Source organism: Plutella xylostella, chromosome Z (genome assembly GCF_932276165.1).
Source record: "Plutella xylostella chromosome Z, ilPluXylo3.1, whole genome shotgun sequence".
NCBI lineage: Eukaryota > Metazoa > Arthropoda > Insecta > Lepidoptera > Plutellidae > Plutella > Plutella xylostella.
In genome coordinates, this window is record NC_064012.1 from 11,583,389 (window position 1) to 11,727,567 (window position 144,179).

General features: G+C 37.3%; 9 protein-coding genes and 2 long non-coding RNA genes across 17 annotated transcripts; 5 read left to right on the plus strand and 6 right to left on the minus strand.

The window, feature by feature from the left end:
• The first annotated feature begins 1,129 nt into the window (after positions 1 to 1,129).
• Positions 1,130 to 7,396, plus strand: LOC105381628. The gene is made up of 6 exons (XM_011551403.3): positions 1,130 to 1,384; positions 4,052 to 4,234; positions 5,154 to 5,275; positions 5,570 to 5,654; positions 6,331 to 6,549; positions 6,924 to 7,396. Exons 1-6 carry the CDS (start codon positions 1,249 to 1,251, stop codon positions 7,187 to 7,189), a joined length of 1,011 nt encoding a protein of 336 aa, XP_011549705.3. The 5' UTR covers positions 1,130 to 1,248; the 3' UTR covers positions 7,190 to 7,396.
• A 7,279-nt stretch (positions 7,397 to 14,675) lies between these two features.
• On the plus strand, positions 14,676 to 30,881 carry LOC125491148 (protein Teyrha-meyrha). Of its 2 annotated transcripts, XM_048632378.1 has the most exons (8): positions 14,676 to 14,926; positions 16,825 to 16,866; positions 23,030 to 23,221; positions 23,709 to 23,871; positions 24,792 to 24,970; positions 27,746 to 27,956; positions 28,786 to 28,891; positions 29,168 to 30,881. In XM_048632378.1, the coding sequence occupies exons 2-8, from the start codon at positions 16,864 to 16,866 to the stop codon at positions 29,397 to 29,399; spliced, it is 1,086 nt and encodes a 361-aa protein (XP_048488335.1). In that variant the 5' UTR covers positions 14,676 to 14,926; positions 16,825 to 16,863; the 3' UTR covers positions 29,400 to 30,881. The 2 variants fall into 2 exon arrangements, with proteins under 2 accessions (XP_048488335.1, XP_048488336.1); XM_048632379.1 differs by lacking the exon at positions 16,825 to 16,866.
• Positions 30,876 to 50,181, minus strand: LOC125491298. The gene is made up of 15 exons (XM_048632891.1): positions 50,005 to 50,181; positions 49,787 to 49,864; positions 49,218 to 49,323; positions 48,900 to 48,976; positions 48,578 to 48,650; positions 48,210 to 48,271; positions 46,823 to 46,918; positions 45,779 to 45,895; positions 44,783 to 44,844; positions 38,418 to 38,600; positions 38,093 to 38,159; positions 37,212 to 37,273; positions 33,034 to 33,212; positions 32,530 to 32,728; positions 30,876 to 31,711 (listed from the first exon to the last, which is right to left on the minus strand). Exons 1-15 carry the CDS (start codon positions 50,033 to 50,035, stop codon positions 31,679 to 31,681), a joined length of 1,425 nt encoding a protein of 474 aa, XP_048488848.1. The 5' UTR covers positions 50,036 to 50,181; the 3' UTR covers positions 30,876 to 31,678.
• On the plus strand, positions 34,915 to 35,931 carry LOC125491151. Its single transcript, XR_007268155.1, has 3 exons — positions 34,915 to 35,133; positions 35,256 to 35,341; positions 35,700 to 35,931. It is a non-coding gene; the product is annotated as an uncharacterized LOC125491151 (long non-coding RNA).
• Positions 50,182 to 51,146: 965 nt separating the features above from the next.
• On the minus strand, positions 51,147 to 58,962 carry LOC105381592 (cdc42 homolog). The gene is made up of 5 exons (XM_048632381.1): positions 58,815 to 58,962; positions 56,472 to 56,753; positions 56,177 to 56,286; positions 54,246 to 54,443; positions 51,147 to 53,173 (listed from the first exon to the last, which is right to left on the minus strand). Exons 2-5 carry the CDS (start codon positions 56,647 to 56,649, stop codon positions 53,084 to 53,086), a joined length of 576 nt encoding a protein of 191 aa, XP_048488338.1. The 5' UTR covers positions 56,650 to 56,753; positions 58,815 to 58,962; the 3' UTR covers positions 51,147 to 53,083.
• A 146-nt stretch (positions 58,963 to 59,108) lies between these two features.
• On the plus strand, positions 59,109 to 76,058 carry LOC105381591 (6-phosphogluconate dehydrogenase, decarboxylating). The gene is made up of 12 exons (XM_038122302.2): positions 59,109 to 59,301; positions 60,314 to 60,425; positions 60,637 to 60,751; positions 61,621 to 61,772; positions 62,336 to 62,428; positions 62,850 to 63,000; positions 65,314 to 65,421; positions 65,960 to 66,103; positions 66,822 to 66,976; positions 74,048 to 74,137; positions 74,368 to 74,568; positions 74,872 to 76,058. Exons 1-12 carry the CDS (start codon positions 59,294 to 59,296, stop codon positions 74,989 to 74,991), a joined length of 1,449 nt encoding a protein of 482 aa, XP_037978230.2. The 5' UTR covers positions 59,109 to 59,293; the 3' UTR covers positions 74,992 to 76,058.
• Positions 69,834 to 71,125, minus strand: LOC125491150. The gene is made up of 2 exons (XR_007268154.1): positions 70,428 to 71,125; positions 69,834 to 70,195 (listed from the first exon to the last, which is right to left on the minus strand). It is a non-coding gene; the product is annotated as an uncharacterized LOC125491150 (long non-coding RNA).
• Positions 76,059 to 76,280: 222 nt separating the features above from the next.
• LOC105381590 (LETM1 domain-containing protein 1) lies at positions 76,281 to 80,643 on the minus strand. Its single transcript, XM_011551353.3, has 5 exons — positions 80,477 to 80,643; positions 79,122 to 79,487; positions 78,573 to 78,861; positions 77,322 to 78,495; positions 76,281 to 76,509 (listed from the first exon to the last, which is right to left on the minus strand). Exons 1-4 carry the CDS (start codon positions 80,575 to 80,577, stop codon positions 78,172 to 78,174), a joined length of 1,080 nt encoding a protein of 359 aa, XP_011549655.1. The 5' UTR covers positions 80,578 to 80,643; the 3' UTR covers positions 76,281 to 76,509; positions 77,322 to 78,171.
• A 2,703-nt stretch (positions 80,644 to 83,346) lies between these two features.
• Positions 83,347 to 94,783, plus strand: LOC105381588 (solute carrier family 66 member 3). Of its 5 annotated transcripts, none has more exons than XM_038122305.2 (6): positions 83,347 to 83,590; positions 89,066 to 89,246; positions 89,834 to 90,059; positions 90,485 to 90,577; positions 92,131 to 92,251; positions 92,513 to 94,783. In XM_038122305.2, the coding sequence occupies exons 2-6, from the start codon at positions 89,071 to 89,073 to the stop codon at positions 92,755 to 92,757; spliced, it is 861 nt and encodes a 286-aa protein (XP_037978233.1). In that variant the 5' UTR covers positions 83,347 to 83,590; positions 89,066 to 89,070; the 3' UTR covers positions 92,758 to 94,783. The 5 variants fall into 5 exon arrangements, with proteins under 5 accessions (XP_037978233.1, XP_037978234.1, XP_011562143.1 ...); XM_038122306.2 differs by having other exon boundaries at positions 89,069 to 89,246; XM_011563841.3 differs by lacking the exon at positions 83,347 to 83,590 and adding an exon at positions 83,948 to 84,026.
• Positions 94,784 to 107,472: 12,689 nt separating this feature from the next.
• On the minus strand, positions 107,473 to 113,778 carry LOC105381587 (band 7 protein AGAP004871). Of its 2 annotated transcripts, none has more exons than XM_011551346.3 (8): positions 113,711 to 113,778; positions 112,979 to 113,088; positions 111,446 to 111,518; positions 110,849 to 110,931; positions 110,127 to 110,271; positions 109,790 to 109,904; positions 109,211 to 109,391; positions 107,473 to 108,230 (listed from the first exon to the last, which is right to left on the minus strand). In XM_011551346.3, exons 1-8 carry the CDS (start codon positions 113,733 to 113,735, stop codon positions 108,129 to 108,131), a joined length of 834 nt encoding a protein of 277 aa, XP_011549648.1. In that variant the 5' UTR covers positions 113,736 to 113,778; the 3' UTR covers positions 107,473 to 108,128. The 2 variants fall into 2 exon arrangements, with proteins under 2 accessions (XP_011549648.1, XP_011549647.1); XM_011551345.3 differs by lacking the exon at positions 113,711 to 113,778 and adding an exon at positions 113,352 to 113,548.
• A 5,842-nt stretch (positions 113,779 to 119,620) lies between these two features.
• LOC105381624 lies at positions 119,621 to 125,149 on the minus strand. The gene is made up of 7 exons (XM_048632380.1): positions 124,886 to 125,149; positions 124,220 to 124,355; positions 123,670 to 123,797; positions 123,429 to 123,554; positions 123,085 to 123,249; positions 122,556 to 122,780; positions 119,621 to 119,832 (listed from the first exon to the last, which is right to left on the minus strand). The coding sequence occupies exons 1-7, from the start codon at positions 124,962 to 124,964 to the stop codon at positions 119,711 to 119,713; spliced, it is 981 nt and encodes a 326-aa protein (XP_048488337.1). The 5' UTR covers positions 124,965 to 125,149; the 3' UTR covers positions 119,621 to 119,710.
• Positions 125,150 to 144,179: the final 19,030 nt, after the last annotated feature.

Below are 144,179 nucleotides of genomic sequence, written 5' to 3' on the forward strand. Positions count from 1 at the left end.
AAATAATGTTCCTTATTCAAAAGTAGAAATAAAAACAAACGTTTTCACATTCGGTGTGCAATGGCGTTGGGGCGGAGCTTCATGAGTTTTCCACTGGGCGGGGTCGGGAAGAAAAATATACCGCCTTTCAGCCACCACGCCCTCCGCCGTTTCAGGAGAAATCATTACTTGCTACATTGCTACCCGGTTTTATGCTCACATACATACATATCTAGATAATATCTATATACCTGCGAGAGTAGGTGCACTTAGAAATGCAAAGTCTCGATGGTAAAGGCAAAGTAAGGAAGTCATTGCACCGTTTGCATCCGGCCATTATACTCTAAGGATACGTTGTGAACATGAATAAAATTTCTTAGACCTACCTACAGAAAACTATCACTAATTAAGGAAACATCACGTATTACAGATAAGTAAGTATAAGCATTAACTAAAACTTGAGGTTGCAAGTAACTACCTAACCTACCTATTGTAAAATCAGTTTCGGAAATTCTTGCATTTGTAGTATAGGTGGTGTCTGTAATTTGACAGTGAGAAGCTGATTTATGTATGAGCTCATATGTATGTAGTTCTATGCTAAATGCAAGGTTTTTCCAAACAGATTTACCTGTTCCACCTTGCAACTGAACTAACGAGAAATGAATACTTATTGAAGTAAATTTAACATCGCAAAACATAAATATAGTAATCACATTTTAATTTATTAATTTTTAAACTGGGTAATCTGGTGGTTTTTTATTTGTAGAACTTTTTTAATGCTCGCAAGTGTATTTATTTATCATCTAACTATGATTAATTTTATACAATACACTTTGCTGTTGGATGTAAGTAGGTAACAGTTTATTATAGATCTATCAGTAGGTAAATGAGTAAGTACCTTGGCCGTTTATTAGTCCGAGTGTATATCTGGTTTTTAGCCGAATTAAAAAAGGAGGTTTCAAATTTTCACATAGGAAAAATAAACGTGTGTATCTCAGAATAATAAATTTCGGTTTGCAACACGAGGCTGTGTGAAAGGTATTAAGGCCTCTTTGTTTGATTTCATTCAATACATGGCTGCATGGATTTGTTCCATTGCCTACGTATCGTAAATAAAAAAATATAACTACAGTCTATGGTTTCTGGTTGTTTACGTTTACTGCGAAGACTGCAAAAATAAAAAATGGGTATCTTATTAAATAAAATAATCAGTAAAATCATCACATAAAAACACATAAGTATAAGTGGTACTAAACTAATTAACAAAAAATGGATTCTAGCAACATTATACGTAACAAACTTAGCAAATCTCGTGATACGAGCAGTCTTGCATCTGCAGCTATGGCGTCCAAACACCTCGCGTCGCACTGGATGGAAAGGGTGTTGGAAGACAATGCCAATGAAGGTAACGATAAGTAGATTTTACAAATTAGGTAGGTACAGTGCCACAAACTTATCTGTTCCGGTGTCAGCTCACATAAATGTGTAATATTTCTTATTTCTATAAGATATTAAGTTTGCTCGTATTGTTAATTCGCTCTTGCGGTTTTAACAAACCCATCAAATATTTTACAGTATACAATTCATTAGTAAGTAATGATATATAGACATTGATATGGATCAATTTAGTTCGCTCTCACCGGAACAGATAGTTTGTCGCACTGTAATTTCATTAAATTAATAATCTTGAAGTAAGAAAATATCCAATGTGTTTTTCCCACGCAGATGAGGTTTATTCATAGTGTTTCATTCTCTATGGTTTATTGACAGCCCATAAAAAAAAAGAACTAAATCAAAGATGGCGCTAGTAAAACCTTCATTTCATGTTCATTTCATACTCATTTCATACAACAACACTGCTTTTTTTCATTGCATTGAGCCGTTTTCCTTGACAGCTGTCAGTTGAGCTTTTGGGTAAGCCGATAGATGGCGTGAAAACGCAGTTTACCAACTGTCAAAAATTACATAGAGAGCAAAGAGTACTAAACTCAGAATAAGAACTCACTAGTTGTGATTAAATGTCGGGTGGTAGCGCGAGCCATCCTTCCGAGGCTCAGACTGCATGTGGCTTGGGATAGTGCTAAGTATTCTGTGAATAGTTCTACCCGCGCCGTCACGTAGTGTTCTTTTCTCTATGCGCGCCGTTTGAACGGGTGCTGCGTGCGAGAACTGATTTTCTATTTTTATTTATTTATTTAGGGACCATGATCCATAGTCCTTAGGCATTATTACAGTATAGCAGTCACTATCTCAAAAGAGTCACTATCTCAAGTGCACTAACTCTACAGTATCAAGGGAGGAGGAGCAGATAGCTCAACTACAACTCAATTAATACAGGAGAAACACAAGGAAACTGAGAAAACTTGAAAAGAACGGCTGTACGCACAATCGCACTGAACGCTGAAGCAACAGTGACATCGACATCATAGAGAAAATAATACTACAATTCTACCTACCTACGTCACTTTCACATTTCGTTAGCCTCACAGAATAACATATTGTGATCTGAGTGTGTTCTGAGGGTTTGAAAGTTGGTACAACCCCAGACAACGCCATCTATTTCTCCAAAAAGGAACTTTTTTTTTTAACAAACGCCTCATAGGTCTGCAATAGGTACTACTGGCATAGACTACAATATTAAGAAGGTTTTACAAGTTCATACTGAGACTGATAAAAATGCCATGCCGTGGGCTCTGGAGTTTGAAGAAAGTGGTTTTCCACCGATAGGGCGAGACGTGACGTTAGACGAGGCATGACGAGGTTTGAATTGAAATTTGCATGGAAAATGTTCATTTCCATCAAAGCACATCTGACCATATTGAAAAAAACCCGTAAACTAAATACATTCAATTCTCTTCTCGCCCTGCCGGTGGAAACCCACCTTAGATGGTTTATATTATTGAAAGTAAGAAATACTTCAATTTAAATTTATTGTATCTATTAAGATTATGAAAAATAGGTAGGTAAATGTTATAAATTAAAATTAGAAAACACACACATTAACACTAAGTACACTCAACTAAAATTAATTAACAAAAACAGAGACTGGTTGTCAATTTAATAAAAATACGAACTGTATCTTTTACAAACTAATCTCCATCTTATCGTGTTCCAAGTGTTCATTGTTCCTGCAGCATTCCCACGCTGGATGGGATGGCTAGGGATATTCTTTGAGCCAGGCACGATCCGGGCTGGCCGTTATTTATTTATCGTATGGCTACATAAAAAAAATATAAGAATTACACAGGTCACTAAAGACTACAATTATTTAAATATGCAGTAGCGCTGCTGGTGAGGTTGGTGAAGTCATCGGCAGGTCCAGTATATTGTGTTATGGGACACTAATAAAAAGATCCGGGCTGGCCGCGGCGGTGGCGGTCTTATCCATGCTCCCGGAGGCGTCCGCTGAGCTTCGCCATATACTATGTAAAATATAGCATGACCATATGACGTTTGATTGACTATAGATTCTTATGCCCGGTAAATATAGTCGGTTTACCCTTGAAAACAAACAAATGTCAAATACAATGAATGGATATAATGTATAGCTGTCAAAAGACATTCCTTTATTTTACAAAGTATAATGTTGTCCACCAACCCGAACTAGACCAGCGTGGTGGACTAGGCCTAAAACCCTTCCCTGGAAAGAGACCCGTGCCCCAGCAGTGGGACGTGATGGGATGTTGTGATGAAAAATGTTGTGTCGTTGCCATTGACCTTATATTACCTACTACTATATCCCATACCACGGGGAAAGACATCTGACAGAACCCTCATTACATTCGAATAAGGGTAGTTTTTGTTTGTATCAGATGCCTTTCCCTGTGGAATGGGATATAGCCAGAGATATTTGTCTTAGGATATAGCGTATACGAGTAGAAACGACACTGCGAACTTGACATTTGCGCTGTTCTTTGTCTCGGCAACAACGCATTCATTCTGTCTCTGGCATATCTACATCCGAGTCCGCGTTGTTCTATGGGAATCTACGACTTCTCGTGTGACACGACAGATTTTGTTAGCGTTGTCTGTTCTAGTACGCTAGTACATTACACTTGAATGGTCGTTTCAGAGCCGGCGGGCTGGCGGGTCAAGCTGCTGGACACTCGGTCCCGCTCGGCCGTGTGGTGCGTGTGCGCGCTGCTCGGCGTGTATCCCCGCAGCGGCGCCGCGGCCGAGGCCTGCCGCCTACTGGAGCGCCACTTCGCCGCCATACTGCAGGACTGGCTGGCTAGGATGGACAGCCAGCGAGTAGGTATGTACCCTAATTCGAGGGTAGGTACACCTGAGTCCGCGTTGTTCTACATACTGATACTGCAGACCGCGCGGGATGGCTAGCTAGAATGGATACGCAGTACGCAGCGAGTAGGTATGTCACCTAATTAGACTGGCTCTTCCACTGGTTCCTGTCAATGGGGAGGAAAACGCAAAACTTTTCCAATTGGTTGGTTCATTCGCCATTTTTTCTCCCCAATAATGTAATTGCACACTCGATAGTGCTGCCAAAATTTCTATTTATTTTAGCAAGTAACTTTAGTAGTGAATAGATATTACCAGTAAATAGATTAAGATAAAGTATGTAAGTAGTTTATAATGAGAGCATGTCTGCCGATAAACTGTTTTAACAGTTTGGCGGAATATTTGTGTATTTTTCGTGTTTATTATGATAATATTTTATCATAATAAGCACGAATTTAAAAAAAAAAAATCAAAATCAAGTTGCACTTGGCTTTCTTCCCCATAGTCAAAGTCAAAGTCAAATGTTTTTATTCGTCGTATAAATATAAAATTTTCTGATGAACGTCAATTTTTACAAACCGTTTCTCCGTTCAGATAGGGGGCTCTTTCTATCTAAGGAGAAGAACGTTCATCGTTCATCTCCTCGTTTCAGTTCCTACAAGAGGCAAACCGGTCATCCCGAAATCTTCTTCTGGATTTGCCCCTGAAAAGAGACAGTGGAAGATCAGTGCCGATGTTTATGATCTAATGTCGTACTGTCACTTTTCACAGCATTAACGAACCGACATATGTAGTACTAGCCGTAGAAGTAGAACACACCGGAATACATAGTATCTTTATTGACGTACCTACATGGTGATGACTTGCTTTACTTGACTGCAATTAGAGTGAAGTATTTATTATTAGTATTACTCATAATGTGTTCTGTCCGACAGACCCGAACATATGGGACAACTACAAGCGGCAGTTGTCTAAGAAGGTCCCTCTGCTGATGGCCTCGTGTGTGCAGCTCGCGGCCAAAATGAACTGCGCAGGCTTGCAGATCACGGCTAAAAAGGTAAGAATACTACTGTCAGAAATGAGAGATCTTATACCCTGATTACACCTACCGAGTAGAGTGGCCGAGACAGTACCCTCGGCCGACAGTATCGGCGACCGAGTCGCTAGCTGTTCATTAGTCGAGGATCGGCCGAGGATACTGTTTCGCTACTCTACTCGGTAGGTGTATAAAAATTAGTTTTATGTACAAAATATTGATATGTATAAGTGTATACCTGTATCTGAGGGCACTTATTGACAACTTCAGATTCCCTTGACATGCTCATAAACTGATGAGATATTCTTTCTTCAGGTAAAGACTACCTTAGCTTCCACAGGATTGAATTATTCAATACAAGAAGTGATACAGGCAGAATTCGACGTTTTTCGGAGCTTAGGTAAGTCATTACTACTCATTACTTCTATTATTTATATTTTATACAGGATGTTGCAAAAAGGGTATACTAAGCCGAAACCTATGTGTGCAGCATGTTATATATCTAAATCGGAAAATAAAATCAGAATTTCAAAATTCGCGTAAAAAATCATTAATTTCCCATAGTATAAAGTCATGTGACCAACCAAGTTTCTGACAATTAGGTTTTGGCTTTGTATACGTACCCTTTTTACGTCGAATAAAGGATTAAATAGATAGCATTTTCGTGTACCTGTCTGGATATTATATTATTATTTTGTATTTTTATATATTGTATGTATACCTATTATAGTTATGTATCCTTTGTATAAATTTATATAAGTATTAGAATGTATTTTTATTATATATATTTAGATAATTATTAAGTGACGTGTTTTTAGTTCTTTCATGTTTTTTTTTGTTTTTTTTTTGCACATCTTTGTACCAGTTTTCCTGTACCTCCTGTAGGTTGGCTGGTAGAAAATGCTCTTAGCATTAAGCCCACCTTTTGTACATTTATTTTATATCTGTGCAATAAAGAATTAAATAAAATAAATAAATATTCTTTATTCGACCTAAAATTTTACAACTATTTGTCGATTGCCAAAACTTCAGTCTAATACCGTTTCACATACGCACTATTCCCCTCACTTGTCCAGGGTTTCGCGTGCCGCTGTACTGCAGCCTCGAGATAGCTCTGCTGCTGGCGCAGCAGCCGGGGTGCGGCGCGGGGGCCGGGGGGCGCGGCGCGGGGGCCGGGGGGCGCTGCGAGGGCGCCGGGGGTCGCGGCACGCTGGCGGCGGCGGTGGAGGCGGCCGAGCTGTACCGGAGTGACATCACACGCCGCACGCTGCGCCTCGCCAGTCTGGAACATACAGGTGAGATTAGACTAGGGATTATATTTTGTAAAATAAAGGAAGAACAGACGCTTCATGCTACCTAGAAAACGACAAAATGGAATGAATGAATGGATTTGACAGCTGTATAGCTGTATTTGTAGGGCTCATTCCATATTTTACTAAGTATAGCGACTAGAGATTGCGGAGGAATCCAATTTTTGTTTTACTTTTACACTCGATTCAAAAGGCCAGCGGTAAAAAATTTAGGTCCAAAAATATTGATGGAGGCATAATTTTGAAATAGCAATGTTAATTAAACATTATAATTACATGCATATTCCCTATTGGTGAATCAATAGCACAAGGCTGTACTATTTACTATTATTTATTTAGTGTATGTTTCGTTTCATAAGACCCAACAAGCGGCGGCACCCTGCGCACACTACCGCTCTGTGCCGGCGCGGTCGCCGCGTGTCGACAACTGGCCACAGGTCGCTCCTCCACAACCCACGTCCACAACCTGGCCCTGCTCACGAAAAACCCGCAGCTGCTCATCTCATGTGTCTGCAACCTAATCGTGCAAGCTGTGCTGTCGCCAGAAAGCCTGGCTGATGGTTCGGATGATGATGAGGAGAATGAGAGGTGCAGCAGGAAACGAAGGCGTTCGGACAGCTCGTAGGTAGAGATGGAATTTTAAAAACGTAATTGTTGATTGGGATGTCGGTGCGGTGGTAGCTCAGTGGGGTAAGTGCCTGCTTCTCACGCCAATGAGTTCTTTGAATTAAGTACAATGTATACCATCGCTTTTACGGTGAAGGAAAACATCGTGAGGAAACCTGCATATCTAGATTTAGCACATCTAGATATGTGAACCCACCAACCCGCAGTGGACCAGCGTGGTGGGAAATGGTCCAAGCTTAGGAAGGCAATTTAGACCTTGGGAATATTCACAAAGGTTCCACTCGAGAGAGCCAGGTGCAGGTACTTACACCCCCACAGAGAATAGAATAGATTAGAATAGATGTCTTGGGATAAATGAACAAGAGACTAGTCAGTGAACTATAGTCCTCCCAACTTAAGCTTATAAATATTGAATTTGTGTTTTTTTATTGTTTTTTTCATTATCAAATAAATACTTGCCTTAAATACAAGCTACTTAGTTGGCTTTGGGTTGAACTGAACCTTAAGTGTAAATAAACTTAAATAAAATATTAAATTAGTGATTTAACTGGTTAGATTATCAAATAAATAATTGCGTTAAGTAAAAGTGTTAAAGTTGTATGTTTTGTGTCAATTAGCGGCGCTAGTTGGCTTTGGGTTGATCCTTAAGTGTTATAATTGAATATAAAAAATGCTGAAAAATAATATAGGTAATAGTTTTATTTACTGATTGAACAATATGTTTTACTTTGGTACCTAAACAAGGTACAAAATTTTCCACTAATCTCTGTTTTTAGGGTTCCGTACTAGTGATGTAACGAATGTGTGTTTTTGGACATTCGCGAATGCGAATGCGAATGCGAATATCTGATATCGACATTCGCGAATGCGAATGCGAATGCGAATATTCAGTTTGTGTTAAAATTTGGGGCCATTTGCATGGTTTGGAGACTATCTAGTACTGTAGAGCGATCCGGAAAAAACGCAGCATATTCTATTCGATAGTCTATTCGAAACTGCTGTCAACCTGTCAACAACAAAATGGCGGTGTATAGATTTGCGAAAGTTTGACAGCTATCATTCCATAGGTCATTGTCAGAATAATATGATGTACTCTGTGGTCATTCTTTTCGAAACTCATTCGAAAGGTAAAAAGTGTTCGAAAGTGCTGTCAAGTTGACAATAGTCGCACTCGCATTCGATTCTATTCGTTAGCTCGAATTTTCGTGATACGGGTACTGGACGAGGTACATTCCGTTCAAGAAGCATTCCGAATCAGACTAGCCAATAATTGTCACAGTTTTTTTTTTAAAGTACACTTTAGTTAGCCCCGTAACTGTTACGACACATTGCGACTGTGTGCGGTTTCTGAGGACGACTTACACGAAACATTTAAAATATTTAAATCTATGGCTGTCTTGCTCTGACACTTCAGGGTTATTGGTAAAGTAGACCTGATCCTTTCAAGAGGTGATAGAGGAAGACATTTTCAGTCGATTGAACCCTATAATGCATTGTCCGAAACTTAACCATTTCTAACATATTGAATATGTAAGTTTTTTTATGTTTTTCAAAAAAATTAAGCTTAAAACTGAAAAAAAAAACTATTTCAATAACTTTTTTGGTTGTTTCGCATAAATAAGTGACACCTAAAATTAACTAATTAAAAAAATCAAATGTGCATTAATTGACTTAAATTAGACACAATACCTCAAAATAGTTAAACATTTAAAAAAATATTCAAAACGTAAAAACAAAGAAGTTTTTTTACCTTTAAATTGGGCTAATATTGTTAGTTTTCCTATTGAATTTTGTCCGCCTGTGCTGGTTGTTTTGGCCATATGTTGGTGATACCTAAATCGATTTGATATTGAAATATCTTATTTGAAAGCTTATAAGTTGATAATGTTTTAAAGTTGAAGTGCGTAAAAAATTGTCGTATGATATTCTTATTAAATTAAACTTTTTTTTACGTTGTGAATATTTAAAAAAAATGTTTAACTCTTTTGAGGTAAGTATTATGTCTAATTTAAGTCAATTAATGCACATTTGATTATTTTACACTTTTTTATGCAAAACAACTAAAAAAATATTGAAATATGGCTAGTTTTTTTATTTTCGGTGTTAAGCATAACAATTTGACAAAAAAATAAAAAAAAACGTAAATATTAAATATTTTAGAAATGGTTAAGTTTTGGATAATGCAATATAGGGTTCAATCGACTGAAAAAGGCCTTCCTCTATCACCTACTGAAAGGATCAGGTCTACTTGCAAATAACCCTGTATACTGTCAAAATACGCTTTTTTATTATGTTTAGGTCTTATGAAACTATTAACTATAATATGTAAAGTTTCATTTCCCAAAGTAAATAAATAATAAATGATAAAGTTTAGTAAGACTGGAAATGTGATTAACAGGGTAACTTGTAATAAAAAGGTTATAGACGAATGGATTTAGATTTTGTTAACCTATCTACCATTATTTTCAAATAGTTTTTTAATAAGTACTGATATTCGCAAACATTCGCACAACATTTTGCGAATGCGAATGCGAATGCGAATATCCAAAAAAATGCGAATATTCGCGAATGCGAATGCGAATGCGAATATTCGTTACATCACTATTCCGTACCTCAAAAGGAAAAAAAGGAACCGCTATAGGATCACTTTGTTGTCCGTCTGTTTGTCACCACCCTTTATCTCAGAAACAATCAAGTTGATAATTCGTATACAACTTACGGCCCCGAAAAAAGACAAATTTTTGTTAGACTCAAGTATTCCCATTCCCCCTCCCCTGCTGACTAAAAGGTTGATCCAAAAATATGAAAAATTTCACGAATGTGGTACATATGACAAAATTAAAAAGAAAACTATCTCAGGTAAGTCTACCACTTGTACGGAACCCTCAGTGCGCGAGTTCAACTCGCACTTGGCCGGCTTTTTTTATCTCAGATACTAAATTGACATATTCTGAACGGTTCATCAACAGTCGATTGTCCTACCAATAAATAGACACGTCACTTAATCGGAATCTGAAAATTTTATTCAGTATCTGAGTTTAAAAAACAGACTTTAATGCAAAATACTTGCACATCCAACACACTATTACCAGTCACAGTCATATCCATGACCATAGCTTTAATTTCCTGGACGTAGTCAACGAAAAACAAGGTTAACCATTCGTTTATTATTATCACTGCTGGTGTTCCTTATTTAAATAAATAAATCAATCATTACTTTTGATTTAGAGGATTCCTCTTGCGAAATGTCTCTTCAGCTATCGAAATTTCTACAAAATGGTACACGTAATAAATGACAATGGGCAGATTGGAACCACCCTCTAATAGCATTAAGACTAACATCGTTGGATAGGTCTTGTCAATTGGAATAACTTTTGCTTTGACGGCTTTGTTGTCACAGTTGTCCGTTCAGAGATATATGACTTATAAGTTCCGATACTCGTCAGTTCATCTTACTGCTATTGGGGGCTGGACCAGCCAAAAATACTTTGCGGGTTGGCGGTAATTATAAATAATACAATTGCTTGTTAGCTGCCATTTTCTTAATAAGCGTGACAGGTGAACTGTCACTTCACAAAGAGGTCACCATATACGATGACCACAAACACAACACTCTTCCACCATTAATTATAAAACTACATTTTATCCTATCGGAACTTATAAGTCATATATCTCTGAACGGACAACTGTGACAACAAAGCTGTCAAAGCAAAAGTTATTCCTATTGATAAGACCTATCCAACTACGTTAGTCTTACTGCTATTGGAGGGTGGTCCCAGCTCCCATATATTTTTGCCCATCCTCTTATAGTCTCATATTATTATTATTGATACACTTTGATGGTTTTAATACCATCCGTCCATCTTTACCGCAATTATTGAAACTGAAGTAATAAATTATAACTAAAAACTTTATTATAATATTTAGGTAAGTAGTGGATGTATAACGAAACTAAAGTAACAACTTGTATCAAAGCAGTTGCATGTAAGACCATTCCAAACCCAAAAATATATTAGTATTTAAAACTGCATCACACCAAAACCATACACAGCACGGCAGGCCAACAATATTGCAGTATCATTGTCATTTATTACGCAACCACTCAAAGTGGTCGTAAGAAGGCAATAAAAATGAGAAATTATTTTTAATAACGTTGTAACCAGGGGGAGGCAGGGTGCGGGGCGCGGGGCGCGGTGACAAGCCACAATATTTTACCCACTTCATAACAACCCTTAACGATTACTGGGCATTCTTAGAGGCAATCTCGCTCGGGTTAAGGGCAGATAAATGGACGATTTTAGTCCGGCAGCGTTTTACTTGTTTGGTTTTACTATCGTTGTTAAAGCTAAATTATGTTATTATTGTACGAGTCTGTCAGTTTTTAACCGACTTCGAAAAAAGGAGGAGGTTCTCAATTCGTCTGTATGTATTTTTTTAATGTATGTTCATCGATTACTCAGCCATTTATGGACCGATTTTGAAAATTCTTTTTTTGATGTATTGGGTTGAGCTCAGGGGTGGTCCTTTTTTTTCAGAATTTTATTTCACCCCCAAGGGTGGGTAAAGGGTTAAAAACAGGGGTATAAATTTGCATTTTGGGCACTTATCAACCGATTCTTATGAAATTTAGAACGTAAATATTGTTATTATAACAAAAATATATGATGGTGACCTTGAGCTGATCTGATGATGGAAACGGAAGGCAGTCAAGGGAACTCCTCAACGGTATATAGCAACTACCTCGTATTTGGGCTTGAATGATTCGTATTAACGAGTAGGACATATTGGTATCATTCGAATCTTACTTTTGACTGATAATTATTGCAAATAAACTAAAAATTATAAAATAAAATAATAATTTAAAAAAAAAACCGACTTAAAAAAAAACACTAAAAAGAAAGAAATAATTTAAGGTTTAGACCAATCCTAGGCCATATTTCTTCAGATTAACTACTTTGTTACCACACCAACATAAAAAAGAACAGTACCTGCTTAGGTATATTTGTACTGTGACCCAGGATTGGTCTAAACCTTAAATTATTTCTTACTTTTTAGTGGTTTTTTGAAGTCGGTTTTATAGTGTAAGTTTAAAAAATATTTAATAAACTAAACAGAGAAATCGGTAAAATAAAATAAAAACTTACCCAGTTTACCCACCTGCTACGTGATTGTCGTAGCAAGTTCGTCGTAGCCGCCGTAGCACCGTAGCTGGAGCCCGTCGTAGCACTTTTGAAAATCTCTGTAAATAAAAAATGATAATTTATTAGTATTAATATTTTATACATTCTATTGGTACCGGTATAACGCCAGTAAAGTGCTTACTGTAAATGATACATACTCACGGGTACTCTTCTCTGCACTCTCACATTCGCAGATTTTCCGTCATGGCTGACTTCCCCCATCCGCGGTCCAATGTCCTACTCCGACTGTACTTGTTATCAAGAGAACTTACTAATCACGGCTCTATTCCCTCACATTAGGCATCGAGTTGGCAGCGTTCGGAAACCGGGCGTAGGCCGGGCCGCAGGAATGCGCTGTGATTATGAGCAGCCATTTGTCAAGTTTTTATTGGACTCCCGAACGCACCTATTGTTGTACCCCACGGACCCTTGTCCGCGGTGACGTTAATTCATAATTTTTACAACTTGTTATCATTTTGTACATTGTCCCGTCGGGACTCTCGTGGCTATCTCTTCAAGAGATTGTCCGTGAGAGCGACCTGATTTGTTGATTCGAATAACTAGTCATACGTTAAGATAAGGGAAACCTATTTAGTTGTAGGTGAAAAAAATAAATCCGTGGGAGGACACAAAATTATTTTGTACGAAACCTGAAAAGGAAAACATGTGGTTATGGTTATATGCGTTTCATTACACTTACAGTAATTTAGCTTAAAAATCATCATTGAAAAAATACCTATATGTTCCACGATAAGATAAACTTCATCGTGGATCCTCTAGAACCCCTGGATATATTAAACCGGCCTGGTTCGTGGCGCAGCCATATTTGCCACTTCGCTGATCAAAGCCACCTCATCCCTCTATGAAGAGTACTTATTCTTGTTTGCAACACACACTTTTATAACGATATGGAAACAGACATTGCGTTTACATTTAGCTTGACTCAGCAATGAACAAACACTCAAGAAAGGAACAACGTATTACACAAATAGACTGGGTAAAAGAATTACCGGCTAAAAAAGATATCCTCACTACCACACATTTTTTCATAATTCTCGAAAGCAGTTTGTATTACATTCAATTAAAATTGACTACTTTTAGAATAAACTCTGTCCGTAAAACAACTCACGAATAATAAATTTATGCACAAAAATTCAAATAAAAGCTACAATTGGCTTGAAAATGTAAACTTACTTTGCATACCTGTTATTCGTCGTCGATTATCAATAAAAAAATATATATAAAAAATTTAAGTATACTTAGGTACATAAAATTTTTGTACTTAGTAAAGGTTTGAAATTGTGTCCCTTGGTAGAATAGGGCCGCGCGGTTAGCTTTTAATAAATGTGTTTACTGATCCGAACAATATTGCTCCTATCGCTAGACATAAATCAGTTAGTTCAATCAAATAAATATATTATGTGCATGTATCTTCAGCCAATAACATACCAATTAAATATGCGAATATTAAATGAAATCCTAGGAGGTGGGGTATGGTATTGGGTATAGGAAAAACTGAGTCTGTATAATATTTGTAGAAATTCTGACAAAATTACATTCTCTTCAGGTTTTTATCAGCTGTTGTTCCACTATTTTAGCAAGTACATAGGTAATATTGCAATGCTTAGAAATATGTTTATAGTTTTAAGATTATTTTGATGATTTTTTTTACACGTGGTGATGAGAGATGTGACTAAAATTGTTGATGATACTTGGACGAGTTTAAATAAATAATAAGTTCATTCTTATCATAACTCCGCACTAAATTTTAGTATTATATATATATAGGTATAGTATTATATTTCAGTATTATATTATGGAATAGTTGAACATAGACATAAATTTCAAAAAAATATAGTTACTTGTTTTTTTTTTTTTACAGTTTTTTATTTCCTATCCTAACTAATATTATAAATGCGAAAGTAACTGTCTCTCTCTGTCTGTTACTCTTTTACGCCAAAAGCACTGAACGGATTTGAATGAAATTTGGTATACATATGGTCTAGACCCTGAGAAAGAACATAGGCTCCTTTTTATCCCAGAATTCCCACGGGAAAACTTTTTAAGGCGAAGCGAAGCTCGCGGGTACCACTATCTAGTAGGAGATAAATTAATGGGGATTCTACGAAAGTTATAATAATACATAATTAGTTTAACACAAGTTCTTATAAATATATTTCTTTAAAAAAAAACACAGTACGATAGATACCCACCGCAGACACGCCATCCAACTCAAACAATAAAACAGAAACCCGAAAAGAAAATCGAATAAAACTGTTCCAACAAATCTGAAATGGGATTCACGTTCCGGAAAGCTTTAGCACAAATGTAATGTGGTTTATTTTAACTGTGAAAGTTGGAGGCAGCAATTTTTCACTAGGGCGTGTCCTGAGAAGGCCCGCCCACACGGTTTTGCCGTCGTTGCGCCAGTCAGCCGCGCGCGCCCAGTGTGACTGCACCCTTACGGAGCTAGCGCCCGTGTGACCGCCGCTTTACCGTGCTCCGACGTCGGCGTCGACAGTGTAGCGAGTGGGGTTCGGTGCTGAAAAGTTCGGGTGAGTTATTAAGTTTTTTGTAAGAATTTACTTCGAGTGGAGTGTTTTTTTTTATACTTATTGGATGTTAAAAAACGGTTACCTATAGAAGAGGATGACTCAAAGTATTCAAACTGACGATTTTTTTCAATTAAACTTTTTAAATTAGGTATTATTTTCTTAGTAACAAAGTCACGTGACCAACAAAGCACCTATTTATGGAACGGGTTTTTTCATATCCACACCAAAAGTAGTTGCTGTACACCTACAATGTACCTACATAACAATAAAATTCTGATGATACCTACCTACATGGATGAAATTCTTAAGTAGCTTGGGATGAGTGTCTAATCATTTAGATGTGTAATTGTGTACTTCAGATAATACTTAAATATCATTGTTTTGCTTAACCCTGAACATTTTGACAGACAAATCCCAGTAAAACTATAAATAATTAGTGTGTGTCCATCATTATTAATTATACTAATTATTATTAATTATAATAACCATCATTATTAAAAGGCCTAATTTTACAATAGTCAGATAAATATTTCTCAGATAACTTTTATCTGACCATTGAAAAATCAGCCCTAAGTAAATTAGCTGTTTAAAAATCTTTGGAAATTATATCAAGAAGCATCTGAAATATGAGAGATAAGTACTTGGGGCATTTGCTAAAAACAGATATGATTTTATTTAAAAAAAAAGCAAATTGGTAAAAAAATGCGTGGCCGAGACATACAAATAAACACAAAGTAACGAAAATAATAACCCTTTTCATGCCCAAGGAAAATATATTTCTTGGATCTTATATACAAAAAGCCTTCTTAAACCAAGGACCTGATGATAAGTATTTGCCTTGTAATAAATATTTATTTTTATTGTTGATATACGTATAATGTTAGAAAAAATATGTGCTATTATATTCTCTTTGTGGATACTTATCTCCTTAAGGTCTAAGAAATTATTTTCCTAAGCTTGAACCATTTTCCCACAACGCTGGTCCACTGCGGGTTGGTGGGTTCACACATCTAGATTCGCAGGTTTCCTCACGACACTATCCTCCACCATAAGATAAAGTCGTATAATCCTTTATTTCTGAAAAATATTGGTATACGGCAGGATAACACACGACCTCCCGAATGAAAGGCGAGATCTTAACCCATTACACCACCACGGCTCTAGAAGAAGAAATTAGTTTAATATGTTTTTATTCGTAATGAAAAGCACAGTGTTTACCTTGGGCGAACCCCTTAGTAGTACCCGAGGCGGCGTTTGGCCTTAGCGTAGCGGCGGCTTACACTCCTTGGCAACAATTACAACAATGCACTATTTCAAAAGGTGACATAAAAATATTTTTTACCCTTTTACTATATCGATGGAGAAGTTTTGTATGCTACACATTACTTATAAGAAAAATATCCTCATACTTCAACTCCCTCATAGAATTGCCTAATTATTGCGTGGGCTCAACAATATAATCGATGCATCAATAATTTACAGCACATTGCTAGCAGGTAATTGAGCTGTACTAGGAAGCCATTTGCCGCGTGCGTCGTTGTACTGCAAATGTACGTAAACTGTCGCATTGGCGTGACCATAGTTAGGGCTGTGAGGTAATTGGCTCGTAATGGCTAACAGGTAAACGGTGTTTAGTATCAATTATGTCATTTTTATCCATGTTACAGTCTACCCTTTGGGGTAACTTTTACCTATAATTTAGTATCAAGAAACCCTTATTGAATAATGACTACTCATAATTTACTCGCAGAAAATACAGTAATAAAAAAACGTTAGCCTGCTGACAAAAAACCACTAAGTTAGACTCTCTCTGTAAATTGATGATTTTGTGTGAATCGACGCGTCTGCCCTCAAAATTTTATCACAAATTTAATTTATATTTTATACATTTTTTATAGAAACGTTGCGGGGTTCAACATGGAGTGATACCGGTTTCAATGGTAACAATTTAATTTCATAGCTACTACCTGCAAAGCGAAATGTACCGTTTATATGTATAGCTGGCGATAACAATAAATCTTTTCTTGAATATTCTACATCAAGTTACATTGGCTAAGAATAATCTACTGCGGTATCGTTGGATTTTTACAGTCAATTTCAATATACCTTACCTGTCTCATATTTATGACCAGACTAATAAAGAATATAATACGTATTCAGTAGTCATAACTCATAATTACAAGATCTGCAAGGTCAAATATAACTGAATTTCAATCGGTAGACCCTTGTAAAAGTGATATAAATTACCATGGCACAGAAATACAATCTATATAAGTAGGAATTGCAAGATCCTTACTAATATTATAAATGCGAAAGTAACTGTGTCTGTCTGTCTGTCTGTCTGTCTGTCTGTTACTCTTTCACGCCAAAACTACTGAACGGATTTGAATGAAATTTGGTATACATATGGTCTAGACCCTGGGAAAAAACATAGGCTACTTTTTATCCCGGAATTCCCACGGGAAAACTTTTTAAGGCGTAGCGAAGCGCGCGGGAACAGCTATAATCGATAAGTACTAATTATAAATACGTCAGGCGTATAAAAATATTTAAGTATAAGTATACTTAAATATTTTTATAATATAAGTATATTATACTATTTCCAAAACACCGATTAGCTAAATAATGGAAGGATAAAAATGCAATAATTCACATTGAAGCGGCCGATAATAAGTGGCCGACAATAGGAAAGGGCGAGCCTTGATTTATACATGATAGGAATTCGAATCCAGCGCCCCCTTTTCAATATGTTCAGCAGATAAGAATCATGGCAGCGCCGGAACGCCTGTTAAACGTAATTAAATCCATGTTTTAGGATTGCAATTTATAAAAAATATTGCTCTGTTCAATGAGCATTCGGGATTCACGCTAGGTTTAGTGGGGAAAACTATAGAATGTAAAAATTGGAAAGGAGATAAAGTCAGATGAAATCCCTTAAAATTTACATTTAAGTGCCCATTTTTTTTGTACAGTGTACAATAAAACTACCATCTACACTAGCCTGCAAATATAAATACACAATACAGGGGGAAAAATTGCTGGTGGACTTCCCGTCGGCAAGTCCGAAACTCAAGTCTTATTGATATTTATAAAAATACTCGAAAAACCTTATTTTCAAAGATATCGATATAGCAAGTGTGTATATTAGACGGTGCTATAAGTTCAATATTCATAAATTGTGTTTTAATTTTTTTTTAACTGTAAGTATTGCTTATAAGGTAAGGACCTAAGTTACTAAGGCAGGTGACTCAGCACGTTTTATGAACAAACTAGCTGTTCCCGCGAGCTTCACTTCGCCTCAAAAAGTTTTCCCATGGGAATTCCGGGATAAAAAGTAGCTTATGTTATTTCTCAGGGTCTAGACCAGCTATACTCAAACTGCGGCCCGCGGGCCGCATGTGACCCGCCGGGCCTTTATCAGTGGCCCGCGTGCCATGAGAGATAATAGAGAATATAAATTCTGTGTAAAAAGTATCCGGATTATATCCATAAAACAAAAAATGATTGTTATTCATCCAAATTTATTTTATCACCTTCAAAGTTTGCTCCTTCAGAAACGATACACTTAAAAAGTCCGGTCTAGCTCTAGACCATGGATGCACAGACCGCGGCCCGCGGGCCGCATGCGGCCCGCCGACCGAATGCTGGTGGCCCGCCGACAGCAAAAATAATTGTCGTACATTCAAATAATATTTAATTCTAAAAAAATATGTTCGAAAAGTACTCAATCACAGACAATTCAAACAGTTCCTTGATGACATCGAAAGTGAATATAGAGATGTATTATACAGAAATAAGGTGGCTAAGTCGTGAATTGACACTGGAACGATTTCTTAATTTAATAAGTAGAAGAAATTGGATTTTTTTCTGGCAAAAAAGCAAAGGGATTCCAGGAACTTAGAATCCTGATCAATGCAGTAAAAAATTGTTAAAATTCAAAACGACCAAGATTTACTCAACAACTTCAACGAAAGAAAATTGCCGAGCTATAAAAATACATACAAAGAGTTGCGTATAAACTCTGCTCTGAAATTTTTACCTATATATGTGAACATACCTTTCCAATACTAAATCGACCAAAAATCAAACCCGCCTTGCAAACGAATGTTTGGAAGCAGTTTTACATGTAAATTTCAGCCAAATAAATTAAAAAACGATTGTAAGCACTATTCAGTGCCACGCTTCAAAATAAATCAATTCTTTTTCAATTTGAACATCATTATCAATTATTTATTGTCTTTAATTAGCTATACTTCTGGCGGCCCGCCATCAGTTCATAATTTGTCCGAGTGGCCCCTAGTCTTGATAAGTCTGTGCATCCCTGTAGAGTATATGTATATCAAATTTTATTCAAATCCGTTCAGTAGTTTTGGCGTGAAAGAGTAACAGACAGACAGACAGATATAAAGAAGACAGACAAATACAGTTACTTTCGCATTTATACTATTAGTTAGGATTTATATATGTATACAGGGTAGTCTTAGTTATTTTTTAATCTCCATACAAACTTTTTTCAGATAAACACGTAGATAAACAAGTCATTGTATCTAGTCACCTACCTATAATAGAAAAAAGATTAGTAGCAAACAAGGAATGTACTTATTTGAGTGTTTATTTAGTTAGCGGGTAACTGCGGCCGGCTAGCAAAACATCGTGAGTGGCGCGGGATGGCTTAGGACTGTTGCCTTATCCGTATTCAGTAAGTATGACGATAGTGAGATCGTAATACATTGCTGCGCTGTGATGTGCTTGTGGTAGACCGCTTCTCTCTTAACCATCCATGCACTAAAAAGTCAGTATCACATTGTGAACGCTTCGTTCCCCGGGATAGCAAGAATAATAAACTTTTATCTGAAATTGGACGATCCTTGGAGGGTTACGCTAGCTTTACAAAAAAAGGAACGAACTACCTAAGTATATATAGTTGTCGTGTAATCGGTACATGCATGCATGCGGTAATTGCAACATGAGTCGTTGTTAGCGCATGAGCAACCTGATTTTCCTTTTTTTGTGATCTGGAGTGACCCCTCCTGTCGCCGTCGGTGGTCTCATCCGATCGCCGACGGGCAAGTGTTTGTTGCTACAAGTTGAATAAACGTAGAAAAGTGTGCTCGTTACGATTTCATTGTCGATTTCAAATGGTTCGAAGCTTCCTACCTACGTCTATTGTTTAATCGACAAGAATAGGGTTATATGAAAGGTTTTATAAGATGAACAGAAGATCTGAGTGGAAACACTTTTACGGTCGACGACGTGATACAAATTGCTGAAAAGAATCCTAGATAATTTCTTCTTTAACCTTTCGAATGTCAAGGCGTGGATACAGACGTGGCACAATACCATTTTAATTGTGTCTGAATTACAGGAGTTCGTAATATTATGTCTGAAAAACAATAAATAGGCAAATTGGTGGAATTAAATGGCACTGATAAACTATAAATAGGCAAATTGGTGAAGTGAACTGGCCGTAGATAACCAAGATCCCGTCAGATGCATTCCACTACCTGTTCCAACATTAGTGCCGTTATTTAATTAGCACGAGCTGCGTGGCTGGAGTCAGTTGACTGAACCTGTGACTGTATCACTGCCTATCTATTGTAAGAGACATCGATAATACTATTAGTATCCTCCTTGTAGTTACACACACAGCTTCCGCTATGGTCCAATCCACAACTACAGTGAACATCAAGCCTCTGAAATACTGAATCTTACATGGGGTACTCAAATCTACTTATACATTTTATTTGATTTCCTAGGCTCTAGACTAGACACGAGGGTAATTATGTAAGTATGTAAAATGTACATAAAAAATAGCAAACTTCAAAAATCCGCTCCTAAATTAATTCCGTTTCCAAAACCAAATAATCATGACTCAAATCTGTAACGAAAACAAACAATAGAAATGTTTACAGTAAAAGAATATCTCACTCTGCTGTAGGTAGCACTACGAACAGATGTAATTGCTCTAAGAAACAATAGCGTTAATCATCACTGGCACTGGTGTTTGTGTGTTTGTCTGTTTGCTCCGCTCAAAGAGGCCACCTGCTTCAAAGGCGGATTAGATCAACAGCTCGCGCCGCAGGAATCAACTTTGAACTAATACCGTTAATTTGGACACTGGAGGGAAAGCTGGTAAGGCATATACCTAGCTACTGTTCAACACAGCAATTATCAGTGCATACCACGGAAATCAATGCTAATTAAAATAATCTGCACAGCCTGGAATGCAGATGCGACGTTCTTCATTAACCTCTTAATTGGTTAAAGGGATGACCTATTTGGGATTAATTAGGTAGGTATGCTTGATGATGTTGACCGTTTTGTACGCTATAGGATAGGGGTATGTTTGCTGTATTTGTTGGCAGTTGCAGTAGGTTTAAGTAAGTACCTACCTACTCAAATTATTAGCATTTGAATATATAAAAAATCTTACTATACCCGCAGGCCCTGCTAGTGAAACTTAAAAAGTTCTTTGGGAATACTTGGATAAAAAGTAGCCTATGTGTTGATCCCTCAGGGTGTTAGCAATTTAATCTAACTAGTTTCAGCCATGTCAGGTGAAAGAGTAAATTCACACTACCTTGAGCATTTATTATATTAGCGGTTCATTTTAATATTTTGTTGATAAGCCATTTTGTATTTGATTTTTGAAAAACTATTTTTCCCACATAAACATGGAAAAATACCATTCAAGATTCGTATTCCATCTTATTTATATCGTATATTATATCGTACCACAGACCGTACCAAATTTTCGTCAACTTGAAATCCTTATACTATACTTAGTACCTACAATTACTAGCTGCCGCTCGCTGCCTGCCGGCTTTACTTCGCCATAAGAGGTTTTTCCGTAAATATACCTTTTTTTGCTTGCATGAGTAACAGACATACCTATACAGGGTGTCCCAAAAGTCAACGTCATCCCTTAAAGGGCTGATAGGTCAGCTCATGAGAGGCCAGAATATCACAATATGACCTTAGTAAAAACTCGATAATTTTCGAGATATTGACACTTTTATAAATTTGCTAAAAATCGACACCTTGGATCAGTTTTTTGCGTGCCGCCGGTACAAAAATCCATATTGTTAGAATTTGTTTGATGTTGCATCACCCTGTATAGCCCTGCTATTGATCGCAGTCAAAAAAAATATCGAGTAATGCTGTATGTTTAAAAAAAACACGGTTTTCAAAGTCATAAAAGGTAATCGTATTTTTTTATAAACAACTTTGACTCTACATACTGTAAAAATGATTCACCCTTAATAAATTCAGTCAGATAAATTTCCTTCAAACAATTTTACATCGAGGTCGTTATGTACTAAAATAGCAATAACTTTCTGTAAATTGAAACAATAACAACGTTTCATACCATTTCGGAAACTGCATTAAATGAGCAATCTTTTCAAATAAGGTGCCAGGTTTGCGTGGTATATTTTTTTTACAGTATGTAGAGTCAAAGTTGTTTATAAAAAAATACGATTACCTTTTATGACTTTGAAAACCGTGTTTTTTTTAAACATACAGCATTACTCGATATTTTTTTTGACTGCGATCAATAGCAGGGCTATACAGGGTGATGCAACACCAAACAAATTCTAAGAATATGGATTTTTGTACCGGCGGCACGCAAAAAACTGATCCAAGGTGTCGATTTTCAGCAAATTTATAAAAGTGTCAATATCTCGAAAATTATCGAGTTTTTACTAAGGTCATATTGTGATATTCTGGCCTCTCATGAGCTGACCTATCAGCCTTTTAAGGGATGACGTTGACTTTTGGGACACCCTGTATATAATAGAGGTAGGTACTAGTAGGAAGTAGGAGATCCAATTTATTAGCTTGCGAGTACCAAGTAAAAAAGATTGGAGGCTTCAGCGGTAGATACCGTCGTCGCCTTGGACAGCCGCTGCGCCGCCGCCGCCGCCGGCCGTCGGCATCATATTATCATGTGGTTTACAAAGACAACATTTTAGTTACTATACAAGGAAAAATCTTCCCCAAACAGCTAATCGTTCTAAACAGCCAACCTGCACCAAAAAGCCCCCCTCCGGCTGAGCGTTCCCCATTCCCTTCCTTTCACTAACCTGCCCCCCCTACCCACAGACATCGCTGGCCATGGAGGGGTTCCTTCACCACATGGCGCCTCAGTTCCTGCACCCCGCGCTGCAGGGCTTCGGCTGCGGCGCGTTCCGTCCGATAGGGGGCGCCTTCCACCCCCTGTACCCGGGCAAGGCCTTCGCCAGACATCTGGGCGAGCAGTACGCGCTCGGACAGAGTGTCGGACAAGCTTTACGGGTGAGTTTTTGTCATGCAGAACCAGATTGCAGTCGTCTTTAGATGATGTGTTGGTCCCTTAAGTGTTAAGGTATAAAGCGGGACTAGTTTGAACCCTTAATCCTTACTACTCATTTGCAACTGTGATATTCATGTAAGCCTTGTGTAAACTCAAAGCCAAATACCCCCCTAATATCCCATTCCACGGGAAAAGACTACTGATTCAACTGATACAAACAAAACTACCCTTATTCGAGTGTAATAAGAGTTCCGTCAGATGTCTTTCCCCGTGGAATAGGATATAGGTAACAAATATCGGACAACTTCGCACTTCGCGTTACATCACCAGACCTCGATACAATAATAGACTAACAAATGTGGCTATCAGCGCAAAATTGGCGTATCTTTTGCGGACACAATAGATTTCTAATTGTGGCTGCAAAAGATGCGCCACTTTTGCGTTAATACCCTCAAATAGTTTCAAAAAACGATTGCATTATACTGGTAGAGCGTCCGTGACGACACGAGCACGCCGCCGCTGTACCGGCACGGCTACGGCGCCCGGGACGACACCAGCTCGCCCGGGTCCGCCGCGTCAGCCTCGCCGCGCCCCTGCAAGGAGGACGAGCCCACGCCGCCGCAGTGTACTGACTCGCACGACTTCTTCTCACGTGAGTGTTGTAGTTGTTACAGCGTCCGGGACGACACAGGTCCGCTGCCCGGGACGACTCGCACGTCTTCCTTTCACGTGATTGTCGTAGTTGATCGATTGTATTTGGCAGATTGAAAATTCATTCATGCATTTTGAAAATGCCGTAAGGCCGTAATGTTCATTACTCAGCCGGGTATACAATGAAATCACTGATAATTTTAGGGTTGCTCTTATAATTTAAATGTAAGTTAGGAAACTTAGTATGTTTGGCTAACTTACAAACCTGCCATCGGGAACATCACAAAAAAATCTACACGTATATAGTTAGTTAAAGTTAGTCTAAGGATGAGTACTAATAATAATAATGGTTCTGATGTCACACGTAGTTATCGATTGCAGTTCTGCATGAAAACAAAACAAATTACCTAATAATTTAGGAAGCGAGTATTTGAGAGTCGACATGTTACGTGAGGTAGCTATATTTTGTGTAATATTTATTGACTCTTGTAAGTAAGTAGCCATTAAAGTTTATTCGTAAGTTTATTCGTAAATTCTCCGTCCGTTTCGGTGCTTGGCAACACACACCTAGGTATATGTTTTTGTTTATTTTTTACCTACCTACCTTGTTTTTTCATTTTCTTTTAATATTTGGTGTGTATGTGCCATACTCGTAGAACAACGCGGACTCGCATACTCAATGGTGTGTGCTGTGCACAGCACTGAATAAACGTTTTCTTTCTTTCATTATATAACTTTCTTTCATCTTACATAATTTTTCCTTTTTTTTTATGCACATTTTTGTACCTGTTTTCCTGCACCTCCTGTAGGTTGGCTGGTAGAAAATGCTCTTAGTATTAAGCCCACCTTTTGTACATGTATTTTTATATTTGTGCAATAAAGAATTAAATAATAATATAACATTGATGTATACTTGTCCAGCGGACGGCGAGCGCAAGTCGTCTTGCGGCGTGTGCGGCGCGCGGCTCGGGCCGGGGGTCGCGCAGGCGCACTTCCTGCAGGAGCTGCAGCACCTGTACTCGCTGAGCGCGCTGCCCCGGGAGCCGGCCGCGCCGCCGCCGCACCCGCATCATCACCAGGACGAGGACGCGCGCTGGGAGGTATGTGGGGCTACCACCACTGTTTCAGCAATCAACAATCCTGCGTGCAACTACCGTACTACCACGCATAATGGACCTTAGAGGCTAAATGCGAAAAATCAGCTCGCCATGATGATACCGTACCACTGTTCATTAGCAATCAACAATTGGACTTAATTTGTATGGAACTACGTCGATTGCTAATTCACGTTAGATGGTGGGTAAGGCAGCACCTGTACTCGCTGAGCGCTCTGCCCCGCGAGCCGGCCGCGCCGCCGCCGCACCCGCATCATCACCAGGACGAGGACGCGCGCTGGGAGGTATGTGGGGCTACCACCACTGTTTCAGCAATCAACAATCCTGCGTGCAACTACCGTACTACCACGCATAATGGACCTTAGAGGCTAAATGCGAAAAATCAGCTCGCCATGATGATACCGTACCACTGTTCATTAGCAATCAACAATTGGACTTAATTTGTATGGAACTACGTCGATTGCTAATTCACGTTAGATGGTGGGTAAGGCAGCACCTGTACTCGCTGAGCGCTCTGCCCCGCGAGCCGGCCGCGCCGCCGCCGCACCCGCATCATCACCAGGACGAGGACGCGCGCTGGGAGGTATGTGGGGCTACCACCACTGTTTCAGCAATCAACAATCCTGCGTGCAACTACCGTACTACCACGCATAATGGACCTTAGAGGCTAAATGCGAAAAATCAGCTCGCCATGATGATACCGTACCACTGTTCATTAGCAATCAACAATTGGACTTAATTTGTATGGAACTACGTCGATTGCTAATTCACGTTAGATGGTGGGTAAGGCAGCACCTGTACTCGCTGAGCGCTCTGCCCCGCGAGCCGGCCGCGCCGCCGCCGCACCCGCATCATCATCAGGACGAGGATGCACGCTGGGAGGTAGGGGTCTACCAATGGATATTAGCAATCTATAAGCAGCATTGCTTATCTGATAAAACAGAAAGATGAGTAAGTACTTAATTTAAAAAACCGTGAAACATCTAGGTACGTGGACCAAGGTGTACGGTAGTAAAAAAAACTATCGACGACGTGGGTTGCCACCACCGAGTATTCTTCTTCTTCTAGTGGAGAGCCACTACTGGCGGTCAGATCTGCATACTCGTCTCTATTCTTCGCCCCGAACATTAGCCATCAACAATCCATAAGCTGCATTGCTTACCTATCTGACAAAACGGACATAATTTGTATGGAACTACGTCGATTGCTAATTCACGTTAGTGGTGGGTAAGGCAGCACCTGTACTCGCTAAGCGCTCTGCCCCGCGAGCCGGCCGCGCCGCCGCCGCACCCGCATCATCATCAGGACGAGGACGCGCGCTGGGAGGTATGTGATGCCACCTGATTGTGGCAGGGCTACAAGGGTTCGTTGTGGACGTCGATAGAATCGTTTATTGCTCGTTCCGCCAGTCACAGCGAAGTATTTATGGTGAATCGCGATGTAGTGACGTTTATCTACACCGATAACGAACCTGTGTAGCGGCAGCTGTTTACGTATTAAATGAAAGAATAGGCTTGAATGCTTCCGTATCCCCCCCAGGACGCACGTGACGCCATATCTGAACAACGCTAATCTGCTCAAAATGGCGGCACGAAGACGATTGCACCTTGCAACGTTGTTGTTTGGTGTGGTCAAGCGTGAGACCCCAAAATACTTGTATGAAAAACTGCAATGGTCGTTCAATTCATACAAGTATAAGGTCCGCTTGTCCGTGCCACCGCATCGATCAGCCGCCTTTCGAGGCAGTTTCAGATATGCGGCGTCCAAGTGCTGGAATGACCTCCCCCCTCCTTTAAAAAGGCTACATGGTAGGTACATAAATACCTTTAAGTGCCAACTTAAAGGTTACCTGCTGAATATGCAAAAATCTATCTAGAATTTCAGCACTTGAATATGACTTATATTGTATTTATTGTATGGTATTAAGTATGTATTATTATACTTGTATTGTATTATGTTATATTGTCTATGTAGGTATATATAGTAGTCGTTACTTAATGACTGTTTCTTATTTATTACATGTATTTTATATTGGGTAAAGTCTCGATTTGTAGTTTCCGTGAGTCACATAAAGGGTCCCTGCTGAAAATCAGCGCTGCAGGTACATTATGTACTACTTGCAGCAATTGCTGAGCTCGGGGCCTTTTTGGCGCTGCGCTGATGCACCATCTACACAGGCTGGCCAATATTTAAGTTATTTTTATTTTTAGAAATTTAGTTTAGTTTTTATTTTTATGTAATTTTTTTTTGTTTTTGGTTTTATTAATTTTATATTCAAATTGTATGTGATGTTTTGTTGTATATGTTTTTGTTTTGTTGTATTTTTCGGTGTATTTGTGCAGCACCAAATAAAATCTTTTTCTTACTTTCTTTCTTTCTTTCTTTCTTTCTTGAATACAAAACTGCGATTCCGCAAGTAGATATACTTACATGAGATATTATATGGAAATAAGTAGCAGCGTAGCAGCAATATAGTAGGTACTTTGACAAACTCACAAACCGCCTATCGCTTACTCATTCAATCACACATTAACGATTTGTTTAGTTCAATGAAGATATCCTATGAAGCTGATTAGCTGAAAATACCACCTAAAATTAAGTTACCTATATATATATAAAATTTATCTTACTTACAATCATCAACCTAATGGTTTTATTCTGTTACAGATAGGTATTAAATTATGCTGGCACAATCCATCCACATTGATTCCACCCACAACAAAAAAACACTTTCCCCCATTGACTTATCTTTCCCCACAGACGTATCAGCGCATCCGAGCCAACCGGCAGCGTCGGCTCAAGCTCCGCACCCGCAAGCGTCACCACACCGTGGAGAGTATGCTGGGCTATGAGTTAGACGACGACACGCCACGACGGCCCGAGGACCGCCCGGTGTATGACACCGAGGACGAGCCCGTGGATGTGGAGGGCGACTCGCTGGGCTGGCCGGACGCTAATATACATGTGGAAGGTGAGTCAACAGGAGCCGCATATTACAGAGTGTTGCAAAAAGGGTATACTAAGCCGAAACCTACATGTGCAGCATGTTATATCTAAGCCCGAAACTGAAATCAGAATTTAAAATCGCGAAAAAAAATATTCATTTTCTATAGAAACTTTGTTAGTCACGTGACTTTTTACTGATTTTTTTTTTCGCGAATTTCCAAATTCTGACTTCAGTTTCGGGCTTAGATATACCATGCTGCACATGTAGGTTTCGGCTTAGTATACCAATTTTGCAACACCCTGTACAGCTGCCGTTAGAGGTTTTGCCAAGTTTAGATTCTATACAGCGCGAACTATTAAAGTAATCCACTGTTTCATAATAAGATATAGGACTAGATATTTTGTATAATGTAATAACCTGCCTAATCACATAGGTAAATACATGGATTCTTTACCCGAATTTGCCAACTGACTTTAGGAAGTGAGCCTACAGCTATATTGGAATGCATAACATTGAGCGTTCTGAGGTCGCTTAAAACTTGTAGGTACGTTATTAACAAATCTATTCGACAAATCCACATACAAATGTGAATTTTTACTACTATATTTGTAAACATTCCTCATATATTCTTTAAGTCATTTATCCACCCAAAGGCTGCCTAGAAGAGATCGCTTTTAGCGATAATGCCGCCTATTGCGTTGTATACTGTATAAATGGTTATCTGTGTTCTGTTTAGTCAATAAACTGGTATTATATTCTATTCTATTCTAAAAATCTACGGCGGTTACATTATAATAACACACTGTAGGATTCAATAGACCCACTTGACTGACTGGCCACCCTTACTCCACAGACAAGGAGCAGCCTCGGCAAGAGACGGAGAAGCCGCACGCGAGCTACTCCGAGGACCTGGAGATCTCCAGCACCAACGACAACCTGCAGGGACCCGACCGCATGAGGTAATGTCACTGTTTGATCCCGGACATGTAGGTACGTCAGATACCAAGTAAGTAGGTTAGGTTCCCAAGGTCGCTCGCGAATAGGTCTCCAGAACGATAAAAGTTCTCCGTCGAGCTCGCTCTTGAGGCTGCGCGATGTGAGAGAGCTTTTGTCACATCTTAATTGCGCACCGTGCTAGCCCTTCAGGCAAATTGATATGTACCTACCTTACTTTTCTTACCTGCATAATACTGATAGTAGCTTAAGACTCAGAAAATTATCTTTCCACCTTGCAGGATGGAAACGCCAAAGCCTCTGTCGCTGGAATGCCCAACCAAGCTGCCTGAGGGGCCGGAGCGTCCCGCCGACGTGACGACGTCCGAGCCATGGCCGGCCAGCGTAGCGGGCGCCACCCCCCTGGCCCCGCCCGCCGACACCTGGCCAGCCCTGGCCGACCCCTACCTCCACGTCACTCGCCACAAGCTGGACGGAGAGAACCAGCCCTCTTCCACCGACTCGCGCAATTGAAAAGCCGACAGGGATACTTTTTGCATTGCTGATGAGCCATTCAGGAGTTGGGCTCGGCCGATTTGAATGGGAATGAGACATCCTGTCCTAGGTGACCTGAGGGATCTAGGTCATGCGACAATTTGTCGTTCACCTAGTAGTACACGCGTTTATTAAGTACTTAAATGTGTGTATTGTGCTCTAAAGGTTTGTCAAAGCTGATGCAAAAAATATCCCGTTGTGAGATTATTAAATCGATCGTGAATCTATTTCAATGGTAACGTTACAAAAGGATGCTTACTAATGTTTAACTTTGTGCAATATTGTAAAAATATTATTCATTGCCCTACTGTAAATGATATTATTATGGTCATATATAGTTTAGGACATAATTACTTACATAATTAGTCTAATTACTAATAAATGTGATTTAAAATTGCATTAAGTAAACAAATAATATGAAATGGTTAGTAATGTAAATACAAGTTATAATATCATATTATTTTGTGCGGTCATCTTCATAAGTAGCTAAAAACTATTGTACCTTGTCAAAATACCTCCATAACAATTAATCTTGAATGAATATAGGCAGTTTGTGAGATTGACAAGGTGTATTATACATAATATAGCTATTATGAAGCTGACTATACATATACATACTAATTAACATTGAAAACACGAATCGTTTATTCATGGAATAAAATAAAATATAATCGTGGTTAGGTATTTAAGTGTACTTAATCGAAAGTTTTATTTAGCACTACCTACTCGATATCGGCACCTTAATATTTATAATGTTACCTTTTTTTAACAAAATCAATGTCCTCAAATGTATATTCATCTCCTACACTATGGGCTAACATAAGTAGATTACCGAATTTTTATGTTAGGTACATTTTTGATCTAATACTAGTAAAACCTGAAAATTAACTATCTGTGGGTGAAAAATAGCTTCATAGACACGCACGACCCAACCGATCTAGGTACCCTCTTCTCCTAACTACCAGGATTATATACAATACTGTCTTTAAAAAATAATTTACCTAAGTAGGTGTGTTTTACAGGAGGTAGTTATTTTGGAAAAGTTAAAGTATGCTCGGTGGAACATTTCATTCGTGGCGTACTAAGTTCGTAAATGATCCATGATCTTTATTAATTTATAATCTTTTGCAAGAATGTTATAAATGTACTTAACTAACTTAACTGTAATATTATAAATGTATTCTATAGGTAGGTATATATATATTATCTATGTAAATTTGTTGTTTTTAGATTAATACCTAGATAAATATTATTTAATATTATTTCATAAAATCTATTAAGTTTGTTTCTATAACCCTGTGCATACATTTTGAATTACTAATAAAGTGTATTGAATGTCTAACTGCCTTAAATTAATAAATACTTATTCCAAATTCCACTTTCACGAAATGAGACTTATTGGTGTAGTGTAAGTTTAGATCATGAAATATCTATTGAAAGAAAACAAATCTGATGTCAATAGTAAATATCTCAAAATTTATTTAAACTGGTAAGAACAACACCCATATGAAAAACAGATTCTCAAAGATAGCAAACACCATACGCGCTTCTTTTAGTACGAGTAGTTACATTTATATGAAAATAAATTGTTACACTAGACATAGTATAGATACGTACACTACATAGAATAACATACTACTGTACTTGTTGTTCTATGTAGGTACTAGGTACACACCTATACGACCTACTAAAAGTAATACCAAACTAGGATCTGCGCTTGATCGAAACATTTCTAGCAATAGCATGTACAGTTAACAGTTATACAGTCCAACTATAAAGTCGTGAAAACGGAAGTGGATCCCAACTAATTGTTTAAGATCGTATTTAATCGATCTGTTATATTTATTAAAGGACAAATCCAATAAAAATCCATAATCAATCGGTATTTTATTTATAAAATGTATGTAAAAGTAAGTAAATTTATACCTTATAATCATAAAAAGTCTTAGCAAAATCGCACTCTTTGATGTCAGGACTTTATAGTTTGACTGTAGGTATCTATATCTCAAAACAATAGGTATAATTAGGGTAAATAACAACTGATCTTGAGTCAACAATTAAAAAAACAATAAAATTCATACAAAATTGACTTTAACAAAGGATAATTTTGAAAAACAATCCATGAAAAATTATTGTTGGGCAAAAAATATATGATGGCTAAATAATAATATCAAATAAAATAATTGAATGTCTATGAGAATGTCATTTCAAAAAAATAATACAGAAATATAATTAAATTGTGGCCAAGAAGTCGATGATTATTTTGTTTGGCCCTCTTCCTCGTTCACCACCTATTTGGAAAGATTAGATATTATTATTATTGTGGTACCCAGTGACCTTCACTTTTTAATATATTCATAGTAAACATTAACATAACATAACAGAATAGTTTTGAAGACTACTATCATAACTAGGTTCACATGTAGCCTGTATTTATGATAAAGTAGGCCCCGCACCTCTTATGAGGATCGTAACAGTGATCGGTGGCGTCATGTTTTAAGTACATGCGTATATATGTGCCACATAAATTACTAAATAAACTACACTTAATTCATTCCAAATATCATCTAGTCTATTCTCTGTGAGGATGTAAGTACCTCCACCTGGCTCTCTCGAATGGAACCTTTGTGCATATCCCCTAAGTCTAAACTGCCTTCTTTCCTTTTCCATAGAAACTTTGTTAGTCACATGACTTTTTACTATGGAGGACGAATATTTATTTTCGCGAAATTCCAAAACTCGTAGAACAAAAGTTGTTCAGAATGACCCCCTGAGTCACCCCCCTTCGGCTTAATATATTCCCTGTTTTGCAACATCCTGTAGTAGATGTGCTAAATCTAGATATGCAGGTTTCCTCACGATGTTTTCCTTCACCGTAAGAGCGATGGTACACATTGTGAACTCATTGGTACATGTCAGCGCAGGGTTTCGAACCCGCATCTCTGGCGTGAGAAACGGTTGCTTCCGTTACCCGACTGAGTTCCAACCGCACCAAATAACATCAGACTTGCATCAGACATAAGCTCAAATTAAGGGTACGTTATGTCTAAATCTATTTGAATTCCTCCTTTTTTTCTACTTCGATGGTAAGAAAAGTATATCTAGTTACCTGAGCGATGAACGGCTGCCGCTCGTGCAGCTGAGCCGCGAGCTCGTCGCGCCGGGCGGCCAGCCCCTCCTCGGGCTCTCCGCGCTCCAGGCGCCGCTGGACTTCCGCATACTCCCGGTACATGGCGGAATACTCGGCCAGCGACTGCCGCGCCTCGGCGGAGTAGGCCGTCCGGGAAACCGTGCCGTCCTCCCCCAGGCTACGGTTAAGGAAAAAGGAAATAGTATCAAGTTTTGCTGTATAATAAATGTATTTTTTTATAGAAAAAATCCTGGTTCCTCTGTATAAATTGTATACAATTTATACAGAGGAATCAGGAATTATAATTCCTGCATACAATGGTAAAACGCCCTCCGCGCTTCTTCTTCTAACAAATCGATAAATCTTATCTCCAGTGAAAGATTTATCTACAATAATACAAATTATACATTCGGCCGGCAATACATTCAAAACCAAACAGATGACGTTTGAAATGTAGACATACAGCTACTAGCATCAACTTACTTGTACACGGGCGTGTAAAACGCATGCGGCCGGTTCACGGCCTTCAGGAACCGGGGTACGACGCCCTGGCCCTGGCTGCAGCGCTGCAGCAGCCGCCGGTAGGAGACGCTGCGGGAGAGCGGCTGCACGCGCCCGCCCACCGACAGCGCGTTCATGCGGGGCGGCGACAGCGACTCCCTCTGCCGATGCCGTTAGGGGAAGACGTAAACGTAAAATCATATCACGAAATTATAACCCATCGCATGGAAACACGTGTTAATTAAATTATTTAGTGCAATGACCAAGTCAATATATTATTGTTTTTGATGGGATCTCATTTCTTTTTGTATTTTGTAGACAGTTCTACTTTTTTTTCTTTTCGGTACCTTCTAGGTACGTAGGTGTGCGTTAACTTAGTTTGGTAGGTACCTAACTACATAAATCGCAAACTTGAGATAAGAATCAAGAATCTTTATTTTTGGCTACGTAATGTACGTAATGAATAAACGTACCTTTGATACTTCGTTCTGCATCAAATTTCCCTTATTAAATTTCAACCTTAGTTTCCAATACACAAAGTTCATTGTACCTACATTAAGAAAATTATACTATAAGTGGTAGCACTGGTAGCCTGATGTGCTTTGTCCGATAGGTAGGTAATCCATCCTTTGCGGATTTAATTTGCATGACGGGAATTTTTGCTCGATTTGGCAGGGGCACTACCGTGCGCCTATATTTACTTGGTGGGGGCACTGCCGTTAGTTATGTACCTATCTAGAAAACTAGACCAAAATTTAAAAAAATTACTCGAGTTGGTGGTCAAATATTTTAGTTTTCCCTTGATTCATACACCAAACACTACTTATATTCCAAATTTGAAGCTTCTAGGTCTGCTAGAAGTGCCTTAGAATTTTTATGATCGGTGAGTGAGTGAGTCAGTGACAAAATTAAGAAACTTTGACCCGTTAATAATTCTTAAACTACTGTTTCAAATTGAATGAAATTTGAAATATACCGTGTCTTTACAATGCCTGCATGGTTAGTGAAAATTCAGTCTTCTAGTTTTATTCACAACGAAGTTACAGGGGGTCGAAAATGGCCTGAATTGCTTCGAGAAAAGGATGGTACGGCCGTGCCGCTTTTTTGCTCGACTTGGTGGGGGCACTGCCGTGCCCCCAGATAAATCTGATTCTAGTATACTTGCGTAAAAATCATAATTCGGGTGTAGAAGTGTAAAGAAATCTTAATTCAGTGTTATTAGTCATTTAACTGTAAGTTGTGTAGTCGTTTTTGGCCAATATGGGCGAGAATGCAAGTTGTAAATGAGTATCTTCATGACGTAGGAATCCACAAAATGGAGTGGCCAGCAAGGAGCCGCGATTTGAATCCCATTGAGCATGCTTGGGACAAGCTTTGCAGACCTTTGAGAGACCGAGTTCCACCTCCAATTGCACTTCGTGGCTTGAAAGACGCGCTCATCAAAGAATGGGAGAAAATTCCTCAGCATATGCTGAAGCATCTGGTATTCAGCATGCCCAATCGGCAATCGCGTAGAAGCTGTATTGAGAGCACATGGAGGAAACACCAAGTACTGAGTTTATCAAAATACCATGTTTACACCTAAATAAACGCATAATTAGAGATTTTGTTTTTTAGGTAAGTATTTGCCAAATGCCCCATTTTTTTTAAACATTTAAGTAATTTAAATTTTTATTACAATATTAAAGTTTCACATGGAAATATTCTGATGCGCTATTAAATATTCTCCAATATTGCAGAAGGCGTCATTAAGCTAGCATTTTCCGTTTAGGAGTAATTTGGTGTTATATCAGTGGAACTATTTCATTGCCCGGCAGTGTATATGTATGTGTGTGAATACATGTTCTGATAGTGAGCGTACACCACAGCAGCCATTGTGAACCCGAGGTTGGCAGGTACTTTCCAGTCCAAACCGGTTCGTGTTTTCAGTTCCCTCTCCCCGGGCACGCTTCTTTCAGGTTTAGATCACGCGACGCTGCCGCGCTGCACACTCACTACGTGCTAAATTACAGATTGAATAAACATACGATGTGAAAAATGTGAAATGTTGATTAATAAATGATAATAAGTTATGTGTATGAGGTAAGTAATATATTGTATTTCATAATACTTAAATACATGTTATTTGAATATCTAGTACCTTCATGGAATTTATTTCAACACGGTGGTTTTATTCTTTTTGACCTTGTGTATATTTATTCCAGAATTTGTGCTGCGAATTGAATGAATTACACAAACATGGAGGGATGTTATTTGAAAAGTCTGTCTGCACGTCGCGAAGAACACTATTGTAAGTAGAAATACCTACTTTGACTGTATATCATCACAACTCATCACGTCCCCACTGCTGGGGTACGGGTCTCCTTCCAATGAAGGAAGGGTTTAGGCCTAGTCCACCACGGTGGCCTAGTGCGGGCTAGTGTATAATACCTATACATACCTGCTGTATGATATATAATAAAACTAAACAACACGGCATGTACCAAGAGACATAAAAAACTATAATTAAGAAAAAATATATATTGATATTTAAATATGTCATTATTTTTATATGGCATGACAAACTCGGACGATAGTTATCTATCAGACATTTGTTTTTCTAGCTATGATATTTTGAGCTTAGTCTTAAATGATTGCACGGTTTTCAGGTCGCGCAGACTTGGGTCTAATTGTGTTCCAACAATGAGTGGAGTTGAAGGAGAACGAATGCTGCAGACTTGTGTTGTGGAGTCAGGAGCAAGTACGAGGACGCCCTAGTGCGGTAAGAGTTAAAGTCACGTGACCACCGTAATTTGTTATACTTATAAATATTCAGGCAGCCTTTTTACCCGACTGCCGAAGGAGTAGAGGAATATTTTTCGATTGTATGTATGTATTTATATTTGTCTGTTTCTTTGTTCCCTCCTGTAACCTAAACGGCTTGATAGATTTTGATGTATGAGGTATCGTTAGAAGCGTATTAATAGCGCAATGGTTATAGGCTATGTGACGTTACATTAAAATCTACATAGCGCCCTCTAGAGGACATAACGTGATGATCGAAAAAATGATATTTTTCCAACTATGCCGTGTGGGGTATCAAATGAAAGGGCTTGATTTGCACATTACAAAAATATGCAAATTGTAGGTATTTAAATAACAACACTAAAATTATTGATATAAAAAATGTTCATGTACTAAAACCGGACTACTGACGTAAAATTTCATAAAATAAAAACAACTAAAAAGTCTCAAATAAAAAATTATAATTATACAAACTACTAACATTTTTAATCTATAAAAACAGCTTGATACTAAATTTAAAATGTTTCTCGAAGCGTAGGTTAGAGTCAAAATTTATGCCGAGATTTTTAGCCTCTACTAATTGAATAGATTCCCCAGCCACCTTAATATCTGGGTATTGGGATATTATTTTGTGTACCTGTTGTTTTGTGCCTATTATAAGAAACTTTGACTTACTGAACCCGACGTTCAGTAGGAGAGAATTACTTTTAGACCAAGCCACTATTTGATTTAGATTCTCATTTATTAGTCTTACTGTTTCTTCAGTGCCATCTGGGACGCATGAAAGGTAAATTTGTAGGGCGTCAGCGTAGATATGATATTTTAAATTTTTTATGCAGTCTACTATATCTCTAGCGTACAAAATAAATAAAAGAGCACCAAGGATTGAACCTCGCGGGACTCCTCTCGTCACTGGACTAGGTGATGAGATTTGCGTTTCACCATTAATATTAGTGAGCTTTACAATTTTAGTTCGTTGATTAAGCTGTAGAACCATCTCACAGTGTCGGCTTCAAATCCATAGTAGGTCAGTTTAGCCAGGAGGCGAGGGAGGGCTAATGGTATCAAAGGCACGTGAAAAGTCTAACTGTGCTACCACAAAAAACGTTAAACACTGTTTAAAAAGTGTTTAAAATGAAATTTGACAGATTTTGTAGGCGATTGACAGCGCTAAACACCTGTTAAATACTGTCTAAGTTTTTGTGGCAAGGCCCTAAAAGTGTGAGGATAGTGCCCTGGCCTTTGTCTTGGAAGCATATTATATTGTATATTGTGTATATAAACTATGTTTGTCTTACCCCACCTTACCTTAGATGTTAATAAAAGAATATTTTGAATAAATTATTATTAGATATGAATGGTAAATAGGTACATACCATTGGTTCTGCCCCATTTTGAGTAGCAGGTAAATGGCAAAGACCTGAAAAAAAAAAGAATTACTAAATTATTGTTAGGGAAACTACTCTACAGGGTGTTGCAAAAAGGGTATTTTTTTCGCGAATTTTGAAATTCTGATTTTATTTTCGGGCCTAAATATACCATGCTGCACATGTAGGTTTCGGCTTAGTATACCATTTTTGCAACACCCTGTATACTTTATAAATAAATTAACATCAACGTAAGTGTAGGATGTATAGTGAAAGTGATACATACACTGTTATAATGATAATAATATATGATGAGATAATAATATATGTTTCTTTACAAGATTATCAACCAATAGTCCATATATACCTACTTATTAGAATATCTTTATATTGTAAGTACAATTCCCGCCATCAAAAGGCTTTTGTGATACAGAACTGTGGTAGAAATTATACAAAAAATCACTTTGTTATACGAGCTTGCGAGAATTATAATAAATTTCATAAGCAAGTTGAACTATTTCATGAAAAACCGTTGAGTTATAAGAAATAAATAATGAGTAACTTAAAAACTGATTAAGTACAAGACACCTTTAGGCATACAATTTTAGATTATTAGTATAATGTACCTACAAGTTAGTGATGTTTTGTTTTAAGGTTTAAATTCTTTGTGAAACTTCATTGGCTTGTGTATGAACTTAATGTAAGTTTATAAGTGAAATATTATAAAGCTGTGTGTGTTTCCTCATAAAAAGTTAAACGTAGGAATTTGCACTTTCTTAAAAAAACGATTAGCACACCACCTTTCTTGACGTTTATCCAGTGTGGTCTATACCGTGTACCGTAGCTACCTAATTAGGTACTTATTAATTATGTGCAGTAAATCAACTTACCCATGTGGTGAGCAATGGTGAGTGGAATCCCACCAATCGGCTGTTTGGTTTTGACGCCATTTAAAACCTGCATGAAAAATAATGTGAAAGGCAAATTATTTTAATTATGTGTGTGATACAATAAACAGTTTTTACTTATTTGTCAGAATTCACTTTCCAAACTTTCATCTTCAAATCTATTCAGCACTATCAAATCCTGCGTCCAAGATATCAGCTAATAAGCGTTCAAAATTATCCGGCTCGAAGGACCATGTTTGGGAAAGATATCTTGAACTGAGTATCGTAACTGTTTATAGTAAATCCGATCATAGAAAGTGCAAGTCACCTGCTGCAAGTTAACCCCGATGTTATGCGAGGGCGTGCAGCTCTTGCTGGCCACGAAGGGGATGTTGCCCTGGGCGCTGTAGGGCTGGTAGTAATGAACTGCGGCCTGCTTCAGCTGAGAGGACACCGTCGGCCGCTCATAGCTGTGGCTGGACTGGACTCGACGGCGGGGCGGCCTCTCTGGCTGGGAGATTGAAATAAAATTATAGATTTGCTAAGTGTTGCTTATATTTATTTTGATCATCTGGGGCCACGACAGTGCCCCAGCCAAGTCTCGAGCAAGCACGGCCGTACCATCTTTTCTCGAAGCGATTCGCGGCTGTTTCGCCCCCCCCCTATATTTTCGATGTGAACGTGTGTGTTTATGTTTAACGTTAATAATAGTAGGCATTATAGCAAGCTTGAGTTCGAAATTACATGCCCATTGAATTAATCGTTTAGGAGTTACGGTCGATCAAAGTTACTTACAGTGAAACTATTAATTCATGAAATTAATGTTTGAGGAACTAAAATTTTCAGGAGCCTGGCACCATTAGAAAAGAAACATAAAAGTCATAACAATTGTTTATGGCAGTTGGCGGTTTTCTGTTTTTTCAATTTTCTTATTAATTATTAGGATAATCTAGATAAAAACAACTATTTACGCTTTTTTTTAACTAGGAAGAAGAAGAAAAATATTCGTAGTCAAGCTAGGGAAGTTATTTATCGAGTATATATACAATGTTTAGCGGAACATAAAGCTGGACACATTTAGTCGAATTTGGAGGATGTTTACGCTCGTACAGCGTCTATGAGGCGTATGTAACATTGTACAAATTGTAATAAATCATTTTTTATCAGTACTAACGCTTCATTTATCGATAAACCTAGGTATAGAGCCCAAGTCGAACATTGTTTACATACCGCTGGTTGTAGGTTTGAGCTGGTTTAAGTTGAGTCAAACCATAAAATTTTGATACTTGAAGTTATATTTTTTGTTTACTTACTAAATTCTCATTCTGTAACTCAGTTTTTCATAACTTAAGTGAAGTTTCAAATAAGCATTTTTTATTTTATTTTATAGGAGTATCGGACAGGACAGTACCGTCTGGCATATTGCAAAAGAGGGCTCTATAATGGAATATTTCTACTGGTCTAGCTTGAATAATGAGCTTTTTTGTGGATGGTAAGTTGTTTTTAAATACAGAAATAGGGTAGGTAGTCACAGGCAAAATTTCAAGTATCAAAGTCAGTTTTGTTTCGCTATATAGGGTTGCTACATGAAAGATAGCTGCGCCCTCATTTAATTTCAGGACTTTATAGTTTCACTGTACACCATTTTGTCACTCACTGACTGATGATCATTAAAAATTTTAAGGTAAGTACTTCTAGCAGACATAGAAACTTCAAATTTTGCACCAAGATAGCTCATTAGCCACATATAAACGAAAAATTATAAAAACATAAAAAATAATATACCATAGAAAACTATTTTATAATTGCGGTTTGGTAAATAGAAATAGAATCATTTATTTGTGTACGAACATTGTGTATGGATTTCTACTGCATTGTTAACTTTGTTCGGTGTTTATGTATGCAATTCGATGAATACATACATAGAATAGAAAATAACAGTATAATATAAATGTAATACATAATAATAATCAATAATAATATATCGTCATCATCATCAGCCAATACAGACCATAATTACTTTGAAAAGGCTTGGTAGCCTTATGATCGGATCGCTGGTAGTAGAAGCAACGTTTATTGTATATTTCAAAGGGTCATTGACATATAAGAGAACTTAATACCGCGATGTAGTTTGCGGGATAGTGACATCTATGTTATTACATTAATACTACTTGATAACTGAACATACTTAACAAATTACCTACCTAATGGGTGAATTTCCCGCGGCCAAAAATTGCGTGGCATCAATGAAATCGGTACTAAAAAACCAAGTTATAATTTTCTAATATTTTTTTCCGGTTAAGTGAAATAGTTATCTATGTGTAGCACTAAATATTGTATTAATAGAATCAATGGATATTTTTAAATAAAATATTAAACCTCCAAATCTTTCATTGCCGTGTCTGTCCCCACGTATTGTATTATTCTTCATTGATGAAAAAATATTGAGTATTGATAGTTAAACTTAGTTTCATTTGATACATTAATAGTTAAAGTATTGTCACGGAATTCATTTATTGAAATATATAAAGAATATAACGAACGGTAAGTGAAAATTCATGTGTCCCAGAACTTCTGTTCATCGCCATGTCCTAAACATGATCAAGGATATTGTTTTACCTATGAACTTGGGTGCCCCTCTGAGTGCGCTAATCGTTTCTTACAAGTGTCGCCTAACTGCTAGACGTGGCAGGAGGTTCATCGGTGCCCGCGTTTTCACGCTATAGTGAAAATCAGTAAAATTTTTGGGGACTGGACAATTTTTCTTTCATTGCCGTGGATAGATATAACTTCTATAAAATTAAGTTTGTCTTCTAGAATAAGCATTCAAAAGAAAGCTTTTTGAAAATATTTACCTTATAAAGTGTTTATTTATTCGAATAATTAATACTTTTTTAGTTATTTATATTTAATGCCTTGGTTTTCATCGCCATGCTTTCATTTCCGTGGCTTCCGTGGCCAATATTTGCTATGGCAATGAAAAAAAAGCCACGGCAATGAAATAAATTTCATTGCCATGTCTTGTTAAATAATTTGTATTCATTGCCGTGGTTAGGTTATTCATTTCCGTGGCCAGGTTATTCATTTCCGTGACTTATGTTTTCATCGCCGTGGCATGTATGATTAGGCAAAGTAACATTTATTTACCATTTTTTATCTGTAATACAGGTAATACCGATCACTGACATGACCTACAGGACTAGTCAAATTATTTCTTTTTGCAGTGCGTTTATACATCGCGATACGCACCCGGCGTATCGCGATGTATAAAAACGAAATATATAATATAACATTAATAATAACAATCACAACATAATTATAATGTGTAACGTTATGTATAAATAAGATCGGTGGTAGCTCAGTCGGATAAGCGCCCGCTTCCCACGCCAATGATGCGGGTGCGAATTCCGGCACTGACATGTACCAATGTGTTCCTTTGAATTTAAATACAATGTATACCATCACTCTTACGGTGAAGGAAAACATCGTGAAGAATCCTGCATATCTACCTATAGATTTAGCACATCTAGATAATATGTGAACCCACCAACCCACTGTGGACCAGCGTGGTGGGAAATAGTCCAAGCTTAGAAAGGCAGCTTAGACCTTGGGGATATGCACATTGCACAAAGGTCCCATTCGAGAGAGCCAGGTGCAGGTACTTACACCTCCCACAGATAGTAGAATAGAATATAATAGAACAAACATCTCTGCAGGAACTCAGCTGGATGATAAGTGGCCTTAATGCTGCTTGCACCGTGTAGGCCTCCGTATGAACTTGGGCAAGACAAAAGTCATGTAGAATGTTCACATAAAACCGGAGCCAGTGATCGTTCGTGAGACAACTATCGAAGTTGTGCAATAATATGACTACCTGAGGCAGACTATTCGGCTAGGCAGAAGCAACTTCGACAAGAAGGCTGAAAGGCGCATCCAACAGTCTTCAACCATTGCGCCCTGCCAGTTATGACATATGGTGCATATACGTGGACACTGATGGTGGGACTGGTCCACCGATTTAAAGTCACTCAGCGTGCTATGGAGAGAGCTATGCTTGGGGTTTCTCTAATGGATGGTATCAGAAAAGAGGTTATACGTCAGAGGACTAAGGTTACCAACATAGCTGTCAAAATATGCAAGCTTAGGCAGGTAGCCGGTAGTGGCTGGATTCGGAAGACCGAGGACCGAGTGTTGTGGCGCTCCTTGGGAGAGGCCTATGTCCAGCATTGGATGATTATAGGCTGATGATGATAACATGTACATTTCATATTATTATACCAATTAAAATAGACTATGATTTAGCATAAAGTTCATAAAATATTCTATCATATCACATAATCTGTAAAATTACACCACACCATCAAAACCTCTAGCACCACAACGTAAAGATAGGTGCGATGACGAGAAAAGCGAGGAGGAGCGGTTAAGTGCACATGTTCATCAAAAGCGAAGCGGGGCTACATGGGGAGACGCTCTATGTTTAGGTTTTGGTGCAAGGAGTTTTGACTGCGTTATTATTATTGGCGCTATGTAGGGAGACGCTTAGCTGACCAACATGTGCACCTAACCGGCACCTATCTTTATATTTTGCGTGGCGTAGTGGTTAGTGACCCTGACTACTGAGCCGATGGTCCCGGGTTCGATTCCCGGCTGGGGCAGATATTTGTTCTCAGGTCTTGGATGTGCCCGTAAAATGGCAATAGGCCCGCCCCCTATTACATTGAGACTAACATACACTCTGGCGAAAAGTGGGTGCAGCAATGCACCTCTGTCTACCCCGCAAGGGAGTACATTAGTACAAGGCGTGAGTGCGTGTTTTTTTTTTTTTCTTTATATTTTGGTGCTAGGTTTTTTGCCGGTGTTGTGTAATTCAGCACAGATTATGTCATAATATTATAGTATATTTTATGAATTTTACATAAAATGAACAGTATACGAATTGGATATTATACCTTATGAAAATATAGATGTTGTAGGTAAGGTTTATCATATGTTTTGAAAGATATTAGTGTGAAATGAAACATTTTGTTTTATACGTCGCAATACGGACCCCACAATACACTACTTAGAGAATTCCATACTATATTCTTATTTTTTTATACATACTGTCGTTCTTTCTTTCGTTCCAATATCTATCCAAATATTTCTGCGATACATACCTGTCTAAGTTTTCGTTTCCCACACAGTCTTTTGAAAAAATTGCAGTGGATTGATTCTTTCATTTCCATTGTATACAGTTCTTTCATTGCCGTGGAAGTTTGTTTCATTGCCGTGGGCCTTTGTTTCATTGCCATGGACGCTTGTTTCATTGCCGTGAACGCATGTTTCATCGCCGTGGCACGAAATTTTTAACCATCAGTATGTCATTCAGTTTTTAACTTATCTGCTACCCATTTAGTAAGAACACTAACATTAACAAAAACTTTAATAAAAGCGTTTTTCTAATATAAAAAACCTTAAGATAAAAAAGTCCACGGAAATGAAGATTTTTTAGGACTTGTTGAAATCCACCCTAATACATAAATATAATACTTACATTAATTACATTAAAAAACCTAAAACTAAATGGCGCTGACGCAGTATGGTTTCGTTACAGAGTGCAGTTTTTAAGTAGTACTTTCAATACTTACAAAAAATAAATGAGATGCCACTAAAAACATTAAATGTAAATTAGTTATAGATCAACATTTTTTAGTAGTGACCAGCATGATAAACATAACAGATAAATAATCTGATCACAGGTCTCTTCAGTAACATTTGCACATAATTCCAGGCAGCAAGCAGCATTTAGTTTGTGCTCATTGCCAAGTCACTGTTATTATAAATAATATAAAGAAAACTATAAGTAGATAAAATTACTAAATGTTGATTTATAACTACGAAATAATTTGAATAAGACTTGGCTTCTATGAGATCTCATAACTTTTTTACGATGGAATGACTGAATCAAGACACTTTTTTACATTTAATGTTTTTGGTGGGATTTTATTTTACTTTATTCAATGTACTTACTGAGTATAAGTTTATTGCGCACAGACATTTATTGTTTAAATGAATCAATATGAATGTCATTTATATGGTGGTTCTAAAAAGAATTCAGTCTCATGACCATATTGACCATTCTCATTACTACGGAGGCGATGCTACGCCACCGCGCCAGTACCAAGCTATGAATCGTGCTATATATTGCTACTAATGGAAATAGTTTAATAAAATAATCATTCATAAGAATTAGTAGAATCGTGACATGACTATACCGTTACGATTCACGATCGCAGTTTGGTATTTTGTGCAAGTACCCTAAGTTACAATGTAACATAACTTTAATAAGTTTAAATAAAACTTCTCTTCTCTTTTCTTTTTAATGCCTTAAAATGTAACTAAAAAACTAATAGTACATGTGTAATAAATATTAATAAACAGTGAAACCGCTAAGTATGTAAGTTAAAACATTTATTTTTATTTAAGTTGTTAGGTCATGTTATAAGTTTTTTGTAGGTGCCTAGCCTGGTAAAAACAATCTTTTTGAAGCTGTGTGTCGACTCAATTTGTATTTCAATTTTTTTTGTTAACTGTATTTATATTTATTTAATAAAGAATTCTAAAAATCAAATCAATCAATCAATAAAATAAGCGTTTCCAGAAAGTACGTTTTTTTTAATGTTAGTTAGACAAATAAAATAACTTTCATACCTGGTTTGAATCCGAGTCAGCGGCGCCGGCGCCTGCTTCGTGGGATTGGTCACTCTCGATCGCTGAAATGATACAACACATAATCAAATATCTACCTACCTACTGACCGAAAACTGTAGGTAGTATCATGGAGGTGTATAATCTACGTAGGTAGGTATTAGGAGATAAATCGGGTCGAGTCGAGTAGAGATTACACCTAATGGGTCGATTACACCTAACGAGTACAGTGGCGAGTGGCGAGTCACATCATCATCGTTTTTTTTGCTTTGAATAGGGACTGGTTGCGCCTCGCGTCGCATATCGCTTTACATAGGTATTAGAAACAGCGAAATACTATTTCTAATAGCTATGTAAAGCGATGGGAGAGTTAATATGCTGTGCTTTTTGAAGAGTTCCCTTGCCCTTCCCTTCCCAAGATACGCCTGATATGATTCTAATTTCACGTTTCTGCTTTCTAGATCTGGAGGCGGGGCTCGCCGCGGCGGCACGAGTGACGGCGGGTCGCGGCCGCCGCCGGCGCAGGAGTTAGGGTCGATTCGATTGATTACACATTTATTTAGCGCTCGACGATTCCTTCACCTTTAATCGCGCCTGGCGGACGGGGCCCTGCAGCCCCAGCGGAGTGGGATCGACCGTTGGTGCAATAGATGTAGATAATGTGGGTACCTAGACGATGATGGCTAATTGGCTGCGCGATGTTATTATTGCTAAGATTGGTAATAATCTCTTTTTGGTCACGGACTGTCTCTTCAAGGGCTTTGACTTTGGCACGCAAGCTCTCAATTGTAAGCGCCTCTGGGTCCATTTTCACAACTAATTAAAAAGCGCGGAGCACTTGTAGTCGAGTTTGAGACCCTCTGACGCGGGAGGGGGGACTGAGGGTACCTACCCTCATACTTTTTTATTTTGCATGCCGCCGCTAATGAAATTTGAAAGTAGCTAACGGGCGATCCGTTTAAGTTACGCTTATATGTGCGGTGACTTTTATACTCGTACCAGCAGTGTTCCGCCTAGGCGACGGAGTCTTGGACCGGCCGTTGCTGCTGCTAAAGAGCTCAACTATTGACGCTTCACGCGCTTGGCGGTGTTTGTTGACGGCAGTGACTGATGCACCTGAATAATTCATAAAAAAGTCTTAGGTTAGGTACTACAGTCTGTTTTTTGTCTCAGATAAGTAATTGACAGATTCTGAACGGTTCATCAACAGTCGATTGTCCCGCCAATTAGTCAATACGTCACTTAATTGCGGGACATTCGACTATTGATGAACCGTTCAGAATATGTCAGTTTAGTATCTGAGATTAACAAACGGACTTTAGACAGTTTAACAACTAATCTAAATACTTATCTTGGTTTTTAGATAATATTGCTCGCCGGAAAGTTTACCATATGAACATACAACAACACACACACAGCCCTCGATATTACAGAGCATGATATTATGAGTTATGAGACTGCTCCAAGTCTAAAGGGTTAATTGCCATAATTCACGTTTGGCATGCCGTATTAACATTGTATGAGAAAAAGTTTACTTGCGAGTGTTTGTAACTATATATTTGAGAAAGCTGTCCAGTTGTAAAGTCGGGAGCATCACTTTTACACCCTATGTAGGCAAAGAAAAACTTAAGTATGCTTTTATATCTTTAGTATGCTTATTATTATATATAAGTAACGTGGTATGTATTGTATTATATATTAATATATATTTTAATATTTTTATATATTATATGATGCTAGGTAGGTATATAATGTATGTATGTAAATATATTGTAGGTAGTAGGTATGTATTCAATGAATTGGTATATTAAATATTTATGGTATATTCTTTATTCCTGGTACACTTTACCCTTTACATCTAAATATCCTTCCACCCAAAGGTTGTCTGGAAGAAATCGCTGTAAGCAATAAGACCGCCATTTGTACATATGTGTTAGATTAAGTTTTGTAATGTTGTCCATATTTTTGTGTACAAATAAAGAATATTTAATCTTAAGTCGGATACAAATTTTTAAAGGAAAAATAAATAATTTCATTACTTACCGCTATTTTGTTTGTAAGCTATTTTGCCATCACCTATGTTGTTTTCGGTTGTTTTGATATACTCGTATTGTCTTTCAGAAACCTGATTACCGGCATCTGAATAACAACATAATAATGGTTTTAATATAACGCAGATAAAGAAATTAGAATTACTTTACTAATAATAATAATAAATAATAAACTTTATTTCAAAAATGTTACACAAAAAGTACCACAATACTAGTTACAATTGCTAGAATGAACTTATATGTATTATAGGAGTATAATAATTTACTTAATAATTAATTTTATCATGTAAATATTCCTTGTAACAATAAGGTTTTTAGATAATCACATATTTATATAGTCTATAGTTATAATCACATATTTATATAGGTAATCCTCTGATGGCTAAACTAGGGAAACCCTGTAATATTGACATCAGTGACTTTCTCAGAAATAAACAATGATGCAGTTATGATCTATCAGAATGTTCACACTTAAATAATGAAACAATGTGCATTCAGTAAAGTAGCAATAACAGTTGATAATAATGAAATTGTAATATAAACTTGTACTATATTATGGGTACTTAATAATTTAAAATTAAGATTAAGGCATGCGTACATAAAAATGAGAATTTAATAATTAATTTTAACTAGTTGATGTTAGTAGACTTTGAGTTGACTGATAATCAAGGGATTTTAGGTATTTTTCTTTACAGTGCTTTTTGGTAATAAGCCCGCCTTGGTATACGTCCGATGTTTTTTATTTTAATTTGTAACTGTTCTGTATATATCGTTTTGCTTTTATGTGTACAATAAAGTGTTACTAAATAAATAAATTCTTTTATTTCAGATGAAATTGCGTACCTTAATTATATATCTATGTAATAGGTATCGACTTTGAGGAAAATTTCATCTATTGTAGGTCACAAGAACTCACTCACACCTCGAGGTTCGATTTTAGTATTTGCTACATGATTACTTATATGAAATTCGTTAACTTAATCCATTTTGTATTTAATTCCAACGACTGAATGGCGTAGTGGTTAGTGGCCCTGACTGCTATGCCGAAGGTCCCGGGTTCGATTCCCGGCCAGGGCAGATATTTGTTTAAAGACAGATATTTGTACTCGGGTCTTGGGTGTTGATATTTATATTTAATATCTATCTATCTATGTATTTGTGTAGATATATCAGCTGTCCGATACCCATAACACAGGCTCTGCCTAGCTTGGGGTCGGATGGCCGTGTGTGAGATGTCCCCACACGTATTATAATTATAGGGCTTTCATTAAAGTCTCCTTTAGTGAAAACCCTATCTTTATTTGGCATTGCCTGTGCTATACATATAACTACCTACTTACTTCGTTTCATCTAAATTATAACCATTTAAATAAACGTACCTGCTAGTTTCGGCATTCTACTGGTGGTTGTCTTCTCGAATTTATGTTTATCATTTGGAGTCCTATAAACATTAAGTGTAGGTATTAATTAGTAACTTGCAAATTAAATCCTAATCCTAACTAATATTCTAAATGCGAAAGTAACTGTGTATGTCTGTCTGTCTGTTACTCTTTCACGCCAAAACTACTGAACGGATTTGAATGAAATTTGGTATACATATGGTCTAGACCCTAAGGAAGAACATAGGCTACTTTTTATCCCGCAGCTCTCACAAGAAAACTTTTTAAGGCGAAGCGAATCTCGCGGGAACAGCTAGTTATCTATACAACTAGCTACCTTTAGGTACTTATAATAATTTGAGACTCACACTTCGACTTGCTCGTATTCGTTCTTAGATCGTAGTTCTTTCCCACATGTAGTCTTGTTCGGGCCAGCGTAAACTGATAAAATAATAATAATTAAAGGGAGTTTACACGGGGACTACATAATTATATTATCACTCGTAAATAGTATGTAAAGATTGTAAAGGGGTCAAATATGATTCAGTTTTTGATTCTATGAAAGTCAAAATTGTGTTCTTTGGGGGGGGGGGGGGGGGTTTAATTTATTTTGTGTGATAAACAATGACAGGGTTGATCCATTGCTAAAGCAAAGTTAATGAATTAAACACTCATAGATAAAATACTAACATTTCTTAGGTTTCGTGTGTATTGATATAAGAGGTAAAGTATCCCTTACAGCCCCACTCTCGCTGAACTTTGTCAAACTAAAAGATATTAAGGGGATAATTAGGTAGGTACTTAGGTCTTATGCTAAGGTACAAAATACATTTCCATAGTCAAATCTTGTCCTGATAGATATAGCAATAAAGGATCAAATAATAATAAGAATATAACTTACTAAATAGTTAGGTAGGTACTATTATTGGAGATAGGTACCTAAGCAATTAAGCAGGCACTTACAGAAATATGTAGTTGCATACCTAGGTATAGGTAGGAAGGACGTACCTCCGTCGTTTAATTTTTTTTCTTCGCTTCAAAGTTCGCACATAGTCTAGTTCTTGTTGCAAGTGGTCACATCGGGCTTCCGCAATCGCAAAATGATCATCGACCTCTGGAATATAGGTAAGTTCTTAGTACCTACCTACATATGTATACATACATACCTACTATTACACTCACGAGCAATGAACCCATTGCTGTTCTAACTAATGTCACTGGAACTTTTTCATTAGGTACCTACTCGTGAGTGCATTATGTATAGAATTATAGATAGGTACTTGCTACCTTCTGTTTCCTGAACTCCTACTCTGTACCAGCTTTTTTCGCGTTCGAGAGTTCGCCCTAACAATCTCGATTATTTTACCTACGGAAATACATTGGGATAATCCTCCAATGTCGGACATAGGCCTGTCCCAACGAGCGCCGCAATATTCTCATCTCAGCCTTGCTCATCCAACCACTAACGATTTGTAGACAGCAGTCCTAGCTTGGCTGTACATAATATTATGATGGAGTTATGAGGTCACTCTCGTTTCAGGAATAAGTAGGTACAAGGGTTAGAGTAATGATGAAACCTCGGAAGTTGAGTTTTCGCTCAGAGCGCCGTCGCCCGTCCGCTGTATGAAGACTACTGGAGCTCCTGTGGCGCCTGTCTAAAATTAAACATTTCATTTGAATAACATATCAAACTATCATGTTTAGTATTTAAGTCCTTGTTATGTTAATGTTATTTTTTATTACCGACTGTAGCCAACTAAATTATTAAGGGAAATGCTTGATACTTATTGTTTACCTTTTGTCGATCTGGAACCCTCATCGCCCATTATAACTACCTACCTACGTTTAAATTAACTGCCTTTGATCTTGCATCAAATTTCGCTACAACGATAGTATAATAAATTTAAAAAACCCTAATATATAAATCACTATATTAAAATCATTACGTCAAAGGTGTCAAAATAAATCGCAATCGCTATCAATCATTTATTTTTTATCGGAAATCTATGAGCATTATTTTGGATTCTCAAAGCAATGACCTTTTTAAATAGTGCCGTTAACTAATCTGACATCGTATTTTAGATTCAGTAAGGCTCTCTACACATAGGGAGGAAGCTTGCTTAGCGCTTAGCGAGTCACCAAGCGAGTTGCTCAGTAAAACGAACGTTCTAGAATACCTACTTATATTTGAACGGCCGCACTGATCTGATACACGCTAAGGACTATCCAGGCGCTAAGCGCTCGTTTCGGCCGGTCGTAAAGCTTTGAGAACGTTTCTTTTACTAAGCTACTCGCTAAGTAATCTAGGCGCTAAGCAAGCCTCCTGCCTGGGCGGACGGACGTAGCATAAAGCAATTTTTCTCGGGCATGAAAAGAGCATTTCATGACTGTTTTCGGGAAAATTACACCCATTGAGAGCATGAGTAATGAAAATATTAATTTTAGTAACTTTATTTGAACAAGTGTTTTCAAAAACCAACACGTAGGTTTGACCAATGCAATAGGTTGAGGTAACTACGGACAAAGAAACCGGCCTTAGGGCTGATTTTCAATGGTCAGATAAAATATATCTGGGAAATAATAATTCTGTCGCGTCAGAATGTTTGTATTAGATAGTGACAGCAACAACTTTATTCCTCATCTCAGATACTATTCATCCACGGAAGTAATAAGTACTTACATATTACTTCCATGCATTTATCTGACTATTGAAAAATCAGCCCTAAGGCCGGTTTATTTGCATTGGTCAGCTGACCCGTTAGTTTGTTTAATTTTAACTATTTTTGTGACAATATTAAATTATATATTCAGAAAAATCAGTAGTAGTTATTGTTGGCACCTATTTAAAACCTACCTTACTCGCAACAACTAAAGTGATATAATCAGATAAACAAATCTGTAATTATAAACTTTTAAGACTGAAATAATAGTCGATTGTTTGGTCTTAGATTTATTAATTAGTATACAACTAGTCTACTTACTGACATGTAACAAACAGAATACAATCAATAAAAATAATATTACACAAGTGACAAAACAGAAATTATACCTGGCATAATATATGTATGTATAATGGTTACAAAAAGTATATGTGATATATTCATTATTGCTGTGTCATATACTGTATAAAAATCTGTCAATTTGTAATATAATAATGTGCTACTTTATCCGGTAAATTGTAACTTCGATGGCATTTGAACTTTAAGCTAACTGTTTAGTTCGAAAATCGCTACAACCTTTATAGATGTATTTTAGTGCGTTATCGATATTTAGCGCCAATACAACTGTTATATTCGATATAAGTATATTGCACCTAAACATTGTGCAATTATTTAGTGCACTATAAAAAATCTATTCCCTTATTCATAAGACAACTACCATACAAACGAGTTAAATTGAATTATGGAAATAATAGAATATATAGGTATAGATTAAATAGGTGGTTAGACTAGACCCGACGTTATTAGACAAACAATTCTCTAATAGTCACCATAGAGTCTTATTTTGAGTATTCATAATATAATATATAAGGCATACATTGTTTTGCAGATTGCAATCACCAGAAACTCCCTATTACCTATGTGCATAGCAATATATAGCATACACATACTTGCACAGTTCATCGTTTGTCAACTTGAAAATTATCTTATGATACTATGTAAATAATTGGTTATGTTTATTACACAATGATTACATAGTAAGTTCGTAAATGAATCCATAAACGCAGTACTAGAAACTATTAAATATTCGTCAAAGCCTCTGGTTGGGAGCAAGTCAAGGAAAAGTACGACCAAGTTATTGCTATATTCATATTTTATATCTGTATGTATCAATAATATTCTTACTGTGATAGATACAAACATGTTACATCACTTGGAAGACGGGCAATTTAGATATTTGTACCACATACATTATTACAATATTTTGCGACATTAATTATTCACATTAAGTATTTAGAATTGGTGGCAGTCTGACAGTCATCAGGCAGTTAAGCGTACTCATTACTGAATGCCCAGCATCACGGCAGGCTATATGGAGAAATCGCGAGGCAGTCACAGATTAGTTCCTAGTACATACTTTCAGCAAAATTGGAATACTTGCACCTCGAGAGATGATACCGCATTCTAAATAAAATATTAAATTGACTACAAACTGTATTTATTGTCCGTATAAATAAAATAAAAACATTAATCACCCCTCGAGGCGCAAGTAAACTTTATGTCTGCAATATAATAGACCCAATTATATAAAAGTAATACTTTGCCCATATTTCAAAGCTCATTTCTAGCGAAAAAGATTGGGGAAGAATTAAATATTTAAATACTTTCTCGATAGTGAAAAATATAATTATACAAGTTAATCATTTATAAATTTATCATAGAACGACATGGACGATCGAAAAAATACCGTCGTTTCGAGTCTAAGGATTCCCGCCCGTCATTTTATATCCTGGCCTCTACCTACAAAATGCATAGTCCACACACTTGCTTCACGTATAAGCTAATCAATATAAGTCGTAATAAGGAATAGTATTATATTATCAAAATGTCGGATTTGTAGGTAGGCGTACATGGTTTATCATAAATTAATAGGTACAAATGACGTAAATTAATTATAAATAAAATTCATTATTCGCTATAATGACATACATAACATCTAGGTATAAAATTGCCTTAGTTATTAATTAATAAATGGAAAAATTGTGAAGTCCTAAATACCATATAAATGTTCGCAGCATAAGACTTATTTTATATTATAATGTGGCTGTAATATTCATATTTTATTTTATATATGGCATATTGGTGTTATTACAAAGTTATAAAAATAAGTTGAATATTACAGGATAGTTAGTGTGTGTGTGAGGGGCGTGGGTATTAGAACAACACGCATTTCCTCTTTTTGACGGGCTCCGGAGGCTCCAGCGCCGCGAGGATCGCCTCGTCGAACACGTTCTTCAAGCCTTTCTGCAACACAAACAGACAAACCATATCAATATTTATGCTATTATTCCATCCTATTTTCCAGTGTGGTAAGTGAGAATATCCCATGTCCAAGCTTTTACTGGCAATGGTTGAGTATAGGTGCACGATTTTACAGACTTAAACATAGCAGCAGTCAAACAAGACAAATGAGGCATATGGCCAGTCGCAGATAGCAGCCCATTTTTATTACAATACGTGCCAATTTCTCTATAGCTGCTTAGAGAATTTGGTTGACTATTGACACATCTGTCAAGAATTTTATATGTACAGTCAGCTGCATAAGTAGCTATACACTTTCGAACCTTGTCAATCTAACAAACCGCCTATCCATTCATTGAGCATTGACGGTTCGTCAGTTTGACAAGGTACAGAAGTGTATAACAACTTATGCAGCTGACCGTACATGGCGTATATTTGATGAACCAATCCCTGGTCGGTTAGATAACCGACTATGGAGAAATTAGGGCTAGATGAGAATGATGTGCCAAGTGATCATAATCATGTAAATTTTATTGTGAACCCCACATAAAAATATTCCATATCCTTATTGGTCAGTGTCTTTCCACATCCGCTATTTGAAAGAAAGAATCCGCAAATTTTATAAAAAATAGTTAACTTAAGTGGTATCATAGCTAGAAAAACGACTTTTGGGAAGTGCCTATGTAGAAGGCAGTGATGGGTTGTGTGACGCTAAAGACAGACAGAGTATTTATAGAACTCTCTCTAGTCTTGGGATAGGTCCATCAATATGCATCAATAGGCTTTGACGATCAATATCTTTTATTTTAGCTATGAAGTTGCAATGCTTTTGCACTCACTTTACTGATTCTGGAACAGTTTTATAGACCTATTTTCTACACAAATATTGTTTATTATCCATGATATTGTGTTATTTGTTATGATAGTATAAATTTAACGCCTTGATATTTTATTTAAATACCACTAAAGAAGGTAAGGAATCTCTCTTGCTTCCTCCCTAACCATCCCCAGTCTACTAAACCCTTCAATCAATATATGATCGAAGACTATTCCTAATAACATAAAAGAACCTTACCTGCGTTAAAGCTGAACACTCCACATACTTCACAGCCTTCAGTTCTTTGGCCAGTTTCTCCCCCTGTTCCAATGAGACGGGCTTCTGCTTGATCTTGGCAAGCTTCTCCATGGTGGCGGGGTCGTCCCTCAAGTCTATCTGGGTGCCGACCAGCAGGAATGGAGTCTTCTGCTGATGATGCGTTATTTCTGGCACCCACTGTAATAGTCAATATGTGCAGTTATAGCAGTGCATGGGGTGGTTCAGGCGCAATGGGTCGCAAGCTTCGCTCAGTTTCAATTATGTTTTGCAGACATGGAATGTTTTAAAACTGTCTTCATAGAATTGCAACCCGAAGTCGCGATGTCGTACGATACAAAAGATAATTTTATTGTGACTGATTTCACGGGATTCAACCGCTAATACTGAGTAAGACCTTGCAATGCTTGGCGCAATATAATTTTGACAACATCAGGAGTATTGTATTTAAGTTCGCCACTGCAGATAGATTTATTGATTAGATAGTAAAACCAAATTCTATTTATGACAAGAAATGAAACGCAGCAGCAAAGTGACCTGTTCTATGTCTTCAAAATCCTATTGGTCAGTTGTTGATGATTTGGATGACTGATTATTCTATATAATAAACTTACTTAATTAATAATTTTATAAATTACGATAAAAACCCAGATCTCTCTTAACTTAGTAATGATTGCATGCATGCAATAACTGAAGTTTTTTTTCATAAAGCATAACTATTTATACTAATTAGATTAACATTTGTATTTTTTGGGTTCCATACCTCAAAAGGAAAAAAGGAACCCTGACGGACAGGACTTAGGATAACTTTGTTGTCCGTCTGTCTGTCTGTCATCACCCTTTTTCTCAGAGACAGGTAAAGATATCAAGCTGATATTTCGCATAGATACGGCTAAAATGGTTTTTTCTTCTTGCTTACCTCCCTCGTGTTTATACACGTAAATTGGGGATAAAATATTTTATTCCCGTTGTTTTCATGGTGAGGGATATCGTTGATTAGGTCTTTCAAAAATATTATTGATTTGCTCAAACCATTTAAGATAAGCTTCTAAGTGCAAACTTTTGTTCCTCCTCAAGTGTCCCCCCCGCGCTGGCTAAATGGTTGGTCAAAAAATATGTTAAAATTTACAGATACAGTACCTACATAATGACGAAATTAAAAGGAAATCTATCTCAGGTAAGTAGACTTATACAGAACCCTCAGTTCGCGTTTTTTTAAATATTGGCTCTTTGTCATGTTCAAGTTTTTAAAATAACAGTAAATGTAATTAGTATGTACCTGTGTAATTAGTTAATTACATATCTATGTATTATTATAAAATAAAAATTAAATGGTATAACTATTTACACACAGCCTGCTGCCTCGCACATTTATTCCATTTTTAACCGCCACCAAAACAATCCCTAATATTAAATAATATATTAGTAGTATGAGAGATGCTCTGTTTCCTTATAAAAATGCACAGAAAATGAAGAGTTAATATGCTAATTACAGGAAATTGAGAAGAATTAGACTTAGACGGTCGAATGGCGTAGTGGTTAGTGGCCCTGACTGCTATGCCGAAGGTCCCGGGTTCGATTCCCGGCTGGGGCAGATATTTGTTTAAAGACAGATATTTGTACTCGGGTCTTGGGTGTTGATATTTATATTTAGTATCTATCTTTCTATGTATTTGTGTAGATATATCAGCTGTCCGACACCCATAACACAGGTTCTGCCTAGCTTGGGGTCGGATGGCCGTGTGTGAGATGTCCCCACATATTTATAATTAGTCTGCTAATGACTGATTCTAACTGGTATGTTCCCTAAAAACTAATATTTATTGATTTGTTGACAGTGAAACTTAAAGTAAGCGCAAAGCATAATGAACATATTAATGGGGCAATCGCTAACAGTTTCAAGTAGTACATACCTTTTCCTTCACATTCTCAAATGAGCTTGGGCTGACTACGCTGAAGCAGACGAGGAAAACATCAGTTTGTGGATAACTCAATGGCCTCAGCCTGTCATAATCTTCCTGACCTGTGGAGAGGAAACACATTGTGATAAGTAAATGCGGTCCTAACCCATACTAAACATAACTTCACTTTTACTATTTATAGGGAAAACGTAAGGAAATGTATTTGTACTGATAATGAGTTAATTTGCAGATGACAAAAAGTGGTAAGTCACTATGTAGACAAAAACCATAGAACAAAACAATTTACCTGCAGTATCAAATAAGCCTAGTGTGTAGGGTTCCCCGCCAATCATGACAGTGACGGCGTAGTTGTCGAAGACGGTGGGGACATACTCCGAGGGAAACTTGTTGGTTGTGTAGCTGATGAGCAGGCACGTCTTACCGACGGCCCCATCCCCCACTACCACACACTTGATGGTCTGCATCTCGATGTACCAGCGATGAGGATGTCACAACTTGGGAATCTATTTGAGCAGTCTCAGAGTTTTTTTTCTTCGGGCATATCAGTGTTGCCAGTGTTTGGTGCTTCCTGTAACAAATTTAAGTTTGTTATTGAATTTTTGGTAGCAGATAGGTGCAATGGAATGTGTAAAAAGTAATTAATAGATTAAAGTAACTTGGTTTTTATTATAATAAGTGAAGTAAGAGGCACACTTAAGGAATATGTGGGAATAATATAAATCATTACCAGTAAACTATAGAGCTTTTTCTCTAAAAGACCATAACATAATTATGTTTTTTATAATAATAATCATTAGCACAAGGCTTTATCATAAATTCGAATCATTAATTTCTTTATAAGAGTATAATAATATTATTGGTAATGTGATGCATTAATGAAATAAGAACAATAGCCACTATTGTTCCTCATAAAAGTGAGTTCCTCTGAGTGTTTCTTAAATTATTATTGTAAAGTAAAATTATTTAATATTTTACTAACATAATATTCACCATATGCATCCCAGTTATATGCTATATGTAGAATATTCCCTTGTTTCACAAACATATATTCCAAAAGAATATAATAAACACAATGGCAGGCATTGGTTACACAAATCTGTTTGAAGGGAAATAAAAAGTAGAAAACTACAAAAATAAAACATAATCTAGAAATTACACTGAAAATTATTATTAAAAGGGGTAAAAAATACAACTTTACAAAAGTTCCACAATATTATGTACCCGGTGGTTAACCACCATGTAATAAACAGTCAATATGTGAAAATCTCATTAATACTAATACTTTCAGGACTGCCCTCATGTAACTGGTCTTTCTAATAATAGGCTGTCCTTTATATTTTTTTAATTTTTAGTTAGTTATATTTTTTAACTAGTTAAAGTATTTTTTGTAGGCCAAGTAATGTTTGTGTAACTTGGCAAAAACTATGAAAGTTTATGCTGTCTTGCATACAAAGTGATGCTTCAAGTGGAAACTATAAATAAACTTTAGACAGAACAATGCAGCTGATGATATAAGATTTATATTATGTTCATAACCTGTATTAATTTTACTAGGCCTGTAACATGTGTGATGATTAGCTATTGCTAATTACAATAGTTTGCTTAGCTCTGCTCATAGCTTGTGTTTGGTTTTGTGTTTTAGCAAACACATTTAGGCAGCGGCATCCATAAATGCACAATTAGTATTTAACTCTTAATCGATTTAAATAATCCAAGAGCTACCAAAGTTTACTTTAGTTTTCAAGACATTCAACTATTTTTTTTAAATGATTCCTCAGATGATTAATGTGTTTGTGGCCTGGTGCAGTGTTCTTCTTCTGTGACCCAATGGGAAGTTTCTTTTATGAGAGCCCTGTCAGGTGCTTTTCCCCAATGATGACAATTGGTTGTTTGTATTACATATATGCAGCATAGTAGCGTGGTATACACCTAAATGAATAGACAAAGCTTTTATGATGTTACACTTTAAGGATATCATCAATACATATTATATCTTATCTGTAACTTTGAGGTACTTAATTCTTTTTTACTATTGCAGAGGATTTACATTAATTAACAAAATTAATTCATCACCACAGCAAAAAAATATTTAGAGGTGATAATGCTCATACACTTATCTATTCTAGCACAATTTGACAAGAATCATTTTTATATTATTGTAATAGTCTCATAGTTGGCATCTTGAAGAAGTAGAAACAAATTATAGTTAACATTTTAATAAATAAGATAACTAGGTATATGTTATGACACACAACATTCCCATTCCATCATTTAGAGAGGAGGATATTGGAATGCTATGTAAATTTATGAAACTACTTAACCGAAAAACAAAGAATGCATGCAACCCAAATTCGAGACTCGATCAAATATGCAGAGTGGTGTGAAATGTCACAAGATCAAATAGTGTAATTATGTATTACTATTGAACAGTATTACTAGAATCTTCACTCATAAGCCAGTATAGTCCTTTACTTGTCCGGTAGAGGTAAGAAACACGCTACAACATAGCTATTATCTGAGGAATTTATGAAATGCCCATGACGTCCATTTTGTGCAGGCAACTGGACGCCAAGATCGTAGATGTGATTTTTAGTATTTAATGTTATGAAAGCCAGTTATAAAAACTCACCCGTGGCTATTTCACTTCTAGGTATACGAAATAAACACTTCAAACTATTGTAGAAGTAAATAATACAGGGAAATCACACATACGGCACGTAACGGGGGCTGGGTCATTGACGGACATTCGATGACGCCATTATTTGCGGTGTTGCCAGAATAAATATTTAAAAACCGATACGGAAATGGAAATATTACAAAAGTGTATCTTTTGTTCTGTGGCAATGGCGTCAAATCCGTTTTTCCGACAGCCTTCGTCGTTGTCAATCTGCCGGTCTGACGTCAGCTGTCAATTTGACTGAACCACCATCACCATTTCACGGTCACACGCACGTCCAATTCAAACCTTTTCTTTTCTCACTTAATTCGCAACACTTGCGTCCGCGCGTGTTTTCAGCAATTTTAAATAAAATAATTTAAACAACTTTATAAACTTCCATTCAGTGTATAGAAAAATCGGCCGAAACCAACTTATTAAGTGATTTTACAATGGCTCAGTAAGTACATAAAATTTATCATTAATTAACTTTTAAGTTGACCCCTGTGACTTTTTTCCTTTTGGACCTTTTAACGCATGCACGCATGACTTTCATTTTAAACCTTTCAGCATTTTTGTGTAGAAAACAACCAAGCAAAGGGCACAAGAAACTAACACATCAAGAGACAGACTTTCAGCCCTAATTGTTCTTATTAAGTATATTCGTAATGATGTCTTTCTAATTTTAATAGATAAGAATTATTTTGTTACTAAATTCTACTATATATCCAAACTTGAACTTAATTTGATGGCTCTCTTTACTTTCATGGCTCGCTTTACTATTTTTAGGCTTTTACAGTTTTTCATTGGTTTATTAAGAATTGTTCTTAATATTTTCCATACTTATCCAATTTTATTCTATATTTGTAATGAATACAATTATTTGTAGATCACATTTAACCTCTATTTTTTTAACCTTACCTGAAGTAGCAACTTAGAACTTATTGCTAGAGTGACAAGGTTATTTGAAGGTGACTGTTACATTAAGTAACCACTTACAAGTATCGACTTTTAAATCATTAACTGATGTAGGTAATACTTTGCACTTAGTCAAGGTCATAGTATGATAAAGTAATTTTAATGTTATTTATGCTTGTGCATGCTAATAAGAGTTTTAAAATATGCTAAAGTTATCATTACTATCATCAAATGGAGTTAAATAAATACATAAGTTATGTTACCATTGCTTTATTTCATTTATTTATCACAATTTAATTATGTCTACGGGTATGGGTTTGCATGCATGTAACAGCAGATAATTTATGCAAAAATACTTATTTCATCAGATCTCATCTATGACAAAGATTAATCTACACTATTTTATGGAGAACTAAAGGCCACTTTTAATTTTAACAAATGGGAACTATTTACAATGTAGTAGATTACATTACCATTTATACTTCCATTATTTCATAATTATACTATAGTTAATGTAAGTTGCTATAATTAAGTATAAATTCTTTTTTTTCCAGACCTAAAGCTGACATTGCCTTGATCGGCTTGGCCGTCATGGGCCAAAACCTGATCCTCAACATGGACTCCAAAGGATTTGTGGTCTGCGCCTACAACAGAACTGTTCAAAAGGTAATATTAACTGCTAAAATAATAAAAAAACTTAATAAATTATACTCCATGCATACATTCATTTTTCTATGTATAGTTATGTACATGTACTTAATAGGCTGCAAGTAATACAACTACCTAACTACCTAATTGCCTATCCATAATCATCATTATTATTATCTATCTTAACAACTTTAGTAACTAATGAGTGACTACATCACATTAATTACAGGTGCACCAGTTTTTGAACAATGATGCCAAAGGTACCAAGATCATTGGGGCTGAGTCACTGGAGGACATGGTGAGCAAGCTGAAGACTCCTCGCAAGGTCATGCTGCTGGTCAAAGGTAATGTTTTATATTCATTTGGGCAGAATTTTCTGTGATTTACATATCCATAGAAGGGATATAACACTGAAATTATAGTTGATGACACCAGTGATTACTTTCTAGTTATACAAATGTACTCTTTAAACAACAGTAAAACATGAAATATTGTGAATTAAGTAGAGGTTTACTAGGAATGATAGCAATGTCTGTGAGTTTGTTTCTGTTATGATGACATGAGATATTTCGAAGATAACAATGTAAAGTGTTTAATCTTGATTAAGATTACTGTACATGATCATGATAAGTACCTACATACAAATACTATGATAACGGAAAATTTGATTTGCTTAGAAATACCTTGTGTTTCATCACTGAAGCACCTGGCCGCCATTTTGCTGACGTCACCAAAACGGTGGTTAGGCGTATGCTGTGAGAGTAGCGACTAGCGACCAATGGAAAAGTTCCAGTGACACAGCAACAAATTGCTCCTAAAATAGCTAGCCTAATGACGCCGCCGCCGTCTGCTATATTGAAGTGTATTTAAGAGCGCAAGATAACATAGGAGTCATTTGGCATTTTAGAGGTTAAAAGTTCCACTTTTTAATTTTTTGTGAGTATAGTATGTAAATCGGATGAAAGAACCATCAGCCCAATCATCTGTCCTACACAAAGTCGGTCGTGTGAGCCCACCCTTCTAATGTCATCATCATCATCTGACTGATATATCATTATTGCGTGTAGGATCACCCTTCCAATCTCATCATCATCATCTGACTCATACAATATCATCACCATACGACTGCCTATAGCAGTCCACTGCACCACACTGGGCCTCTTCCAAGACACGCTACTGGATGCCGTCTAACCTTCCTCCCCCCTCCCCTCAGCCGGGTCGGCGGTGGACGAGTTCGTCTCCAAGCTGGTGCCTCTGCTGTCGAAGGGGGACATCATCATCGACGGCGGCAACAGCCAGTACACGGACACGCAGCGCTGGTGCAAGCAGCTCGCCGGCTCCGGCATCCATTATGTCGGCATGGGGGTATGTAGTAGTATATAAGTACCTAGTAAATTATTAGTAGTTTCGTTTCTGAATCTAGGTTTTGGTGTAGCCTTAAACAGAGACGTTTGATTGAGCCAAAATCTAGTGCTATCGCGGTTTTCTATGACACCAAATGAGACACTCAAGATTTAGGATCAGATTTTTGTCTTTAATACTTTATCCTCATACTCAATGTCCAGTCTCACACCTACTATCATACCATACCGTAGCTCCTTTTAATAAGAACAAACAAACACTTGTTATTAATAGATACTTGAAGTGAACATCTTACTGTAATATTATCTTCCATAGGTGGATAACAAGAGATAAGGCATATTTCAATATCTTCTATTCTAACTGTTATTTGTTTTTATTAATATGTATCAATTATTTTTTTACACTTACTCTACCAAAACGCTTTTCTTATATAAGAAATCTACTGTGAACATTTACTAAACAAAACAGCATGAAGCCTGCGCGTAGGAGATGATCTTGCTCGCGTAGAGCGCTCGCCTCGGGTCCTCTATGATGACGATGATGATGATTATTATTTGTGTCATCAGGTGAGCGGCGGCGAGGACGGGGCGCGCTACGGCCCCTCTCTGATGCCGGGCGGACACCCGGAGGCGTGGCCCAGCCTCAAACCCATCTTCCAGGTAAATATACTATAAACCTACCTTTCACCATTATACGTTTGATTCACACTGGGCAATCAGCGACTGGACTGAGGCTAATGTGACTGGGTAGTACGCAATTATTTCACGACAGTGACAAACCCCAGTATATTTATGTGTAGACTGTGACTTGAAAAAAATACAAAAGATTACTTATGAGTCACTTGCACTGAACCTAGACCCAAGTAACCCAAGAAGTCACAATAAATAAATATAGCTGACTCCTATCGTAACAAACATTATTTGAACAACCTATATTCAAGCAACTGGACTAAGCTGACGCGAGGCCAAAAGTACAGCCGAAGATAGGCGGAAGTGGCGGACGTTAGTGGCACCTCAGCTATAAGACTGCAACAACAACAACAACATATTCAAGCAAATAAACATCATTGCATTTCCACAGGCGATCAGCGCGAAGGTGAACTCCGAGCCGTGCTGCGACTGGGTGGGGCAGGACGGGGCCGGGCACTTCGTGAAGATGGTGCACAACGGCATCGAGTACGGAGACATGCAGCTCATCTGCGAGGCCTACCACCTCATGAAGGATGTGCTCGGTATGTGATAGTAGAGAAAACAAGAAACTCTTAGCCTCTGTCACCGTTTTAGTAAGGTCAATGAGGCATCGATACAGCGCCAACGCTAGAAATTCAATACTTCTATGGAGATGCTGGAGGTGGTAGCGCATCCCCATGCAAAGGGAGGATCCTCCAACCGGGCCGGGTGGCACTGAGTACATTATATTATCCGGGTGGTGTGGCCTCTGACCTGGCGGGCAGCTTCCCAACGGTTAGCGTTGGGGCTCGGTATATATAGCAATGTAGCTGAGAAACTTTGATACCGCGGTGTAGGATTGTGTATTGCGTTCTGGGTGGGGCAGGACGGCGCGGGGCACTTCTTGAAGATGGTGCACAACGGCATCGAGTACGGAGACATGCAGCTCATCTGCGAGGCCTACCATCTCATGAAGGATGTGCTCGGTAAGAGAAATCAAGTAACTTTTACCCTCTGTCATCGTAGACATGCCTTAAGTGAGCCATCGGTACAGCGCCAACGCTAGAATCACAATACTTCTATTCTATGGAGATTCTGGAGGTGTTGGTGCATCTGCGTGCAAAGGGAGGTTCCTCCTACCCAACGGTTAGCGTTGGGGCTCGGTATATATAGCAATGTAGCTGAGAAACTTTGATACCGCGATGTAGGATTTCATACAGATTCGCTTCGATGCCATACAAGTTCTGTGTATTGCGTTCTGAGCGCCATCTGTTGATCGTGTGGCGAGGTGTCCACATCTGGACTGGGTGGGGCAGGACGGAGCCGGGCACTTCGTGAAGATGGTGCACAACGGCATCGAGTACGGAGACATGCAGCTCATCTGCGAGTCCTACCACCTCATGAAGGATGTGCTCGGTATGTGTCTAAGAGAAACCAAGAAAGTTTTACCCTCTCATCATCATCATCAGCCAATAATCATACACGGCTGGACATAGGCCTCTACCTAGGAGCGCCACAAAACTCAGTCCTCGGCCATCCTCATCCAACCACTACCGGCTACCCACCTAAGGTCGTCAGCCCAGCGGGCAGGAGTCCCACGCTGCCTTTACCTATTCGTGGTCACCTTCTACCCAACGGTTAACGGTTCTTCGGCAGATATGATCAGCCCACTGCCACTTCAGCTTGCACATTTTGACAGCTATGTCGGTAGGTTTTACCTTTTTTGGCATAAGATTTATTTGCCTAATCTCGTATTGCATAGTAAGGCAGCGTTCCCACTACGCCGGACCGGCAGATCTGCCGCGCCGGTAAATCTGCCGGAAGAGCTAGTGGCTGTACAATTTATATGAAGCTATTCACATTATCCCGGGTCCGGCATTTTTGCCGAGCCCGGCATTTCTACCGAACGTTTTGTCACTACGAATTCAAATTCATTGTCCAAATTCAACTGAGGACTGTCTGAATTTCTTCCGGGATCCGATGTAATGTGAACACTCTGTCCGGTGTCCGGTTTTCGGCAGATCTGCCGGTCCGGCGTAGTGGGAACGCTGCCTAACGTTTGGTCAAAGTCTCGTTACGCCGAAAATCGTATGGCATAAATCTCGTTTAGTAAAAAGTTATTTCGCATAACATTGTTTAGCCTAATAATGGTATGGCCAAATCTTGAATAGCCTAATAATGCTATGGCATAGGTTTATACAAAGTAATAATATTCGTTTTGCTTTAACTTTGACGGAGCGTCTCCCTACATAGCGCAAACTGGTGCCTTGTATTGTTTCCGCTGTTTGTAAAACGCTCCGCTCCGCTTCGCTCCGCTTCGCTGCGCTCCGCTTTGGTTTTGATGAACATGTGCACCTAACACGCTCCTCCTCGCTTTGCTCGTCGTCGCACCTATTTTTAGGTTTCGATCTCATGGGGTTTGTAATAATTATATTGGTCGTTAACTTTCGATTTTTTGATCATACAATATCGTTATTTTCGGGATGTAGGTGAAAAATACCACAATTTGTACATTTACTACATACTTAATATATTATTTATTAAGATAACATTAGGAGAAACAAGATTATACATAGGTACAGACGAACATAAATTTGAGCAAACGAAACTAAGGTGTTTAAAGATTGTGCCTAAAGAGTTTTAGACGAAACGAGCCTTATGCCACATAAGTCTTGGCAAAGTGATGGTTCGGCCAAAAAAGTTTAGACCATACGAGTTATGCGAAATGAGTTTTGGTCAATAAAGATTATGCCAGATGAGCGGAACCCATGTCGGTAACCTTAGTCCTCTGACGGATAACCTCAAATCTGATGAAATATGATGAGAAATTCCGCCATAATTTTTAATGAATATAATATGAATGTATCGTCCCACAGGTCTGGACCAGGACGAGATGTCCCGAGTGTTCGCGGAGTGGAACAAGGGAGACCTGGACTCGTTCCTCATTGAGATCACCACCGACATACTCAAGTACAAGGAAAACGGTCAGTTCACTTATTATGACTTATAAGAAAACCTTTCTGATACCTAAATCTTGTATAAAGTTTATGGCTAAACATCGGTCGTAAAGGTCGGTGCTATACTCTGAAAGTGCAGAAGATTTTCATGAAGTGTGGTATATCTAGGATGCTGGATCTGGATAAACACATAGCTGACTAGGTACCTTTTTAAGGCGAGGCGAACCTTGCGGGCAACAGCTACTAAACCATATTTATATTCAGTCTAGCTAGGACTACTAAATCCGTATTATAATTATATTACACCGATTTTTTACAACAATAACCATATTCAGGCACAGGTTCGCGAACAGTAATAAGTACCCAATTGTTTCATAAAACTAATTTACACAGCAGTGGGACACACCCCATACTACATAAAAGTAACCATAGGTAATTACACTCACGTGCAATAAAAAAGTTGCAACTGCCATTGACGTTCCATATCTCACTGAAACTTTTTCATCGCTCATCAGTGTATTATGCAATATGTTTTCCAATAACCACAACTACATATATCTTCCAGGCAAGTTCCTGCTACCGCTGATCCGCGACACGGCGGGGCAGAAGGGCACGGGCAAGTGGACCGGCATCGCGGCGCTCGAGCACGGCGTGCCCGTCACGCTGATTGGCGAGGCCGTGTTCGCGAGGTGTCTCAGCGCACTGAAGGGTCAGTTGATAAAGCACAGAGAAATACGGGCATTGACCTTTATATGTTTGTCTCTGTCGCACAGCAATAGCGCCCTCACGCTCGCACAGTAACTTTGATGGCCGGCGGCAGAGAAGGATAGCCACGCTGATAGGAGAGGCCGTCTTCGCGCGCGTCTTGAAGAATGAGGCGATAGTCTGATACGTATTAAAATATAGTGTGAAGCGATACTGTGTTACTTCTTTAAATAGTAGTAGGTATAGATAGGTAGAACCTGGCAATATACATTGACACACATGATTATACTTTTTAAGGTACGTATGTGTGTAACACGCATAAGGCTGTTTTTAACAGCATGCGGATATGATCACGCTCGCGGGATTGCCCCGTACGCGAAAAAATACAAGTATTTATTGTAACGTGTGGAATATGCACGCGAGATGCGGGAAGATGGCGTGCCATCCCGCGTGCATGATCAAATCATAATGTTAAAACAGCCAGATAAAGAACACTCATACCATCTGCCTATATTCGAATGGCTCGTACTCGTACTCTTTCTACTGCCACTTATGTATTAATTCTTCCACTGCCGCCATTTTCGTACTGGCATAACCGTCATATGCTACCTCGTACCTGGCCCTATTATTATGTCACCCAACTTCCATTTTCCGCCGCCATATTCATAAACTGTTTCTTTCTCAGGATAAGTAATATAATATGTGTCATATATTCCTTCCAGATGAGCGCGTGCAAGCCAGCAAGAGCCTGCCCGGCTCGTCGTACAAGTTCTCCGGCGACAAGAAGGCGTTCCTCGAGGACCTGCGGCGCGCGCTGTACGCCAGCAAGATCATCTCGTACGCGCAGGGCTTCATGCTGTTGAGGGAGGCCGCTAAGGTAAGCATTTATAACTTATAAGAGTTGATCACAGACATACTTATCTAGAAAGAAAGAAAACTTTATTATGACTCGTACACGTAAACTATAGGTAACTTAAAAATATATTAAATTTAATAGGTACTTATAATAAAATTGCTGTCGTCAAAAAAAAGGTGACCCTCAGCTAATTTACACTAGATTCCCCAAGTGTACGTATTGCGCGTGTCAAAAGGTTGAGGTCGTCCCTCTACCATTATCAGAGTCAAATACCTATAATAATTTCTATACGAATATCGGCACGCACGAAATGAGTGCATTTGTGACATCTAGTCATATTATTATATTAAGGGGATCCCTAAAGCTAAAATGCTAAAGTTGGCTTGATATACTTGATTAGATTGGAAAAACGGTGGCTTCTATCACATTGATAAAAATATATTTTGTAGCAGAAGGTATACTGAACATGTTAGTTGCTTATAAATTGGTGCAGGATTATAATAAGTATGTTAAAAAAAATTGCAAACACACCATGTCTTTTGCCATTTTTTGACTTATTATGAAAAAACCCTCGAAATCAGAGGGCCCATTTTCATGGAATCTTATATGTATGTGTAGGTAATTAAATTCTTAACAAAGTTACCTTAAAGAGTTGGATTTAATGGACCAGAAGTCAACTTTTTTTGCAAAAAACTAATAAATTCCGGTTTAAAAATGATGACACCGTGACAGATTTCAGATTTCTTCAGTCATCGCCCTGGTGGCGGCCTGTTAGGAGCGATACCCACGCCATTTTATTTTTTATCAAATATTTCACAAAAACTGATTAAATCAACAAATGATGACTACAAGTATTATAATACATATGCATTTGCTATGGAAAGTTAATTTTCTAATCATTTTAGATGCAGAAAAGCCGAAAATTCTTAGAAAACATTTCGCCTTTTCGATTTGTTTACATTTTTTACTATAGAGTTACAGATGCATAGATAAAGGTAAACATTGCACATAATGACACTTATTAGATTCTCCGAATAAGAACTATACGGTCAATGCAGTATGCCAAAGCGCGAGCCTGTTTATATTCTGAGGGGTAATTTATTTTATTTTAACGGTTGTGTATGGTAGGTAAGCTACACAATATACAGGGTGTTGAAAAGTAAGTTCATAATTTGTTTTATTTGAAACCAAAAACCGTAGTTAATTAAAAATATATATATTTTAAGATGTGGTAGTCTGTACACTACAGGTTGTTAAAAATAAGTAAGTATTTTTAAAAATTGAAGATCTAAAATTTACATAATTTTTTAAATCTATTTAACAAGCTTTGCAAAAAAGCGGTTAAGTGCGACTGTATCTCGCCATGAAAAAAATGAAATGTTTACTGTAGCTATGAATTTTATGCGTTACAAGTGGAATAAAATACCGCATATTATTATGTACAACTATGTAAGAGCCTAGTTTTTAAAAAAAAACTCATAATAAAATATTAAATACACAGGTTTTTTAACCCCTGAAGGAAATAGAGGGGTGTTATAAGTTTAAAGTAAGGGCTGAATTTTTTTTTTAAATTAGGGTGATAGGTAATGTATATTTTTAATGATTTTTTCAAATAGATAAATGTTATACCATTTTTAAATTGCCATAAAATTACCTATAGTTATAGTTATAGAAAAGGGCAGGGCTACCAGTGCCCATTCGCCACTGCAACCTAAAAGATCTATAAATTATGACTCCCCATGCCGAGTCTCACTCTACAGGCCCAGCACGCGTAGCACAGTATGGCGGTGACAAGATATAAATGACAGCTAGTTGCAACAAATTGTGTGATACCAGTTGTCCTCACAAACGCTAACATGGCCAACACGAAATAATCACTACAAGATGTGAGTTACAATTTTGACAGCGAGATTGGAAGATTTGTCTTATTTCCTAACATGGGTGTACCAATTTATCCACACATGTCTCAGTTTGACATTTGTTTAGGTAGCATTATATCACCCAAGTTCGAAGGTGGTGATAACATGTGACACAAATAATTATTTGTTTAGTTTTTGTTAATTTCATCCTTGCTCTACAAGAAGAGATGCAGGAAAGGAAAATTACTATAATACTTATAGGGAGGATGGTCCGGTACTCTAATAACCCGTTGAAAATGCTTTAAAAACAACATTTGTCAAAACACACATCCTCTTTTTTATTTGACTAAAATTATACATTAAGTAATATTACTTATATGTAGCGGTGTTAGCTCAGACGGGTAAGCGCCCGCCCCTCACGGAAGAAATGTGGATTCAAATCCTGTCGCTCACATGTGCTAAGAAGTTAGATAGATAGACATTAGTTTGTTTGGAAGCAACTCAGTGCATATGTTTGCCCTTAGGAACAAACCACTGATTTTCAGTTGTCTCCCATATACTTTAAGTTTGCCTATTCACGTCAAAGTATGTAGGTAATGAAGTGGCTAATTGAATAGTTTGAATGCTAAATGTGGAGTTCACGAAATGTAAATCATATACAATGAATAGGTCCGGCACACCGGGCAGTCAGCGACTGATGCTATGACTGGTTGTCCTTTCACCACAGCGACAAACCCTAGTCAGGCTTTATTATTTATCAACAACACACTAACTAAAATGAAGTGGCTAATTGAATAGTTTGAATGTTAAATGTGGAGTTCAAGAAATGTAAATCATAATATAAACTGTACATTTAATAAGTCCGGCACACCGGGCAGTCAGCGACTGATGCTAATCCTTTCTCCACAGCGACAAACCCTAGTCAGGCTTTATTATTTATCAACAACACACTAACTATAAAAAAATAAGTGGATATGCTAGCATGTACAACTAAATTAAATGGTTATAAAAATATAATATTTTCTTTAGGTAAGTAAAACATTTATTAAACTTTTAATTAATAAATTATAAAAAGTATACTATTTCACACACCATAAAAGCATATTAGGTATTCTTAGTTATCAACTATCACAATAATCAGTCTGAACTTGGCTTATATCAGTCATCAAATAGGTCTCATACTCATAGTATGTATGCCAAGTTTTTCAACTTTTTCAGTTTGGTGCCGCTCCGGTTCATTGTATCACCACAAAGTTGCTGATGTCAAATGACCATCTTCAGGTGGTTTCTGCCAACAAGAGCTCTCCAACCGTGTCTAGGCCATCATTTTCTGACCGGTTTTGACCATCTTCCGTCTTGCCTACGAGCCAATTTCAATGTTCTGTAACAAACAAAAATGTTTCATTAGATTTTAGTTATACTTATGAACTAAGATTATGACTCCTATTGTCATCTTCATCATCATAGCCCATCACGTCCTCACTGCTGGGGTACGGATTTCCTTCCAATGAATGGCCTAGTTGACCAAGTACTGCCAAGTGAAAAAAGTTTTTTGAGTTGTTTTGTGTGCATGTGCCCAATTATAATAACATGTGACTGGTACTGGCACTTACCTACTGTTTTTTCCTTCCATTGATTATATAAATATTATTCAGTCAGGCCGTGGGACAAGCATCGTAGATGATATTCTGTTGCGTCCGTCAGGATCCTGCCCGAGCTTTTGTCTCAAGGCCTTCTAGCTCCTGGGGCCGTGTAAACGGTGGGTGGGTCATCAGTCAGGTGGCATGCTGTTTTGTTCTTCGTCTCATGGAGCCGGTGCATAGAAATCGTCTGCCGAAGAACTCCCAAGGAATCTGATCGTGCTTGGTCGGGAGCAAGCTCGGTCGTATATTATTTCATGTGACGATGTCCAAGAAACTCAAGAAAGTAGTTAATGAGCCAATATGAGTCCATGGGGTAGCGCAATGCAAAAATGCAATGGTAATTTTACCAAAATATTTCACTCGAACGCACCAAACAGCGAAAATTTTCTTCAAATTTGACGTTTGGTGACATTTAAATTGTCAATAAACCATAGACAATACAAACAAGAGCCACAAATGAGGGATTTTCAAAAAAAAGAACGAATGAAATACATATTTCCACAGAGCAGAAAAGTTTCAGTGTCACTGTGGCTTATATCCAATCACACAACTAAAATGAGTCCCATGTACACCCTATGCTAACATTTAAGACTGATATCAAAAAGTGACTCAATTTAATCAGTCACTTCACATGTTGTCTTATTATGGCCATACTAGCCGTGCAGGTCTTTTATAAACCTGATATTACCTATACAGAATGTTGCAAAAAGGGTATACTGTGCCGAAAGGGTTTGACTCAGGGGTTATTCTGAACAACTTTTGTTCTCCAAGTTTTGGAAATTCTCGAAAAATAAATTCGGTCTCTATAGTAAAAAGTCACGTGATCGAATAAGTTTCTATGTAAAAGGTTTTGTTACGTGAATTTTCAAAATTGTAGAAGAAAAGTGGATCAGAATGGCACCTAAATCCACTTTTGGCTAAGCTTTATACCCTTTTTTCAATACCTTGTATAAAATATCGTCAGCGTCACCTTAGATCGTAATCATCGTAACTCCTCGTGACCAAATTTTAGAGGAGACAAAAATACTGTTTTATTTGTAGTTCTAGTTGGCATACTACCCACCTAAAGTTTTTTTTAACTAGCCTAAAAATGATTTGTTTAGACAGTCTATCTTCCTGTTCAACCGCAGCCTGAGTGCCAGTGACTCAATGACTGAAAGGAGGCCATTAGTGCTCCTAAATAAATAAAGCAGGCCTGTAGATTATCTTTCAGTGTACCGACACATCTGATTGCTGTAAGAGCCTGATAAGCTCTTCGAACGAGTCACACCTCTGTGGTGGTACGGTTTCGACCTTTCGGACAGTCAGTTTGGCATCCGAAATGCGGATTCGAATAGTGGGTACAATACTTTGCGTTCGTTCACTGTCGGAGCAGGATAAGAACCACGGGCGAGTTGTTGCGCTGGCTGTTTGCTTAAAAATAGTAACCGCGTTCAACTCTTTCCCCTAGAGGGCGAACCTTTAGGGCGGCTCTTGTATACCATCACTTGTCTTCTTATCTGCAGAAAATTGACAGAGGTCATACGTGTCTAACAAGTACATTAAGGATGCGAAAAGAGAGGGTTTGTTTTCACTGAAGAAGTTCAGTTGCGGAGTTCCACAGCGGTAGGTCTTGGACCCCTCTGCTGTGGAACTTGGCATACAACGCGGTCCTGCAAATCAAGCTCGCAAACGGCGTTAGCACAGTGCATTTTTCTAATGTCACACAGGTCGTGAGGTAGGCTGAGAGCCTCCTTCGGGGATGACATCCCAATGATTCATTACGAAAAAATTGCTGCAGCTGTGCTCGCCATGCAGTGCATGGGCTACTTCCGAATCTGGGGGGCTGTTGCAAAGGAGTCCGTTGCCTCTATACGGTACGGGTTCCGTGCGATCTATGATCCTTCCGGGAGCACCTGTCTTGTCAAGTCGAAGAGAATGGCTCGTATTCGACGCAACCTGCAGTACTGGTGGGATTGGTTGGAGGACAGGACAGCAGGAAGCTGCAGCAGCCGTCATGCTGTGATTCGACGCATAGATGCAAAAAAAAGTTGAAAGTAACTTCATGTTAATAAAATATTAGATCTTAATTTAACAACATAACATTGCAAAAAAAAATTAACATTGTTGAGTATGTTATTGTAATTTACTAAAGTAGTAATAAAAACAAAGGCTTATTGCATAGTTTTCGTTCACGTTCGCCTACATCGCACGTTGTATATGAGAATAAAGGGTATAATTACTAAGTTTTCTTGTTTAAAAATCACGTTTTGGGGTTTAGAGGAAAACAAATGGTAAAATGCGGAATACAGTTTTTTTTTTTTCGAATAAAGAGGAAAACATGTGAATTCAAAAAACGTTTCTATTGACACCAAAGAGTACTTTTCGCCGAGAAAAGTGGAGTTACAATGTTTGCGATCTAAAGTGATGATAGAACTAGAACTTATTTTTTCAGTTCACCTGCTGTTGAGTGAAATCGTAATTAGGTAAATGACTCCTTGACATGAAAATAACTTTTTTTTTATAATCGTTATAACAAAACCGTTTTTTTTAATACAGCAATATTTGTAGGTGTACTTACAGTGAGCAAAAGAGCGCAGCAAGGTGTAAATTTTTTGGTTTTTAAGAAACAAAAATATTATTTCTATCATATCCCAAATACACATAAGTACTTAAAAAAAAAATACACACTCTCGCCTTGTACTAATGTACTCCCTTGCGGGGGTACTTACATGTTATTATTTTTCTGGTGACCTCCCCATATCCCTTTGCCAGCTACGTAACCTTTTGTGACACCCTGTATATGCAGAGTTCTGCAAACTACTGTTCTGCTTTTGAAATACCAAAAAAAAACAGGTCGTCTAACCAAAAGGTCACGTGACCAAAAAAAAAATTATATGAAGAAGCGTTTTTTTCATGAATATAAAAAATTACGTAGGATAAAAGTTTTTCAGAGTGACGCCTGAGTAACGCCCTTTCGGCTAACTATACTTTTTTTATTACACGGGGGCAGAGTTTAATACAACACCCTGAACTATTAAACTCTGATAATATTTTCGCGATTTTTTTACATTCTGATTTCATTTCCTGGCTTAGAAATAACATCAATAACATGCTGCACACGTAGGTTTCGGCATAGTATTAAACCCTTTTTGCAACAACCTGTATAAATATCGGCACGGGTACGACTTTATATATAATTAATTATTAAATATTAAAAATACTTTCAAATAAAAATAAATATTTTCGTATCACAAAACAATATTACTTACTTAGTATATTTTTAACAAAGTGGCATGTCTTCACTTTTATGTTTTCGAGTACTATGTTAAAATTTCATGTCATTGTCCGTAGAACGCCCCGCATACCTCAACCCCCCCTCACTAGATTTGACAGATTCTGATTTTCTTCCAGCTTTAGTGACAGCCTTAATTTCTGTTGAGTTGAGAGATAGTTTGTATCTTGCAAAGGTCACAAATCGACTGTAATTCATAGATCTATGGAAAACGTGATTCAAACTCAATTTTTAATTCGAATGAATCTGCAGAAATTATCAATATCCATAAGTAATTTACAGTCAATAGGGAACTAAAAAAACATTAATTTCGCAGGTGAACAACTGGACGTTGAACTACGGAAGCATCGCTCTGATGTGGCGAGGAGGCTGCATCATCAGGAGTGCCTTCCTCGGCAACATCAAGGTAACGTTAAATTATATTCGTGTTGGACCTTTTATTCACTATATTGGGACTAATTTACTTACGCTGTTAAAAAACTAATTATCCTTATGTAATATTTCACAGTCTGGAAAAGATAGGTGGAGCACCAAGGGTGGTTAACATAAATAAAGAAAACAAGCTTAGAAGACATCCCGTATTTAGAAAACTTTTATATTTTTCACTTCACACAAACCATCCTAACCAATCCGCAGGACGCGTTCACGACGAACCCCGAGCTGACCAATCTGCTTCTCGACCCGTACTTCAACGACAAGATCCGCCAATCGCAGCAGTCCATGCGGCAGGTGGTGGCCAATGCGGCGTTAGTGGGCGTGCCCGCGCCGGCTTTCTCTGCCGCGCTTGCGTATTACGATGGATATAGGAGCGCTACGCTGCCGGCTAACTTGCTGCAGGTAAATATTTGTAGATTGGTATGGTTTTCGCATCAAGACAAATATTGTGGATCAATTTATCTTCGGCTAGGTTGTGTAGCATGCTTGGACACAAATTTCACTATAATGGTTTTTCTTGAAGAGCTTGAAAGAACATAATATAAACATACTTTCGTATAGGTCTAGAAAAATGGCTTAGGTTTTTTAAAATCGTATTTATGTAGTACACACTTAATATAAACGTACTGTAATCTTCTCTTGTGTATACTACTCGTATCTACATAACTGTTACATTCCTATCTACATAACTGTTACATTCCTCAGGCCCAGCGCGACTACTTCGGCGCTCACACATACGAGCTCCTCTCCAAGCCGGGCGAGTTCGTGCACACCAACTGGACCGGCCACGGCGGCAACGTGTCCGCATCCACGTACAAAGTCTAGGTTGTAATGCGGAACGGTTGCCACGCTATAGTGAGTGGACTAGTGACGAGGGATTTGCACTTGTATAAGTTTAGCTGTCAGGTAATTCGCTCGAAATGGATTGGGCTTCAGGGTTGCTGCATTAATTAAAATCAAATTAAGATGTTCGACTTCGAATATCCGGTAAAGGTATGTGTAGTAGCCCTCGACATTAGGTACTTATCTACGTCGTGGTCGTAAAAAAATGGTGACACACATTAGTGTTTGGCAACTGTTCAAAAACCCAAAACTAACACAGGTTCATCTGATCATTATTTATACTTAGCCATTTAACTATCGTGCGCAAACAATTTTACTATAAATGCAAATATCCTTCTCTAAAATGACGTAAATCGCATATGACCTTGTCCTTGATGAAACTGCGTGAGTTATGTTAAAAAAACTATGACGTACTCTCTTAGACATTAGCCATTAGTGCTGAAAATATTTCATCTAATAGGTATTGTTTAAAATCTATCCTATTGATATTGATAGGATGCAGTTGACTAATTAATTTATTTATAAAATTATTAAATTATCATCATTATAATTAATAAAAGACTATAATATTCGCAAAGCAAGACATTCCAGAAGGTTTTTTTATAATTCCTTAAGTATAAATAACTTTTATATTTTTTTAAGTGGTGTTAACTGTTTTTGATTGAATTGTTCACCTGTTTATCGTGCATTTTATATTTATTGTTATAACAATAGTTCCTGGAGTATACAATGCTGTTGAAAATTTGACTATTTCACGTTTTATTATGAACTTATTAATGTTTTTTTATGATATATTGTATAAGGTTGTGGGAATATACCTGTTTTTGTGATTTCAACATTGAAATCATGTTGATGGTCCAATCTGCTTTGCCTTATTTCAGCCCAATATTCTAATTAAGGATTCAAACTGAGTCACAGACAACCTGTGTTGGTGAAAATTCTTAATTAAAGTAGTCGGCAAATAGTGAGTAAGTAAAATGTTTCCTAATTATTTGACTTGCAAATGTTTCATATTTTTGATGTTAAAATATATGTTTCACAAAACGGAACGCCTGGATTTTACTGCCAAATCCTTTCTTCTCAAACCCTTGTCAACTATTTACTGTACAGTCAGTTGCATAAGTCCCAATACACTTTTGTACCTTGTCAAATTCACTAACTGCCTATTCATTCATTCAAACATTGCTAAGTAGGTAGTTTGACAAAGTACAAATGTGTATAGCTACTTATGCAGCTGACTGAACTTATATTTAGGATTCAAAAAGCACAACCACAGGACACCAATAATTTATCATGACCAATCACAAAAACTTCACATTATTTATCTGTCTAAACAGCATCCTCCCGTCGGCGATATCACATACAGTCGGTTGTTCCGGTCCCTGGCGTAGACCGGGCCGGGGCACCGCCAGCACCCTCTCATGAGGCAGGGCGTCCAGCTCGCCAGCAGCATGGTCACGAGTAGCCAGCCGTATAGCACCGCCATGTTGGTAGTGTGTGCTGGAAATTGGGGTTAATGATAGTGACGTCAAGTTATTCTGGTTAAGGACATTCAGCATTTAATAATCATGAAACGTTACGTTATAAATACGGTGGTATTACGGTAATGGTTAGTAAGCTTAAGTGGGCTGGTCACATCCGTCGAAGAACCGATAACCGATGGGGTAAACGTGTTCTGGAGTGGAGACCACGACTAGACAAACATAGTGTGGCACGCTCTCCGGCTAGATGGGGTGACGACTTGCGAAAGGTGGCTGGTTATGCTTGGATGCGGAAAGCTATACTATAGATTGCATCGCATCCAGTGGCGTGCTTTGGGAGAGGCCTACGTCCAGCAGAGGACTGCTATAGGCTGATGATGATACGGTAATGGTAAGATATGGTTTACTACCAATGATGGACTACTGTGCTAGAATTTGATATCTGGTTAAGGACATCCATCCATACAGCATTCTACAATATACCTACCTATGGGTTTAAACTGTGATTATATTATTGTAGTTATATACCAAACACAACACCAAATAGATCCTAAGCTTAAACATATAGCAGCGCAAGCATGCTATTCATTAGATAATACAGCATAGCACATGTTTAAAACTTTCGCATTCTGACATTCGCTGCTTCATCGTCATCATCATCGGCCTGTAATGGTCCACCGGACATTAGACCGGAAGTTAGTAGTGATCCAGCAGTAGCCGATTATTGGCTACTGTGGTAGAGAATTTACAAAACATTCGCCCAGCTAAACTTCATAAACTGAAAGAATAGGTAAACAAATTAGTATGAATATTAATATAAATAATTCTTACTTAGGTTTATAGATATTTATAGGCCATAGGGATATAAAATATTGATGTTAAAAATTATTCAAAGTATTCAAAATACAAGTCGACATTGATTGACACTACAGGTTTTTTAATGTTGGCCCCTAAATTTTATACTGTGGTTTTATTTAATTTAATGTAATGAATGCAGTATTTCCATATTCTAAGAAATTATTATAGTACCTTCTCGTTAGAGAAGTACCTACTTATGTTCCTATGTCCTTACTGAATGGATTGATAAATAAAATATGACGATAACTATAATTTACTAATCTTGTTTTATTTACATAACTACACAATTTATGTAACAAGGTAAAACAATCCAACTCAACGCATAACAATATAATTAGTAAAGCTCTGATAAAATTAAAATACAGCCGTGCATAATGAATCACAATTATAATGGCGGACGGAATCATGGTATATCGCTCTAATCTAGGTCTTGCCAATACTTTTACACTCGCTTGTAAATAAGTACGGCCGCCATTATCCAATTATTTTCACGGAGTTATAAGAGTAACAATAACAAGGGTACTTTGTACAGTGGAAGACAGCCTATGTTCACTTTTTAGGGATCCGTAGCCTCTAAGATTCGTCATATCTGTCTCTGTATGACTGCTTGCCCATATAAGAACAGAACATTGTGCAAAATGATAATTTATAAGGGTGTTTTAATCTCATTTAAAGTTTAACTGGCAAAAGCATTCTTTCTGTATACGGACTATGGCTTAGAATTAACTTAATATTGTTAATCAGGCCCAAGGGCGTAAACAGATCATCTGAAAAATCCGCAAGACTTTCCAGTTTCACAAATAACATTTAAATTAATGAACACCTAATAAATAAGCATCCAGTTTTGTGGATGATTGTATGCTAAAAATAGTGGACAATGCAGTATCAGTGAGTAGCAGGATTTGTCCACTCTCTCTGAGATTACAAGCCATTGCTCCAGCCAGAGTATCATGTCACTGTTAGTCAAGTGACTGCTGTGGAGCCCGCGCAGGTGGCAGGCGTGCCGCAAGGCGTCCGTACTCAACGATGCAACACCACCTTCTTTAATTATGGCCTTATCCATTTCCAATAGTAAAAAAGCTCTGTACTTTAATTTACTTTGGCGAAACACACTTTTTCTTAGACCATGAATCTGTATTAGATGACCCTGGAATAGAAATAAATGATTCAGTACTAAAATTCATTTTTCAAATCGCTATTGCAAAACAGGGTAGTAATACTTACACAATGACTATAGCTCAAGTTACTCAAATGGTATGGTCCTTGTGAGAACAGTAACTTGCAGGCGATAATTTCCTCAGCACTCGGATGCACGCCTGACCCCAGCATGGCAATGATTTTCCTGAACTTCTCCTTCATGACCACATCAGGTATGCTCTCGAGCTTGGCCTGTAGCGCACGGAAAGTTGGACGATTGTGTCTTAGTCTTTCTTTCAGCTCAATAACAGAGAATTCTGCTTTCTGTTGTATTGACCAGAAATGTGAACACAGCAGTGCCCTTGGTTTCAGGAAGCTAAAACATGAAGAAATGGAAAAAAGCTTGTTATGTATAAAAGTTATTGGACTGAAGTGTCAAATCAATTGTGGAATGTTAATAAACCAATATGAATGTACTACCTAGTGCTGCACCCACTTTTTGCTGGTGTTATTGAATCGAAGAATATATAAATGTGTTATAAACTGCACCAGTCACTAGGAAACTGATATTGAACCATTAAAAACTTTTTCATTAAAACCATTCACATGTTAGAGTACTAGTACTTATATACTTACGCCAGAGGAAATATGATGTAATTTCCAAAAGGTATGGCAGAGAGTATGAGCACCGGAGCTATTCGTAGCATATCACCGGGCATTTTAACATAGAGTTCCAGTTCTTGACGGCTCATATTTTGGAAACCTTGATCTCTGGCTAATCTTATTCGTAGTGATAAATATGTTTTTAAATCTTTATAGAAGTCTTTAATGCCAACACTGAAAACTCTGTACATTTTCATAGCAGAAGGAAACCTTTGTTCTAATACTTTGGCATAATTTGATAGATAATCAAGATATTGTTGTATTACATAAGTTCTAAACTTTTCTTTTTCTTGTTTAAGAGCTTTTTTAGCATACATTGGTGGGTATGTCATGATAAACCTGAAATTAAATAAAACATTATAATAAAACATTTTTTTTAATGAGATGTTAGAGAGGAAGATTTCCCTATACTCTACCCATAGTGCTCTGCTGTAATAATTAATAAAGAAAGTAAAGTAAAATATTAATTGTCAAGTAGTGGCTGGACGATGATAGCTGTTGGCAGTGTTGTGGTGCTTCTAGGGAGAGGCATATGTTCAGCAGTGGATGACTTGGAAAATTAAAATGATAGTTGCCAAAGGTAGTATTATTAGCTGTCAAATTCATATTAGTCAAGGTCTTCTGTCCCTATATCACTATATTAATCTACTCCTCTGCCTGCACAGATGGCTGATCTCAAAGAGATGGGCTGCCATTGGTTAAAATTCGGCTAGTAGAAAATTAGTTTCAAGATCAGACTGTCATTGTGATTGGTGCCTCTTGAGAGCAATGAACCTAAACTGTATTGAATACTTTTAAGACACTGTCTTGTTTACATGGATCTAATGTGATCAGTTTTATATGCCAAACTAAGTATTTTATGTGTTTATTTCCTAAATCACATTTAGGTTAAAAAGCAACATTTGCAATGTGGTATCTGTTGATGTCATTCTGGTGCAATTGTACATGTTAACTGGACTGCTAATACCTACTGGCATAGAATAATGTACCACTGTACTTGTTATTCTGTGCTACTGGTGGTTTGCCACTGTCTGTCAATTAGTACATTTTTAAACCCAATGGTAATCGGTCAATGTGATGTGAGCCATTGCGCAGCATGTGACTATATAAAACCGAAAGAATATGGTAGGTAGCTACCTATTTTTGTTAAAGTAAATGGCTCACTTTACTATTAGTGAATTGCGATGGCTAAGGAACTAACGGACTCAATATTTGATCTTGTAACGTTCATTGTACCATTTTTTATTAATTATATTTGTATATATAGAAGGAATTAAGAATTCTATTTGTGAGAACTAATAAGTACATCTATGAACTGTGTTACTTACCTACGTGAGCTTAGATCATGTTGTTTCGGGAAAGCCAAACAATAGTATCTGTTGCATTGGAAAAGTAACTTGGAAACCGATTTGATTCTATGCAAAGGCATGTTTATAAAAAAATTAATAATATTTTTCGTTTCGTATCACCAGCAGCAGCAACTTCAAAACAAAACTGACATGAAATGATGAAACTGACATAAAATTAACTGTCAGCTGTAAGTGTCACTTTGACATCCATGGTTAACAGAATATTATTTAGGTTTTCTGTATTTTTGTATTGGCCGCGTTCTCGCCGCCACGCCACGCCATCGCCATCGCGAACAGGCGAAGCAGGCGCGGCGCGGCGGCGGCGGAGCGTATGGTTCAAGATGCCAACAGACTAGCGGATGCGGCTTACGGACGCGGCGACTTAAAGGTATCTAGGTATGCAATGTAGACTACGCTGTCCAAACTATCGGACGTAAGTCGCGGATGTAACCTTGGACTGAACTTCAGCTTTCAGACGTCCGAGAACGAGGGCACCTTTACCCACAAACACAGCGCCTCCCGCACAGCTTTCGGCCTGCCTGAAGCTGCGTACAGACCGGGCCAAAGAACGCCCAACGAACGCCAACGGTTATCCCAACGATGGATATTTATCATACTTAAGTTAACAAATCATTTAATCAAACTGTGAATATCTATGTACACAATACAATCTAAATAACTTATTCTAAACTTAAGAAAAATTATGACTAAAGGTACCTAGCCTAACTATAGACAAAAAAAAGAAGAAAAAAAATAAAATAAATACAGGGCAGATTGCAGCAACGAAGGTCAACGAAAACCGTTCGTTGAGCCGGTCTGTACGCGGCTTGACGCGACGGCCACCACCTTGCTTGGATGCCAGACATAGACCTACTGTCAGAGACTCGTCAGAGACGTTGTACCTTCAATATTTTAAGAATAAATTCAATATTTAACATAAACTGTAAAAAAGCCGATAGTGTGCACGGTCTTTTCGGACAGTTGGACAGAGCAGCAGCTGACAGCCGCGTCCGTAAGCCGCGCCCGCTAGTGTGTCGGCGCCTTCAATTTTATCGATCAGTCACAGAGCAAATGCGCTGACTTGGTCCGAAACCATAGAACGGGGCTGCCAGAATGATTTCGTGGAGTTTTTACGGGAGTTTATTAAAATTTGCGGTTCAGTAAACAAGAGCTTTATTAGATGAATCTCTAAAAATCACCTAACGTAGATCTTAAGAAGGAAGTATTAAGTATACCACTTGCTCGTCCATAATAAAAGATAAAACGTTTTACTACTTTTAAATATTATCCAATCTCCATGATTTATTAGTAGGTTATTGACAAAAGGAATGACTAGGTTTATAGAATTTCCTTTTTTCAAAATTTTCTATAGATTTTCAAACTTATAGGCACCTCAAATAACGTAATTTTTGTGATAAAAACTTTGTTGAATCAAACCGTTTGTTGAACAATAACAATGTATTTATTTTTTAAATACTTAGCGAAAGCTAAAAAACTAGAATATATTATGCTGAAGCGATTGTCATCAAAATCAAAGAGATTGGTTGATATTTAGTTAGTGTAAAACGTTTTCTCCAGAATTTCATCAAGAAAAGTACCTACCTATTCGTCAGTCGTCGCGAGCTGCGGTGCCTCTCTATCGCACCCGTGCCCAGGGCATGAGAGTACAAGCGATAGCAAATGTTTTCCTAAATACCTATTTCGCTAGAATCGCGAAGGTATACTCTCCTCTTAGGAAATTATGAAATAATATTATTTAAAGTTATGCTTATTATAATTAGCGATCTTGAAAGAAGTGAAATCAATTATTTACGTCTTTCCAGTTGCTTATAAAAACACGAAGTCCATCATTCTTTAAAAAAAAATTATTTATTTAATACTTTATTGCACAAATAGGTATAACCTAAAAAGTATTCACGTATGCAAATCACGCACTTATTACTTAATATTAGCGTTGAGGTTATAATCTGCTTCGTGAAATGTATTAGGTACCTACTATCATTTATTTTGTTATTTTTTTTATTTTTTTTTGTAAATCTTTAAAGTCAAAACAGGCTTTTGTTTTTTTACCCGACTGCCGAAGGAGGAGGGTAATGTTTTTCGTTTGTATGTTTGTATGTTTGTATGTATGTATGTATGTATGTATGTATGTATGTATGTATGTATGTATGTATGTATGTATGTATGTATGTATGTATGTATGTCTGTTTCTTTGTTCCCTCCTGTAGCCTAAACGGCTTGATAGATTTTGATGTATGAGGTATCGTTATAGGCTATGTGACGTTTTATTAAAATGTATAAAGCGCCCTCTAGAGGAAATAAAGTGACGATTGAAAAAATAATATTTTTCCTTATTATTATTATTATTTATTATTATTAGCACATTACAAAAATATGCATATTGTAGGTATTTAAATCACAACACCAAAATTATTGAAATAAAAAATGTTAATGAACTAAAACTAAACAAACATAACATAAAATTTCATAAAATAAAAACAACTAAAAAGTTTCAACCAAAAAAATATAATTATAAACAAACAAAAAACCAGCCCCAATGTTAATGGAAAGTATCGCAGGCGGGGACCAACTTGACCGCCACACAAGGTACACCTATCTAAGTCACATTCAGCTAAATGGTGAACCCTCTGCTGGTCCCCTCCTGCGATACTTTCCATTGGGGCTTGTTTTCATCTTTTTAGCGTGCAGTCAGGTTTTTTGTTTGTGTATAAATATTTTCTGTTGCTGATTTATTAACGTTTGATTGGGCTTGCACGAAAAATGTTGCAAAATACATTTGGCAACTTGGCAACTCTGGCCAGCGACCGCGCGCTCCCGCCCCCTCCGTCCGCCCGCCCTCCGTCTCCGTCACCCGTCAGCCGTCAGCCACCAACGTCAGTCGGTCGGTTTTCATTTCAATTTCAGTGAAAATTTTCAAACAGAAATCATAAACCCAAGCATATGGTCGGTTATTTCCCCTTTTCATACTTAAAATTCTAATCATTGCTCCTTGTGTTCAAGTTTCTTAAAAAATACCTACACAAGTATTGTGCATTCAGATAAAAACCGGCTTCATCATTACGGATAATACAAGTAAGTACTTACTGTAATATAATTTAATTCATTTAATAAGTTGTTAGGAAGATTGAATTAAAGTCTAGGTATTAATGCCTTCTAAGAAACTAACAAACTTTCATTAATTGTGCACATATTTACCGAACATATGGCAGTTAGGTATCCTCTAATTGGGATCATCATAATAAACCGTAAGTATTTTTCAGTCAGTGGCTCCTGTATAAAATTTTATACTTTGGTTTTGTATTGAGCATTTTCATTTACATGCACTATTATTCCCATAAAATTACGTTTTAATAGAGATAGGTATAGCTTTACTCAGAGTGGAAAAGAGACAGACGATCTGAGGTGCATATTGCACAGAATCGCGAGCTATCGATTTTATCTCAGTTTTGAAGCTGTTAGTGTTTGGTGACCGGTGAATAGTTTATTATGTCCTCCAAGGATTCCACAGGTATGTAGTTTTCCACCTATTCAACTATTACTAAATTCAGCTGCTGTAGTAGTTTTAATTCATAAAATCATGATACATACAATGCAAGTAAATAATAATAGCTACACATAATATATTTTGTATGTAAATTATTCAAGAGTTGAATAGAGTCAAAGGCATCATAAAGATCATTAGCTGATTGTAGAGATGATTATATCTAAATGTTAATCTGTATGACTTTTTATCTTCTTCATGATCTTGGTTTTATTGACATAATTCTTATCATGAACCATGTCTTCTACAAGTCCAACTAAGTTGTGCCAGGCACTCTGGATCTCAACTATAACATTTCAAGCTTTTTATAAAGTAGATTCTTAGTCAACACTAACCCGTGTACTGCAGATTGAAGTTTGTAAAAGGCTACAGAGTCAATTCATGTTATTATTGCTAATCAAAAGCATTACCTAGATATCAGATAAGCTACAATTTCCGGCCCAAGAAGTGGTGGTTCTGCATCATAATAGCATAGACGGGAGCGGAGTGGGAGTATGCAGAGCTGACCGCCAACCTATAGTAGTGGAGAGGCACTTTAAGAAATAGATGAAAAGGCTGCAATAGCACAGTGGAAGTTGAATCATATTTAATAATGCACTGGCCTCCAATAACACAGATGTGGGTTTGAATACTGTGATATGCACAGCTGCATTCTTTGAATTGTACGGCTGACTTTATGCAAGCCTTCCAGTGCAGGTACATTACATGTTAGGGCTATAGCACTACAACTTTAAAGGCCTAAACTGTACTATTTGCAGTCAAAACTATGTATATCAGAAATACAGTCAATCAGGCATACTAATTTACTGGACCCACTCCATCATGAACACTTTAGAAACCGTTTTTGAGCATAAATTGTTTCAACAGCAGTTTTCGAGAAGGTTCCTTACAAAGGCTTACTGTAAGCCAGAATTTGTTGCAACATTGCTTCCTCCTGCTGACTTTAGCTGATCGACCATTCGACGAAATTCGGCGTAAATAGCACATTTACCTCCGTAATTCTGTGTCAGTTGCAATAGCTGCTGAGAGTGCTGAGTCTTCACTTTACGCGCAGGCGACGCCGGCGGTCGCAGTGTCAGCATCACGACTCACGTGGCATGGCACATTCTGTCGTGGAGTATATTGTCTTGAATTACACTTATCTATAACTTTAATAAGACGGCGTTAGGTACAATCCTCAAGCAATCCCGGTGGTGCTTCATGAGAATTCCACCGTGGTCCTTATGGCCGCACTTCATGTTTTAAAACTTTTGAAAACATACTCATCAGTAAGCTATCAAAATCCAACATTTAATATTTTAATAATTAAAATCGTCGTTCTGTAAATCGACATCGCATTCATATATCAGATCATCTGATGCCAAAGAAAAAAGCAATTTGAATTGATTTGACCTTGGTATAAATTAATGTACAGTGTACATTCGTACAAGTGTCGGACCAATTGAATAAACGATTGTACTGCACTGTGAAGCTTTGCCAACATAAAAACATTTATTTCGTATCTTTCTAATCTGTAGAGTCTATGTTTAAAATCTAGCTAATGTCTTTATGCTAATATTTATATACTGCCTCAAGCCGACGTATTGGTTGATTCAGAACAAACCATTCCTTTATTAACGTTATAAAATCATCGATTATTTGCAGATAGAAAGCCTTAGCGCAACAGGTAGTTATTATTGACCGTCTTAAGAAAAACACTCCGTGGCCTTATAATTGATATGATGATATTGATACATTGTTCGACAAAAGAGTTATAAGATACGCCCTTTTAAGTAAAGAAAGGTCTTAAGGGTCAGCAATAGGCAATCGAGGGTTGGCATTGTCATAGAATTATGTAGTAAATGATGCTCTACAGCCTTGAAAAAAATCACACAGGTAGCCGAAGAGTCTAGCTAGGTGCTGAATCATTCGAATTTAAGTAAATGCTTATGGATAACTGTAAATTAATTACGAAAAACCAGTAAATCACACTCCCGTATTGTAACAACTGTGTCGTAATTATCAAGAATTTTCATATGATTCTTATCAAATTATAAAGATAAATGCTTGGACTAGGCGCTAAATACCTTGTTTTTTAATAAACACATACCTATTTTGTGTAAATTAATCCCAAACTTGAGCAATTTTTTTCCCTCAAATCTTCATACAAATATCTATGGCGGCTTTCTGTGTTATAAAATCATAAACACAAGCGACGTTTGACTCACTCGGCCGGTGGCCTCCAAAGAAGGGTCACGTCGGTTTAGGCGGCACTGACAGCTCGCGATCTAATTGTGTACAGACACAAAATCACTGCACATTGGTTGTCATTGCACTTTTTCAACTTTTATGACACCAACATAATTTGATTTGAAATTGAGGAAGCATAATTCTTATACTATATTCAATAAATTAAATGATAATGTTTTTTATTAGTTAAGTCCATGGTACTTCTTGATTAAATTAAAATTATTAATGCCTAACTAAAACTCACTAATATAAAATTAAAATTAAACTAAAAAGAAGATGCTGGCCAGATCGCTGCCACTGTCGGGTAGGGTACCCAAGACGCTGGCCGCGTTACCCCGCTATATAGCGATGCTTAGCCTTTGTGATAGGTAAGTGCCAGCCCTAGGGTCCCTTGAGAATTCTATTAGTCTGCTGCTGATGTCTTTAAAAAGCTGACGTGCCTCCCCACGGCCCTGGGATGAGGAGCAGGAATATAGTGAATGGATCTAAGTGATGACAATACGTAGGAAGATTAGGTTAGGATTCAAAAACACAGTCTCATGGTGCTGGTTGAGGCATGGTCTCGTGAGGATCTGATGAGGGCAGTAACACGGAGGTGACTGAATTTTATTTCAAAGATTTAATAGCTAAAAGCATCGAGTTTGGGCGCGGTGGTAGCTCAGTCGGGTAAGCGCCCGCTTCTCACGCAAGAGATGCGGGTTCGAATCACGGCGCTGACATGTACCAATGAGTTCTTTTAACTCAAGTACAATGTATACCATCGCTCTAACGGTGAAGGAAAACATCGTGAGGAAACCTGCATATCTAGATTTAGCACATCTAGATATGTGAACCCACCAACCCGCAGTGGACCAGCGTGGTGGGAAATGGTTCAAGCTTAGGAAGGCAGTTTAGACCTTGGGGATATGCACAAAGGTTCCACTCGAGAGAGCCAGGTGCAGGTACTTACACCCCCACAGAGAATAGAATAGAATCGAGTTTGGGCTATTAAGTATGTTTTTCAAAGAGAGAGAGAAAGATATTTTAGGTTTCCTCTGGATTAGTTAGGTTTACTGGGTTTACTAAATTCATTCGTAACGTAAAATTGTCAATGACGGAATTTCTTCTATAGACAGTAGCCACTAATAAAAACAACGATATATGGCGTGATTTGCAAAAGTACCTATCTAGTCAACCTGCCACGGGGTGACTTCGGTGGGTAACTCAGAATAATACTAATTATATGTTATTGCATCAATAATAAAAAAATCAAGAAAATATTCAAAGTTTCCATCCTCGCTTTTCACGCACACAAATCACAAACTCATGCCTTGTTCTAGTTGCAGGGTCTACCTTGGTGCATTTCCATGACCACTTTTCATTAGCGTCCCACCGGTTTCGATGCTCAGCGGAATAGCACCATTAACCATTATTATTCTGAGATATCATCACTTGTTATTCTGAGTTACCCAACATAAAATCACGCCATCTATTGAAATCATTTTTTAAATTAGGATTTGTCTATGGTGTGGTCCCCAAATTTAAGGGTAAAAGCCAAATAATTATTAAAAGACCTATTCAACGATACCCTACCTACACCATCAAAATAACCGGGAAAAATATCAGCCCCAATTTACTTGTATGGGAGAGGGAGTACCCCAATTTTTTTTGGGTACTCCCCATATCTATGCGAAATATCAGCTTGATATCTTTACCCGTTTCTGAGAAAAAGGGCAGTGACAAAATATTATTCTGCCACCAAAAAATATACTTACAAACATACCTACATACAATCAAAAAACATTACTCTCCTCTTTCGGCAGTCGGGTTAAAACAAGTGAGACTGATTCTGAACTTTTGTTCTACGAGTTTTAAAAATTAACCAAAAAAAACTTTATCATAGAAACTTTGTTGACACGTGACTTTTTACCATGGAAAACGAATTTTTTTTTTCGCGTTTTTGCAAAACTCGTAGAACTAAAGTTGTTCAGAATGACCCCTTGAGTCATCCCCTTTCGGCTTAGTATACCCTTAGTATAACTTATTATCTACACTTTAATACCTGTAGTTACCTTTCTACAAGTAAATACCACATTTGTTTAGAAATCTAATCGGGTTCCGAGTATGGAGAAAAGTGGCACGCACCCCTATTAATTTCTACTCTTTCCTGGTGCCTACCAGTGTAAGTAAGAATTATACTTACTTACCCTAAAATCACCCAAAATGTACTTGAACATAATTGTCAATAAAGTTGGCGAGTAAAAGATTATCGACCCACTGTGCAAACTAACATGTGTGCGTGTCACTGCGTGTGCTGTGTGAAGAGCATTGAAAACCCAAAATTGGCGCGGCACGTCACCCTGTACGGGCCCTTAAGTTTCAACACGCCCACGCCATTGGAAGTCTAGGACATTCAACGTCAGGGAAACAAAGCCCACCCACACACAAGCTTTTGTATCGAGGTGTTCTTTTGTTCGCGCCGCCGTAGCGGCGTAATGGATAAGAACTCTACTCTCAACCTAGAGGCCAAGTGTTCAAATCCTGGCACGTACAAAATAATTATTTTAAATTTAAATTTACTTTTACGGTGAAGGAAAACGTTATGAGAAATCCTGCACATCTAGATTTCATTTACAAGTGCACCCATTCCAAATAATTAGATACACTCGCGACCTATCACTTGAGTGCAAATAAAGAGCGAAAAGCGGATCACTATTTCAGTCAACTCGGACTACCTCTTCGTGGTTTACAGTCGTAAACATATAATATGTATTAAATATATGTAATTTTGTCCCCAGCAGAGATGGCGGAGGCGGCGGTGATCGACGAGTCCGGCTGGCTGCACATGGTCGCCAACGCGCTCAGCGTGCTCACCATCGGGTCCTGCCTGTTCCTCAAGGTGCCGCAGATCCTGCAGGTGCAGGAGAGGAAGTCGGCCAGGGGCATCTACATCCAGGCTATGCTCATGGAGATATTTGGGTATGATTCGCTTTTTATTGGTTGCGTTCTATTTTCCAGTCTATCTGTGGCACTCCTTCTGGTCGGTTTTTTTGTCGATTGTCCTTTTGGTGACACTTTATGCTACGCGTTTTTTATGCTGTGCTATGTTCTGGCGTTGCTAAGCATAGGGTTTTTTCTTACATATATTTTATCGCGAATTTTCCCTCCGCGAATATCTCCTTAATCATATTCCCTATGCGGTAATAATGTATCAAATTCAAATAGGCATCTAAGCTAGCGCTCTTTGTTAGAGTTCTATGTAAGTGGACGTTTGTTGGTAAATTGATTGATTGTGTGATAAATGATTCTAGCTGGAGTCGAGTTCGAAACCCTTCGCCGCCTCGAGGACCCTCCTTGACAACAAACAACAACTGATACCAGCTGTGTTTTATCATAATGTATATCTATAGATACCACCCACGCTGAACAAAATCTTAAAGGCTTATGAATCTGATAAATCCTTTTGAATAAATAACTCTTGGCTGACTTTATAAATAAAAGAAGCATGCGAACATGAGTTTTTATCACATCTCCAAATACTCCAACGTGAAAACCGTTTGTTTCAGCTTCACCATAATGACTCTGTACAACTACGTGAACCACTACAGCATCCTGACGTACCTGGAGTACCCCATCATCCTGATCCAAGTTTACGTGCTTCTGTACCTAGTGCTCAAGTATAGGAACCTTCTGGAAAACGCCGTCGTCCCCGCCGCGGTCTGCATCTACAGCCTCGTGGTGACACTCTTTGCCATCGAGATACTCCCCAAGGCCATCCTGACTTTCATCGTGGTAAGTGTTGCCGGATACCTCCCCCTGACTAGAACATCCATGTAAAATCATCCATCAGTTCTCATCCCATTATGTACATTTTGTAAGTTAGTTATTAATTATCTAGCAATGCACTGGCCTGCAAAAAAATCGCGCAACATAAACATTTCAGTTATTAAACTTTGTTAATCGAAACACCTTTTCCTTTTACCATAATCATGTCACGCCCGACTGCCCATGTCTAATCATACGTTAACATTATGCATGCAGATCGAGTAAACAACAAAGCTTACTACCTATAATTTTGTTAATCTTTGACAAAGACATGGTACCTTATTAAACAAATTAAACGCTATTAGATTTATGAGGCGGCAAGCCGATTTTTCTGTGCGCCAGTAGTAGTAATGTACCTTGTACTGAAATGAATTGAATGGCACTGCACCCAGCCTGCTGTTACCCTGTTCCATGGAGTACGTCCTATCAGGCGGGGCGGGCGTATTATCCTGGGAAGGGGACCATTCAGCCGAATTGGCGAAATAGTGAGTATTACTTGACTGCAGCCTTTAGACAATTTAAGATTTTATATTTAAATCACACTTTGTATATTACATTTATATGTGCTCGCGAAAACACCTCAGAATAGTAATTACCTACTTAGCCTTGACTCCTAATATATAATTATTTTTATAAATTATGTTCTGAATAAATTCTTGAATCAATTTGTCTAGTCTACCATCTGTGTTATGTTGCATTGTCACCTCCGTCGAGGACTTGCTGTGCTTTAGGTTATAATTTATAAAAATAGTTTTATTCACACTCTAGAACTTTCCACAACAGAAACATTGCATTTTATCGGGAAAAACATTCACACAATCAATATTACGTATTTAATTATGGATGGCCCACACTGCAATTGGTCTGGTTAGCGGTAATCATCATCAATCATGTTGGTTGTTCCGACCCTGTTTATAAATTAATCGACTTGCACCACCACCCTGTACGATCCAAGCCAAGGCCCCAGTTAACCCTTAAGTACCTACCTACTTTATACATGCAAATTGTACCTTACTTAGGTACTACTATAATAGTATTGAGGTCGGTATCTTTAACTCTGTATGGAAGAACCATTCTATGATTCAAAGATGGTTAAGAGTTCTCAAATTTTTTCCCCATCCCAACCTAGGCGCAAAATGGCGTTACCTATAAATATCAATTCAGCCGTCCAGTTTTCAGTATTTACAATTACTCCCACATAACCTGTTTTACCTATAAACGTGGGTTATGTTAAAAAAACACCTGGTTCGCGATTGCGCATATTGTTCGCTAGTGACTATTGATCGTGCCTGTTGCGCCGGGCGCGGGGTCAGAGCGCACTGCAAGTTGCCGACAGTACCTACACGCGGCTACTTGCACACATTGGTGCATCTGTAGTTAGTACATATAGGACACACCAAACTAGGGCACATGCGGGAACTTTACCTAACGTTGTTACACGGTTTCAACATTCGTAGAATTGCATAATGAACTTTATAAAACTCTTTACGTATATGTACCTATACGTAAAGAGTTTTATGTATAAATAGGTTAGGTAATTTATGAAAATTGGCTCCCAAGTTATAAAATAAATAATGAGAAATTGGATATTAAGTAATATTGTCTATCTATTTTACCGAGTACCTATTATTGTAGCGTAAGCGGATCTTCTTTAGGACAAACATATTTTATTGTTTTGTAATACTTACTCGTATAAATAAGCGGATCAAATTTCCAATTCCCAGAATGGTTTGGTATTTCATCAGCTTATAATAATAAGTGGATGAAATACCATCCATTTATTTTCAGATGCTTATGCCCATATTGTTTCTTTTACATTATTAACATTAATATAGGAGTATTCAATTATGATTTTCTACCTATATGATATGATCTACTAAAGCTCCCGTACTATAAAGCCATACAGTAGGTATAGGTTTATAGGCATTACCCTCTCATAAGCATCTGCAACATGCGGTTAGCATTTGTGTTAGGCGGACACTCGAGCAACATTGATGCAAGAACATCGAATGCTACACTAATGCGTGTGAACTTTCAGCCGATCTGTACGCCCCTCAGCGGATTCGCCAAAGTGACCTACATGTACGGAATCATCCAGACTGGCAACGCCGAGGCCGTGTCCCTCACTACTTGGAGCATCTCGATCGCTACTAATGCAGGTAACTTAGACTCAAGCCCTCGTAAGTCTAAAAGTAGATGAAGTGTCTAACTCGAAAACACCAAAACCTACTGTATAATAATAGATACAAGTATGATAGGAGGAAAGACAAGGTTTTTGATCAGCGGATATACATGTAGCCTTTCTAATTTATGTACTTCAATCTCAACTATTTAAAATAATGCAGAACTATCAGTACAACTATGAGCTTGACTGCATATTGTTTATTAACATAAACATAAACAATTTCCACCCATTCCAGTGCGCATCTTCACCGTGTGGGTGGACTCCGGCGACAGCAACCTGATGACCAACTTCGTAATCTCGACCCTGCTCTCGACCGGCGTGCTGGTGACCGCCATGATCTACCAGATGAAGACCCGCGCCAAGAAGGAACACCTGGCCCAGATGCGCAAGCTGGAGCTGCTGGAGAGGAAGAAGGCCCGAGAACAGAAGTGCATCTGCCCCAACGAAGACTGCTCCTGCAAACGGCGACTGCTCTTCTAAACTGACTCCGGATCTCGATCTCAAAAGCTTTGAAACGCTACCATACCGGTAACAGTATACATTATTTCCTTTATGATATTATTATTGATATTCCATTTAATGCGACTTTGGCTATGACCTTCGATGATTAGTTGTAGTTAAATGTCTGTTGATTATAAAGATAATTAAAGAATTGAATTAAAATTAAAATAAAGAATCTCAGTCCTGGCAGTGACCAATAGTTGAACACATGATTGCGAGTACCAATGAGTACTACATAATATAATTTACGGCCTCAGAATATTATATAATCTCGATATTATAATCATTGCTGAAATATTGATTCAAAATTAATGTCTATTGACTAATTAAATTAATAAGTTTTTGCTGTTTAAATCATACGTTCTACTACATATAGCAGCAGTTTGTGCCATTAACACGAGGCTTTTATTTGAAATAGTCGGATTGTATGTGATTCAACATTCTAGTATAATTGTTTGTTTGCTCTGTTTACACTTTTCACTTCAGCAAACTATTGCTATAAGACTACTAGAGTGCAATCAAGGAATGTTTTTTAACTTATAACATTAATATAGTAATTTTATGAATAGTTCACTATTGCAATGTTACAGTACAATAGCTAAATATAACTAAATGTTTAATGTAACTCTTTCATTCCCAGTAGTTTAAATCAGAGTTGGGATGAATTTTAAATTTCAATTTAACATGATAAATTTCAAGAATTCTTAGAAAAATAATTGTTGTTATTAAATTTAGGTGTTATCTTCCTATAAGACATTGAACTGTTTAAGTTTATTGTTTGCAAAGCATTTATTATATTGAATACTATGATTACTTGCTCAGAATATTTAATGATAATTTCTCGGTATACAAAATGAGTGATTTACTATGTTACGTTTTTAAATTCAATATTCACTTGTGAAATGAGTTATTTTGTACTTTAATTTGGGATCGAATTAAATGAAAAAAAGTGAAATCATTTAAATTCAATACATTTATTTTCAAATTCACTATGGGAATTTGGTTGAATCAACATTTGTTTAAATGAAAAAAAAATGAATGATGAAAGATTTTTATAAAAATATTAGTAAAAGCTCTAAGGTTTATAAAACCTAAAGTTTGGGTAGATATCGTTTAATATTGTTTGGTCCCTGGTTATGAAATGCTATAGTGACATTGAAGGCAAACATACTCTAATTTTAGCAATGCCAAACGACACAAACCTAAAATTATATAAACTCAACATAATGGTTTTATTAAATTACAATTTTTCCCTAATGCGAAAAAACATGTATTAAAACAAGCAGTAAATATAATCATGGATCAACCAATGTACCGAAAGATATGATTTGACTAAGGTATATTAAAATATTATATTTATTACTATGATTCTTGATTACTTATGAACATTATTTTCATTAGCATTATACAATTAAAAACAGACAGTAACAAATATTTGTGTGAAATTAATATCGTATGAGTAACTAGATAATTTTGACTCTCACGCCAGATTTCGAATATGAAAATAAATAAATGTGGTGGATATTATATCTATATGCATTATTATATTTATAATTTAATCTATCTTGATCAAATCAGTCGGTTATGATATTATTTACAACAATGAAGAGTGAGTAGCCACGGCGAAGCCATGATAGGATAGAAGGGTAAATTTACACTTTAATCTTTTATGTTATTTTTAAAATATACTATTCTTACCTATTTCTTTATAATTACATACCTAGTAACTATTGATGCTGCGATGGGAAGAAAAATTCTACTAGTCTTTTCATAAAGTACATAACATACCACCTAACAATGTGTGTAGGTGCAGGAATCTAGTTATGTAAGAGAATTTTAACTTGTCATTTTATGTCGTAGTAGATCTAGTGAGTAGTTGTTTAAAAATATTGATCATTATAATTAGATGTAATCAACTAATTATTCACTTACTAGTCCAAATTGTTTTGTTTTTAAGTTTATTATTGTTGTGCCAATTATGTAATCAATAAACATTTATTGATTATACGTCTATTTAATGCTCAGCAATAAGAAAATATCCCTTATTGGTAAATTAAAGTACTTCATCAGAAATTATGTGTAAATGATGTCTCAGTAAATAACGCCTGAGGAGGGCATAATTAATTACTTGTTTTTGTTTGTTTGTTTTGTCATTTTTGTTGGTTTTGTCACTATACATAGTGGACATTAATAAGAGGTTTTTTTAGGTCCTGTTCCTCTTACTTAATGTAATTTGCAGTTCATACTTTTATGTTTTTTGTATGAATTTGATCAGCTGTAAGTAATTCTTATCGAAAGAACTTCTAAAATCGAAATTCGAAAAAAAAATACTGTAGTAGTTATGTAGTAAACACTCATCGTATAATTACATAGAACAACACGGACTCGGGTGTTATAATTAACTTTAAAAAACATAATTGAGACAGTAAACTTATAAAATTTTCCATATATAATATATTTATATCTATAAAAATCATATCATGAATTTGAAACAAATGGAACGAAACTTTCACAGTCGTCATGTAGTGTTTTTTCTTCTATAGTAGTTATATTGACGGCCGAATGGCGCAGTGGTTAGTGACCCTGACTACTGAGCCGAAGGTCCCGGGTTCGATTCCCGGCTGGGGCAGATATTTGTTTAAACACAGATATTTGTTCTCGGGTCTTGGGTGTTGATATTTATATTTAGTATCTATCTATCTATGTATTTGTGTAGATATATCAGCTGTCCGACACCCATAACACAGGTTCTGCCTAGCTTGGGGTCGGATGGCCGTGTGTGAGATGTCCCCACATATTTATTTACATATTTATTTATATTTATATTGGAATAGGTCTTGGTAGGGCCCGTTCACACCTGATCCGTCAGTGACGATTTCTCGAAAAAAACGATATGTCACGACAAATACACGTTCACATTGTATCCGTCATGGCGTATCGTTGGACGAATCGTCACTGACGGATATGGTGTGAACGGGTCCTAACATAGAAATGAATATTCGCTTAATATTATATCTGGTAAGACATTCATCTTGTAATATGAATACTTACAGTACATTTTGGGCTCGTCACTTTATCGTTGCAAGAGTTGTTCTCGGTATGTCGATTCCCATGATGTCGAAGCGACATTGTCGCTAAGCCCACAGTGTCGATTTCCTATCATGTCGAACGAGCATAACCTCGATTTCCCACCACGTCGACTCAATTGAATTGTTATAAAGGTACAGTCGTAGATTCAAAATCTTATAATCTCTTGTTTTTGTCCGAAATTATAATAACCTTCTCATTAGGTATACCTTTTTTCAGTTTTTTTTTTCCTTAACCTCTAGTGTTCCACTGCTGGGCAAAGGTCTCTCCTTGAACATTCCACTTATCCCTTTCTTGGGCCTGCTCACACCATTCCGTGTTAAAGTTTGTTTATTCAGTTACTTAGTTAATATGATTCCTGTGACAGTTCGAAATTCGAACTACGCACAAATACGATTTCAAAATCAGAGTCCATGAATTAAGTACATTTCATTGGATACGAATCATGCGATTCACACAATAAGTCGATAGACAAAATCGATATACTTACTTACCTAAAATTTCAAGGGATATCTCTAAAACCGTAATACTCAAAACGGAGACCATAAGGTCAAAGGAATCATCGTATCTCAAACGATGATTCCTTAGTTAAACGATGAGTATATAGGTACACTTGTCCAAAATTAATAATGCACATGCAGATCTTCACGCCCGAATCATTAAATCGTAAGAGCCTTAAAAAAAACACTTGCATTTTGCAGCTTGTTCGAAAGAAATAGAAGTCAATATCATGTGTCACATAATGTGGTTGTCTGTAAGAGATTACTTTTAGTAATAAGGCCGCCAATTGTACCATTTTTCTTTTCTATGTTTGTGAAACTGTTTCTGTTTGTGTGCAATAAAGTGTATTTTATCTTTATCTTTATAATCGAAAACAACCGATCTGTCAAAGGTTTCTATGCGCATTATCAATTTTGGAGCACTGTATCTCATGTCTCGTACGCTAGGTCGCCAGGGTGTCGGTTAGGTTAATTATAATTCACAAATATTTATTTGCGATTTTGCGCAGAGTCTATAATAAGTATCTTCATCTTATATCTGTCCAACCGCGCAACAACACTTATGGTAGCAGCAATTTATTTATTTTAGTTTTTTATTTATTTATTTAGGTACCTACCTACTGAAAGTGTACTTAGTTTACAAAATTACAGAGCAATCTAATGCGTTATACATAAGTACCTACTTAAGATATTTAAGTATGCAATGAAAGTTGAAAAGAATCAAAAATTAATACCTACTAATAAGTCTAATAACGCTTGGAAACATAATAATATTATCATCACAAAACATCTTCAACCCGCACTGCAAGTGACTTGCTGCCGGCCAGCGTGTACTGGCGCTGCCGCGGGGCGCGCGCGCGGCTGAACGAGATCTGCATGCACTTCGATGCGTTAAACTGGAGCTTGTTGTCACGGCTCCACTGCACCACCCTGTCTATATCACCCTGTAGCCGGTCACAATCACCCTCGTCACCAATTCGTAATAACAGTTTGAGATCGTCTGCAAACAGCAGGCACGTGGAGTCCCGTACGATAATCGGAAGGTCATTAATCATTATAAGAAAAGAAATTCAAGGTGGCCCAGGTTGCTACCCTGACTTACTCCCGAGTACGTGCAATATGGTTCCGAGTAACTGCTGCCAAATTGCACGTACTTTTTCCGATTATCAAGGTAGCTACTGAAGAAAGTTAGTGAGTGCGGGATACATCCGATGGCAGCTAGCTAATTTAAGAGTACGTCATTATCTACGGTATCAAAAGCCTTACTAAAATCAAAATAAGCTACATCGACTTGTACCTCGGCATCCACTGAAGGAATGACATGGGTCATGAAGTGATGAAGCTTACTAGAAGTGCACTGTGGTTCGGTCTAAACCCATGTAAAGATGTCATTTTATTACATTATATGGTTTTATGCAGCGCATACGCCGCCGATTCAAAGACCTTCGCAAACACCGACAGGAAAACCACCCGCCGACACTCTGCCCTTAGGAACTGGTGTAACGCGGGTGATCTTAGATAGCTCAGGGTATACAGCTGTTTTCAAGAAGCAGTTATAAATGTGAAGAAGAGTTCTCACCAGATTCACCATATACTGTATTTATACATCTACATCATTAGGATACATTTCTTTTAAAGACCGAGCCGTTTTTGTTAGGGTTGATGATGACAATTCTCTCATTTTGGTCAGAAATGTTTTTTTATTGAAATTGTACGTATTTTTCCTTTTTAGCAATTCGTTATGTGCTAATTCTGAAAATATTACTCGCGGTCATACTTATATTTCTTCCTCGGGTGTTTCGTCAGCAATTTTTTTGAGTGACTGATTATCTACTTTTTTCTATTTGTTGTCTTTCTCCGAGGTCTTTTGAGTAGTTACTGCTTCGACGCGCTTAATTCTATCGCCATTTCTCTAGAATTCATTTTTTTTCTAAAGCTATAGTGCATGTTCAACTCATGATAGTCGATCGAAATAAGATTAGAATTTAATAAATTGTGGTATCACAACACAAACCATGCAGTTAGCCCATCCTCCAACCAATAGTATAGGACTGGCCGTATGGGTTGACTGTAGGAAAAGAAAAAAAAAATTCTCGCTCTGTGTGTGTGAGATATTTTCAAGTTTTGACTTCTGTAGTCTTTCATATTTAATTTCTATAGAAAAATGTGACTAATTTCTTCACTAAATTGTAAAATCCGGCTTATCGAATAGTATGCTCTTTCTTGAACGTTTAATGTATCTGAAGCTCAGTTTTCCAGTTATTTCATCCATTGTTGAGCGGCGAAACGATGGCAGATCTTCGCCATCAAACTTTGTCAATATTCGGCAAGAATTGTTGAAGTAAAATTGCTTTTTACTTACTTTTCTCTGTACCGCATCTATTTTTTTATTATTTATGAATAGTTTTGGATGTATCTAGTGATGATACTTTCCCGGTAGTTTAATTCTGCTGTTGACTTTATAACCTCTGTTTTAATGGGATATGAGGTTGATTACTCTTTCACGCCAAAACTACTTACTGAACGAATTTGAATGAAATTTGGTATGCGGATGGTATATGTAGAATATTTCGCGTACCTTTTTATTATTAGTAGAACAATAAATGACAATATTTGAGAACTTCTTTGCTTGGTTCTTACGGCGGAGATCTTGTAAGAAATCAGTCGCCCATTTCGTAAATTCTTCTTGTTGAGCATATTTTTCTTTCGAATTAGCCCATATCTCATTGAATTCTTTGTGAGCCACACTAGGTTTTTTTCCTTTCTCATACTCCGCAATAAGTTCTTTATAGAGTTCACCTAGTTGAGACATTATACTAACGTAAAAGTTGCAAAGTAACGATTACGCATGCATTCGGCGGTAAAACATCGAAGCGTCGAGCGAGAGGCGAGCTGACGACTGGTCGGTGGTCAATGGTCAGCGCGGGCGGTGCGGGCGGCGCGCGGGGAGTTATAAGGTCATACTAGAAATCGTTCATATTTTTGCGCCGATCAAAATTTCGGTTCAGAAATACCTAGCGCTTTTTGACAAGAAATTAATACCTACACGTGTTGTCTAACGAGAGAAGTAAGTATAGAAGTATTGCACCTACGTTTCTATTCATTCACAGCTAACATGCAAAATAAAATTCCACTGTCATGTATTATTACCTACTTTTCCAATATTTTGCATGCAGAGTTTAAGAGCTTTTCGGCGGCATTTCATACATGTTTGACGTATTGTTTCATTTCAGATGATATTTATTTAATAATTGTAACCTAGTAAAGTATCAAAGTGATTCGATCAATTGTGACCGACATAATGACTAATTTGAATGATAATTTCTTCACCAAAACGTTAAATTCGGCCTATTGATTAGTATGCTCTTTCTTGAACGTTTCATTATTATTATTAAATTCTTTATTGCACAAAGTAAATTGGTACAAAAGCGAACTTAATGCTAACAGCATTTTCATGTATCTGAATCTCAGCTTTTTCCAGTTCGTTCATACATTGTTGAGCGACGAAACGATGGCAGATCTTCGCCATCACATCATTCTGCTTTCAAAACTTTGTCAATATCTGGAAAATCATTCTTGAAGTAAAATTGGTTTACTTTTCTCTTTATCGCGTCTAAGTTTTTTATGATCTCGTACTTAGGTTTGGATCTATCAGATGATGATACTCTCCCGGTAGTTTAATTCTGCTGTTGATTTTGTAATAACCGCTGTTTTAATGGGATACGAGGTTAATGATTAAATTTCTCAAAGTGCTAAAAGTAAAGTAAAATATTGAATTATTATATTTTGGGTGTCTACCATACACGTAAAGTGGCCTAGTTCTGGGTACCATTACTGCCGTTTCCAGTTTCTCCAAAATCGAAAGTATTCACGTTACAGGCTTTTCAGTATATACGCATCGCAATTTCAATATAAGGAAATGCCCCTTTTAAATCATTTTTCTTAATTAATAAGTTTAGTTCCCTTATCCTTAGTTTGTTTCAGTTTTATGTCCCTGAGACAACAGAAAAATCTTTAGTAAGATGCATTCGCCCATTAAATCATCCGCCAGATCTGTAGGATAACACTTTTGGAGTGATAATGCGTTTGATTTAATATCAACCGCTTCAGAAAGTGTACCCAAATTGGATAAAAATATTTTATTCCGACTTCTGTTTCACACTTCGCCGCCCCAGAGCCTGCCTATAGCAGTCAATGTAGAATACCTACCGACCTACATAATAATATGTATAAGAAAATTGTGGTGATAGATTTGCATAGATGAACAAAAAAATATATTTTTCTGGGCGACTGAGTGAGGCTCAGCTTTTTCCAGATATTTCATACATTGTTGAGCGACGAAACGATGGCATATCTTCGCCATCACATCACTAATTAACTGCTTTCAAAACTTTTTCAATATCTGGAAAATCATTGTTGAAGTAAAATTGGTTTACTTTTCTCTTTATCGCATCTAAGTTTTTTTATGATCTAGTACTTAGGTTTGGATCTATCTGGTGATGACACTTTCCCTGTAGTTTACTTCTTCTGTTGACTTTTTAACCTCTTGATGATTTCTCAAGTGCTTGTAAATATTGAAGCAATATTTTTTCTTTTATTTATAGGGGAAGTAAGAAACTAAAATTGGCTTGGTGTTTTTCTCCGTTTTATAATGTTGAGGACTGAGGTACCTGCCCTACCAGCTTTCTAATACCTACCTACAATTATTATACATGTGCAATGTGTTTTACTTTATTCCGAATAAGTAGGTATTACTAGAGTCTTTACGCTATAGGCGCCCTTTATATTAAAACAAGTCTTAGTGTTCGCGGTCCTATGTGGGTTGTGTGATGTGGGTGTGGGAGCAATAATACATATGTGTGTTCCACCAACTGCACCTAAACCTAACACATCTTTTATCCCAAGTCTTAAAAATCTGAAAAAAAAATTGTGAAATTTTGTGGTTTCTTACTATTTATTCACCGATGCCTTCTCCTGTGTAGACAACGGGAATGAGATATGTTCAGACAGGAGCCGCCCCAATATTGGGCCGTTCACTATAGTGAGTATGCTGCTGACAGTAGGCAGGCTAGCAATAGCCCATCCGAGCCTGATATGACTCCTGTGCATAAAAAACAATGCACAGAGAACCTACAACATAAACCACTTGTGTGTGTTAGGTGTAAGTAGAAGTATTGAACCTACGTTTGTATTAATTCTAATTCACAGCTAACATGCGAAATAAAATTCCACTGTCATGTATTACCTACTTTTGCATGCAGAGAGCTTTTCGGCGACATTTCATACACCTTTGACGTTTTGTTTCAATTCAGATGATATTTGTTTAATAATTATAACCTAGTAAGTATCAAAGTGATTCGTTCAATTGTGACCGACATATGACTAATTTGAAAGATAATTTCTTCGCCAAATCGTCAAATCCGGCCTATTGAGTAGTATGCTCTTTCTTGAACGTTTCATTTATCTGAAGATCAGTTTCAGTTAAGTATTTAATTTATTGTTGAGCGACGAAACGATAGCAAATCTTCGTCATCACACCACTAACTGCTTTTAAAACTTTGTCGATATCTGGAAAATCATTGTTGAAGTAAAATTGGTTTACTTTTCTCTCGCATGTAAGTTTTTTATGATCTCTTACTTAGGTTTGGAATTTTGGATCTATCTGGTCATGACACTTTCCCTGTAGATTACTTCTACTGTTGACTTTTTAAATATTGAAGCAATATCTTTTATTTGCTTGGTGGTTTTCTCCGTTTTATAATGTTTAGGTAACTGCCCTACGAGCTTTCTAATACCTACCTACAATTATTATGTGCAATGTGTTTTACTTTATTCCGAATAAGTCTTTACGCTATAGACGCCCTTTTATATTAAAAAAAAAGTGTTTGCGTTGGTATGTGGGTTGTGTGATGTGGGAGCAATAATACATATGTGTGTTCCACCAACAGCACCTAACACATCTTTTATCCCAAGTCTTAAAATTCAGTTTTTGTAAAAATTTGTGGTTCCTTCCTGTGATTTATTCACCGATGCCCAGGGGCGTATTTAAATATTGCGCGCCCTGGGCTCCTGTACTTTTCCGCCCCATCAAGATATGAAAGAAAACAAAAAAAAAACTTTTTTTATTGTGTACAAAATTCCTTTTCTTCTACTAAACTTCTTTATTACATCATCGTAATCAATTTTATTAGTTTAATCAGCTTCAATGTTCGAAATTGCCAAAATATTCGGCCTTTCTTCGATAAGACACGATCTTGAATAGTTTTTTATTCTTTTTATATTTGAAAATTCTGCAATACAGTTTGTCACTGCAGTTCTAAGAAACTGTGACGGATTTAGAAATTCAATTTTTGCCGCCCCTACTGACCTCTGAAATTCAATTTTGTGATCTTAATTATATTTCTATCTGTCTGTCTGTCACCAACTTCTTCAGATGTTTCATCAAATCTTTTTTAAGGTTCCGTACCTCAAAAGGAAAAAGGAACCATTATAGGATCACTTTGTTGTCCGTCTGTCTGTCTGTCTGTCTGTCACCACCCTTTTTCTCGGAAACGGGTTAAGATATCAAGCTGACGGTCTCGAAAAAGTAGTAAAATAAAATAACTAATTATAATTTTTTGGGTGTCTACCATACACGAAAAGTGGCCTAGTTCTGAGTATATATAAAATAAAATAAATATAAAATAAATATATTTAGCGACTTTTTTGGTTTGTCGTCGACACGATAATAATAAGAAGAAGAGAGTGGGGATGAATTTTTTTGTTGGTATAATAGGGTATCGTTGAATAGGTCTTTCAAAAATATTAAAGGTCTGCTTAAACCATTTTTTCATTCAGTAATTGGTTAATGCATGTCCCTGATCAGGGATCCCAGGACCTGATGATGATGATGATGAATTGGTTTACGAAATATTAAGCTTCAAAGTGCAAATTATTGGTAGACTCAAGTGTCCTCCCCATAAATGTTTGGTTCACAAAATATAATATAAAAAAATCACTGATTTAGTAGGGGAGCGGGGTCTAGTTGTAACAATTTTTTGTTTCTTGGCTATGAAAACTTACTTGTTCAGTATTCAGGAAATCTAGCAATACTATTCCAATTAACAACTATGCACCTATCAATTTCAAAGAAAATTTTAATCAAAACTGTCAAGAATTGTTGTAAAAACGTTTTTGAAAAAAAAGTGGCGGGTGTTACAACTTACCCTGTGATTGGGGCTAGTTGTAACGAGCTGGGGACAAATTGTAACATTAGTAATTGAGAACCAGTTTTACATTTTATAAAGATTAATTTGACATAAATAAACTTCAGACATATAACAGGTTTTAAATGTTCAAGTAATCAAGCAATCCAAAGTAAATGTCAGAGCAAGTAAGCAAGTACTTAGATATTTTAGCTTCTTCTTCCTCTTGAAAAAACAATCTGGGTTTGACATAGCCGACTGATAAAGATTTGTTACTCTTTTTCTTTTTCATATATCTATATACCGTAACATATCTATCTCGGCTCTTCGTACACTGATTTTATTTTCTAAGACTTCAGCAGAAGCCAATTCGTAAACATCTTGACTTTGGGTAGCACGTGTAGATTTTCTTTTGGAGTGTCTCATTTTGAAATAGAATTAACGAAGTTAAACGAAAAAGTATTCAAAATACTAAAAGAATAAATTTAAGTACGTCCGCAAAATTTCATAACTTTTAAATAAGTAAACATCTTGACTTTGGGTAGCACGTGTAGATTTTCTTTTGTAGTGTCTCATTTTGAAATAGAATTAACGAAGTTAAACGAAAAAGTATTCAAAATACTAAAAGAATAAATTTAAGTACGTCCGCAAAATTTCATAACTATTAAATACATAAGGCGTAACATGTTACAACTAGCCCCGTAAAACTGTTACAACATACCCCATAGGAAAGTTTTTTAAAATAATATTTCTTTAAAATAAACCGCTTATTTGTTATAAAATTAATTATAATGAAACTAAACAAATTCTAAATGTATTTTTTTTAAACAAAAACTGCTAAACAATATGAATTTTATGCTAGTCAATTTCGTATAAACAAAAAAAAGTCCGATACCTGGCTTTCGGAGCGCCAGCACAACACGGCTTCCTGCGCCGGCCGGCGAGATACTTACCGCGCTTAAATGATACATTGCGTATTAAGTAGTACATTGGATTGAAAATCAAATTAATATTTTTCTATTATGTAGGTAAAAAACGCTTGTTACTACTTGCCCCTACAAATAGCCCCCCGCCCCATATGACAAAATTCCACACAACTACCATTACTGCCGTTTCTAGTTTCTCCAAATTCGAAAGTATTCGCGTTACAGGCTTTTCAGTATAAACGCATCGCAATTTCGATATAAGGAAATGACCCTTTTAAATATTTTTTCTTAATTAATAAGTTTAGTTCCCTTATACTTAGTTTGTTTCAGTTTTATGTCCCTGAGATAACAAAAAAATCTTTAGTAAGATGCATTCGTCCATTAAATCATCCGCCAGATCTGTAGGATAACACTTTTGGAGTGATAATGCGTTTGATTTAATTTCCGCTTCAGAAAGTTCTCCTGTGCAGACACCGGGAATGAGATATGTTCGGGCAGAAGCCGCTCCAATATTAGGCCGGTCACTATACTGAGCACCCTGCTGACAGTAGGCAGGCTAGCAAGAGCCTATCCCAGCCTGATATGACTCCTGTGCATAAAAAATCAATGAAAGAAAGAAAGAAACATTTATTTGACACACTGAACAATAAAAACAGAAACAAAAAAGAAAAGAAAAAGAATACTACAACAAAATATATATGAAAAAACAGAAAATAACAGAACAATGCACAGAGAACAGAGAACCTACAACATAAATCACTTGGTGTAAGGTATAAGTATTGAATACCTACGTTTCTAGTACATTCTCAACTAACCTGCAAAATAAAATTCCTATGGCCGGACCACTGTCATGTACCTACTCAATACTCAATCTTTTATTGCATCCATAAGTAAGTTTTACGGGTGTTCAATACATTAAATTAGGAACTTTATACCTACTTTTGCATGCTTTTTCAACAGACTCAAACTTTACATTATATAAAAAGAAAGAGTTATAGCTTTTCAGCGGCATTTCATACATCTTTGACGTGTTGTTTAATTTCAGATGCTATTTATTTTATAAATATAAAACACAAATCTTTAAATGGGCTAAGATAACTCCATAGCCATCGTGCAGCTTACTGCTGCATCCATTCTGTGCACAATCTCATGTACGTAAGAAGCAGCTGACAAACTTTTAAAAATTTCGGGTCCTCCAAGAAAAACGGATCTGCGGCATCCCGCAGGCCTGACTTTTAAATATTCTTTAAATAATATGAAAGATTAATAACTTCGTATGATCTTTTAGTACTTAGCTACTGAAGTAATATAAATAAATAATACTTCGGTACTTGCCCACTGAAAGTTATCTACACTCACGGGCAATGAAAAGGTTCCACTGAGAAAAGCACCAAATTACTCCTAAAAGGAAAAGGCTAGCTTAATGATTCTTTCTGCAACATTAAAGTACATTTAACCGAGCATCAGGATATAACCAACTAAAAAAGGGTAATATTTTGTTCATATTTTTTATTAAATGTTTGAAAAAATTGGGGTCGTTTGGAGTCGGCATTTTGTGAGTGGAACTTTTTTTTATTGCCCGTGAGTGTACTTAGAATTAGGGATTGTATAAAATACCTACCCTATTTTCTAAATTTGGGTGCATAATTTGTATCAATATTTTACAAGGCAGAGGAACCTTCTTTTGCTCACTCATGTAGTAGTTGTACGAATAGGTTAGCAAAAAGACTATAAAAAATACAAAAACTACCAGACAAAAGTATTTATTTTAATATAAATAAGTAAATACCTACAACCTGCTCATTTAAACACAAAATGATATAAAACGAATACGACATTTATTTGATGCAATAATAATAGGTAGGTAAGTAAGTATATTTATGCAACTATGAGATCGTCATCAACTATAAATTATTAGTGGATATCAATAAAAAAATTAACTTACTACCTACCCAGTGGAAAAGAAAATCTGTAGAGGTAGGTTTTATAAAAATATGCAACGATTGTCACCGATATTTTCTTCGTTTGGTTATACTGAGTTAAGGTCACAGCACATATTATTAAGCGTAACGTAAAGGGATCGACGCGACTATTCTGTGTATATTGACTTTCTAATGAAATTCCACCATTTCGCAAGACATTTTAGGATATTATTTTATCATTCGTGAAATGTTACTACTACCTACTGCTAATTGAAATTTCAAATTTTAAATTAAATATACATAAAAATGGCCAGATACTGCAAGTATTTTTGACATATTCATAAGTAAAATCTGTGTCGCTCGATCCTCCCGTAAAAATATAATATACAGGGTTATTTGCAAGTAGACCTGATCCTTTCAGGAGGTGATAGAAGAAGGCATTTCCAGTCGATTATACCTTATAATGCATTATCCGAAACTTAACCATTTCTAAGATATTATTAAATATCTTAGTATTAACTTAAAGTTTTTTTTGAATTTTTGTCAAAATTTCATGTTTAAAACCGAAAATAAAAAAAACTAGCCATATTTCAATACTTTTTTTGTTTGTTTTGCATTAGTAACATTTTAATAAACTAATGAAAACAATCAAATGTGCATTATTCGACTTAAATTAGACACAATACCTCAAAATAGATAAACATTTTTTTTAAATATTCAAAACCTAAAAACAAATAAGTTAAATTAAAAAAGAATTTCATAGAACAATTTTTTGTGCACTTCAGCTTAAAAACATTGTCAACTTATACGCTTTCAAATGAGATATTTCAATTTCAAATCGATTTAGGTATCACCAAGATATGGCCAAAACAATCAGAGAAGGCGGAGAAAATTCAACAGAATAATGCACATTTGATTATTTTAATTAGTTTATTAAGATGTTACTAATGCAAAACAAACAAAAAAAGTATTGAAATATGGCTAGTTTTTTTTTATTTTCGGTTTTAAACATGAAATTTTGGCAAAAATTCAAAAAAACTTTAAATAATAAATATCTTAGAAATGGTTAAGTTTCGGATAATGCATTATAGGGTTCAATCGACTGGAAATGCCTTCCTCTATCACCTCCTGAAAGGATCCAGTCTACTTACCAATAACCCTGTATACCTACTTACATCGATAGCTACATCCAGTGCATTGCCATAAGACGAATTTAATTATGTATTCACTGTTTAATCAGCCTAAGTTTTATAAGTGAGTCTCTTTGAGCATCAAAATCGGGCATGATATTATTTTGGTCAGCTGATCATATCGGGTTAGTAAGTATATCTAATATACTTAAGTACCTACCTCCGTATTGATGATCTGACGAGGTCTTTACATTTATTTAACAGAGCCTCTAGTAAGCGTTTTGCAATTTACAAAAACGGAAAAGTTTAAGTTTTGTTCTGTCATCATCGAGTGTTTCTTCATAGTTTCAAGAGGAAAGAGGCGCCACTTTGTATGCAAGAAAACGTAAATTCTTCTAGTTTTTGGCCAATTATAAATCTGTACTAGACGTAGAGTTATGTTTTTGAATGAAGAAGGCCATTGGATGGACAAGATTGTGTTTTCCATAGGAGAGGCTTAGGTATATGTCTAGCAATAGACGTGTGTAGACAAATTATATAATGAAGTAGTAATAGATAAATATGATTATAAGAACTTCATTGTTCATTGTACATTCGAATACTAATCCCTTTCTTCTCTCGCCTTCATGAAGTATGTTAATATGTCGATTGGCAAAGGGAATACTATTGTTGAATTCTTTTCGGCCGATATTGTGTTCAGCGTCTGAAATGAAACAAAACATGCATTAAAGTCAATACTTAGGTATTTATTGTACAAAAATTTAGATCGGGGATGATCTAGATTTCTGGTAGATGGTAATATTTAAATCGTCATTAAGGCGTCATAACTTTTGTTTTTTTATAACAGGAGAAACAACGTTTATTTTAAGCTTTTCTTTAGACTTTGGGAAATGGCCTCCCTCTAGTAGAATATTAAGCTTCCCGGATGCGCTCTCCCACGCAGTTGAACATGCCGCTTCTTCAGTTCAAGTAGCTCTATATATTGACTTGTGTTTGTCTAGGTCTAGCCGAAAAGTATATTTATTACGCAAAAAAGTGTCCATGTGCTGAACACCCTGTATACTGATATAATGCAATACCTCACATAAAGACAAAAATAGTTATACGCTTTAATGCCGGGACGGTTTTCAGACGGTTCATTCGAGTGAACGGTTCATTTTCTTTTCACTCCATGTTCAAACCACTTCGTAGGAATGACCAAAGGATTGAACGATCAATTATTATTTTCAATAATATATCGTCGGGTGATGAAGTGCGTCTCGGAATCTATTTGTGATCAAAAAGGCAGACATTGGTAATTTTTAAAATTCTCTAAAAATAGTATCGTATTTTGCTCATTCTACTTTTACACCAATTTGGCGCGACCCAACGCGACGTGGTCCTGCTGCAGGGCTCGAGATAAAATGGCCCAATGCGAATGAACGTTCATTCTGTGTGCAGATCGTTGACACAACGAAGAATGAACCGTCTGATCGCCCCTTAAGACAGCACTGAGACATCAGCCTTTATTTCTCTATGTTCCAATAAGCCTCCTTATGCCATTTGTTTTATTCCTCGGTCAATTTGGACAGTTAGTATGTCAGCTCAACCTCAGGCACTGGCACAGCACATCTCTACCCCATAGAGAATTCATAAATAGTTGCATGTAATATATTTATTGTATAGGTGAAAAAGCGAACAAACCTGCAGATATCTCAGTTGCAGAGCAGCGGGGCTGTCGCCGATGACCTCGGAGGCTTCCCTCAGGGCCCTGGAGGCTTTCTGCTCGCCCTCCGCGGCGATGACCTTGGCCCGGGCCTCCCGCGCGGCCTCGGCCTCCGCCGCCATAGCACGTTGCAGCTGCACCGGCAGCCGCACATCCTTGCTGCAATATTTAACAAAAATTGCATAAAAAATAGTCAAGTTTTTGTATCTTTTACTCGAGTTTGTATCTTTTTTGGTCTGTCTCTAAATAGGTAGGGGTAAGTCTTACCCCCTTATTCATAGAAAAGTTACAATACGTTTTAACTAATAAACTGTTTTGTCCCTCTCTGTCAAAGAACAAATTGTACTTTGTCGGAGAGGGACAAAACAGTTTATTAGTTAAAACATTCTGTAACTTCTCTACGAATAAGGGGGTTAGTGTAGAGGAGTTTCTTTTGCAATTTCTTTCCTCCTAAATGGCCTTTGTAAAATGGTGGTAGAAAAAAATTTGACTCATTTCTTATGTTGCTTATAATAAGCACTTTAATTTCTCCTAATAGGAAGTTGTAATGTACTTACATTTCAACCCTTTCCACTTTAATACCCCAAGCTTCTGTGGCCTCGTCCAGTGAAAGTTGCATGTTTCCAGAGATGGTCATCCGCTCACTCAGAATCTCATGCAGAGGTCGAGTACCTGAGTTTACATGTTAAAAAATAAATATGGTTTAGACGCTGCCGCTGTAGTAACGTGAGTGGCTCAGGAAATTGACAAACCTCCACTAATTCCTATTTTCTTTAATTCAGGTCCAATCTCAAAGTCGACGGATTTAGGTTCAAAAAGTGTATTATGGTTTATTGTCTTTCCTATGATAATAATATGCCTTTATAAATTTAATTAAGTTTTACTCTTACTTACCCATGGTATTTCGTAGTGTTGTTTGCGCTAGTAGCCTGGTTGAGTGATGGGCGTTTTCCACATTTGCTATTGATATTGTTGCGTTATGGACACGATAGTACACGACGGCATCGACGGACACAGTCACGGAATCCTTCGTCAAAACCTTTAAAATATAAAATAATGCTATTACTTCCTTGATAAATTTGGACTGCCGACTGAGGTTTAGGAATATATTTTGTCACTGATACACATTTTTCACTTTGCCCGTGGTAGAAGTGACAAAGTCTGAGTAGTCTGAGTAAAAAAGTGACTGAGGTTTAGGAATATATTTTGTCATTAATACACATTTTTCACTTTGCCCGAGGAAGAAGTGACAAAGTCTGAGTAAAAAAGTGACTGAGGTTTAGGAATATATTTTGTCATTAATACACATTTTTCACTTTGCCCGTGGAAGAAGTGACAAAGTCTGAGTAAAAAAGTGACTGAGGTTTAGGAATATATTTTGTCACTGATACACATTTTTCACTTTGCCCAAGGAAGAAAACCTGAGTAAAAAAGTGACAACTTTCTACTAGACAGAAAAATACGCTTGGCTAAATGTTTGCAAAGGGATTACATTAGTTCGCCTATGTAAAATAAATAATTTAATAACAGTAGGTAATAAGACGAAGAAGAAAAGTAAAGACAATTTATGAAAATTAGTCTAGGTAGGCAACGGATAATTCTGGAAATAAGTTTACCTCTTGAGGAGGCACGTCGTAGGTCCTCGTTCGCAGGTCCACGCGAGCATAGGTGTCGATGCACGGCAGAATAAAGAAAATACCTGAAAACCATTACTATCTTTCAATGTGTGCAATTAGGTATCATTTCAACATATTTTGAAAAAGGGTTATTCGCAAGAAGTTAATAGTTTAGCACATTAAAGTATTGGTAAGTTACATATTTTTTAATTTTAGGGGAAAGTCGTCTCATTTGTACCCGTGATCTTAAATATTGTTTTGAAAGTTGTATGATATTTTAAACATAAAAATGTAAAAAAAAACCTAAATCTGTACGAGAAGTCTGTAAAATTCAGCACAGTACAATTTGCTTCATTTGTAGAGTTTCCTGTATACTTACCAATATTACTAACAAAACTTAATAAATTTAACATAATCCAATCAATTAAGGCGGTCGCAACATAATTATTTATTAAGAATTTCGCACAGCACTACTTAGAAAAAACTATTGGATTAAAATTTAATACAGGTACCATAATAGTACATATTATGACAAGTATTGAACATTAATATTAAGCTTTTTTCGTGGTTTTCGAGTTGGTTTTATGAACATCTTGCCTGGTCCTTTAGCTCCTCCTGATAGCAAACGGCCGAGGCGGAAAATGACGGCTCTCTCGTACTCTTGGACCACCTGCCATACAAAAAAAACATACTCATTTACCTCGTTCTTTTTTCGGTTATAATTCCAAATACTTATGACATTTTAAATGGATGCAGACAGTCTTTTTGAGCTATATAATGAATGAGTTAAATGAGGTGAAAAAAAAACAATGGAAGATATAAATATTATTTGTTGTGAGCGGTGGTAGCGAAGTCAGGTAAACGCTCGATAGGAGATGCGCATTCGAATCCCGGCGCTGACATGTATACAAATGAGTTCTTTTAAGTGCAATACTTCACAGTGAAGGAAAACATCGTGAAGAAACCTGCATGTCTAGATTTAGCATATTTAGATATGTGAAATACACCAACCCGTAATGGACCAGTGCTTTAACTACGGATCAAAACGGTGATCGTTTTTGTCTTTCTAGTTTCTAGTGGCTTTCAAATTATTTTTTCTATGTCATATAGTAGGTACAATTATCTCATAAATCGATATCAATATGAGCGGCACATTTCCAAGTCAGACCGTGCATAGGTCAGCTTATTGATTTCATAAACAGTAACTACATAATATTATGTAGCTGTAAGCTTTGTTGTACCTATTATAAAAATAAGAAATTATTAAGGTGGATACTTGCCTAGTAATTAAATACGAGTAATATAATATTTTATAGGTATTTTTCCCCAATATGCATTGGAGGAAGACTGCCTATATTCAAACAACTGACAAGTAATGGCAATAAAATCTTGACTTCGATGAAACATTAATATTAGGTGTATCGTCCCATTATCCACTATACAATATATAAAGTAATTAAAATGTAAAACAGTTTTTGGGTTTTCGGTAGGGATTTTCAAGGTCCATATTGTATCATTTTTGATTTTTTGCAAACGAATTCTGTATTGCCATAAAATATCATAGTAGGTATAGTTTTTGATAACGTCGTATTACTTAATTATTTTTATGACTCATCCTAATACACATACATACATACATATAGATATATAACACTGTACAGTGTATTATGTAAAATTGGTATTCGTGTTAATTACCTAGATTATACCCTGAGGAGCTCTGTTTTTACATTTCATCATGTCATTTGTTAGTAAGTAAGTAACACGAACAAGTTTTTGTATTTACTTACATTGGTTTTTGTCCACAAAATTAATTAAACAGTAGTAACTTCATGACTCGAAATAACTTTTTCATAGTGTATAATAATATTACTTACATGTTTTTGCGTCTAAAAGTGGTATTAACAAAAAGTACTAATAATTTCATTAGTAAGAGTGGGTTTAATTTAAATTAAATTATAAATTATAAAAATACGCAATTGCAGAACGATCTTTACCAGCACATGAACAGTAAAAATATATATAGGATCTGGCCAGTGAGAGCATATATTAAGAAATAATGATAAATAAGGATTATTAAAAGTGCAAGCTTAAACGAACAAATTATTATATTAAGATAAATAAAATTGTTACCTTAAAACATATGAAAAGTGAAAAAGGCATCGTCATCACGACAAAGATCCAGGACAAGACGACCAATATCTTGCCACATGTCTTAGAGTCCTTGTCTTGCTCCTCGTTGGCTGCATGAAAGATAAATAGAAGTCTGTTAGAAATATATTCAAAAAAATATCTCAGTTAATATATCTGTTCATATTTCATTATGATGTTTACATCCAAGCTTTATAGATCTAATTAATATAATAACTTTAGCCTAATAATAAATAAGACACTATGTTACAAACTAAACTTTAATTAAAAATAAATATGTCCAAATATCTAAAATTAATAATATAACAACAAAAAATATGGGTATTTAAAAACTTATTTTATTTTCGATACATACCGTTAACTTGCAATATCGTCGGATAAAGGTTCTGCCGACTCGACATTTCAAGCATTGTATTATTCATGAGCAACGAATAAGTTCTTTTACTTATTAATAGAAAATATTATTCCTTATATTTTTCTACAATATATTGATATGTAATAATTTGTGTCCGAAGTGTGCGTTACGCGGCGAGGGTGGCAATTTACTGACTACGTGGCCCGAGCGCCGCCGCCAGGGGACACATTAAATATTCACATGAGAAATACAAGTGTGGTCACAACTGTTAGTGACTTAACTTTACTGGGGGTAATTTCTTCCATCTTTAAAAAAAACTAATGGTTGACACCCTATTATTAATAAAATGGAAATAATACCTTCCTGTGCTTGTTCTACCACCATGATCGATTACTTCGGTGTAAACGTCTGCAGCGGACGAGCAAAAAAAATTAACTGAAAGCTTTTTGTATTTGCATGTGACCTTAGGTAGGTACTTACCTACCTAGCCACGACAGATACACATTAGTTCTACGACTGACCAATCTAATCCAACCACTGTTTGTAATTATGTCTCATGATACTTCAGTTGAGTGGTTAACAAACGAAATAAGGAAGCCTTAAAGCCTTTGTAAACTGCTTTAACTGTCTCTTGGATACAGTATAGAATAGACCCCCTTTCCATAGTTCGGATAAAACGTTATAAAGTTAATTATTAGTATTAATACCTACACCCTACCTTTACAACCTGTAACAGCTATGGTATATTACTTCGTTCCCATCCCCACTATTATACAGTTTTTACTGCTGTCATAATAAACTGAATTTGATTCTATTTTCGAAACGACACAAACATATGGAAAATAACAGTATCGTCAACTGTCACTGGCAAAATGTAATGGCCCTACTACACGTCCGCGGATGCGTCCGGAGATGCATCCGGAGATGACCTCCGCGGATGTGTAGAGGGGGTGGTTTAGGCATCTGTCGAGGTATTTCACGTCCGCAGACGCATCTGCCACGGATCCGTTTGATGTCGGTTTTTGTGGCACAGATCAAAGGGTTCAAGCGCGAACGTCTTGCATCGCGACCACACGTCTAGGAGTGGGTCGTCTCTGTATTTTTCGATGACGAGTGTCGTCTCGTGTTTCCGTCTCGAAAACCTGTTTTCAAAGCAGTTTCGTCTGGCACTGGTTTGGTAACATTGCAAATTTCGTCTTTATCTCTATTTAATCCCTAATCCTTTCGCCTATTTAAAAAGGCTGGCACAAAAATCATAATAACATCTTTTCATTACTGTATTCGGGATTATTTTTCGTATTGCTTACATTGCTGAGTTTTCGTAATCCAGTGTCAATTTTACGGGGTTCCATTCAGGAATTTGTGACTATATCATTTAAAATATGATCACGAAACGAGAAGTCACACTCACCTCAAACTATGTATGTTGTTGTATGAATGCAGTAATCTCAGGTTGCGCTCTTGGTAGATTATCTGTCAGAGTATGTCGCTGATATCTGCCACGATAAAGGCCTCGCCTACACATAACACAGTTGCGGAAATATTCCAAAATTATTATCCGATCGTGATGCAATTCAAAAATACATTGCGGGTTGGCGGTAATATAAATAATACAATTGCTTTTTAGCGGCCATTTTATTAGTAAGTGTGACAGGTGGACTGTCACTTCACAAAGAGGTCACCATTATACGATGACCACAAACACATCACTCCTCCACCATTCATTATAAAACTATATTGTATCCTATTGGAACTTATATGTCATATAACATCTCTGAACGGACAACTGCGATAACATAACAAAGCTGTCAAAGCATAAGTTATTCCTATTGACAAGACCTATCCAACGTTCATCTTACTGCTATTGCAGGGTGGTCCCAGCTCCCATACATTTTTGCCCATCCTCTTATATCTTTGTTCGGCAGTCAAATTATCTAAATACTTTCTTTTGCTTTTGCAATTTGGTTTTTTAGTAACTCTACTATGGCAGTGTACAAAAATGGTGCAAGTGGTTTGTTGCTTTGAAATCGTCGTAAGAACGGTTCGCATTCAGATATAACAGATTGTACAGCTGCCAATCGTGCTTTCAATAAAGTGTTCTTCATTGCCGTCTAATATCTACTATAACTAGCCTGAGAAAATTAAACCAAAAATGAAATAATTCGTGTTGCTTTAAAAATCGCTACAGTACTGAAAAAAAATCGCTACAGTACTAAAATTGCAAAGGCGATTTGGTCAGGGCCGGATTTAGAGGCTCCGGGGCAACAAAGGACCCCCTGGGCCCAAATTACTTTCCAAATAAAGTGGTTATTTTTTTTAAGTTAAATTTATTCAATCAATATTTTATTGTTGAACCAAGTATAGATTAGTTATTTTATTATTTAAAAACATATAAATATAATCAGAAACGAGAATTATCTCAAATTTAATTTTAGCGTTAACGAACGGAATCTTTCGAGCTTTTTTCGCCGAAAAATCTTTGATGATTTCGATGAAATCCACTTTCCGGAGTCATTTCGCTGAAATTCAGATCCCTTTCAATACTCAGGAGACATAGATGATTTTGTCCCATCGTGGTTTGAAGCCTATTTTTTATTAATTTTCATTTTTTAAATGAGCGCTCTTCTTTGCAATTTGGTACCATCAAAACCAAATACATTTTCAATCTAATTTCAATGTTGTAGGGAATGTAGCTCAAAAATTTTGTTCTTCGAGAATTTGGTAGTAAAATAGAGATAGGTATTTTCCATAGTTCTTTTTGTATGAGTCGATCAAAGACACAAACTAGTCCTAAATCATCAGATCATCCTGATAAACTTTCACCAATGCTTCAGCATCCATATTGTCGTTGTGATTAATAAATCAAAATCTCGAACGTACAGTTTCACAATAAAATTTTGATAGTGTTAAGTTACTAGTTAGTTGAAATTTGAAATACTTTTTTTAAAGTCTCTATTGTGGTGGGCCCTCTTTTGTGCAGCCCTGGATTAGGTGATATTGCAATTTTATTATTCATACAGTACAAAAGAAAGTAAAAGTTGTTTTGTGTAATAAATTTTAAGAAACATAAAAGTTATGTTGATAACCGCACCCAATGTTTGTAGAAAGGGCTGATGATGTTGGAGGTGGACCTCACGCTGTGCAGCAGCGAGGCGGCTCTGGGCCTCATGATGCCATAGTAATTGGGGGTGTACGACGTACATGTAGGCGTGTACGCGCTTCCGCCAACATTCCTGTCATTTCCTGACGCGCTGCACCGCCAACGCGCAACATTCTGAACGCATTGTTATATTGGACGCGCAGGACACTCCACTTACATTACTTCACCTTTTCTTCCTATGCTGTGATAGTATTTTCTGATTGTTTTATTTAATACTGACTATATAATTGCTTGCCTACGGACTCTGAATTACCTTGCTTTGCTTACTGTGGACCACGATCATTGCTCACCCGATATACCCTTGCTTTGCGCAGGCTTTATAATAGACTAAACTAAGTAGATCTCCATGAAGATAGAGTTTAATTATAATTACATATACTTATTCCCCATCTCCGCTGTGGAGCCAAAAGCCCGAAGTGAAGCGCCATCACACATTATTTAGATCTAAAATAATTACATATTTTTTCATCTTATAGGTATTTTGAGCTTGTTTCATATTTAACACCATTTTCAGATGCGACTCCCTCAGGATGCGCTGTAAAATGGATAGTTCCTATCGTAAACCTGAATAATTTGCTACACCATTTTTGTTATATCCGGAAATTATGTTTAGTAACTAATTATACTCCTAGAAAGGCTGGTCACCTTGGAGATCACTACCTCAACCCCTGCACTATTATGGTGCTGGGAGGGCGTTTAACAGAACCAAAAATTATTTTGTAGATAATAAAATGATTATGTAATAAATTCAATTTACTTATTTACATATAATTGGAAATAATAATAAGTTAAATATAAAATTAGAATTTGTAAATAACTTTAAGTACTTACTTATGTAGATGTAATGAAATTTAATAAACGGCTATTCTATTCTATAACTAATTATAATAAACCCAGTTTCATGACCACGAATACCCAAATAACTCATACACACTCGCGCCATGAGGTACTGTCTTCCCCTGCGGGGTATGCAGAGGTGCATTGCTGCACTCGCCATTTGCCAGTGTTGTGTAAACTGTAAAGGCCCAATGTACGTAATAGGGTACGAATGGCCATCCTTCAGGCACAACCAAGACAAGCGCAAAAATATAGGTACCAAAATGTCTTTAACCAAATAACTGCCCTAGCCGGGGCTCATACCCTAAACTTTGAGTACATAGACAGTCTAAGTTACTAACCACTGCACCATCCGGTCGATACGACAATATTTAATCTAAATCGGTCGCAATTTCACAAATGAAAATGTGTCATGCTGCCTTCTGAAAGTCAAATACATATTGGTTGGTTGAAACCTCCTATTCAAACTTTACCTTTTTTAGAGTATTTCGCCCCCCAACTATTTAAAGTGGTTAGGACTTCCAAAAAATTTATTAAGTATAAAAATTTTTTTGATTCTGCCACCAACCAGGTGCTCTAGGCTTCTATACTATCCGAGGAACGAAACCATACCGCGATGTAGAATTCGACTCTCCCCTGCCATCTAGCGCTCTTTGCGTAGAAAGAGAGTAATACCGTAACGTTATACAGATAATAGAAACAAATTAATTACAGTACGATTAAATTTTACAGAGTAAAATAAAATGTACTCAACAATAAAGTTTTTTTTGTTTCATAAATTGTTCGGCAGTAATAAGTTTAAGAATTGGTGCCCCAGAAACAGCTTATCAGCTTAATTGTTTATTTTACCACTAGAATTTAGTTGAATCTGAATACTACGAGTATTATGCTTATATTGATGTATATTATTTCCTCGGGGACCAAACTCTTTCTGAAATCACATATCGTTAAGTAACTTGTACATAAATGCATTTATTTCAGTCCTACGTTGTATTAGCATCTAACATCGTCATGGTTTAGAGGGTGTTGCCTGCAATGTTAGGCACACTGTTTAAGTTTAGATTTACATTCAAATATTATTATTATTTTTAATTAATGTACATACTCTTCGACCTATAGTCGCACCTGTGGTTATACACGCAATATTATAGCTATGGAGGCGGCACGATTCCGACGCCGATCGATACTTTACACAGCTAATGCTTCTATTCTGTATCGGACAGTGACAGTAGGTCGTTAGCTATATAGTCCATCGACGCTGACAATGTGTTAAACGACAATACGATAGCGACACATTCCATTAAAATGAGTTAGATAAAAACCCGACATTGGTATTTAGTAAGGCTTTGTATTGTAGTAAAAAAATATAGAGAATATGAAACTCTATTGTTAGGGATGAATAAATTTACGTTTGATGTTTGTATGAAGTTTTATTTTGTTGCACGCTGCTACACTCTTTTTTTATAAAATTTGCCTTCCTTCTGAATACTAACCAAAGTCTTATCTTTTCTGCCATCAAAATAAATACCGCGTATAATTTTTTTGCTAGCTGCTTCGTGAAATGCTAATCTTACTTTCGTTCTTTCACGTCGCAAATTTGGACGATCAATGATAGCACTTAGATTCTTTGAAGTAATAATAATAGCAGCTACTCTGTCAGACACTCGTACGATCGCAGGCGAGGGCTAATGATGGTAAATTTAATCTCTTGTTCTTTGTAGACGGAACAGCCATTTGTTAAGGCGATTGAAAAGGACTAGAAGCTACGCTATTACTGCTTGAACTGGTGCATTCGATCCTTAAGTCAACAGGCAAAAAACAAGAACAAGACAATTGGTTAGGATTTACTATCTTTGTTACGCAGTAATTCTTTTAATTGCCTTTTAATTTTTTTCAGTCGCAACCAAATCTACACCGCCTATCATAATTTTTCTTGTAGTTCTTTGATCGAGTAAAAAAGATACTTCTTCGTTGGGAACACAGCTATCTTTTGAGCAAGAACACTCCGATATAACTTTACATTTGCAACTGCAAATATCAAATAACCTTTGGGACCTTATGCTGTGGATACCTAACCAATTTAGGTCTGGTCGTTGCTTTCTGACTCATTCATGGTTTTATTGCCATCCATTTATGGAGAAAGTTGTATTTATAAATTTTTGTTGTTTATTTTTATTATTTTATACATTTCATTCATGAATATTATGAAAGAAGCCTTAATTTTTACTTATGTTCGCCAACACTTAAGTTGATAAGTTTACACTGGTGGCTTTATTTAATTTCATGTTCATGTCATTTCATTTCGGGACTAAAACTAAATCATTATTCAACTAAAATACACTTTATTTGTATATTACGTGAACTAAACTAAATTGTTAGTGCATGGTTGCTGGACGTAATTGAGGCAGAATCCCCTATTTCCCACATCTATTGGTGCTTCGACGCTGTCGGTGTGGAAGTACATCCGAAAAGGTTTTACCGTACCTGAAAAATTCAAAGAAATATCATTAATTAATTGTTAACCACCTTACTTATTAACTTTGCTTTAGGAAAAACGCATAAAATGGCTTGATTATTTTCAAGATTCCATTGTCATTATCATCATCGTAGCACGTTATAGTCCCCTGCAGGACAGAGGTCTCTCCTAATTTTATGATTTTTTATTGCTATAAAGCATAATAGAGGAAGACCGAGAGAGACTTTTGGCTGGAAAATAAAATGACATAATGTGGAGTTATTGGAGTGAATGACCATAATGATATGGAATACGAGAAGGTCCTACATTGTTTTACCGCAACATTCATTGGCTATAAAACAGAAACACATATTTCTAGAAAAATCGATCTTCGTACATTAGTTAAGCAAATAAAAATAAAATTTGTTTGGCTACTTTTACGACTCGTAATGGCGAGTTCTGAATTCATACCCTGTTTGAATTATTTATACAAAGACTGGATACTTATACATATCTAAAGCAATCCGGATCAGATGCCAACTGATGCACACGAAACCCTTGGATTTCAGATACTGTTTACGACCATTAAATAATAAAATACTGGCGCTGCAAAGTTTTTATTGACGGGCAGTAGTTTGACATACATCGGTAACTTAAATATTTAATTTTCAACTATGTCAATACCCCTACTTAATAGCTGTCTATTAAGTTAGTAAATACCTGGTCTACATGAATTACTAAACTTCTGGAGATTTGAAGTGTGTAGAGTTCTACATACATACAGTTCTCCCATCTTGATAATGCACATATAAAAATTCGTAATTGTTCGGCAACGGTCGTTTTCCCGAACATCAGAAAAAAATATGTATTGTATAGAGTGGTTAAGTGCATTTTCTTCATGCAAACGTATTGATAATTTCACAATAACATTACAATTTTATTACAAAAAAAACAGAATCAGGTCTCTATTCCTGACATCGTAGAATCATCAGAACTTTCATTATGCTCTTGTTCATTTTCACTTTCCCCACTGCTATTACCTGTGTAAATAATCATTTCATAGGAAAAACGATCTATTTTTGGGTAAAATTTTCTATATTCATCTTCGCATTTAACAGCATGATCACAAACTTTTTTCCATTGTTCTTGTCCTATATTATCGATTTTTTCTAATATTGAATTTTTTACCGAGGTGACAGTAATTTCAATTTTTTTATTGCTACGCATTGCTTTATTTGGGACCAAATATTTTCGATGGGGTTAAAATCGGGATGATATGGTGGCAATCGTATAATTGTATGCCCATGTTCCTCCATTATATGGTAAATGGCAAATTCTGTGTATTTTTTGGGGTTTTATTAAAAGCCACTAGTTTATCAAGATTAGCCTCGATTTAATAGTCTGATATAAATCGATACACAGTGATACACAGGAAGTAAGAGATGACGGCCAACACATAGAGTACGTGCTATTTTCCTTTTTTCTTGACTATGGCTTTTCGTTTACAATTCCAACATATTTTTCTTTATGTATTTTTATAATTTCATACAAATCGGGTTTCAGTTTCATTGGGTCATACGGAATTCATTTACAAAGTGAAGTATATCTATATATATGTGACATATATTTTATTAAATGTGCCTTAATTCATAATAAGGCGTCGTCAACAATAATAAAAATTGAAATTAAATTCACCTTTGAAAACAATGCAAGAAGGATGTGTAATCGAAGCTTTATATAATGCTAGAGAGTAAACTGACAGCCCTTTGATTGACCGGCGACCGCCCGAATTGTTTTGTCGATTATGTACACAGGATATTGACTCCTTTTTCTTTCGAACAAGGTGAAAAATTCAAGTGCACTATTTAAGGCTCTTACGATTCAATGATTCGGGTGTTTCCGGGATTACGAAAGTTTGCGACGATCTGCATGCGCATTATTAAATTTGGGGAACTGTACAAAGTTCTGTATAGATAGAGTGCTATATTAACCCACCCAAAATATTATAATTATTTAGGCACCCTAATAATACAGTAATGTTAAACATCACACACAGCAATTTGTGACCTTCACTGGTTGCGTGTTCTAAAAAGGTGTGAAAATGACATTGAATTTAAACTCTAAAATAGTCAATACCCTGTTGTAATGCCTCTCCCTTTCCATTCTTTTATTACTCATGAGGAATCTAAAATTTCCACTTGCTATTGTCGTTCATAACCCTATCTTTGACCAACGGTATCATAAAGTTCTCTTGTTACATACAAACAAGCTGCATAGCATGATTCACTGATAACAGCCGTTGCTTGCATGGAGTGGTCGGCGGTGAAGGTCACGTCACAGATCCTGTCGGTGCATAGCGGCCCTCTAGGACTCTCTATTTCCATTCTTATATTACACTCACGGGCGATTAAAAGTTCCACTTGCCATTGACGTTCTATAGAAATAAGTTGGTCCCGAGAACTCATCTTGACCATAAAACAGAACAAGCTATCTTAAACATGTGATCAGACACGATCGATACCGACTTCTTCAGGTCATTGTAATGGGCAAGGTAGAGGGGAAAAGAAGCGTGGGCAGAAGGAGGAAGTCGTTGCTCCGTAATATAAGATAATGGACGGGAGCGACGTGCTTAGAACAGCTGATGCGCTAGGCGAAGAATAGAGGGGAGTACGCAGACCTGACCGCTAACCTCCAGAAGTGGACAGGCACTAGAAGAAGAAAAAGAAGAAATAAGGTGTATTGCATGACTCACTGATAACAGCCGACGCTTGCATGGAGAGGTCGGCGGAGAAGGTGCCTCCGCAGATCCTGTCTGTACACAGCGCCTGAGCTGGTGGGAGTCGCCCGAAGTTGGCGGCGCAGGGGATCAGCAGCCAGTCGTTGGCACAGTTGTTCGGACCAGGGCCCGAACCGATCATCGAGTTCACTGGGTTGTTGCTGTTACCGCTCAGAGTGAAGGCCTTCGAGCGATTGTTCACTGTGGATGTAGGTAATATTAACATTACATATAATTGGGTTGATGGTATATAGTTGTTATTGTGAACTCTTTTACTTTAAATTATGATTGTACATGTACTTTTACTATTTGAATTCCACAAATTATAGTTATGTTTATATGTTAACATAATAGATGCGTCTTAAATATAATAAGGAAACTACCTACAGAAATTTTATAATACAGATTTTAAAACATAAGTTGGAGTTCAAAATTCAACACCACATAGCTGGTGCATTAAAATCATGAAAAGTACAAAATTACAATGAAAAGTAACCGTAGTTACCTGTGTCCGGACATGCCGAATATTGAATACCGCAGAAGTTTCTCTCCGTCCGTATACATATGCCATAATCTTGATTACTCAGCTGGAGTCCTGATGACGGGTCATAATTGAAGGATTTCACTTGGCCCGAGACCCCAGTATAATATTGCAAACATCCTTCATCGGCTTAAAAAAAAGATTTTTAAGTAGTTATTATACAAGGCAAACGCAGAATGTCCACATCCCAAAAATAAAATATCTAGTGATCCCTTGCGATGACCGCTCTCCGACACTTATGACCACCACCTCTTCAGCTGGCAAGTTCTATGAGAATAAGAAGTATTACTAAATTCGTCACATTATACCTCTATAAATGGTGCTGCAGGGTATTTGCGTCACTTTGACCTTCCACATTCTTTCAAATGAGGTGCCGCTGGTGACGAATGTCAGTTTTACTGGGTTTGTTGTGCCGATTCCGGCGTCGATGTACACTGGGGAGTTTACAATAATAAATTCAACAAAAATTAACTATCAATATGGTATATACAATGTCCATGTCCGTCATTGGCCATATAAGATAAACTCCAACTCAGAATAATACTCAACTGTGACTGCCTTGGTTTACTCCGCAAATAGTCGGTATAGGGTTCCCTCCTGACACGATGAATTGGTCTTGGTTACATATATGATTTATCTGTTCTGGGCCAGCGATGGTGAATCGGTCGAAGTCCAACCTGACGAGATCACAATTTAATACAAAACTTATAAGATTTATTTTTAAATTTCTAAATTTCATTAAAATAAAACGGTACTAAGAGACAAAAGATAATAGCTATAATATCAATCTTGTTTAAGTACTTTTTTTGTTCTTTACAAAATATATTTTTTATTCTCATTTTGTTTTTTATCGGGTATACAGAGATTACAGAGCATGTGGCAGGCAGTTAGGCCCGGGTCTCCTATTACGCGCCGTAGGTCGCGTACAGCGTCACGCCGTAGGCCGCGTCACGATGCTCACTACATCTACGCGCCAACGTCGGCGTGTAAGGGAGACCGCATCAATACATTTCTATAGTGAGCATTGTGACGCGGCCTACGGCGTGACGCTGGACGCGACCTGCGGCGTAAATAGGAGACCCAGGCCTTAGGCGCTAACCTTATTTGGCAAACATCAGGATGATTCTTCACTATGGTGAGCTCACAGGACCCTGATCCGTCGTGGCCGGACGGGTACCCCGCGTTTACAAAATACGTCCCATTCTCCGAAGTGGTGCTGCCACAAGAAGTCATGACTAAAATGTGAAAAATCAAGTAATAGACAGGTGATGAAAAAGTTCCAACTCAAAACACAAAATGTCAACACATTTAATTAACGTTTTAGTTGGTAATAATAATCTGATGAGCTGTTAATGTACTTCAATATTGCAGACGGCGGCGACGTCATTAAGCTAGTCTTTTCCGTTTAGGAATAATTTGGTGCTACTATCCCTGGAACTTATTCGCATAATAATATACGCGATGACTTGTGCATGATTTCATTCAAGTAAAAGTGTTTCCTTCGCGAGTTAAGTGTGCTCTTTCGCACAACACGGTCTCTAAGATAACAAGACAAATTAACTTGTGCGGGAGTATCGCCATCACCACTTACTCGGCTCACGTCACCGTGTTTAAGAATCAGTCACTCACTCAAGCGCATCAGCTGATGCAACTTACGTAGAACAGCTGATGCGCTTGGCAAATAATAGAAAGGAGTATAGTGAAGTAGCCAGCCATCCTCCAGTAGTGGAGATGCACTAGAAGAAGAAGAAGAAGAACAACTTACATATACAGCACAGGCCAAACCCGTTGGCGCAGTAGCCATTGGCCGAGCCTCCCCTAGCGGAGCACTCCCGCGCCGTCATGCAGGTGCCGTTGTCACCCGACGCGCCCGCGCACCCCCCATTGGGGAATGTCACCACCGTGAACAGAGACAAAACTGAAATTTATAGGTTACAGTTGACATAGATTTTCGCAAGAAATTTTTTAAACGCTTTGAGGCAAATTGAGTGTTGACAAGGTATAGAGATTGTTCGATAAATTGTCCTAATGTCGATCCACTGCGATACAGAGCAGTCAGACAGTTACAGTCAGATTTGTAATGACTAATGACATGTTTCGGTGATCTTGACATAAATACATAGCTGTACTTATACTTATAAATAGTATTTTAAAGGTAAAACTAAACATTCTTAAAATATAATTATTTGCATAAATCGTATTCGCTCGGCAGTTTTGCGTTGACAACAATACGAATAGGTATAAAAGAATGTCAAACTGTAAATAGATACTTACCACGAAACGATAATAAATTTCGCTGAGCTTGTATTAAAAAAAAATACTTAAGTATATTGAATTCCATGATATGAATATGAAAGCATTGGTTACATGCATCGCAATATACTTACAACGGCTTTCCTTTTGCTGTGGAGGCCAAAACCTCCTATCCGGTTTCTTTAATTCTTGATTTCGGCTTTTAGTATTTCCGAACAGATTCCACTTGGGAAAAGTTACTCCACCCAATCCCCTATTAGAGGTTTGATTTGCCATTATTCCCTTACAATCGGCAAAAAATGCACTGAAAATAACGTGTATGACTAAAATAAATACGGCAAAATTCATTTTAACAAGTCCCTGAAGATGAAACTACAGCTAGCTATTTACGTGGAATAAACTATAAAAATGTGTGAACATAGTTTTAAATAATGACTTGAAAGGAAGGGATAACAATGGTAAAAGTTTCACTTTTTATTGTGTTGATGTGACAATATTATGTTGTCAGATAATTTGTCCGGTTTAAACTGTACATATAATAAACGTTTTAAAGCACGCTCGCAGAATCACTGGCGGGGAAACATAATAATATAAGTAAGTATATCTAATGATTCTCGCTTTTTAAATACTAGGTATATAGATTGTTGTGAATCTAATCAGTCAGTACATAAAGTACAATTAACGCATTAAGTCCTTTTGTACACTTATATTTTCTATTTGTGCATTCGTTTCATTTATTAAATACAGCGGTATTAAAGAGTATATCCCTTAAGGTCTAAACTGCCATCCTAATCTTGAACCATTTTCTACTACGCTGGTCCACTGCGGGTTGGGTTGGGTTCACACAACTAGATGTGCAGGTTTATTTTCTGTAGCCAATCCTTCATACTCTGAGTCTTGGCTTGGAGATCAAAGTCGGGAATCATGTTGGTGCCTCCATATCCATAATTCTGAGGAGCTTGATTTATTTTACCTATTACTGTACGTGGTATAAATTTATTATTTCTAAAGCAACATTCGTTACACCACCACGCTAGTGGCGCTCTTCTGTTGCACCCAAAGGTGCCCATAATGCTGGCTGCGTTTCCTCTTTGTATGGCCAGAGGTAACCTTTGGATGAGGTATCCCTAACTTGACCATTTATTTTTTGTCAGAGCAGGGACAGACATTTTTTTGTCATGGCTGACCGTGCCATGTGTTGCTTAACCTCAGTGATCAGTTACGATCACTGAGGTTAAGCAACACATGGCACTTTTTATTAAAAGGAAACAGTATGTAATAGAAATGACAGTAATACTAAGTAGGAACGGAATTACATATAAACTTAGATAGTTTCTAAGTCTAGTACTAATGGACTATACTAGGTATACCATTTTCCAGAACCAATGATATGGGGGACGTTTTCATGACGTTTTGAGTTTGGCAGTTTTAGAGATGTCCGAGAGTAAAATTCTATCGACTTGTACCTATCAATATTTGTACGGGTCAATTTGTATGTGTCAGATTAAACACCGACATTGATGATCAGTTCATCTTGCAATCAATCTATCCGAGCCAAATAGTCACAGTCCTGTAATATAATTCTTTTTGTTCTATCAACCAAACTCAAATGAATTACAAACTCACGACATTCCGAGTTTAAAACAGCCTTTCTCGGCATTTTGACAAAAATAACTAAAAAAATGACAAAAAACAGACCGAAATTTTCCAACAACAATAGGATAATAAAACCATAAATTAAACTTTACTCAAATTATACGAAGGATATCGATGAACTACATGAAGGTAGATTATTACAAATATACATATTAAAATTATTATTACTCTGAGAGGCAGCATGAGAGAGATATGCACTCTGATTAAAAACATCATAGTTTGTTTTAAAGCTGTTGATGAGAAAGTAAGTAAGAAATACTATATACCTACCTACTTACTATAATACAATGTAAAAAATTGTAATATCTTATCGATTTCAGAACGTCGACTTTGATGTGTCCCGTCTCTAGTACGTTCCATTTTACCAAAGTGTGTACTCAAGAAATATATATTATCTGTGGTCGTTGTCAATAAAATGACAGATTTTGCAATAGTATTCATGCGTTAAATGGAAAATTTTAAAGTGTCACCCATATCATTGGTTCTGGAAAATGGTATAGTGGTTTTATATTTGTCGGCGGAGTAAATCTGTTTCAAAATATCGGGTCTAGTTTTTAAGTAGGAATGGAGCTGATTACATGATTTGTCGATGTTAGTTTTTGTGATCAACATGGCTTTCAATCTATGACGAAAGAAAAAAGAGGGATTGACATAGGTTAACGTACCGGTTATCGGCCACTTGTTGACTTCACAGTTAATTTCTATCATAATACTGTACATCAAAATTTTCCAAAAAAAATATTTGATCTTTCAATAGTTTAGTTTCATAAAACCTAACGTTTATAGACGTAGCAGTAATACATGATTTTAAAAATAAATATATTCGCAAAATTAGCAAATATGCCGGTTATCGGCCTTTTTCCCCAGATATCGTCCACCTAATTCATTCAGTGCACTTGTTATCGGCCACCTAATTCATGGTTGAAAAACGAGTCTTATTTATAAGTTCTTAGGTTTTATAAAATGAAAGAAAAGCAATAAATGAAAAAAAAAAAACTGTATTTTCTTCTGCGATTTAAAAATACAAATAAGTAACAAATTAAAATCATCTTAAGTCAAACAAATGCCCAGTAAATCCGAGACTTTAAAATTAACTAAAATATGTTCCAATCTGGTTTACACTCAATAAAATAATTTTTATTGAGGTAAATATTTAAAATAAATCAACACAAAGTTTAATTAGGTAACTTACTTAATCAGTCATTCAGTATTGTTATTGATGGATTTTTTTTTCACAGATTGAGTACATTATATTTATTATAATTAAAAATGTACAATTACTGCGTATACAGGGTGTCCCAAAAGTCAACGACATCCCTTAAAGGGCTGATAGGTCAGCTCATGAGAGGCCAGAATATCACAATATGACCTTAGTAAAAACTCGATAATTTTCGAGATATTGACACTTTTATAAATTCATGCTTACATGTGTAAGCGTTTTACTTGTACAATATCACACATTAGCACTACTCAGGAATGTACGTTACCATGCGCTACATTTATGGGGAATGTGGAGTTGCTATAGTCCACTTTTTTCGAGAAAGATACTCAAAATGCGTTTTTTTTTATTAACTGTGACAACGTTGTCTCTTTTCCCACTCCCGGCCACACCACCTATTTTACTTATACTCATTCCAACATGACTTACCTTAAATAAATTGAGTCAGATAAATTTCCTTCAAACAATTTTACATCGAGGTCGTTTTGTACTAAAATAGCAATAACTTTTTTGTTAATTGAAACAATAGCAACGTTTCATACCATTTTAGAAACTGCATTAAATGAGCAATCTTTTCAAATAAGGTGCCAGGTTTGCGTGGTATATTTTTTTTACAGTATGAAGAGTCAAAGTTGTTTATAAAAAAATACGATTACCTTTTATGACTTTGAAAACCGTGTTTTTTTAAACATACAGCATTACTCGATATTTTTTTTGACTGCGATCAATAGCAGGGCTATACAGGGTGATGCAACACCAAACAAATTCTAACAATATGGATTTTTGTACCGGCGGCACGCAAAAAAACTGATCCAAGGTGTCGATTTTCAGAACCGACTAATTGCATCTCCCATAACACTATTCGGTGAAACTTTTCAGCTAAAACATTTAGCACAGTGTTTGAACAGGGTGAAGGTAAAACAATCATTGTTGAACAGTGCTTTTGTCACGTGCTACTGGCAAATCATGTTTTCGGCGTATTAACGGTCGTCGAACAGTAGTTTTGAGGAACCGGCTTGTGAAGAATTCTTTTGTGTTACCAATCATAATTGAAAATTACTTTCGGCTAACGTGTTATCGGACAACCATTATTTCGGTGAAGCAATCTTGCCGTCGATCTGTGCCTTTGAGGAACCGTGCTGTCGGAGAACAATAATTAGTAAACGGTTCGGAGCTGTACAAAGTCCAGTTATAAGACTTTTTACCTTAAAATTAGAACAAATCTTGTTCGTTTCCCTACTGAGATTGGTCCGCTTCTGTAATTGTTTTGGCTATATCTTGGTCATACCTTAATCGATTTTAGATTGGAATATGTCATTTTAAAGCTTATTAATTGACTATGTTTTTAAACTATAGTGCCTAAAAAAATTCAGATAAAATTCTTTTTTAATTTAGCATTTTTGTTTTCACCTTTCCTAACATTTTCTTAACGTTTCAAGTATTTTGAAGCACCGTGTCTAAATTAAGTTGAATATTGACCATTTAATGATTATAATTAGTTGACCAAGGTGTCACTGATGCAAAACAATCAAAAAAGTATTAAACAATTGGTTAGTTTTTTTAATATTTTGCTTTTAAACATAAATTTTGGGAAAAATCTAAAAAAACTTAAAACTTAAATAACTCAGAAATGATTGACTTTCGGATAATGCATTATGGGGTTCAATCGACTGGAAATGCCTTCGTCTATGACCCATTTAAAGGAATACATCGACTTTCCAATCACCCTGTATACTTACTAACTAGATTACTACTAACACTATTCTAATCAAAAATACCCCTCCGAGACATACCCGACAAAAGGTTCCCATGACACTGGCAGTGTTACCACGCTGCACAGCCAGGGATAGCGTCTGCATCAGGTGTGCCCCGGAAGAAGATCCCAGACCACGACTCCTCAAGCGTCTGCCGATTTCTCTTAAGAAGGCCCTGCCCTCTTCTCCCCAAAACCCCATCGTCTCCAGAGCCAATGGCACAAACAAATACCGCTGCATTAGCTGGCTATATTTGTGTTTTTTAAGCCAAGCCGCGGCATCAGCAGCGGCACCCGCATTGGCCGCTGTAGATTGCACGTGAGACGGCGCAAGTTTGCAGACGCACGTCGCGTCTCAGAGTAAACTGCGGCCCTTCTCCCACGGCACCATGGTGAGCTCCTCTTCCCAATCACGTTGACGCTCAGGCTGCTCCGGCGCAGCACTCCCAGGACACACAGACTGCCATAACTGCAGGGCCTCTGCCGCGTGAGGAATACTGAACTCATCACCATTAACATGTAAAATGCGAGTGACAAGCCGCAGCACCCCACACGACGACGCCAGAAAAGCCGGCAGTTGAGTGTCCTCCAGGCACCTTAAACCCAGCCCACCATACCTCACAGGAAGCGCCGCTTGAGACCACTGCTCATTAGACATGCTTATGTTGACAATAGCCTCCAGGAGGTTCTTCAACACCTCATCGTACTGCTTGGACTCCTCTCTATGTAGCCAAACTGGGGCCGTACAAAGCGAATATATCAGCCTCGGTATGGATAAACAATCCCGCAAAATAGAAAACGCTACGGGTGCCGAAAGCTGGGAGAGGTGCGATTTGGTTTCAGCCAACGTACGCATTTTGGACAGAACAAGAGCTGGCACTCCTTCGGGAAAAATAGGTGCACCCAAAAGCATGAAAGTTGTTGCAAAAGCTTAGCACATGGCACCAACACGTCGAGCCGTTCCTGGGCAGCCGGCATCAACTGACCAGCACACGCAAACACCTCTGACTTCCGCCGATTTATTCGCAAGCCCAATGCAGCCAAGCCCTGAACCAGAAGCTCAATGTCGCTCAATACCTCATCCGCATCACTCCCCATGGTACCATCGTCTAAATACCATAAGTTCAACGGCGACCGGAGGGAACACACCACGTCATGTATTGCCAAGCTAAAAATTAGGGGGGCTAAAGGGTTGCGCCCCCAGTTGAGAATCAACAGGGATACTTCCAAAAAATAAATGGATTACAAATATTATTATTTAAAGTGAATATTTGAAAATAAATCAACGCAGTGAATCATTAGGTAACTTAACTCAATCAGTCTATCATCAATCAGTCAGTCAGTATTGTTATTGAAGGTCCTGATAATTTCTCTTGCATTTTCTGCAGTTTCACACAACATATATACACTCATATATGGTGCAGTAGCTGCTTGATTGTATGATAAATCCTTGAATTTTATGCATAGGGGACAATGAAACACCAGTTTCATCAGCGTTTAGGAGTACTCGGGTCATCTAAAATGTCTAATGCATTTCTTTCAGCCAAGAAAGTGTGTAAGTCTGATAACCATTTTCGAATTGAACTTTCCCTGATGGCGTCTCGCGCCTTATTAATAGCTTCTGGCTCTCGGATGCTTATGTTTGAATGGCGTTTGAGAAAGCTGAGATACCATCTTATACCTGGTTTACCTCCTGGAAAACGATGCCCTATGCCCAGTTCTTTTGCAAGCTCAGCCACCGTATCCATAAGGTCATATTTGTTGATTGGAATTCCGGCTTTCGCCAACTCAATTATCCAATCAACGATTTTCTTTTTTCCATCAAAACCAAATATAGGGTCTGGACCAATCTTTTCCTTTGATCAGCAACACGACCAGAAAGCCTGTTCTGTATAGTGGCTCTAGGAACTCCGTACTGCCGGCATGCTTCTCTGATGCCGCGAATGTTGCCGCGTATATCTGAAAGAGCGCTTGTCAGTGCTTCTTCACTCTAAGCCTTCGGGATGGTTCTTCACTTTTTCTTTTTTTACAGGTGCCATCTGAAAAAACAAGCATAATTTCTAACACCAAGCAAGCACCATTACCCCATACAATTGAATTTACCTATTTGTTAATTAGCTTCGCCCCGCACTTAGAAAGTAGCCTAGGTATTTCAGAGTGCCAAATTTAATCCATACTCATCTACCGGTTGTCATAAAGGGTTAGTAAAAATAAAATAAAAAACAAATGTAACTGCCAGAAATAAGTTAAATTTTTACCATTTATTGGCCGCCTTTAATTCTAGAGAATTTGGAGAATTCAACCTAGGGGTTGAAAAACAGATTTATTCTTTACTAATTAACGGCCAGTTTTTTTTACCTATTTTCGGCCGCCTGCTATTTTAGACGATGTTAATGCCAGGTCCTCTTTTTTTCTTTAATCATTGCTTTCAATACTGCGACACTTTATCTTTTTTCACTTGTCCATATTTTATTTATCAGAGAAAAAACTCTTTCGACAGGTGCGTTACTTCCAGGCAGACATAAAATGTACTCAATAATTATACGAATGTTAATCTGATTGCATATCCCCCCTCCGGCCGCACGCCGCGCCGTCACCACGCCTTGCGACTTGCGACTCGAGTGCAAAATGTAGGTAATTTAAATTATCGTTTTGTCTGTTTAAGAAAGCGGGACATTTTTGCCTTCTCTGGGGACAGCGGGACGGACAGCTTGAAAGCGGGACGTATGGTCACGTTAGGTATGCCAGGCAGCGTCGGTCTTAGCCGCAGTCTATCATTCTGCACGCGATTTCCTTAACGAATCGCTTCGCTTTCTCGCCCCACACCCCCACACGTCACACAACGTGGTTTCAAGCTTAGACTGTTGTATTTCGTGTGGTCATCTCATCTGGTTCTAGGGAGGTGCAGGTATCTGGAGCCCTCGAAGGACCGACTGATGATGTCATCACGTATAGTGGCCGTGATATGGGTCAGGCATAGATATAGTATCCATGCTTGGCAGGCGGGTTTAAAAAAAACACTTTTATACAAATATTAACCCTGACCGAGATTTGAGTATGGGTCTTCCAGCACATGAGTCAGGGTTACTAAATGCTGCGTCATCCGGTCGTCTATAGGTTGCTAGGTTACGGTAGTTTTATTTAAATATACCTACAATGTATGGACTAGTATGGAGTTAACTGGCTGGCGGTGGCGACAAGGCGCGGTGCGTGCATCGTACTATTATTATGAATGTAATTGCTCCGTTTAACTTTCCCTGACATTCAGTGCGCATGAGCATATCCGGTGTTTACATTGCATAAATACATGTTGCTATGTTCATCCTTAAATAAAAGCTTTTAATATATCCTTAGGTGATTCTTCTTTATTCTGATTTAGCTCGCCCTGCCACATCCGTGCGTACAGCTGAACTATAAAGTCCTGACAATAAATGAGGGCGCTGTTAACTTACATGTAGCAACCCTACTTTGATACTTGAAATTTTGCCTGTGAACTATTTCTGTACTTATTTCAAAAACTACTTACTATCATTTACACACAAAAAAGCTCATATTCAAGCTAGAAAGTGTTGTGAAGGCTAATAATGAAACCAATATATATTTATTTACACAACGTTATTACAAACAAAAAAATATGAAAGGTACTTAGAATAAAAGCTGCCAGAATTCTAGTACCTTACTACCTACTGTATATCTGAAAAATCGTCATCATCGATATCGGTCAGATGATTGTCGCTGCCACTGCTGGTGGTACCACTCTCTACTCGCATGATAAGGTCATCTATGTATATCCTTGTATAGGGTTATTCCTCGTTCAAAATAATCTATTTCAACTTTTTTGACATGCTGACAGCAAAGTTTTCATTAGTTATGCTACTAAAAGCTTCTTCCGTCAATAGTTTGACGTCACGGGTCCCAACACTTTTTTTTTGCAATAGCCCAAATTGGTTCTATCGGATTCAAATCACAGTGGTAGGGTTACCACTGTGTTTCCATGATCACCCAACCAATTATCGATTGCGTAAATGTTTATGTTGCTTAACCAACGCAAGTAAATAGAGTTTTCTGACGCTTGGACTAAATTCAACATTATTTTCGAGTAGCCAGTTCTTAATTTCTTCAACTCTTGAACTTGAAGTGGGGGCCTTATTTGTGATTTTACAGAGTGATATGGAGCATTGTCAAAAACTATTATACTGGGCTCATGCAAATTTGGAATCAGTTTTTCTGTTACTCACTTGGTAAAATTCTGTGCAAATATTTCAGAATTATAGTCTTCCATTTTTTACCACTGTGTTCCCTTAGTAGCAATTAGTAAGCAATTAGGTAAGGTGCAGGTGGGTTATTCCGAATTTCGGATAATTCCGATTTTTGCCGATTTCTTCCAAACGCAGCCATACTTTGAACCGTGGAACAACCCAAGCAACAAGATTAAGTTGCCATCAAGGTGAATGGTTCCACGGTTCAAAGTATGGCTGCGTTTGGAAGAAATTGGCAAAAATCAGAATTACCCGAAATTCGGAAAAACCCACCTGCACTATACACCTTTCACTACCAGCATGGACGATTATGTATCTTTTACCCTTCGATACATTCTGTTGCACTCCTTCAATGTAAAGCTGCGTACAGACTGGGCCAACGAACGCCCAACGATGGATATTTATCATACATAACATAATACAGGGCAGATTGCAACAACGAAGGTCAACGAAACCCGTTCGTTGGCGTTCGTTTGGCCGGTCTGTACGCAGCTTTAATTGACTGCCAACATTTTGTTTTACTTTATATGATTCATTAATATAACTTACATCAATATAAATAATGTCTTTTTGTAATTCCTTCGGCAAATCTATGTTTCTCATAATAATATCTAAGTAGATTTTTTTGAAAGAAAGAAAGAAAAAGATTTTATTTTGTTTGGTGCTGCACAAATACACCGAACAAATACAAAAAAAAACAATACAATTTACATATAAAATTAATAACACAAAAAAAATAAAAAATAAAAACGAAATTCCCAAAAAATAAAAATAACTAAAATATTGGCCAGCCTGTGTAGATGGTGCATCAGCGCAGCGCCAAAAAGGCCCCGAGCTCAGCAATTGCTGCAAGTACATCATGTATCTGCAGCGCTGATTTTCAGCAGGGACCCTTTATGTGAGTCACGGAAACTACAAATAGAGACTTTAACATTATATATATTATATAATGTTATATATATATATCGCGGGCTTCATGCCAGAGGGGCGTATCTGCATCGACCCTACTTTTCAGGAGAGCAAAAAAACATCATAACTTTGTTAATAAGTAATCGAGCTTGCTATAATTTTGCATATACCTTGATTAATTATTCTTTGTTTTTATTAAAACCCAATTTTTATAATATTTATGCTTTAAATACACTTTATGGCGTATACGTCTGTCTGACTTGACGGAAATTATTGTATTGCTATCGGCAATGGGCCAAGCTTAAAAAGGCAGTTTAGACCAACGCACGCACGCACGGGATACGCACAAAGGTTCCATTCGAGAGAGCCAGGTGCAGGTGCTTACACCCCCACAGAGAATGGAATAGAATATAGAATAGAATAGTTTTTTTATGCAGCCTGTGTCGTGTCCCACTACTGGGCAAAGGCCTCCTTATGAACTGACCACCGTTCCCGATCAATAGATATCCCTTCTAATTTTGAAATATGTTTAAATCTAATTGTTAAATACTTTTCGGCCACAAATCTTATAAGACTAATCTTGTGGTCTATTCCAGCAATGGCATGCTCGAGTTCCAAATTTTCAAATAAATCATTGGCAATAAACTTTTCCAGTATTTTAGTTAGGAAATAATTTTGTTACCTTTCATTGGTCATCGATATATTTTCTTTTATTATCTTCCTTATTATCATTTCACAAATGCAACAAATGTTAAACACATCTGTTGAAGGAAAACACAAACCTCCTCTGAATTTTAAATTTATCAATTTGTGAAAAGGAGAATGGCCATTTCTCTATGGCGTCATGACCCAGAGCGGCCATTGATGAAACAAACACTGATGTGTAGTCCGTGACTACAGTATATACTGGTATTAATTTTATTATTATGAGGCATGGGAGAACGAAGATATAAGTGTCGAAAGATCAAGTCTTTCTACTGTAACCCTCGAGCTAAAAATTGTTTTCAAAAGTGTTCCCGTGGTAATTCCTGGATAAAAATTATTATATGTTACTTTGGGATATCGGGAACTTGAATAGAATGAAATAATTTTTGAAATTGGTCTCTTTATAAAAATAGGTCTCTGAGTGTGAAATGTGCAGAAATAATTATGATATTATTTGCATAAATAAAATCATGTTATACATTTTGTGATGCACTATGTATTGGGAATCACATGATTTAGATTATAAAACTTATTTGTGCGTGTACTATTTATTCATCAAAACCTTTTTTAACGAAAAAAAAAAATCATTAATTTACTTTTGAACCCTAATATCTCAAGAACCCCATGGTTTAGATTTTTTAAAATATTTTTTCCTGATAGTAGACATTTTTATCAATTACTTAAAATAGGTTTGGTTAGTGGCTGCTAACTTACGCAAAGCGGGTCAGGTTTCGCCATTCTTCTTTAGCCTTTCGTCAGTTGTCAACTTCGCATGTGTGTTTGGACATTTTATCCTCTTACTTGCATAGTGAAAAATGCTGCCTGCCAGATAGCCAATGATTAATTTTCTGTACTTGTTTAATTCTTATTTCGTTGACGAAATTTAAAGTCGAGTCTCTATTATATTCTTCATCATGACGGTAAGATGGAATCGTTGTATTGATAATTTGAGTGGCCGACTGGTCGAAGTGCAATTGAGAATGGCTATTTATTCTCTTCTCTTCTTCTTAGCCGTTTCGGTCCATCGCATTTGTGGTCGACCACGAGGGCGTGTCTCGCCATACGGTCTCCAGCGTTTTGCACCACGAGCCATGTTTTCTGGCGACGTGACGTGACCAGCCTATTGCTCCTTCAGTACGTCTAGTATAGGTTTTTGATAGGTTTAATAAAGTTTGTAGTTTCAGTTTTCTTCCATACATTTACAAGCAGCGCCTATAGCGGAAACTATCATAAACTAAAATTGATAGTATGAGTTGTTTAAAATCGTAGTTTTAAAAAACGAAATAAGTTTACGTGTAAATAAAACATTTTTGGCAGTACGAGTTACATGTTTGACAGATCATTGGTAGTAAACTTCAACAAATTCGAAAACTTTTATAGTTTTTGCTCTCACCGATTTTTTTTAGTTGAGAAGTGTTTTTTGTTGGTTAAAATCTAGTAAGAATTTATTTTCGAGTCTAATTTGTGACAATCAGTGGCAACGCGATAATATTTTGCGTGGCGAATGGCTGTAGAGGCAGAGGAAACCCTACTAACCACTAGGACGTTTAGTCTGAGATCGTTTGGCCAAAGCCATTCATGGAGCAGCTGTGTGAGGCTTCGTTAATATACTCATCATCATCATCAGCCTATAGCAGTCCACTGCGGGACGTAGGCCTCTCCCAAAGCACGCCACTGGATGCGATCTTTAGCTTTCCGCATCCAATCATAACCTTTCGCAAGTCGTCACCCCATCTAGCTACGTTTGCCTAGTCGCGGCCTCCTCTCCAGAACACGTTTACCCCATCTTCATCGTCATCGGTTCTTCGACAGATGTGACCAGCCCTCTGCCACTTAAGCTTACTAACTCGGTGAACTATGCCGGTGACTTTAGTTCTCTGTCGGATTACTTTGTTCCGGATGCGATCTTTCAGAGAGACTCCAAGCATAGCTCTTTCCATAGCTCCGTTTCAGCCCCATAGGTCATAACCTAACCAAAACTTTCAAAAAAGAAAGCGGAGTAAATTACTCCGAGTAATGGTGGCAGGGATAGTGCCTGTTATAAGGGATAGTTTATATTAGTTGAGTGACTGGACCCAGTGAGCAACCCAGTAGAGTACTGTGTTGGTACTGATCCCGGGTGTACGTTATTTTCAACCTAGTCCAATGCGACTGTGTCGTGAAATCTGCTTTACTACGTCCAAGCTCTGAACCAATGTAAATCAGCCATTACAAATGAAAAATAAATGTTTAAAAGTAAAAAATAATCACTTATTATTTATACAGTTATCCATTACATCTCTTGCTAACTTCTCGACCTCTCATCACATGCCACGAATTGCGACGCTGTAGCGTCTTGTGGGCTCGGACGAATCCCGCGTTGACGGGTTGTCCTAGGACTCTGCCTTTGTTTCAGTGGGACAAAAGGTATTATGTAGTCTGAGCCTATCTGAAACCTAGTTAAACATTGTGAGATATGGCGTTTCGACTTTCTCCGTGTTCGGCATCATAAGGGTCACAGTGACAGTTAAATAAAGTCAATTTTTCTCTCCACCTTTAGTTTGCAAGGTGCGGGTGCCTATATAAATAGAGTGAGTCGCCCGCGCGCCTCAGTTGGTTTTTGATTTTTGAAGTGAACACTTCGGCTAAATGGCTCTATGTAGCCACGGTTCTCGTCGGCTTCGCTCCGACGGGGAAAAATATAATATTGAATTTGCGGAGTCCTCGCTGCCGGGAGCTGTAGCGTGATGCGGACCAGGCGGCGCGGGGCCTGCCGGCTGCTGCGCACGCAGCCATTGCTGAGGATTTCGCAACGAAGGTTTGAGTTGATAAGCCGTGAGTAAAATGCTATTATTTACTGCTTTTAAAAGCTCAGCCACTGGTCATAATGCTCCGGCGCTTGGGGTTTTTATCCCACGCAGTAGGGTCCGATTCAATAGTCGTGGTGATGATTGATCACATATTCCGGTCCTACTAGTGGCGCTTGAGCTAGATACTTACATTAATGACCGCTTTAAGTAAAGCATATGTTAATTTTATACAGGAAAAAATAATAAAAATATATTTTTCTACCCTCAATTTCTAATATTTTTAGAAAACAGTTGATAAAAACTTTGCTATTACAATAATGCACTTGATTATAGCTTATGTAAGGCTTTACAAAGAGGAGCTTTCCAGGACCGTCATAGGATTTTTTACAGGAAGCACGTGGCTCCGAGTTTCAGTATGTTGGGACATTGTGGCATGTGCGGCGAGTAATGTGATCCGCCGGTACCTACCCGCTGAGGGTAGGCAGGCCGATTCGGTGAAATTGAAGTTTCGTGTAACCTGCACCCGGCCCTGTGCTCCCGCGCTGGCCGCCGTCTCGTGGCACCTGCATCGCAGCGTACACCCGGCCCTGCGCTCCTGCCCTGGCCACCGGTTCGTGCCACCTGCATCGCAGCATACACCCGGCCCTGTGCTCCTGCGCTGGCCGCCGTCTCGTGCCACCTGCATCGCAGCGTACACCCGGTCCTGGCCCTGGCCACCGGTTTGTGGTACCTGCATCGCTGAATAGACCCAGCCATGCACTCCTGCCCTGGCGGCTGTACACCCGGTCCTGGCCCTGGCCACCGTTTTGTGCCACCTGTTTGTGCTACCTGCATCGCTGCATAGACCCAGCCATGTACTCCTGCCCTGGCGGCTGTGTTGTCCCACCTGCATCGCTGCGCACACCTGGCACTCCTGTTCTGGTTGCCAGATCGAAACGCCCCCTGTCTGGGAAGAGATTTTATGCTCAGTGGAACCGCCTGCACTATTGCTAGCACGGTCATCATCATCATCAGCCATCATTATGAGTGACTTATTTAGAAGGTATCGAGTAACGTGCGCTATTCATCAGTGATTTTGGCATATGCAGACGAACGTTTACTGCCAAGGTTGGTCATGTTAGCCATACAAGGGCACACCAACGAAGCCTGAGTAACCACCTGCAGTCGCCGTAGCCGCATCGGCATGGATGACGACAAATCGGGTAACGTGCACCGCTTCTAAAAGTGTTATAGCACTTCAATTTGATGCCTCCGCTAAGGTAGGGTATTCTATTAAAGCAGCTTTCTTCTGAACTGCCCAAAGTGACCTGTAGACTGCTCCTGGGGATAGTTGTGCAATCAATTTTTTATTTCGATGTCTCTGCTGAAGAAACTGTCTAATGCAGCTTTTGTTCTAAACTGCCTAAAGATCATTGGACTGCTCATGGGTATGGTGACGCACAGTAAGTACAGGAGCGTTACTCTATACTGATGAGAAACGAACGAACGAGAGCTGTCGTGCAATCGGCACGTTTAATACATACAAACAGATAGTGCGGCTCGCGTCGCAGTGCACTGAAAGTTCGTTTTTCGTCATATAAAGTGACTCCCCAGACACTATCTTAAGTGTCATGACACATCGGCAGATTCCAGCTTTGAGTCTTTTCTTTTCTCGGCTGTGAGCAAAGTGAATCCCACGGGCGAGTGTTCAACCTGAAAGCACTGAGCTAATTCCTGATTTCGTGAAAGTCGCTGTTGCTATACCATACCGCTTCACAAGTTACCGAATTTATTATGATCCTACTGTCGGGTGATCATGATCAGAGTGTCATCGCGGTTTCTGAGTGACACCATATAAGCTGTCTTCCTTAAGTCCCAGTGGATTGTGAGTGTGTGTCCGAGCTCTTTGTTGAAAAATGCGTGAACCTCCTACGCAGCAGCTGTCTACTAGTTGTGTATCGAATAAATCGAGTAACGGTGCTCTTGCACGAGACGACTACCTTTTGGTAAAATTATAACTTCCACTATTCTGGGAACATACATATTGCATATACCTACTGTGTACTGTGTATCACATCACGTGTAGCCGTAGCCCAACTCAATTTACTGGGCTAGATAATAAACAATGGCAGTCGTCATTAAATTTCTATGAATTTCGAAGGTCATCATTTGGAGCACAATTCAAAGGGTGAAAGTACCTATTCATGCCTAAACGGCTTCTCTAATGAAAATGTATTTTTAATTCGATTCTGGCGCAAACGTTTCATAACTATTTTTCAACACTGTATCTGCTGAAACTACTTAGACTGACTGGTTAAGATGCAGACGTGCCGTTTTCACAATTCCATTTTGAGTAATCTGTTTTATGGATCTTTCAGTTAGTTACGTAACTAGTTACTTACCAAGTAAAAAATTAGTTGTGTCATGCTCGTACTCGCATCTCATTTAGGAGCTCTCTGGCCTCTAGCTGAAGGCTAGAACTGGTATATATATCTACTAAGCTAGTACAGAGTTATAACCGGGCAGCGGTGACGTGGTAGCTGCTTGATTTATTAGAGTTTGCGGAAAACTTTCTAAATAAGTAATAATTATTAGTCATAATATTAACTCTTCGCAGTTCTTTCAGAATGCAATACGGTCGCTGAAGTAGGTAACCTTCCTTAGCTGGACAACAACAACAAACCTTTTTGTTTTAAAGAGTGTCACAGTTATTCGCCTTTCCACTGTCATATCGATGTCCAAGGACTTTTTCTTGGGTATAGCTAACTACCTAAGTTTACCTATAGATAGCCGCAAGCTATCTGCTGTTGGCGAACTGTCAGTTCTGATTGATAAGTCAGGCTCGAGGTGGCTCGTCCAACTGTCCATGTTCCCGCCACCATGATTGTTGCTTCCACAGCTTAGAGAGTCTATGTTGGCTGTCGTTGCATCAGGTCTGATCAGGTACAACTAACATCTTTACGTACCATCTTTATTTAATCGAGCTATTTTATTTTGTTATATCTAGGTCGACTTAATGGTTTCAAAATCGAACCTACAACAATGTAAGTGGGTACCTACCTACGTACCTTTCAAGTTGCAACAAGGCGAAGCCTTAAGGTTTTGGCCGAGACGTGCCCTTAGTGTTGACGAACCTACCTAAAGGTGACCTTGTTAATGTTTTTCATATGAAGTACTGAACATTTTACTTATCCTGGTGGCATGACTGATCATTTACTTACCCAGTTAAGACATGTTAGTCGGGTTTCATTTATCAACTAATATAATTGTTATTGTTGTGTTAATCAATCTTTATTAATTGATGTCATCTACCAAGGAATGCTGCCAGAGCTCATAATATTCACACATGATGATACAGAATGATAGTAGCCCACAAAATCGGTGCAAAGGCTTATAAAATAACTTTCCTTCCTAGTAGGACTGCACAGGAACTCGTTAACCGCCGAGTTAGTTAGAATACAAAATTAGACTGTGTGTTACTTGTCAATCTAGAATATGAAAAACTGAATACTTAGTTATCCGCCAGTGTCACAGCCTTCATCTAATCTTTTCCAGTAGCTGATGAGGCTGAGATATTTAGTAAAATTATCTTCCCTTCAAGCACCACTCCTCGTTCCAAGGACTAGATGCCGCGCCAGGTGTTGCAGGCCGTGTCGTCGTACGGGGCTGGCTGAGCAGGTCCACGAGGCTCCAGGGTCGGCTGCTGCATTTCTGAGGTCAGTCCAGAATTACATACCCTAGTCAGCATGTGCTGACCTGAGCCCCAGCGGCCTGGATCGATATTCTACACTTTACAGCTTTTAAATATTGTTGCAAAGTATTTCACTGGTTCCATCCATTCGGCTAGTGTATGTTAAAAATATTGCCTTGACAATAACAAGATTTTGATCAATAATAACTTATAAGTATTGCTTTCGAAGAGGCACTGTGTGTATCCATATGTATAAATACCTACCTATATGTATAGGTACATACCTTCCATAACTTTCTGAAAAGTCAGGAATAATAAGGAAGTACTTAAGTCTTATGTATACTTATACCTTTCTTTTTAGTATATCTATTACCTAGAAATCTATGCATTATAAATTTATAGATTCAAATATTTCTCTACTGATATACTCATCAGTAGCTTATGGGTCACAGTTGGTTTTCTCTCCACCATGCGATAATAAACACATCTCACAATGTTTAACTAGGTTTCAGATAGGCTCAGACTACATAATAGACGCATTTTTCCTGTAATAAAAATGACATATTATGTATCTAGCCTATCTGAAACCTAGTCATTTCTGCATGGTGATATTACAACTGAGGCGCGCGGGCGACTCACTCTATTTATATAGGCACCCGCACCTTGCAAACTAAAGGTGGAGAGAAAAATTGACTTTATTTAACTGTCACTGTGACCCTTATGATGCCGAACACGGAGAAAGTCGAAACGCCATATCTCACAATGTTTAACTAGGTTTCAGATAGGCTAGATACATAATATGTCATTTTTATTTCAGGAAAAATGCGTCTATTGGGCTTCGTCCGACGACAGGGCGTCTTGGGCTTCGTCCAACGACAGAGTGTCTTGGACTTCCCTCATGTGCAGAATAGGTCGTAGGAGATTCTACATATACCATGTACGGACACCTCTAGAGATGGAAATAACGGCTTAAATTGTATAACAAATTTAAACGTTATGCTTAGTAAAATAAGCATGCTTAATATAATGCTGTAACGCTTAAAAAGCTTTTTCTAACGATACTGCGATTTGTTGTGAATTTCAACGAAAATACTTTTTCTAATGATACTGTAATTCGTTGTGAATTTCAACGAATCGCAGTATCGTTAATAAAAGCGTTGAAATAGTTAAATGTTATTAAGTTCTCAGGTTAAGGGCCTGCACAGGGTGACGTGCCGCGCCAAATTTGGGTTTTCAATGCTCTTCACACAGCACACGCAGTGACACGCACACATGTAAGTTTGCACAGTGGTTCGATAAACTTTTACTCGCCAACTTTATTGAAAATTATGTTCAAGTACATTTTGGGTGATTTTAGGGTACTTAAGTATAATTTTTACTTACACTGGTAGGCACCAGGAAAGAGTAGAAATTAATAGGAGTGCCACTTTACTCCATACTCGGAACCCGATTAACTTTTTCAAACAAATGTGGTATTTACTTGTAGAAAGGTAACTACAAGTATTAAAGTGTACATAATAAGTTTCGGACATCCTCCAGCCAACTGAACCCCGACGACGAAGCAAAGTAAATTCATAGTGTCGCAAAAGGGCTATACTAAGCCGAAAGGGGATGACTCAAGGGGTTATTCTGAACAACTTTTGTTCTACGAGTTTTGCAAATTCGCGAAAAAAAATATTCGTTTTCCATGGTAAAAAGTCACGTGTCCAACAAAGTTTCTATGAAAAAGGTTTTTTTTGTTAATTTCCAAAACTCGTAGAACTAAAGTTCAGAATGACCCCCTGTCTTACTCCTTACCTGCCGAAGGAGGAAGGTAATGTTTTTTGATTGTATGTATGTATGTTTG

What these genes read in the sequence shown, in the direction of transcription:
- LOC105381628 (XM_011551403.3), top strand. Translation starts at nt 1,249, where the DNA reads ATGGATTCTAGCAACATTATACGTAACAAACTTAGCAAATCTCGTGAT. An exon ending in GATGGACAGCCAGCGAGTAG is followed by an intron (nt 4,235 to 5,153) that starts GTATGTACCCTA and finishes TCTGTCCGACAG; the next exon opens with ACCCGAACATATGGGACAAC. An exon ending in CGCCAGTCTGGAACATACAG is followed by an intron (nt 6,550 to 6,923) that starts GTGAGATTAGAC and finishes TCGTTTCATAAG; the next exon opens with ACCCAACAAGCGGCGGCACC.
- LOC125491148 (XM_048632378.1), top strand. An exon ending in GTGTCGGACAAGCTTTACGG is followed by an intron (nt 23,222 to 23,708) that starts GTGAGTTTTTGT and finishes TTATACTGGTAG; the next exon opens with AGCGTCCGTGACGACACGAG. An exon ending in CGCTAATATACATGTGGAAG is followed by an intron (nt 27,957 to 28,785) that starts GTGAGTCAACAG and finishes CTTACTCCACAG; the next exon opens with ACAAGGAGCAGCCTCGGCAA.
- LOC125491298 (XM_048632891.1), bottom strand. Translation starts at nt 50,035, where the DNA reads ATGGGCGATGAGGGTTCCAGATCGACAAAAG. An exon ending in AAAATGGGGCAGAACCAATG is followed by an intron (nt 33,213 to 37,211) that starts GTATGTACCTAT and finishes CGGCATCGGCAG; the next exon opens with AGGGAGTCGCTGTCGCCGCC. An exon ending in TTTTACACGCCCGTGTACAA is followed by an intron (nt 32,729 to 33,033) that starts GTAAGTTGATGC and finishes CCTTAACCGTAG; the next exon opens with CCTGGGGGAGGACGGCACGG.
- LOC105381592 (XM_048632381.1), bottom strand. Translation starts at nt 56,649, where the DNA reads ATGCAGACCATCAAGTGTGTGGTAGTGGGGGATGGGGCCGTCGGTAAG. An exon ending in AGGCTTATTTGATACTGCAG is followed by an intron (nt 56,287 to 56,471) that starts GTAAATTGTTTT and finishes TCCTCTCCACAG; the next exon opens with GTCAGGAAGATTATGACAGG. An exon ending in TTGAGAATGTGAAGGAAAAG is followed by an intron (nt 54,444 to 56,176) that starts GTATGTACTACT and finishes TGACTATTACAG; the next exon opens with TGGGTGCCAGAAATAACGCA.
- LOC105381591 (XM_038122302.2), top strand. An exon ending in GCCTCAAACCCATCTTCCAG is followed by an intron (nt 62,429 to 62,849) that starts GTAAATATACTA and finishes GCATTTCCACAG; the next exon opens with GCGATCAGCGCGAAGGTGAA. An exon ending in ACTCAAGTACAAGGAAAACG is followed by an intron (nt 65,422 to 65,959) that starts GTCAGTTCACTT and finishes TATATCTTCCAG; the next exon opens with GCAAGTTCCTGCTACCGCTG.
- LOC105381590 (XM_011551353.3), bottom strand. Translation starts at nt 80,577, where the DNA reads ATGCCTTTGCATAGAATCAAATCGGTTTCCAAGTTACTTTTCCAATGC. An exon ending in CATGATCTAAGCTCACGTAG is followed by an intron (nt 79,488 to 80,476) that starts GTAAGTAACACA and finishes ATTTAATTTCAG; the next exon opens with GTTTATCATGACATACCCAC. An exon ending in TACATCATATTTCCTCTGGC is followed by an intron (nt 78,862 to 79,121) that starts GTAAGTATATAA and finishes TTCATGTTTTAG; the next exon opens with CTTCCTGAAACCAAGGGCAC.
- LOC105381588 (XM_011563841.3), top strand. Translation starts at nt 84,005, where the DNA reads ATGTCCTCCAAGGATTCCACAG. An exon ending in TCAGCCGAATTGGCGAAATA is followed by an intron (nt 90,578 to 92,130) that starts GTGAGTATTACT and finishes GTGAACTTTCAG; the next exon opens with CCGATCTGTACGCCCCTCAG. An exon ending in CTCGATCGCTACTAATGCAG is followed by an intron (nt 92,252 to 92,512) that starts GTAACTTAGACT and finishes CACCCATTCCAG; the next exon opens with TGCGCATCTTCACCGTGTGG.
- LOC105381587 (XM_011551345.3), bottom strand. Translation starts at nt 113,418, where the DNA reads ATGAATAATACAATGCTTGAAATGTCGAGTCGGCAGAACCTTTATCCG. An exon ending in CACTTTTCATATGTTTTAAG is followed by an intron (nt 111,519 to 112,978) that starts GTAACAATTTTA and finishes TTTGTATGGCAG; the next exon opens with GTGGTCCAAGAGTACGAGAG. An exon ending in AGGAGGAGCTAAAGGACCAG is followed by an intron (nt 110,932 to 111,445) that starts GCAAGATGTTCA and finishes AATGGTTTTCAG; the next exon opens with GTATTTTCTTTATTCTGCCG.
- LOC105381624 (XM_048632380.1), bottom strand. Translation starts at nt 124,964, where the DNA reads ATGACGGCGCGGGAGTGCTCCGCTAGGGGAGGCTCGGCCAATGGCTAC. An exon ending in GTTTGGCCTGTGCTGTATAT is followed by an intron (nt 124,356 to 124,885) that starts GTAAGTTGTTCT and finishes TTCACATTTTAG; the next exon opens with TCATGACTTCTTGTGGCAGC. An exon ending in AGTAAACCAAGGCAGTCACA is followed by an intron (nt 123,555 to 123,669) that starts GTTGAGTATTAT and finishes TAAACTCCCCAG; the next exon opens with TGTACATCGACGCCGGAATC.